This window comes from Pogoniulus pusillus, chromosome 22 (assembly GCF_015220805.1).
Source record: "Pogoniulus pusillus isolate bPogPus1 chromosome 22, bPogPus1.pri, whole genome shotgun sequence".
Classification (NCBI taxonomy): Eukaryota; Metazoa; Chordata; class Aves; order Piciformes; family Lybiidae; genus Pogoniulus; species Pogoniulus pusillus.
Window position 1 is genome coordinate 17,829,279 of NC_087285.1, and position 102,342 is coordinate 17,931,620.

General features: G+C 48.6%; 4 protein-coding genes across 10 annotated transcripts in view; 2 read left to right on the plus strand and 2 right to left on the minus strand.

The window, feature by feature from the left end:
• Positions 1-5,011: 5,011 nt before the first annotated feature.
• On the minus strand, positions 5,012-16,919 carry MFAP3 (microfibril associated protein 3). 2 transcript variants are annotated; one of them, XM_064162017.1, is made up of 3 exons: positions 16,769-16,919; positions 11,609-12,068; positions 5,012-9,957 (listed from the first exon to the last, which is right to left on the minus strand). In XM_064162017.1, the coding sequence occupies exons 2-3, from the start codon at positions 11,886-11,888 to the stop codon at positions 9,212-9,214; spliced, it is 1,026 nt and encodes a 341-aa protein (XP_064018087.1). In that variant the 5' UTR covers positions 11,889-12,068; positions 16,769-16,919; the 3' UTR covers positions 5,012-9,211. The 2 variants fall into 2 exon arrangements, with proteins under 2 accessions (XP_064018087.1, XP_064018088.1); XM_064162018.1 differs by lacking the exon at positions 16,769-16,919 and adding an exon at positions 16,383-16,722.
• Positions 16,475-35,653, plus strand: FAM114A2 (family with sequence similarity 114 member A2). Of its 5 annotated transcripts, XR_010306447.1 has the most exons (18): positions 16,475-17,060; positions 18,387-18,601; positions 19,108-19,207; positions 19,622-19,717; positions 20,001-20,113; positions 21,056-21,190; positions 21,352-21,510; positions 22,128-22,251; positions 23,241-23,320; positions 23,965-24,093; positions 24,288-24,427; positions 25,308-25,380; positions 25,921-25,974; positions 26,724-26,818; positions 34,111-34,189; positions 34,285-34,421; positions 35,238-35,294; positions 35,482-35,653. XR_010306447.1 is itself a non-coding variant. In XM_064162014.1 (15 exons), exons 1-15 carry the CDS (start codon positions 16,490-16,492, stop codon positions 31,314-31,316), a joined length of 2,214 nt encoding a protein of 737 aa, XP_064018084.1. In that variant the 5' UTR covers positions 16,475-16,489; the 3' UTR covers positions 31,317-31,331. The 5 variants fall into 5 exon arrangements, 3 of the variants coding, with proteins under 3 accessions (XP_064018084.1, XP_064018085.1, XP_064018086.1); XR_010306448.1 differs by lacking the exon at positions 35,238-35,294; XM_064162014.1 differs by lacking the exons at positions 34,111-34,189; positions 34,285-34,421; positions 35,238-35,294; positions 35,482-35,653 and adding an exon at positions 31,187-31,331.
• Positions 35,654-45,289: 9,636 nt separating this feature from the next.
• On the plus strand, positions 45,290-61,100 carry LOC135185337 (LON peptidase N-terminal domain and RING finger protein 1-like). The gene is made up of 12 exons (XM_064162019.1): positions 45,290-45,945; positions 49,240-49,358; positions 49,953-50,075; positions 50,818-50,949; positions 51,626-51,761; positions 52,787-52,871; positions 54,339-54,453; positions 55,101-55,222; positions 55,674-55,832; positions 56,691-56,853; positions 56,944-57,090; positions 58,778-61,100. The coding sequence occupies exons 1-12, from the start codon at positions 45,555-45,557 to the stop codon at positions 58,973-58,975; spliced, it is 1,890 nt and encodes a 629-aa protein (XP_064018089.1). The 5' UTR covers positions 45,290-45,554; the 3' UTR covers positions 58,976-61,100.
• A 31,332-nt stretch (positions 61,101-92,432) lies between these two features.
• Positions 92,433-102,342, minus strand: part of GRIA1 (glutamate ionotropic receptor AMPA type subunit 1) — a 156,721-nt gene continuing 146,811 nt past the window's right edge. For both annotated transcript variants that reach the window (XM_064162021.1, XM_064162020.1), the window contains exons 15-16: positions 98,065-98,199; positions 92,433-95,777 (exon numbers count right to left, since the gene is read on the minus strand). In XM_064162021.1, coding sequence (XP_064018091.1) covers positions 95,589-95,777; positions 98,065-98,199 — 324 coding nt within the window. In that variant the 3' untranslated portion in view covers positions 92,433-95,588. The remainder of the gene's footprint in view (positions 95,778-98,064; positions 98,200-102,342) is intronic.

Genomic DNA, 102,342 nt, shown 5'->3' on the forward strand with positions numbered 1-102,342 from the left:
TGAATGGTGAATTAAGTCAGCCAAGCAATAAATCTGAGCAACAAAACAGTCCCTTCAGCTCTGAGGAGTTCTCTTTCCTCAAAACACTGATAAATGGCTTTTTCTGAGAGCCCACGAGGTCATCAAATTAATAAAGCATTTCAAGTAATGTCTGGAAGTGAAGTGACACCCTGCTGCCAGAGATTTGCTGTTAAAGCCAACTTTCTATAACACACTGTGATGCATATAGGATTTCCAAGGCAAACCTATCCTCTAATTTAGGACAGTTGTCCAAACTCCTTCATGTTTGTTCTGGTTTGCTGTCCTCCTCCCTAGACATCATCTAGGAAAGTTAAGCTTGAAAAAAAATAATGCATAGACGGAAAAAAAGGGCAGAAAAGTGAAAATTTGGGATACTCACAAGATACTCAGCATACTTGTCATGAAGGAAAAGGCACCAAGGATGGAAAGGGAATGAAATGCTGAAAAGCCCTTGAGATAATGGTGGGACATGCTCATAGTCTTTGCAGTGGCTGCTTTCCATCCCCTACCACATATATGTCAGAAGCTGTCTCAGGAATGCTGCACCCAAAATATTGATTTTCCTCGTTTGACAAGACTAGAGGCAGGGACTGTTGGCTGCCAGCACTTATGTCAGGGACATCAACGTGGCTCAGCAGAGTTAGGACAGCAAGGGGCTCCAAAGCTCAAGAAGCAACACTCAGGCAGCCAGGCATTAAATAGACAAAAGGAGGTCAACTTCCAGTTAGATTCTGCAGGCTTAGCCTAAACACAGAATGACCTCTTCAAGGCAGGGCAGGCACACAAAGCCAAGCCTCTAATTTATTTCTTGCCTGTTTGGGCTGCCCCTGATTTGGGTTGGGATGTAGCAGCAGTGGGCATGGATAGGATGAGGTGGGTGATGAATTGAGATGCTTAGGGACAGATGTTAGGGAAATCTCTCCAGTGATCAGGACAGTTTAGTATGGGAACAATTTGCCTGAGAGATGCAACTTCTCTGCCAGTGGCTGTTTGTATGACAGGATGGACATATGTGGCTGGGAGCATATCCTGCATGGCCTCTATGTTCTCTTTTAACCCAGGGCTGTTTCACTGGCTTGTTTTTTGGAGGAAGAGAAAGTAGCATGGGGCCCAGTTCTGGGCTTCTCAATTCAAGAGAGATGTTGAGGTACTGGAACATGTCCAGAGAAGGGTGACAAAGCTGGTGAGGGGCCTGGAGCACAGCCCTATAAGGAGAGGCTGGGGGAGCTGGGGGTGTGCAGCCTGGAGAAGAGGAGGCTCAGGGCAGAGCTCATTGCTGTCTACAACTACCTGAAGGGAAGCTGTAGCCAGATGGGGTTGGTCTCTTCTGCCAGGCAACCAGCAACAGAACAAGGGGACACAGTCTCAAGTTGTGCCAGGGGAGGTCTAGTCTGGATTTTAGGAGAAAGTTGTTACCAGAGAGAGTGATTGGCATTGGAATGGGCTGCCCAGGGAGGTGGTGGAGTCACCATCCCTGGAGGTGTTGAAGCAAAGCCTGGATGAGGCACTTAGTGCCGTGGTCTGATTGACTGAATAGGGCTGGGTGCTAGGTTGGCCTGGATGATCTTGGAGACCTCTTCCAACCTGGTTGATTGTATGAAAAGTTTCACTTTTGGCTCTTGCATATGGGCCATAAGAGGCAGAGGGAAGGAAAAGCAGGGGGAACTCCAGCGAGCTGTCTCTGACTACTTCACTGGAAGTTTGTGTGATGGCAGCCTCTCCTTTAAACTCAAAGCTGAAGGAATACATATCCACTTCCTGCTGAAATGGCTTTCTGCAAGCTTGTATTACCCTTGGAGTGACTGCCTATGAAATATATATTTAATAATATGGTGGCACAAAGAGGCACTCACTAGGACAAACACACAAAAGCACTCGCAATTGCCTCTGCAATATTGCATCCACTGGGTACCCTTCTTCATTAAATCCCAGCCCTTTGATTTGATTTACTTGGAGTCCAAACCTCTTGAGACAGTCTCCAGCACGCATACACACCCCAGAGCTCTGCCCTCCGAGTGCCATCACGATGCAGTGCTCATCATCACAGTGCTGCTGCCTTGGGCACATGTCTGCACCGGGGACAGCTCATCTCCAGGGGGATGTGCTCATCACTCTTCCAGCCTCTGACAGCGGCCGACACACCAACCCAGCGGCACACACAGGATGACTCCAGCCCCTTAGCAGGCTCATTGACATGCAGCAGAAGCCTTGGATGCCATATGGAAGGTGGAGGCAGATGGATGGACATATGTATCATCTGTGTGCATCTCTGCTGATGTCAGCGTCCCAGCGCAGCCATTAACACTCAGCTTCATGGTTTGCATTTGGGGAGCCAGAGAGGTTTTTCTCCCATAAAATAAATAAAATACATTCCCAGCATCTTGGGATGAAGCCATTCTAATCTTTTTATTCTTTCCAAAGGAAAATGATTCCATAGTCAGGGCGCTGTGCAAACAATTAATTAGCCTAATGAAAATGAAAGGCCTAATTGCTCGGTGTTATTATGATCACTGGCAGCCAGGCGTGACCAAAGAATAGGCACTGTCTAACCAAGGGACAGAGCACAACTTTCCAGCTTCTGGGGCTTTCTTTTTCTTTGGTATTTGGACAACCAGCAACCCAATTTTATTTTTATTTTGGAGTGATGGTGTAATTCTCCTTTCCACATGCATAAAAGCTGGCAGTGTTTGGAGAGCTGCTATCCCATAAAGAATGAAGAGGAGAGAGCCCCAGCTGGTGTGAAATGACCTGGCTGATTGGAAGTCGATAAAGCTGTAACTTGCCTGAGGTGAATGGCATGGGGGTGTCTCCACTGAGTGTCTCTGGCACCAGCTTTCACCCAGGAGAGTGCTGCAATGCTGAGAAGAGCTGCATTTTTTAAGGAGCACACCTAAAATGAAAGTACAATCATCCTTAGCACAGCTCCCTTTTTCAATGATCCCTTGTTTTCCAGCTGGAAAAGTGCTTTAAATTCATGCAGACAAATGTGTTGGCTGTGGGTAGGATCATGAAGAGTCAGGTTACAGGAGCTCTAAGAAATGGAACCGTTATCATTCGTGCACATGGAGATAGAAAGCAGATGCTGACTGAACACTGCCCTAGCCTGAGGAGCATGGGTCCAGTAATTCTTCTTTCAGGCAGCTGATTCTCATGGGGAAATCCCCAAGGTTCACCTTTAACTCTGTTACCTGCCTTGTGCAGAGACTGGCAGCTAGAGACTATTCCTTAGACACAATGTGGGTGAAATCTGCTCTCACTCACACTGTCTCACTGACTGTATCCTAGAAGGCTTCTCAGCAGGCTGGATTTTTGGTGTTGGAGGTGGGAGGGAGTGCAGTTTGAGCTTAACCAGAGGCACTTGCACTCTGTGCTCCAGGCTGCAGAGCATGCCCATATAGAAGATGCCCATTTTCCCACACAGCAAGTAAGGCTTCCTGGTGAGAGCAGTGGGGATAGATTAAGTGTCTCACTCAAGGGCTTGGGATCATCCATTGACAGTTTAATGCTCTGAATTGGTTGCAAAGGGATCAGGAACCCAAGGCTGGTCACCAAAATGAGGTGGGACAGCCTCCTCCTGGCTAGCAAAGAGCAGGAGTAAAGCCAGACCTACATCTCCTCCAGCTCTAGGGATGCAGATAGCAGCCCACATGCTTCCCTTGGCAGAGAAGTGGGAATGAATTTATGCCACCTCAGCAACTCCCTGGGAAAACTGTAACACAGATTTGGTCACTTGAAAGCTTTGGATACTCCAAGTTTGTGCTGTGTTGTTAATGCTGGTGAGGGGGGTGGAGCACAGCCCTATGAGGAGAGGCTGAGTGAGCTGGGGTTGTTCAGCCTGGAGAAGAAGCTTAGGGGAGACCTTATTGCTCTCTACAAGCACCCGAAAGAAGGTTGTAGCCAGGTAGGGGTTGGTCTCATCTGCCAATCACTGTCCCTGGAGGTGTTTAAAAAGAGGCTGGATGAGGCACCTAGTGCCATGGTTTAGGTGATTAGAAGGTGTTAAGATGATTGGTTGGACTTGGTCTTGAAGGTCTCTTCCAACCTGATTAATTCTGTGACTCTGTCTTTAAGGAGGCAAGCTGTGTCCAAATACACTGAGTTTTGAGGAGGGTGATTACAGTATAAAATACATTATAAAATACAGTATAAACCAGCACAATCTTCTGAGAAAGGTAAGGACAGGTGGGGACAGGTGGAGCCACCAACCCTGGATGTGGTTTGGATGGGTCATTTGGATGTGGTGCTTAGGGATATGGCTTAAGGTGAATCTTGCAGAGTAGGCTTATAGGTTGGACTTGGTGATCCTGAGGGGCTTTGCCAGCCTGGATTTCTGTGATTCTGTGACAGAAAGCACTTATGTGTGGCTGAAAATCACTGCACTTCATCAGCATTGTTCTACCTTGCAGAAGTGAAATAAGTAAAGTGAAAAAAGCTGGGGAGGGACTTTTAGGCTCTCAGGGAGTGACAGGACTAGGGGGAATGGAGCAAAGCTGGAGGTGGTGAGATTCAGCCTAGACGTGAGGAGGAAGTTGTTCAGCATGAGAGTGGTGAGAGGCTGGAATGGGTTGCCCAGGGAGGTAGTTGAGGCCCCATGGCTGGAGGTGTTTAAGGCCAGGCTGGATGAGGCTCTGGCCAGCCTGATGTAGGGTAGGGCGTCCCTGCCCATGGCAGGGAGGGGGTTGGAACTAAATGATCTTTGTGGTCTCTTCCAATCCTGACTAATTCTATGATTCTAAATAGGGGAGAATGCATTTGCCTTCCTGAAGGTATTCCAGGTCTGCTGCCATTCTTTCTGCAGCTGGTAACAATTATTACAGATGCTGATGGGGACTTTGAGGCATTAAAAAATAAATGAGAGGAACAGTCTATCAGCTGACTGAATATCCCAGCAACCTTCCTCAGGCTGGCTGCAGCATTCTGCTATTTAACCTGGGATGGACAGGCAGCCACCGTGAAAAAGACATGAAAGAGACAACCCAAACAAACCAAATCTTTTTTGGTTTAATTTATTTTGCAAATCTACCAGTTCATTTTATGAAAGTATGAAATCCTAGGTGGTTACATTAAACAGTTCCATTACAATGTCAGGTAATATAAATAACCACTACAAAGTTAGGTTTAGGTACTCTTGGGTAACAAGCTGATTTACCATTATTGGAAATAAGAAAGGCAAACAAGAAGAAGAAAGGAAAACAGCCTTGTGATTGTCAAAGAACTTAAAGCAAGGAAATCACTGCAGGCTCTCCTTGTCCCACAAAAAGTTAAGAGAGGAATGAGGGGCAGCAAAAGCTGGTGAGAGGCCTGAAACACAAACCCTATGAAGAGAGGCTGAGGGAGCTGGGGGTGTGCAGCCTGGAGAAGAGGAGGCTCAGGGCAGAGCTCATTGCTTTCTACAACCACCTGAAGGGAGGCTGTAGCCAGATGGGGGTTGATCTCTTCTACTAGGCAAGCAGCAACAGAATAAGGGGACACAGTCTCAAGTTGTGCCATAGGAGGTCTATGCTGGATCTTAGGAGGAAGTTGTTGGCAGAGAGTGTGATTGGTATTAGAATGGGCTGCCCAGGGAGGCGGTGGAGTTGCCATCCCTGGAGATGCTCAAGAAAAGCCTGGATGAGGCACTTAGTGCCATGGTCTGGTTGATTGGACAGGGCTGGGTGCTAGGTTGGACTGGATGATCTCGAGGTCTCTTCCAAGCTGGTTGATTCTATGATTCTATGGTCTTTCAATGTTAATCTTCAAATGGACCCATCAAACAAACTGATGTGCACATGTCTACTAAGGATAAATGGGAACAGTTGACAAGTTGTTTGGAAACCAGTGTCAGGTTTCATTCTCTGGAAATCACATTTCCAGCATAACATCACCATCAGCCTTGCTTTCAGATGCATAAAAATCCTCTGCTGTTGTTTGTAAAATACACTAGAGCTTCAGATCTGTTTTAATTGAATTCAATCAGAGTAGGATCAGTTTCTACACTTAATAAGTACTCCTGATTTAGTGAAATCATCACAAAACAGCCTCCTTCCCAGGAATGAAATTAATTTAGTGAGTAAAAGGCTGTAATAGCTCAGCAAAAATGCTTAACTTTACTACTCAGCAATTGACACTGCAACTGCATTTCTGAGGACTTGTATGCATGATCACACTTTCCTCTCCATCAGCACCAGGACACACAAAGACACTGAGCTTAGTAAGAACTTGGAGCTGTGTAAATAAAGTATAAAAATAAAAACCCAGATTGAATTAATCTAGAAACTGCTCTCCTGACACCCATCTGGCACACCTCTAGTGTCATCCTGCTGCCTGGGAGCTGCCATTTCTGATGAGATATTTGTCAATCATGACTGCATAACAGCTTCTTAGGAAGCAATTAAAGGGAGCTTTGATTTTGTAGCTGCATCTCTACCCTGTGCATGTAGTTGGAGGAAAAATGCCCAAGAAGCTACTGCCACGTACAATGCAACAGTTTCACAGAGGCAGGGAGAGCTGTATATGGGGGAAAAAGGCAGGTGCAGGTACAAACTTGATGGCCTGTGGCACAAAGGAGATTCATTCTCTCTTGTAGCACTCATCTCATTCAACTAAGACACCCAAAATGGCACAATCCTTCAAATCTCCACTCATGAATGTGCAACAAACTTGCAGACTTCACTGTAGTACACAAGTGAAGCCAGGACTATCTTACCAGGGCTTCTTATCCACAAGGCTATCTTTCAACACTGATCACCTCAGAAAAAAAACAACTGAAGAAACCAGACAAGCTACACAAAACTACACAAGCTTTTCACCTGGACAGAAAGTGCCATCGAATTATGGAAGCAAAAAATGAAGCTGAGGGCAAGAAGTACTTTAAGTGTCTACAGAAGGCTTTATTCCCCTGAAGCAGATTTTGTTACAGTCTTCCAATGGTACCATGCTGGTGGGAACACCACTATAACCAAGGCTAGCAATTTTCTCCCTTCCTGATAAACACCACTCTCACCTTACACCACATTTACTGGTGGCTGACTGAAGAACTTTTCCCCAGAAGGTAGTTTAAAACGGTAATAAATGCTTCAGTTTCCCATTCTCTGATCTGCTATGATACAGATAATTTGCTTGTGCCCTTTGTTATGAGCATGCATTACAGCAGATGGCCCCACCCTGTCATTACCACTGTGCCTGCTTGTTTTCCAACTCTGCTCATGTACATGTAATGTCAAATCCTCTTAAGAATCCTGAGCAACAGTCCAGAATCACTTGTTCAACTGACATTTCTGTAATAATAAGGAAAGGGGAAAAAAAGAGTTGTGGGAAATTAAATGGTGCTCCTGTTGCCAAGTAGTTAAAATTATATGGCAATATGCTTCCAGTAGTTGTAAGAAATTAATTTGTGGAGTGCTTACAAGCCTTACATCTACTAAATCTCAACAGGATATAAAATGCTATTTAAGTGATATAACTTACACAGGAATGGAAAAAAAGAAACCCAGCACCAAAGAGTGAAAGAAGAAACTACATTCTTGTCTGCACTCTGATTTCTGGAGGCAGGATCTCTACAGCTGAGGAAGTTGTGAGTGAGATCCTTGGTGAAGAACTTAGGTGTGTTAAGTATGTCAGCACCTGCACTGCTCCCTTCTGCCACCCCTTTTCAGCAGATGAGACTGGGCATGTTCAATGAGTTACTCCAGCAAACACTGCTGTCCACTCCCTTGCACTGCTTTCTGCAAGCACTGGCCAGAGCCATGAACGTCACTGCTTCTCACCTCCGTATGGTAATGCTGTTCAGAAGGAGGTGCTGTCCACTCCCTTGCACTGCTTTCTGCAAGCACTGGCCAGAGCCATGAATGTCACTGCTTCTCACCTCCTTATGGTAATGCTGTTCAGAAAGAGGTGCTGTCCACTCCCCTGCACTGCTTTCTGCAAGCACTGGCCAGAGCAAGGAATGTCACTGCTTCTCACCTCCTTATGGTAATGCTGTTCAGAAAGAGGTGCTGTCCACTCCCCTGCACTGCTTTCTGCAAGCACTGGCCAGAGCAAGGAATGTCACTGCTTCTCACCTCCTTATGGTAATGCTGTTCAGAAGGAGGTGCTGTCCACTCCCCTGCACTGCTTTCTGCAAGCACTGGCCAGAGCAAGGAATGTCACTGCTTCTCACCTCCTTATGGTAATGCTGTTCAGAAGGAGGTGCTGTCCACTCCCTCGCACTGCTTTCTGCAAGCACTGGCCAGAGCAAGGAATGTCACTGCTTCTCACCTCCGTATGGTAATGCTGTTCAGAAAGAGGTGCCTGAGACACCTGATGTGTAGATGAATTCATCTTTAAATCATGCCATTACATATTACTGTCATTCTTTTCCTCAAAGCTACAGCAAATACAATATAAAACTTTGGATTTTCTAGAGGCAGTGAAATCAGCAAAGTCAAAGGACAGACAGTGCTGGCCAGCAGTGCTGCTGCTGCTCCATTCTGTCAGGCAGAGCCAGGGTAAGGCGCTTTGGCAATCAGCACCGAGTGTAAGTGACAAGCCCTGTTACAATTCGCTCTCCACACGCTGGAGTACACACGAGTTTTCTGCAGATGCATGGAAAACTGAGACCCCCTGGTTGTTCTCTAAGCTGCTTTGAAACAACAATTTGTTTAATCCAGCAGCAGATCCTGGTACTGCTCTCTCCCCAAGTACAGTACGTTTTGATAGCGACATAGAAGCACACAACACAAAACAGATTTGCTCAAGCTCACCATAGTTCTTATGGGCTACATGCACCAAGAGGCAATCCAAAAAGAGCACACAACTCAATTGGTCAGGACAGCAACACTGATCAAAGGAATTCCAGCTTCGTTTTGTGAAGGAAGAAGAGAGTTTACAAAGGAAAAGATCTTATTGCAAGTTTGTACCGCTCAGCTTGGTCACTTCTAATACAGATGAAAAGTATCAGAAGTTACCAAGGAGTCAAGGACAAAGAATTCCTATTTAGTAAATATTTTAAGCATAGAAAGCTTTCTTTAAAGAGAAAAGCCACTGCACAGTATTCCAAATGGCTTTCTCTAACAGACTTGGAACCATTAGATGAACACTGACAGAAGATACAGTAGCAGTTCTGGCACCTCACAAGTTGAAAAGCACTTGTGCAGATGGGACTGAGGTTTGCAGACCCTTCTGCTGGTAGCATCCTGGGGCCATCTGTGCTTCTTTCACAACAGCGCTGGGCTCAGCAGATGCCCTCCTCAGAAGGTGCAAACTGGCAACTGTCGTGAGAAACAGTGTCAATACTCTGCACTTCTGACTGTGGGTGAATGGACACCTGGACAGCTATCTCCTGGCCCTGCTCGTTCATGGACCCATCGTCTGAATCCGCAGCCGGCGAGTCGCTGCGCTTGATCTCTGGGTTGCTGGGGTACAGCGCAGCCTGGGTACCGCAGGCCTGGCTCTGCTTTCCCTCCTCACCAACTTCATCAGGATCCTCAACTCGCACGACCTCGAAGATCTCCTCCACGAAGGCCCGGCAGTTGAGGATCAGGGGTGGCAGGGGAATGCTTCTGGCAAGCTCCTCAATGTACCGAGCAAACTCCATGGTCTTGAACTGAGTGACTTTGGCCAGCTCTAGCGTTTTGGCAGACGTGATGATAGGGATGCGCTTGGCTATCTCAAAAGCCTTCTGAAGCTTCTCAGCCCCTTCCGTCCTGAAGAACTCGTTGATAGCCTTCTCTGTCTTGCGCAGGTGACTGCTCATCATGCACAGCCGGGTTATGTTTAAAATGAGGGTGATGGCAAAGGCAACGAGGCACACAATCATATAGTAGATACTCATGTCCCCCGAGGTGAAGACAACCCTCAGGGTGACTGTGTAATAGGCGGTGTCATTATGGTTAACCCCTGCACAGGTGTACCGGCCCCGGTCAGCAAATCTGACCTTTGTGATGTTAAGGGAATTGTCAGCAATCCTCCATCGGCCACCTAGAGATTTAAAAGAAAGAAACTAAGCTAAGGAAACAAAAATTCACCAGATAAGTAGACATGCACTGTTTGCTCCATTGACAGGAGGTAGAACCTGGAAATCTAGCATAAGCCAAACAGTAGAGCAAGGACTGAAATTGCCTTTTCATGCTTATAATACAGAAAGCCATATCCCAGTTACCAATCCCACGGCTCAATGGTGAATTGTTCTGCACACTTACTGCTTTTCCTTATTTCTCTTATCTGCACATTCTTGGGTCCTTTTGGAAAGCCATATCCCAGTTACCAATCCCACTGCTCAATGGTGAATTGTTCTGCACACTTACTGCTTTTTCTTATTTCTCTTATCTGCATTCTTGGGTCCTTTTGAAAAGCCATATCCCAGTTACCAATCCCACTGCTTAATGGTGAATTGTTCTGCACACTTACTACTTTTCCTTATTCCTCTTATCTGCACATTCTTGGGTCCTTTTGGAAAGCCATATCCCAGTTACCAATCCCACTGCTTAATGGTGAATTGTTCTGCACACTTACTGCTTTTCCTTATTCCTCTTATCTGCACATTCTTGGGTCCTTTTGGACTGCTAGCACTTTCTCACATTCTTAACTAGTGCTTTCCACCCATTGTGTAGCACTATTTCAAAGGACCACCCTCTATGAAGTCTAATTTTCAGAGTTAAAAGTCAAGTGACCCATGAAAAAGATCAGAGTCTGTAAATGGCTCCGCTGGCAAAAGAAGCCAGAATTTTCTTGAGACACAGTTTTCTGCTGAGCCTGCAGTGCTGACATACAAACCCCACGTAAAAAGAAATCAATAAAAGCCTCTAGCCTCAAACAGCATTTCCTCTGCGTTTACAACTTAAGGGAAAAACTGTTTTCATAACTCATTCTTTTAATGACTCTACTTTGAGCTAATCTCCAGATGGCATTTTAACTACAAAGGGGTTACAGAACACTTAAGGCAGAAAGATGGCCTCCGAGAAGATCCTATCAATTAGCTCAATGACCTTCATTAATACTAATAGAGAAAACCAAATGTATCTCTAAAAGGGATTAGTTTTTGGAGATTAAAAACTACAGGGACATAACTATAAGAGCCAATGGTTAGGAAAATATATCCTCCCTCTGTACAAAAGGGTTAAGTTGAAAGTATTTCACTGCTGGCCATTACGAATTGTGTTAGCTTCCACAGCCTCGCTGGTGCATAAACCAGAAAATAAATGTAATAAGTTACCCCATGCCTTAAAAAAAATCCTGTAACAAAATGAAATTGCTGACTGCCAACTGGAAAAGGTCAGAAGTTGTTAAGAATTGCATTTAATTCATATAAATATAAACCAGAGCAATAATAAATGAGAACATCAGTTAGTATCTGGTAGGATGCAGATTAATTTCTTCTGTATTGAACAGCATGATGCTTCTGCAACAAAATGATTCTATGGGGCACCACAGCAGGATGGATGGGCTAAGACAGAACAACTCAGGTGTAATTCACATGCCAGAGGGCAAAGGGCTTTGTCTTGCTCTCTTCTTATCTCCCAACTGTAAAAACAGGTGCATAGGAAGAGAAAATGGTAATAAAGTCCCAGAGGTTTTCAGAATCCGTACCAAAGTGGAATACTGAGGGCTAGAAAAGAGCAGGAAGGCTCACCTTCATCCTTCTGTTCAAGCAGATGTCCTCTGGAGTTATACCAAAGAATAGATTCATAGTGGCTGTTGTTCAGTTTACATTCAATTAAAATACTGGTCCCCTCCTTGGCAATGATATCATGGTGTGCCGGAGAACTTATGAACGCTTGAGACACTGTATGAAGTGACGCATTGAAAGTCCCAAGAGCAACTGTCCTGTTAAAAGCTACATTTTCCAGTGTAAATCCAATGGAAGGATCAGCAGTAACAGTCAAAATTAACAGGCAACAGCTGAGCTTCATGGAAAGCTAGCGAAAACTCTTCTTTCATTTAATTTGGAGAAGTGAGGTCATACGATATTAAGCTGTCTGTACCGCTGTGAAATAGGAGAGAAAGCTCTTGATTTGTTCAGTGATAGAACAAAATGGATCCAAATGCACTTTCAAGATCATCAATACTGGAAGTGGAAACTAGAAATTCAACTGGAAAAAAAAAAGAAGAAACAGAGAAAGAATTAAGTTTATTAATGATAGCAAGCTTACAGCATATTCAGATTTCATTTCCAGTAAACAGATTTCGATTAACATAATACAAACTGTCAGGTAAGAGGTTCCAAATCAGAGCTCTGCTCAGAACACAGTAATGAAAGCAGGGTAAGAAGGCATTAGCACAACCTTCAGACCTCTAAATGTTCATCTTCCCATTCAGATAAATAACCCCAGGAACAATAACCATTAAGGGGGAAAAGGTTTTAAAGAAGAAAAAGAACAAAGTGTTCAGGCTACTCAAAATGCAGAACTCTCTCTGGGGCCAGAAGTGGACTCTGCATTTGTTAACACAGAAGTGCTTCTTAAGAGAGGAAGAAAAGCAAAAAAGAGGATATAATTGCTGCCTCCCCTCCCCACAATATCAAAGTGCTTTTAAGCCCTGGGTTTCTAAAGCCAGTCTTTCATTCAGCACCTAGAGAAAACTCAAAAGAACACACACATCTCATTTTTAGCACTTACACATCCACTTACTTGATTTTAGAGGGGCAGAATCGGTGTTAGATATCTGAATACCACATAAAATGCTTACAAAGCCTCCTGTTAAGAAAACCCTCTTGGCAGTTATCTACAGCCACAGGGAGGAAGTCCCTTTCCAAATATCAGGACCCTGGTGTCTAAACATGCTTCTTTTTTTTGCAGTCTCTTGTGGCTGCTGCTGTATTTTCTAACTCTCCTTTTTTTTTTTTCTCCCCTTGTTTGTTTTACAATGAGCCCCTGCTGAAAAATCTTTGACTTTATGTTGCTACACCTCAGCAGTCATATCTTGTTTATCACCTTCTCTACCCAAATGCTGCCACATATTTCACAGCCATTTGAAAAATTGCTCTGTCTGCAGACAGATTTCACACTCTTAAAACGAATGGGCACAAAAGGTATTTGAAGACATTAGGATACAGCCTTTAATTTTATGTTCTTTGCACACAAAGATTTTCCTGTTTTAAAAGCTAGAATAAAACCAACTCATAACAAAATGAGATGACACAGACATGAGAAAATCCGTAATAAATTTTCCTGGAAGCCTGATTCAAGACAATTTCTAATCCAATGTGCATTCCCTGAAGTTATGATTCCATCTAGGCTGCTCCAGAGCCCTAAAATAACAATTTACAAAGTAAGGAAGCCAGAAGCCAAATGTTATCTTAAGGAATATCTCATTTCATCCTGTTGACTATGTGACTTGAAATTTATCACCTTTTCTTTTACTAATAACAAAAGCCAGTGGAGTTGATTTTCATAAATACCACAAAACAAAGGAATACATTTTCATAATAAACAGGCACTTCTTATCCTTCCAGGAGTAGTAGTTAACAATGTCTAAAGCAGACAGAAATCCTATCAGGGATGAAAAGTAAGGCAATATAAATAAATACAGGTGATTTGCCTAATTGTCTTTTCAGCAGAGAAAATGAAGCACATTTGAGAACGAGAAAACTCTGCTGATAACACACTCTCCAGACTAGGAATTTTTTTTCAGTAAAAGCTGATTTGTTGAAGATCAAACCAGATTCCAGACTTGATACCTGATGAGACACGTGTTGTCTGACCCATTTCTATGGCACCTACTGCTGCAACCAGCTTAATGAGTAAAGCAAAGACAACAGTTGCGTACAACCCTCCTTCAATTTTAACTAAACAGCTCTTCCACTGAATCCTGCCAAAGAAGCTGGAAAACAGACCCTTCACTTGTTTCTCAGTAAACAACAATCCCTTCATCTCCCCTCTTTTGTGTTGTTTTTTTTTTTATTGGTCCCACTCTGCTTTTCATCATGCCTCTTGTCCATTCATTGAAGATGAAACCAGCACTAAGAACTCAATTATACCGTTGTGCTACTTCCCACAGTTAAACAGCAAAAAACAAAACCAAAGCCTCTTTTGTTCCTGTTTTCCACCAGTTACACTCCAGAGAAACTGTAACTGAGAGGAGCATTCCAAACACATCCACTGCACAGGTCCAAAAAAACACCCCAGTACTAAGGTTGCTGTCGATCAACAACCATTCTTCTGTTTGAAGGAATGGTTTTAACCTTCCTATTTTAGACCCCTCGTATTTTTCACAGTGTTTCAGAGCCTTCAGAAGGCTGCTGAAAACTGACCTGCTTATTTGGGTGACCTTGTGCAGATTTATTAAAGGCAGCCTCCAAATTTTTAGCTGTTCGTGGACCACTGCCATTTGGATTACAAAAGAGTCTGTCACAGCTTGTGCTACCAAGTGCAGTGCTGTGGTCACAGATCTTCTGCATCCATCACTTCATCACCCATCTGCCTTCAGTTAAAAATGCCACTGCCCTTGATGGCATTTGCAGGCACAGGGCCTTGATTTCACAGTGCTTGATGCAGTTACAACTGGTGACAGCTTTGCAGTGAAGACAAACCCGCATCTCCAGCATAGAATTGCAGGCACAGAACAACTTAGTCTTCTAAAACAGTAACTTCCAACTAACAATGTTTTAGATTCATCAGAGAACAAGCCCAGCACTTCCTGTACTCTTGTGTTACTCTCATTTTAAATTGTTACATTTAAATTGCTAGATTTCCAAGTGTCTGTGGCACTCCTCCTAAAATGACAGAAGGAACCTCAGTCAATTATTTAACACAAGAAATACTCAGCAACATTTTCCCTTGTAAGATAATTATCTTCAGTAATTGCATATGCTCTCCACCATACTTGCACTGAGCTCTCAAACTGTATCAAACATTGGTGATGGGTCACTGAATTTTACTACTAAACTCTTGGAGGTCTGATTTACTAGAAATGGTTTGCCACATTTGGCTTTTGGAAAAGCCATTCTTGCTAAGCAGACAATGATCTCTCAATGCTGAGTGCTGGGAAAAATAAAATGATTTGTGAAACCTCTATTCTTCAACAATTAAACTTAGCAAAACAGCTGCTAGAGCTGGTAAAGGATCCAGAAGGGATACAGTGTGAACAGTGCCAGCATCACAATTCTTCAAGAAAGCACTAAGCCCAAGCCAGATGAAATCTGCAGAACAGAACCTGCCTGGTTTCCAACTGAACCTGAAGTCAAGCCCAACATATTTAACCTTTATTAAATAAACCCTAAGCTGTAACAACAAATAGCAGTGGAAAGAGAAAAAACTGTGATGCATACACTTGTATGAATCATCTTTGGCTCTTATCCTGAAAAAGCCCATCTGTGTTTAACTTAGAGCACTGTAAGTAGTCCCACTGAGGTCAGTGCAAGTACTGATAGAACTTAAAATTACACACATTTATAAGGCACTGTGAAATTGGGGCCCCAGAGGTTGCAAGCTATATGGCTTTACATTCTCTGCTCATACATCATTTCATACCTGGGGAAATGTTAAGCAATAAACCAGGACACACCTGACAGACCACAGGCTGCTCTGACTGCCACTTCTGGCACATGATGGGGAAATGTGGTTTAGCATTTAGGACAAGCTAATTGTCATGCACACTAAAGAGATCTAAATGGATCACTTTTGCACAGAGCACAACTTTCTACTCTCAGTGTAATGTCTGGCAGACTATCAGGCTGCTGTGATTACCCTATAAGGCCCTTCTGACCCTCTTTCAAACCTGTCACATAGCAGAGCCCTGAAGACCTCAGCTCCTGGAAAATGTATGAAAACACAGTGTGGCCTTGAAGAGAGCCTCTACTGGTGCAGAAGCTACAGAGAGGGCTCATCTGCTGCCAGCACCAGTGGGTGAATGGCTGCACTCACAGCCCAAAAAACAACAGAAGAAGCAAAGCTACAGGAGGGCTAAGCAGACCTCACCCGTGTGTGGCTGCTTCACAGGACACGCTGGTTTGCCCTGCACACAGTGCTTTCACTGCCTGATACATATCACAAAGGACACAGCTTTTTTTCCCTCTGTCAGCTAAAACTGATCAGACACAAATCTCCAGCAGGCCTGACCTAGCATGCACCCGTGCTTGCTCACAGCAAAGCCCCACTGAAGTTCCTTGAGGCAGCAGAGACATGATGTACAACCATGCTCTGCAGCCTAGTGTACAGTCCTAGAAAGGAGTTCAACTGCCATCCTAACGCTGCCATGGCCACTGAATCACGTCCCAAAGTGCCCTGTTTACACTGTTTTTGACCACCTACAGGGATGGTGATTCCACCACCTCCCTGGGCACCCTGTTCCAATGCCTGACCACTCTTTATAATTTTTGCCTAATATTCAATCTAAACCTCCGCTGGTGCAACTCGAGGCCACTTCCACTCGTTCTATCACTTTAAATTCGTGAGACCAAGCCCCACCTCACTGCAGCTTCCTTTCACGGAGTTGCAGAGAGCAATGAGAGCTTCTCTCAACGTCCTCTTCTCCAGATGACAACCCCAGTTCGCTCAGGCCTTTCCCTAACGCCATGCAGCCTGACCTCAGGCCAGGAGACTGCTACCCCCTCCCTCCGCGGCAGCATCTCCGTGCCAAAACACCGCAGGCTGAGGCCCCCAAACTTCTCCCGCAGCAGCTGAATGGGCGCTGGAACCTTCGCGTCGCCGCTTCCCCTAACTCCGACGTCGGCAGACAACACTCGGCGTCACCGTACGCCGCTGGAAGGAGAATGGCGGGGCCCGGCCCACCCCACACCCGAGGCCGCTCCACGTCCCGTCCCGTCCCGCTCCACGCCCGGTCCCCCGCACACCTCCACCGCCGCCGCCACCGGCCCCGCTGCCCGGATGTGCTTTCCGCGCTCACTTCCGCGCGGGGCCGCACTTCCGGGGCAGCCTGCGGTGCCGCTCTGCACCTCGCCTCGGTGGTTACGGTCCGCCCGGCGGGGCTGCGAGCGGCTGGCGGCCCGGCCCGGCGGGTGAGGCGGGGACGGCACAGGAACGGGCACTGCAGCCTGCACCGGGGAGGCGGAGCTGGTTTTCGGAGGGCTGAGGGCGCAGGGGGCTCGAAGGGCCCTTTTGTGGGACGGGGAGTCCCCAGAGGAGGTGGGATTGGGGGCGCTCGGGAATCCCCTGAGGGGCAGGCGGCACCGTGGTGGGCTGTGGGCACTTGCAGATCCCCTTAGAGGGCTGGAATCCCACGGCGGGGAGCTCTAGGAAACCTGGGAGTCTCCTGTGGGTCAGGCTGCCCCGTACAGGGGTGCTGGGATCCGGAAGGTATTCCGAGGAAGCAGAGACAGAAGGGATCTCCCAGGGCTGGGAAGCCTGGAGGGGTGCCCCGGGTGGCGATGGGCTCGGTGGGGCCACCTGTGTGCTGGTGGGAGCCACCTGTGTGCTGGTGGGAGCCGCCTGTGTGCTGGTGGGAGCCGACCGCGGGCGGCCAGGCCCGGAGCTGCTGTGGGGTCCTGCTCGCTGGTGCGGGAAGTGACGGGGAAATAGGGTGAGGGTCCCCAGCGCAGCCCTTGGAGCTGCCCTTTGCATAGGGGCCGCTGTCCTCGTCCTGCTTAAGCCTAAAGCCAACGAGATCCCGTGGCTGGGGCCTCCTGCCCCGATTGCATCGAGAGCCACCTCTCCGGCACGCAGCATCGCGCCCGTGACCATGGCAGGGGGCTGTGGGGATGCTGTTTGAGGTCCTCGATGTGGCTCTGCCTGTCCCTGCCTGCTTCTGTCAAGTTACTGCCCCGGAGCTGACAAAGTGCTGCCAGCAAAGCCAGCAGGAAGGAGAAACCTCTCTGCTGTGAGCAGGCCACGGCTCGACAGCTCTGTTCATGGGCACCATCATCCTTACTATGCACTATAAGGGCCGGTGGCTGTGGCAGCTGGAGCACACTTCAAATTCTGGATAATGTTAATGCTGTGACAAAACTCAGCCCTAAATACAGAAGCGAACCAGATGCTGCTTCCCTCCATGCCCAGCTTTCTGGCAGCTATCCCCACTTGTATTCAACACCCTTCAAAACAGCTGTCCCATGCAGTTTGCTTTATTTTTGGTCTGTTTTATGTTTGTTTGGTTTCTTTTTTTGTGAAACAAGTAATGGATTTAATTATCTGAGGACCTTTTGTACCTTTCATTTGATTTTTGAGGTTAGCAAGCTGTTTCTTTCCTGTGGAGAGGGTGTGTTGGTAAGATAAAGCCACGTGTTTCTGTGAGACTTTAAACTTCCAAATGTGACGTTTCTTCTAGTCAGACATGAGTCAGGGTACACAATCCCTTAAAAACATCATCTGTTTGTGTGAGTGTGCGTGGCAATATGGAGGGATTTCTGTCTTAGTTGTGTTTTCAGTATTTAAAACACAAATGTGATGCTTTTGAACCAATAAAGTGTGCAAGGGAGTGATTATTTTGTGTGCTCTGCTCTCTGTGGATGTTAGTAATCATGTCTGAGAAAGACAGCAGTGAAAGTCTGAAGGAAGAAACCTCTCGGGAAGGTGAAAATGAACAGAAAGCTGAAGAACTTAGCTGTGATAAGAGCGGTGAAGTAAGAGAGCAAGAGTCTGAGCCTGTGCCTGTGACTCGGAAAAGACCTGAGCCCAAACCCCCAAGTCAGCCTCCTGCCACAGAAAAGCCTGCAGCTGAAACCCTCAAGGTATGTTCCTGTGCTTGCTCTTGTAGCCAGGTGGGGGTTGGTCTCTTCTGCCAGGCAACGAGCAATAGAACAGGGGGACACAGTCTCAAGTTGTGCCAGAGGAAGTCTAGACTGGATGTTAGGAGGGAGTTCTTCACAGAGAGAGTGATTTGCCATTGGAATGGGCTGCCCAGGGAGGTGGTGGAGTCACCATCCCTGGGGGTGTTCAATAAAAGGCTGGATGAGGCACTTAGTGCCATGGTGTAGTTGACTGGCTAGGGCTGGGTGCTAGGTTGGCCTGGATGATCTTGGAGGTCTCTTCCAACCTGGTTGATTCTATGATTCTGTGACTTCATGTTTTGTGGCTTTGAGCACAGAAGGACTTTGACCTCGAGCCTCACTGCTTTTAAAAAGATTCCCATTGCTGTTTATATGAAAAGAAACTGCTGCACAGAAGCTCTACATCACAGGCTGCTTGTGCTACTCTCCTCACCTGCATCATTCTCTTCTGCTTTTCTTCGTTAAAGGTCTCAGATTCTCCAGCTGTAGTTCAGACAGGATGGGGGTACTGGGGAAGCTGGGGGAAATCTCTACTGTCAACTGCAACTGCCACTGTAGCTACTGTAGGTAAGGCTCTTTCTGGTGTTTGATAGTATTTCAAGCTGGTGCTTTTAAGATTGCTTCTGTTACAGCAGCAATTATTGGGAAAATGACAATAGATTTGTTCAAGTAATGGGGAAAACATAGACCAAAAGGTACAATGAGATTAAGGAGGTTTGCACAGCTAACATTAATGTCAAGTTTTAAAGGTGTTTGCTTAAGTTTCAGCAGGTATTTTTAAACTGATAGTCAGCAGGTATCAACAACTTGATTTAAAAGCAGGGAAAGCAAGCTGGCCAGAAAGAGCTTTTAGTGCTGGATAAACTCCCTTGAACAAGAGGAATCCAGAATATTGAAACCCAATATGCAGCCCTAATCCTGTTTCTCTTCTGATTTCTGTTGTATCTCATGGTTAAAGCTGTATTCTGCTGTCTTCTTTAGGTCAAGGTATTTCAAATGTCATAGAAAAAGCAGAAACAACCCTTGGGATCCCCAGTCCTAGTGAAATATCTTCAGAGACTAGAGATGCTACAAGAGGTCAGTTTTTGCTGCATAAGAACAACACTGAAACATTTCTCATAACATAATCAGCACCTTACAGTGCATCCTGCATAATGAGTAGGTACTTCTGTGCTAAAATAATGGTCTGTTGCTTACTTCTGTTGGCTTTGAAAAGTAGGTAGGAAGATGACCTCAGCTATAGCCTCGCTCCTGGCTGACACTTGATGTTTGTTGATTTTCTCTGCTCTGCAGCTGACAGGATCTTTTTTTTTTTTTTTTCTGGGAGTGAGGAAGTTAATTTTATGCCTTCTAAACACAGGAAAGGAGAATCCTGGTGCTGGCAACACAGATGCAGTTGAAGATGGCAGTTCCTTTCCTATTGCTGGGGCTCTTGGAGTTTTATCCACCATCTCCACTGCTGTTCAAAGCACAGTGAGTGAGTTGGGAGTGCAAGAGAGAATGGGTTTAAGAGACTGGGTGGGGGGGGTTGCTTTTCATCCGAGAGGAAACTTGACTTGTGGGATGAATGGTGAGAAACTATTCCAACATTCAGACAATCTTTATGCTGTGTCTTTCTTCTAACTGGCAGTTAGTGTGTAAGTGCTCTTGAATTTTGATAGTTCTGTGATAAATGTTGATACAGAACAAGGAGATCTACCAGTGCATTGTGTGGTGCGTGTGTTCCCTTGTGTGCCACCTCTGTTATCTCTTCTCCCTCCCTTCAAACTACTCAGGTAATTGCAGGGTCAGAGTCATTCCTGGAATATTTCCACTGATTTCAACAGAACTGTCTAGAGATGAAATCCATTCTCCTCTTCAAAAAACTTATGTGAAACTAACCCAAATTGCTTGGAAATCAGCTTGTTCCTGTGACCGTGAGAAATGCACTTCAAAGGAACCCATTACCCTTAGAAACTGCTTTTGTGATCTGCTGTCTTGTCAGTTTGCCCATGAATCTGAAAGAGGCACAGATGGAAAGCTTGCTTCTGCTTTTGAGGCTTGAACAAGAGTTAGCAACCAAAACCCATAGGTCTAGTGCTTTCTGATTGGAAGGATGAGAACTAAATCCTTTAATACTTTAATGTGCTGAGAACCAGCCTGTTCACAAAATAAAAATGTATTTCCCATCAGATTGCTGCAGCTGTCTTGAGTGCTATATTAAACTGTTGGATTACAATGTATTGTGACTCTTTCCATGTCCTTCTGCTCTCTTTGTGGTGATTAGGGTTGAATTTTAGGGTGACGAGGACCAATTTGGCTTATAAGTGAGTGTCTGGCATAATATTACTGATATAAATCCTCCAATTCAGTTTCTTCAGTTGAATAGTCTTCTGGGAGGTTTACATGCCTTCTGTATCCAAATCTGATTCCTAGGGGAAGAGTGTTATTACTGGAGGTCTGGATGCCTTGGAATTCATTGGGAAAAAGACAATGGATGTAATAGCTGAGGGAGACCCTGGATTCAAAAAAACCAAGGGCCTGATGATCAGAACCTCTACCTTATCTCAGGTATGGCAATTCTCTATCAGCTCCTCATTGATGTCTCTCATTTTGTCTCCTTTTTGTGGTTCTGTCATTAGCAGCCATTTTTACTATTGAACCAGAAGCCTTCTCCTCCCATAGTCTGTATCTTCTGGTGCTGACCTGAGTCCCCTTCTTTTCTTTTTCAGGTCTTAAGAGAGGCAAAAGAGAAAGAAGAGCAGCAGACAGCTACTGAGGTTGCCATGGCTACGGAGAAGAAAGCCCATTATGGGTTACTGTTTGATGAGTTTCAGGGTCTTTCGCATCTGGAGGCTTTAGAGATGCTTTCCAGAGAGAGTGAATCAAAGGTAATGGCCTTGAGCAATTTGCCTTCTATTTTGAGTTCAGCTGAGCAGGGAAAGAAGGATTAGAAATACATGTATATACATGTAAAATCAAGCACCCTGAGCTTCCTATAAAGTGATTGATTACACAGCTTCATTTTGACCCTTGCATTATGATCTGGAGCTTTCCTTGGGAGCATTATGTCCTGTTGTCAGCTCCCAAAGCTGTTCTACTTACCCAACCAGTCTCAGTTCCTGCATGTCTTCCACAACTTTTCACAAGTCACTCTCTCCTCATGCCCACATGTTTGCTGCCTTGGTCTGGAGAAGAGGAAAGTATTGCAAGCATAGCAGACATCGTTCTCCCCGTCTCAGGGCAGGGAGGAGGGCAGATCTGTATGGAATTTCAGAAGTCATTCATTTTTTTTTTCCAGGAAAGAAGTTTGAATAACCACTTAAGAATCCATTACTACCTAATAGGGCTTCACAAATAGAAGTCTTTCCCCCTTTCCTTCTTCCTGTAGGAAAAAGCCACTCTGTTATTAACGTACAATGCAAACCAGTGTTACAGCTTCCATCCTGTTGGGTTTTTTTCTTGCTGGACTTATGATTCCCTCTTTGTCTGTGCTGTCCTTAACTAGGTGAAATCAGTTCTAAATGCCCTCTCTGGAGAAGAGTTGGACACGCTGGAGGAAGAAATGGAACAGCTCAAAGAAGCGTTTTCTTTACCTGAGTTCTTTGAAGAGGATGAGGAAGAAAAGAAAGGTAAGAGAGTCCCAGGTTCTAGGAGAAGCTGATTCTCTGAAATTCACAGCATAGACCCAACTCACCCTGATCAGTAGCAATGGGCATGTTGCCAAAGTTAAGTTATTCTTTAGCTGGATGCTTAATCCTAAAGCTGTCTGTAGCCAGGAGCATGACAGGTAGCAATACCCTTTATCTCTGAAAAGCTGCTGTGCATTAATTCTGTAGCAGGGAGAACTTCTTGCCAGAGCAGGATTAGAGTCCCTTGACTCTTCAACAGTTCATGCAACTGACCTTGAACCAAGATCCACACACAAAGGGATGCTGGATTTCCCTGACCAGGAGGGACAGACTGTGAATACAGTTGTCCAATCTTTGGGAAAGCAGAAAGCCTTTTTATTTAGTTTTAAATAAGAGTCAGCCACACAGACCAAAAGACTCAGAGAAGCTTCCATACACAAGACTCATTTGATTCTTGAGGTTTATGCAGATTTGAATGTAAATGTCTTGCATTGCTGTTACCTAAATGGCTCATCAGGGAGGGCTTTCCACACCTGTGCTTGCTATCGTTTAACATTTAATGCATCTTCTATTTGCACATGATGGAGCTCTCACAGCTTTCCCCCTGCTGTTAACATCTGCCCTGCTGTATATAATAGAAGAACCACAGGCTTTAAGTGACATTTCAGGCTCTCTGAGGTGGTGTGCAAGTTAGTGCATTAGAAAATGCTGCCTGTAAAGAAAAAAAGATGTATTACCTTAGCTAGAAAACCACAACTGAGACAGCAAGAGCTAACAAATCCAAAGTTAACCTGGCTCTGGTGACTCCACCATTTCAGAACTTACCTTAACCTGTATTTAAAAAGATCAGGTTTGATGCATTCTTGCCCGAGGTAATGATTCAAAGGGAAACGCTTGACAGACTTGTGCAGGTCTAGTTGTGCACTGAAGTGCTGCTTATTTCTGTGCCTGTCCTTTGTTTGGATTCCTTGACCTTTCCTGTTCTTTAGGAGATGAGGAGTTCACAAGAGAAGTGACAGAGTTGTTTTCAGAGCTGCGTGTCTCCACAAAGCCAGACAAGCTGATCGTGGTGAGCTATTTCCCATCTTCTAAAGCTGGAGAAGTTCCTCACAGAAGCTGCCTCTCAGTCCTGTTTTGCTTGTGAAAATCAAATGCGTGAAAAGAAGCTGTGTTTTAGATCCTTTGACAATGGTGGGCAAAAGAGATAGGCCTTTTCCTTTGACTTCATGGAGCAAAATCATGTTCTCTGATGTTTTTGGTTCTGAATCAGTAGACACCACTGTGTCTTAGGCCTGTCTGTGGGCAGTACTAAGAGGTAGCAAAGATAACCGAGAGCAGTAAGCCTTCAGACACCAAAGTGAAATCAACTTACAGTCTTGTATCATAGCCCTTCTCTTGATACAAAGAACTCCTTTTACTGTGCTCAGAAGCTGGTTTGAGGAAGAATCTCCTTTCTTACCTTCTTTCCACACTACCCTGCAGTTCCACCGAGTGGCAGCAGCATTCTGCAGACATGTTTTTAAAGCACCTCTATTAGTTGTGGTCTTGTTGGTAAACCAGCTCCCAGAACTAGAGAAATGTCTGCTCTCAGTGGTATCAGTGCAGCCAAGCCTCTGCAAAATCCTGAAGGAGTTGTAGCTGTTTCCATGTTTTGTGGTGTGCAGGGGGAGGCTTCATTCCAGTCATTAAATACCATGGCACATCTTCATGCAGGTGAGGACATCTGCTCATGAATGGATAGAACAATTCAAAAGTAGTCTTCCTAAAGAAGAAAAAGAGAATGAAGAAAACCAAGAAGTAGAATCCAGAGATGGTGACCGTGATGCTAAAACATCAGTAGAGGTAACGGAGTTGTGAAGGAAGAGAATATCTGAGCGCAGAGTGCTTATCTGGCTGCTGAGTTTGTTGTGATACCCAGAGTTCATGGGTTTCTATTTCTGTGCAGATGCTGACATCTGAAAGGGCAGGGTGGTGATAGTGCAATGTGTGACTCACTTGGTTTTGGATGGTATAGGGAACCTTCTTAACTCTTGCAGGACATTCATGCATTTGCCATAAGAAGCCTGGCTGAGCTGACAGCATGCTCCATCGAGATGTTTCACAAAACTGCAGCTTTGTTTCTGCATGGTGAGAAACAAGAGGTGGCAGCCACAGACAGAGCCAAGTCCCTTTCGCAGTAAGTTCACCTCTTAGTAAATATGTAGCATGTAATTACTCACATACTGGTTAAACTGCCTGATAATTATTTGCAAATCCATGGAATTCAGAGTTCTTAAATTCTGCATATGTGTGCAAAGTTGTCTTTCAGCAGAACTCAGCTGTCTCTCTCCAGCTTAGAGACATTTGATTGCAAAGAAGAAGCCCTATTTGAAAGATTCCAAGAGGAATCTTAGAATCACAGAATTGTCAAGGTTGGAAGGGACCCCAAGGATCATCCAGTTCCAACCCCCCTGCCATGGGCAGGGACACCTCACACAAGATCAGGTTGCTCAGAGCCCCATCCAGCCTGGCCTTAAAAGCTTCCAGGGATGGAGCTTCTACCACCTCACACCTTTGCCCTAAGTTTTTTAATAGATAGACATTTACAATGCAACGAAACAGTTGTATAGAAGTGATCTTTAATTACTTCCTTAATCATTTAGTATGGTAGGTGTGTGACACTGTAAAGTGACTAAAGAGCAGGGTGGCCTTACCAGTAACACATAACACAAGGATTTTGTTTTGTGCTGGGAGGTGCTTGGCAAGTGTAGGAAACATGCAGTGCTTTCTAATTCAGGAAATGACACTTTTCAGTGAAAAAAAACAAGTTAGCACCCTTCTTCTTGACTGGATGTGTTTGACCTCTGAGTGCTGTCTCAGATCTTGTGCGCTGATTATTTGTTTTTCCATCCTCATTTTTTTGGTGGTAACTTCTGGAACTTCATACACTTTATAAGCTCTCTATGAATTTTGGGCTGGGGAAACAAGATATTTATTTGTGTTTTAGAGGAATGCTAATAGAAAGTTTTTCTTGTAGACTGTATTTACTACATGATTTTCCCACTCTTCTTCCACAGAATGACTATTATGCTGTGTAAAGAACTATCAGCCTTCTCTAAAGAGTTCACTACGTGCTTGACGACTGCAGGGGTAAGAGCTACACCACAGCTCTTAGGAGTGAGATGTACTTTGTTGATTACAGCCTTGGGATCTTCACCACAAAGTGCTCTTTGTGTTTTCACCTTTATATGTGCAGTTTTTCACCCTGTGATCTGATCTTTTGGATCAGTGTTCCCCATATTGAGGCAGCTGAGCTTTCGGATGCCTACTGGCACAGAGGGGGGGTGAGAATTTGTGCTGGCAGTACAAAGGGAGGCAAAAGAAAATAAGGTTCGTGGTCCTGTTGTGGATTTTCCAGAATGCTCAGGTGCTATCCTTAAATTCTCCAGTTGCCCACAGCTCATTTGCTGCCATAATGTGTGTATTCAGATATCACTTGTGCTGGCCACCTATGAGTGACTTTGTTCTTATTTGCATGCTACAAGGCAGGTCCTCTGCAGCCTGTGACTTCGCTTTCTTATAGTCAAGGGAGCAATGCTGATTTTAAACTTAGTGAGGATTTAGCTTTATCTTGCTTGAAGAAATGTGATCAAATTTTCAATCAGTGTAATATATGTCTGATCTCTGCAGGTCAAAGAGAAAGCAGATGTGCTTAATCCCTTAATCACTGGAGTGTTTTTGGAGGTCAGTTATGCTAAAGTTAAAACTTTAAGCTAGTACTTAAAATATAGATATACTGCAGGTTTTTTTTCCACTTAAATATCTATATGCATGCCAAATTCTCTATCTCACAGTCTGAGATTCTGCTTACCTATCTAATAACTTGAAAGTTTTAATAAATGGCTGTAGATTTGCACAGGAGAGGAGTTACTTAGTTAAGATTGAGCCTTATGTGGTCTCAGCTGGCAGTTCCGATGGGTCAGAAGACACTTACTAAATTCATCAGTATGGATTTCTAGATTTTAAATGTCCAAAGTCAAACCTTAGACGAGCTCAGAAATCAGCATGCAAAAGTCTCAATTTCCTAGCTGTTAAGTTGCTTCTCAATGCTTGTGAACTTCTGAGGTGTGGTAGGAAACGGATGTTTCCCATTGGCGTGTTCTTCCTTCCTGCCACAGCACTCCTGTGCTTCACTTTGAAATGAATTCTTCTCATCTATTATCAAAAACAGTAGCCTGCATTTGGATTGCATCTGATCTTGTTTGGCAGTTTATAGGTCAGTTGCCTTTTTTTTTTTGCCTAGTGGCATAAAAGCTTCTCAGAAACTTAATATTAATTGATTTCTAGAACGAAGCCTTAAGAATCCGACAGGCAGTAGGCGTCTGTTTCTTATGTGCATTAATCAATGCTGTTTGAAATGAGAATGTGGTTAGTAAAGCTGATTGGTAGCATAATTATTCATGTATGTATTTTGATTTTTTTTGTTTTCATAGGCTTCAAACAGTGCTTCATATATCCAAGATGCCTTCCAGCTCTTGCTGCCTGTACTGCAGATCTCTCTTATTGAGGCTAGAACGGAACTATCACAGTAATAAAAACCCTTCTAATTAAGAACTTTTTGACCTTCCCACTTCGTAGTTTCCATGCTGGAGAATGATGTAATTGCTCTTATTAAAGGGAAAAAGATAACTCTGATCGCTGCTGCTGCAAGAAGGGTGATTAAATGCAGCCTGGCAATGACAGCTCTTACAGCACATTGAGAGATGTGATTAGCATAGTCCAGGCTGGTGGACAACGTGACAGACTTAAAGTGCAGACTGCTGCTCTGTTTTCAGGGACTGTCTGTATCTTTTTACTAAAATCCCCCAGCTCTATGTGTTAACAAGCTCTTTGTCTTCACAGTCCGGAGAGCTGCTCCAGTGTTGGAGAAAAGAGAGTAGCAGCTGGCTTGTTACAGAGTTCACTAACATCATGGTGTGATTTTTAAGTCAGAGAGACATAATTAGGTTCCTGGTAGCTCTGTGTTGGTGTTAGAGTGGATATTGGATAGGAGGTGCAGGAAAAGACCAATATTTAAGATTATGAACCTTGCAGTTCCTAGGCTGGAGAGAATAGAGCAGAGTGGATTCCTTACCTAGCTCTTGGTGCTGAAGAGGAGCTGGAGCTTCCTGAAGATGTCTGTTAATGACTCAGGGATGTGGGACAAGGACTCTCACTAGGGTGCTCTTTCTCATTCTCTTGCGGAGTGCAAGCATCAGCACGAGCTGGCAAAATGCTGATCTGGCCCTAAGAATGTGGGTATTTTGTTTTTCAGCAATAATCGAGAACTGGCTAGCAGGAATTGGTTTGTGTTTGGGCAGTTTAATGAAAAAAATTAGCAGGAGGATTCCTTTTCTTCAGTGCAGCCTGACCTGTCAGCCACAGACTGTTCACAAACCCTTATATTACTTTTCCCCTTTTTCTGTATGAAACCACTCTAATGCAATGCTCTTTCTTCTTGGAAAGTATATTAAAGTAGGGGCAGAGGAAGCAATTTGGTTCTGTTAGCAAGAGTCCTAATTTGTCTCAGAAGCTGCTCCACATACGGTACCTGTTTCTTTGTGCTGTGAAAGTTTCCTGCTTTGTTCCTTTTTGCTATTTCTATCTTTTGAGCTTGTCCGTGGGGAGGGAGCAGCCTCTGTTAGAATCACAAGAGCAGAAATGCACAGCTAAAATGGAGCTTCAAGAAGTCCAGAATAGCTAACCAAAGGTGACTGAGTGTCACACCTGCCTCTCTACTTGCTCACAGTAACAATGATGCTCAAATCCCATTTCAAAAATCTTCTGGGTTTTAGCAGGTCTTGCACATTTTCTGCTGTACTGAAGGCTTAACATTCCTCTGCTCTATTTGTGCAGCAGAGAAGTGGTTTTCATTATTAAAATACCTTTTGGGTAATGCTCCTCTGATTTTATATATGTATGAAAAAAATCCTTGCCTTAGCCATGGTTGGTTTAATCAGATCTCTGAAGGGAGAGGGGTTTTTTTGCATCTTAAAGATGACCAGATTTGAAAGGAGTGTGTCTGGGGTTACAAAAATATCTGCACTACACTAAACTCTTTTTTTTTTTCTTCTTTGGTTGATGGCATTATTAAAGAGAGAATTTGGTTTTGACAACCATTGCAGTTAAAAGCTATCAAGATGGCATTGGGCACAAATGACCTGAGAAGGAAGAACTATGGAGTTTTTTCTTCTTGTCAGCCCTGACTATGGTTTGTGGGGCAGGGCTGGGTGCTGCTGTGGGGCTGGGACAGCTGGGACTTTTCTCATGGCAGGGTATGGCTTCATAGGAAAAAAAGGGCTCTGAAGCCATGCTGGAGAGTGAGAGCTCTCACAGCTGAACTCCCACTTCCTGCCTCAGTGCAAAATGGCAGTTTGCTCCTGCTGCAAAGCTAAAATGTACAGAAATGTCAGAAGAAACAAAGGTAACAGGGTTTATGAAGCAGCAGCTGCTTTCCTTGCAGATAAATCCTACTGACCTGCAGTGCTTTAGTGTGGAGTAGTTTAATTATTAAAGGCAATGAGGTGCTCTTTTGTGTTTTTAAAGATGCAGACTAATTCTTTCAGTTGTGCCCATCTGGGCTTTGTTACAGCAGCCAGTAATCAAACATGCACCAGCTTCACTCGTGTGCCAGTGCAAGGACTGCAGTAGGTAGCCAACAGAAACACTTTTCACAGTCACTGAAATCTTCCTAACCCAAAGGATTAATCAGAATTCAGCATCCAACTGTCTGGAGATCCTATTGCTCGGCCTTGCCTTCTGCATGAACCTAATGAGAGCTGGCAGTAATTTGAGCACTTCTGGTAGTGTTTGGGGAGGTGAGAGGTGGCTGAGAATAGATAACACTTGGCTAAGATGCTGGCAGTGACTAGGAAGGGGAGGAAAAAAAAAGCCTTCCACAATTATTTTCTTTCCTTGGGAGAGATTCCGTTACTTGCATCTGTAAAAGCTGCTTCCTGGCAGCTGCTGTGGAAGGATTTAAGGCATAAGAAAGGCTCGGTCCTCCCAGGGGCCTCTGGGACTTGCTCCTAGTCCTTGAGTTTTGCAGGGACTTGGTCATTACTGAAATATGCCTGTTCAGTAGCAGCAAACCTTTCACACAGGTGGGATGAGCTGTTTGTTGTCTTCACCTGGGAGAAGCAGCAACTATGTTGGCACTGATGGCCCTGAGCAAGGGGACAGCTATCCTGGGTCACCTGCAGCACAAATTAAATGCCATGACTCAGAGGCAGGAAGAGGAGAAGTGACAGGAGGAAGAAAAGAGCAGCTCTGGCATTTCCTTCCCAGGTATGCCCACTGGATCCTAAATAAACTTTGGTCTGTGATCTAAGCAGAGCTTGGCCTTCTGCAGACAAAGCCAGTTGGCACAGAAATGAGGGTCAGAAGGGTCCAGTACTGCACTGGTGACTTCTCTGGGAGTTTTGCTCATCCCTCACAGCACTGCACTTTGACAGCAGCTTGGAGGTAGCCATGCACCAGCGTTTCAGGTGCTTGCTGTCACCCTGCCTTCAAGGACAGCTTTGTGCCCACTGCAGAGTGACAGCAAAGCCTGCATTGATTGTGGGCTGGCACCCAGAAGTGGCTGTGGCTGTCACCCTCTGCTGTCCTGCTGGGTGGTGGCAGCCATGCACCCCTGTGCTTACTATGCTGATGGCTGCAGCCTGGTCCGATGGTCAGGGCAATCCCTGGGGGCTGGCTCCCTGGAGTCATGCTTTGTTTCCCTGTGTCCAGGGAGTGATGTGGGGGCTGTCTGCTGGGCTGCTATAGCTGGAGGATGGTGCAAGCTCAACAGAGCACTGAAAGCCTGGCTGGGGCTGGCAGGGAGTAAGCAATGAGGTCACCAGTTAAAAATAAGGTCAAGTGCAATGTTTGTGTGGGAGGATCCTCCTAAAGAGCAGGAGTGGGGCTGGATGCCAGCAGGTCCCAGCACCAACCACCCTTCCTGGATCCAGCTCAGGGCCCCACTTGTGCTCCCTGTACACAGCTACACCAAGCTCCCACACTGCACCCTGAGTTCCCTGGCCAGATCACACTGGGGCCAGGCGGGATTGCTGCCATCCTTTACCCACAGACTGAGTGCTGCCTGCCAGGAGTTCCCTGAACCATTTGTGCCTAAGCCGAAGCATCTCTGCTGGAAAGCACCACCACAATTGACTCTGAAACTGGCAGCCACAGAGACTTCTGCCACTGGCTTCACTGAGCTGCTGCAGGGGTTATCCACTCTTGATGTTAAAACCCATCCCTTATTTCTGATGGAAACCTGCTGAGGGGACTTGTGCTCTGCATCTGGGGCTGGAGCAGGCATCAGTGGAGCAGGCCTGGGGCAGACATGGCCAGGCTTTTGGGACAAGTGACAGCTGCACAGCTGTTTGCTCCCTGCTTGAGTTACCCAAGGTTAGAGTGGGCTTTGGGCATCCTGCAATTACTGTAAATTAAACTCCAGTGACTGAGAGAGCAACTTTGGTGTGGAGTTGAAGACTTTAAATCTTGTGGGAGAGGTAACACCTTTTATGAGGTGGAGAAGCCAAATGAGCTTTCAGACACACAAGCCCTTCTTGACATTATCGTTACTGTTATTATCCCTTGTTGGTGCTAGTAGAAATGAGGGCACTGCGTTAGAGGGGAAGCACATTATGCAAGTGTTTAGACCTGATGCTAACTGCTCTCTGCTGACAGGTATTTGCTTCATGATATGTTGAAGCAAAAGCCAGTAGCAAGGACAAACATCAGAGGGAGCTAGGAACGTTGAGCTCTGCTTGGTCTGGCTTTGCTTGGACCTCCTCGAGCTACCTGATGTCTCCCACCAAGAGGGGAGCAAGGAGTTGGCCTAGTGGAAGGTGTCCCTGCCCATGGCCAGGGAGTTGGAACTAAATGGCCATTAAGGTCTCTTCTAACTCAAACTGTTCTATGATTTCAGAAAACATCCAGTTGGAAGAGACTCAAAGATCATCCAGGGCAACCTTCGACCCAGCACCGAAGGGTCAACGTTAAACCATGTCTCTAAGTGCCAGGTCCACAGGCTGCTTAAACACCTCCATGGATGGTGACTCACCACTGCCCTGGGCAGATCATTCCAATGTTTGAGAACCATCTCTGTGAAGAAGTATTTCCTAGCACCCAGCTTGAACCTTCCCTGGCACGACTTGAAACCATTTTCTCCTGTCACTTGCCACCAAGGAGAAGCAGCTGCCCTTTCCTCTCTTCAAGCTCCCTTTGGGTAGTTGTAGAGAGCCATGAGGTCTCCCCTCAGCCTCCTTTTCTCTTCCTGAAGGTTTCTCTCACCACAGTTTCAAGGGCATCCCCATATCCCCTCACCATAACACATTCCCAGATTGAGTTCCCAGTGGCCTCCCCAGTCCTGGGGCTGGTCCCTGTGGATATATACAGCCTCCAGAGCTGCCCCTGGCTTGCTTAAAAAGGGTCTTTGCTCCTGCCTGTGCTGGAGGCAATACGTCTTGTGGGCACGGATGTGACTGGTCATGTTGCGGTGTCATGTGCTGCCCGTGGCGTGTGGCAGAGCCAGTTTGTCTGCTCTGGAAGTGGGGCTGGGGAGGAGACTGCAACACTCAAATACCCACATCCCTGGTAGCTGCCAGCCAGGCATCAAGGAGGCCACTTGGCTTTTTCCAGCTCCAGGTAAGGTGCCCTTCTCTCTCATGTTGTCTAGGGGATCTATGGCCTCATGTGTAAGGCTGGAGAGGCATAGCAGAGGGCAGGGTGAAGCAGAAGGTGCAGCAGGAGCATCCCTGGAATGACTTCCATTCTGTGTCATCTTGGGGATGGCAATCTGGTATCATTCCTGAGCCTCACAGGAGGGACTTCAGTCTCCTGGGTGAGATGGGAGTAGGCACAAACACTGTGGCTTATGAGCCTGTTGTGCTGAGGGAGGGTAAGGCCACCCAGGCTGTTACATCTGGGGGGTAGGAATATGCAGACTGGCTTGGTTAGTCAGAGGTCTGATCCATGGGCACCCCATACTCGGCTTGGAGGACAGCTGGATTTTGTCAGTGAGGACCATAAAGCCAGTCAGTGGGTTTTGCTGGTTTGCCTGTCTGGGCTTTAGGGAACCAGCTCACCTGAGGCCAGGAAACCTGCCTGCTCAACACACAGGGAAACCAGTGCTCTGGTAGAACAGGTGGAAGTGGATCAGCTGGTCTGAAATGGGAGAAAGCTGAATGTTGGCAATCTTATCTGAGCCACCACTTATGGCGAGGGCTGCACAGCATGCTGGATAGCATCCCCAGGGCAGAAGCATGGCAGAGTCCTGGGGTAGGAAAGCCCACCTCATGTTTTGGAAGTCAGCAGGCTTGGTCCTCAGGGGCAGGGTTAGAGGCATGGTGGAGAATTACAGGGTGCTAACTCCTCGTGGTGGCATTTCCTAGCCTGTGCTGGGGCAGCACTACCCCTTCTGAGCTCTGGCTGCTGGGCTTTTGTCTGGCTGCCCATCACTTAGTGCAAAGCTTGAGGTCCACCTCTGGGTAGGTACCTCATGCCTTCCCAATCTGCTCACCCCCTGGCAGTGAAGGCACAAGGCAGGGGTACCCCATGCAGATTTGGGTCAGAGTACCATGCCATGGGAGGTCTGAAACAGCTTTGGTGAGCAGGATGTGGGGTCAGAGCATCAGCTCCACTTCCCTCTGCACCTTCCTAGGGGCTGCCTATTCTTTTATTGTTTTAAATGTTTGATTATTTTTAATGATTTTAGATTAAAGTGCAATTATTTTCAATTAGTAGTTGCACTCCTTAATTATGGAGATGGATTAGATGCTGCTCATTATTAATTAGATTTTTACCTTTTCACTGATTATGACTTTTATCAGCCACTTCCCACACTCCTGCTCTCCCCATCCTACCTGCCTTTCCTCTGATGTCACCCCAAACCCCACTGCTTCCCAGCACCCTGCAGCAGCAACCCCAGGGCTTTTAAAGGCTGTCTAGAAAACACAAATCAATGTTATCGGCTGAGAAGCTGCAGCTGATTCTTTTAAAAGCCCAAATACCAGGTGATGTCATTTTGTGGATAAAAAAACACTAAAAGAAAGCATTAACATTCTGCCTTCCTCTGCCAGTGCCTGCAAGAGAAACTGTCTCCTAATGACTTACTGCAGCAGGAGAAGGACCCTGCTGTTCCCTGCAGGCAGAAGGGGCTCGATCCCTCCTCCTGCTGCCTTGCCCCTGCCCCATCTTGGTGTCTGTGTACAGGAAGGTTTGACCTGCCTGGGCTATATAGTGGACTTTGTTTGTCCCTGCTGTTTGTACAGCAAGCTGCCTTCTTTCTTTTCATTTCATCTGCTGCTTTTCAGGTAGCTCATCAAATCTAGGAGTTGTCTTGCTGTTGCTCTCAGCCCCTCCTCTCTGCTGTCTGCATCTCCCTCCCTGTCATCACACAATCCCAGAACGTCAGGGGCTGGAAGGACCTCACCTTGTTCCTGAGGGAGGTCTCCTTTCTGCTTCTCCTGGAAGCCCCAACACCCACCCTTTATCAATCCATCCTCATTTCATTTGAAGCCTTCTTCTGATTTGCACATTCTCACGGGGGGGTTTGAGGCATCTCCTTGAATATTTGCCCTGACCTTTCTCTGCTTGCCTCTGTCCCTCTCCCCTTGCTGCTTCCCTGGGTGGAGGGCAGTGGATGCTGCCTGGGTGGGTGCCAGGTCTGGTCCTTTTAACTTTTTTTGTGATAGGCACAGACTGCTTTGCCCCTTTGCCTGCTGTTTTGGAGGGTTAGGAAGTGCACAGGTCCTTGTGTCCCATGGAGAAGAGACAAAACCAAACGGTGGGCTCCAGGGAGGCATTTTCATCTCTGAAAAGCTCATCTTAACTCTCTGCTTGCTCATTCAGGTCCTCTCTGTGCCACAGGTGTGACAGTCTGGTGCCTCAGAGCTCTTTGGCTTCGGTGCAATGTCAACAATTCTGAAATGTGAGTGTTTGGTGTGAACCCAGGGGGACCTGCTGGGATCGTGTGTGCTGGACACTGCACCCTGGCAATGAATCTCCTTCTGTGCCCCGTTGTAGGGTTTGGACGGGAAGATAAGGAGAGAGAGAAGGAAAAGGACAAGGAAGAAGACCAGGGAGAGAAGGAAAAGGAAAAGACTGTGGAAGAAAAAGAGAAGGACAAGGAAAAGAGAAAGAAGAGAGAGGAAGAGGAAAAGGTAGGGTAATGATAGTTTTCTGCAGATTGGTTCCTGAACTCCTTGCCAGAGAATTTCTAGCTCTAAAGTCCCCAGAATGGTGCTCAGGGTGAGCCCAGCTCTGTTGGGGCTTGGACCAGCTGTGCCACTGGCTCTACAGTGTCTATGGGGCACCCAGCACCCTAAGCACCTGCTGCCTAGCACATGGTGGAGTGGGGCCAGCTCCTGTGAGGAAGATCAGTGTCCCAGGGGGAGGCAGGCAGCGATGCAGCAGGGCCACATCTGCTAGTGAGCATCGTGCAGCAGGGATGTGGATGATACAGACCTCCCAGGTTGTCACCGAGCCCTGTGGAGGAGGATGCTTGGCACAGGCCAGGGTTTGTAAGGTGTTAGAGAGCACCAACCCCAAATGATTTACAGCCTGACTGCATAGGGGAGCTACGTCTGACCCATGGCAACCCCATACCTCCAGTGGTGGAGCTGTGCCATCCATGGTGTAGAAATCACACTGTGTGCTTGGCTTTTCCATTGAGAGGCAACTCTCCTCCAAATAGTCCCAGGTAGTTCTCTTTCCTTTTCCTCCTGTTTCAATCCAAATGAGCTGCTGTTGTGGACAGTGATGCTATCCACACTGCACACACCACCAAGTCCTCACTTTTTGCTCTGGATGTCTCTGCAGGGCCAGGTGCTCTCATGAATTCAAAGCAGCACTAGTGGTGCAAACCTTGGCATGAGGTACCCATGAGACTAGACATCTCTCTGATTTCAGACTCTTGAGCAGCAAGCAGGGTGCCAGTGTCCCTGGTGACACTTGTCCTTCTCGCTCTGCCCCTGCAGGAAGACAGGGAAGAGGATAGGAGGAGGAGCAGCAGCTCTGGCAGGGACTTGGCAGAGGTAACCACACCACCAGGCTGGGGAGCCTGGCTGCTCTCCAGCATGCCAGACCTGTGGGGTTTGCACCTACAAACCCCTGTGTGGGTGCTGGCTATGGGTGCAATCAAATACCTAGAGGTACTGGGGGATGGAACATGGAGCACTCAGCACCCTCCTCACATGCTGTCCGTTTTCATTCCTGCTCCAGGAGTCCAGCAGTGACAAGGAGGATGAGCAAGAAGACAAAGACTAGCCTTTCCATGCCACAGCTGCAGTGCTTGCCCTGGGCACACCACAGTGCAGATGCCAGTGGCAGCTTCTGCCGGAGGGGTCTTGGGACACTTTTAGCCAAATAAAAGTTTGTGGGCTCCAGAAAGAAATGTCATTTATTCATCCAGTTATGCTGCCTCTACTCAGTGCTATCTGTCCCTCTCAAGAAAGAAAGAGCCAAGGTAAGGCAAGAGGTGGGGAGTGGGATCTGAGTGAGCAGGTTTTGTTCCAGACCATTAAAAAGTCTGGAATGAAATCCAGGGCCTCTGGCTGCCTGACTCTGTGTAGTCCCCCTGCTAAGGAGTACCAATATCCTCTCTGTCCTCTCCGTGCTGCTTGCTACGGGATGGAGCAGCCTGAATGGGCTCTCGATGCCTGGGGCTGTGCTGAGCTGTTACAACTGACTCCGATTTCAGATTTATCCAAGCCAAACTAAAACCAGTTATGGGGAGGTGGGGGGGAAACCTCCGCACAATCTTTCTGCGGCGCTGCACGGATGCGCAGCCAGCCTGGAGCTGGACCCGGAGCTGGGGAGGGAGCGGGGGGATCAAATAAACAAAACCCTGGGAAAAATGAGCTGGCATCGCCATCTACCGGGGCTGGGCCGTGTGGCAGCGGGGCCCTGGGTTTCGTAACCGCCTAGCTGTTTTGTAAGGTCGGGGGCAGGGAGCGCACCGGGGCTGCTGGCGGGGTCCAGCCCTGCTGAGAAGAGGGACCTCGGAGGAGACTGTGCCAGCACCGCGACCCACCGCTGCTGCTGGTGCTGGGCCAAGGCCAGAAGTCTCCACGTCGATAAAAACTTCAATGCAAACCCTCACACAAGTTCTCCTTGCTGCTCTGCTTGCCTTGGTTTGCTCTCCTTGAGGAGGCTATTTTTTGAAGGTGTCTTCCTGAGCAATGCAGATTCCAGATAATCTCGAGTTTAAAAGCCAACACCTTGGAGGATTTGACTTGAAACCATAGAGTATGGCTTTAGATGTTGTTTTCATGGAACAAACATGGCTGGCTCTTGTATAACCACAACAAACAGCAGGAAAGATGCTGAGGAATGTTGTCTTAATTGTCCATCACAAAGGTTAAAGGGGAAACATGGGAAAACAAGCAACTCCCAGATCTAACCCAGTGCACTGGACTGGCTTGAGCAGAGAAAGGTCAAGTTTAAATCTCTTCTTGCTCCATGAATGAGGCCAATGCAAAAGAACACTGTCTGGGGTTATTTTGCATATCTGACTTCCCCCTCCTTGCAAGCATGCAGGACTCTTGCACAAGACAGAGCCTACTTCCAAACAGCACATGGAGTTAAGGCGTTTTACAGTCCCTTCAGGCCATGTTCCCACAGGATGGGAATCTCTTGGAATAAATTCTCTGCATCTGAACACAAAAAAGGAAGACTCTGCCTTTGCCTTTTAGGTTAAAGGTTGGAAGCATTTCAAGCTTGCTGTGCCAGGTCCTATTTTCTGAGGCTAGGCATGCCTGTAGATGCTCAATTTGAGTTGAGAGGTGTCACATCTGGCTGGAGTGAGGTTCTGCTTTTCAACTGATGACAGATATCTCACCTAACAAGCTAAAAGACCTAAGCTTGTCCTTTGCACCTTGTGCCTTGGCTCCTGAAGTGGGTCAAGCTTGCAAATGGCTGTCTGCAGCACTGCCATGCCCTCACACTGACCCAAATGTCAGCACCATCATGCCCTCAGGGCCAGTGCTGGGTACAACAAGTGAGAGCTGAGCCAGGGAAAGGTCTTAATGTTCCTTGTTTGTGCTTTATGGGCCTTGCTTTAGGCCAGTGCACTAAACTGTGTGCATACAGAATATGTGCAGTTGGATCCCTGTGGCACAAGAGCAAAAAGCTAAACACACCCAGGAATCAGCTGTGCGATCATCCAGACATCTCCTCTGGCAGCTGAGATGTTTCCTGTTGTGCTTTCATCACCTCACCCTGCACCTACCTTGCTCCCCTCTGTGCCTGTGTACTGCCCTGAACTGGTCAAGTTTTGCCAGAAAGTTGCAGAGGTGAAAACCATTTCACATCACCTGGTGCCCCTATGCCCTCATTGCATCTCAGCCCTGGACTGAAGCCAGGTGACATGAATGGGTGTGTAGCATGAGCATTAAGGCTCTGAAAACACTTGGTGAGTGAGGCAAAAAGCAGGTAGAACATTTGCCTTTTGGGGGATGTTGAGGTCTCAGCTGCAGGTGGACAGTGGCTGTCCTACAGGACATGGCCATGGAGAGCTGGGCATCTCCTAGCACAACACTGGTGTGCTTGGCTGGGTGTTTGCCCACAGATGTGACAGCCAGCAGCTTCCCAAGAGCTTCTGGGCGTAAAGTCTGACTTCATGGGGGTGTTTAACCACCTGACTTGCTTGAAGCATCTGCAAGGTTCAAGCAGGGTCTCCTTGGAGCTGATGTCCCAGCTGACTGGGAGAGGAGTACATATAGAGCTGTGCCAAGTGCCCATCACGCAGACTCTGGAGGGGTGGAGTAGGAAAAGAAGACCAGCAAGAGAAACTGGCAGAGTGGAGTTACTTAAGCAAGCCTTGTTTACATACATTTACTCCTCTTTATATAATAACCTCAGCTGGTCCCTGGGGAGCAGGAAGGGTTGTGCTGCCCCTGCTCACAGTGTCTAGGGGTATTTCAGGGACCTCACACAGCACATGGTAATCATAGAATCAACCAGGTTGGAAGAGACCTCCATGATCATCCAGTCCAACCTAGCACCCAGCCCCACCCAGTCAACTAGACCATTGGCACTAAGTGCCTCAGCCACGTTTTGCTTCAACACCTCCAGGGATGGCAACTCCACCACCTCCCTGGGCAGCCCATTCCAATGCCAATCACTCTCTCTGCCAACAACTTCCTCCTAACATCCAGCCTAGACCTCCCTTGGCACAACTTGAGACTGTGTCCCCTTGTTCTGTTGCTGGTTGCCTGACAGAAGAGCCCAACCCCACCTGGCTACAGCCTCCCTTCAGGTAGTTGTAGACAGCAATGAGGTCACCTCTGAGCCTCCTCTTCTGCAGGCTGCACACCCCCAGCTCCCTCAGCCTCTCCTCATAGGGTTTGTGTTCCAGGCCCTTCACCAGCCTTGTTGCCCTTCTCTGGACACCTTCCAGCACCTCAACATCTCGAACTGAGGGGCCCAGAACTGGACACAGTACTCAATGTGGGACCTTGTAGCAGCAGAGATGCCAAGAGAGCTTAGGCATGGAGAAAGAAGTGATTTCTGTAACACTGCATGCAGAGATGCCCCCAAATGAAAGTGTTTGTCTATAAATGTCAACCATTTCAGAACAGAAAGGTTGGACTTCTATTCTGTGATGAAAATTTTCATCCTCCATCTAAAAGCTTTATTATATAAAGTGTCCTATTAGAGAAACAAGCCTCTTTAAGGTAAAGATCAAAAAGAAATCTTTCCTCTGTTCCAGAGTGACCTTCTTCATGGAAAATTTCAAGCTGCTTTTTCATTCCACTGAAAAATGGAAACAGGTAGAAATCCTGTTTGACTTTGCCAGAAAAGCTGATTCCTGGAGCCCTGCTTATGCTCTGCTAATCTCTGCAGAGTGCTGGGCAGAGGTTTCCTGTGAAACAGTTCTGCATCTCTTGCACTGAATAGGAAGAAAAGAAAACCCAAATGGAACTTGAGCCTTGCAAGTGAAGGGTGTTTTGGAAGGTCAGATCCCTTCTTCTGGAGACCACTCACACTTGCTCCTGCCTCTGTGCTGCATCCTGCTGCAATTTGTCCCCTCGTTCTGAAAATCTGTAAAATAAGACTTTTTGCTGTGCTACTTAGAATCCTAGAATCAACCAGGTTGGAAGAGACCTCGAAGATGATCCAGTCCAACTTGGCAGGTAGAAGTTGTAGCAGAGTTGTATTCTCTCTCCATTCTTCTTTGGAGACTTCCAAGGCCTGTCTGGATGTGTTCCTCTGTGATCTGTGCTAGACTGTGTGGTCCTGCTCTGGCAGGGGAGTTGGACTCGATGATCTCCTTGGGTGCCTTCCAACCCCTGACATCCTGTGAGCCTGTGTGTATTCACTAGGCTGCTTGGGATTCATTTGCATTAAAATGACTCTAATGATACACAGCTTCCACCTTCTCTCCTTTGCAAACCCTCTTAGTATTTGCTCTTTTGGAAGAGCAGAACAGACTCTCTGCTCCCCAAACCTCAATGCAACTCATTCCTAAAATCCGCAGGGAAATGGTGCCAGGCTTCTTGCAAAGGGAAACCTGCAATTTGCTGCAGCAGATCCACAAGGACAGGTTTTTGAGTGACAGATCTTCTGCTGAGTGCTAGCAGCTCGAGCTCTTTAAAAGCTGTGAGGTCCCTGTGTTATGAAAGGGTACTGGTGGTGACTCACTCACCCAAACACAACTCACCTGCCGTCCAAAGTGCAGTGAGAGGTGGAGGCTAAACAACCCATGATAAAAAAAAAAAGGGCACAGCCAGAAATACTCATCTGCTTCTGAGCAGAAAGCTCTGCCCAGGCCGTGGCTGCTGAGCCAGGGAGCCCATGGGAAGTGATTTACAATCGTGGTAGAGATGCAGCTCTGCTCACCCTGCCTGAAACCCAGCCCGGCGCCTGTGTTCAAGGCTTCACATCAGCTGGCTGAGGGGAAGCATGGGCGGCAGGAAGGCACTGAGCAACCCCCTACATTTCTTCCCGAGGATTTAAGGTGTTTTGTTATACGTGGTCAGCCATGGTTCTTAGCTGGAATTTGGGCAACTGGTTTTACAGGAGCTCTTTTATCCTCACAAAGAACTACGCTGAATTATGGTGATGGTGGAGGAGATGCTGGAGCTGAACGAATAAATACCAGGGCAGAGGATGAGGAGGCGACATATACAAAAGCTCGTCTGAAAGAATGTCCGTACAGGAGCCAACACCAAGAGCAGAGAGCAGAGGAAAGACCTGCAGCACCTTGGGCAGTGCAGGTGGAGCAAGAGCTCCCCTGCAGGTCTTGGCTACCGAGCAAGAATATTCATGGAGGAGATGCTCATTTGCAGGACCTCACAGCTTTCCCTGCATGCAGACAACCCTGCTGGCATCAGCAGATTCATTCCCAGTCAGCGCTCTGTGAAGACAGCTGCGCTCCTCCTCTAGTTAGCACCCTCTTGTCATCCATTTAGACGAGAGATGAGTAGGACAAGCTGGACCCTGGGCATGACCGCAGAGCCCACCCGCTACCACTTACAGCTTCCTCTGGCAAAGCGCAAAGGCAGAGCTGGGTGCCCGCCAGCCCTGCTGGCATCTGTGCCAGGTGGGTGGGAGCTAACCAGGCAAAGCAGAAAAAGGAAGAAATGAGGGAGGCGGCACGTACACGCTCCTCACTGCGGCGAGGTGCCAGGGCCGCCCCGGCTGGCCGACGAGCAGGGCAGGGAAGCCCGGCAAGCACCCAAGCTGCAGCGACGGGCAGCCGTGGCATCACCCCAGGCTGCACATCCAAGGCAGGCACAGGGACACACAGCAGCTTGTGAAGCTGGTCACTTGTCTCTAACTCTGCCCTAACAATTGATTATAGAACAGCTCTCCCCAGCCAGAAGATGAAGTGAGCGATGTGACCTGCAGCTCTCGGATCCCTGTGGACACCAACCCCCCTGGAAATGGCAGAGCTTGCTGCATTGTAAAGGTGGAGTCATGTCCTCAGAGAGTGCGTTGCTTTGCAGGTTTTCCTTCTCTAATCACATGCTGCTGAGCAAGCTGTGCTGCCCTTGGGTCCTTTCATGGGATCTCCTGCAAATAGAGAATCTTCATCAGCTTTGAAACATCAATGAAACAATTGCGTGGCATGAAGGCAAGATGCTAGCATCCTTTCACCACAGACCGTGGCCTTGTCACCTACCCTAGGGCTTCCCCCTGGGTTTTTGCTGTACTCCTTTCTCAGGAATATGTGTCCTGTATATGACTATCCATGGAGTAAGACACTTCCATGATTTTATGTGAAACTGGCTTCCAAGACCAAGTGATGATGTTTTGCCAACCTCTTTGCCAAGATGTCTGGCTCAAGAGAAGTAAAATGAGCCAGATATGGATCTGGGCTCTCCCCCTTGGACTCTCCAGTTTCCAGGAGTTCAGGCACAAGCCCAGTTACATGAGCAATGAGGTAACATTTATATCACAGCTCTGTCCCCTGCCAATCCATGTGACAGTCAACTCATTTCTCTAGGAATGATAACTGCCTCAAGCAAAGTCTGTATGACTCAGAAGGGAAAATATTAAACTTTTCTTTAAGGGAAAATATCAAAGTTTTCTTTAATTCTCCAGCCCTATTTACATCTGATCCTCCTTACTGAAAGAGCCAGGGCCTCTCTCAGCTCTCAAGCAGCAGTTTCAGGACCCAGGAACAATACCATATAATTTACATGATTGCTCCCTGCCCAGTGCCACCTCAGTGCCGTGCTGACCTCGAATACCAAACATCAAGGAGCAGTGTGGTGATTTGTTTGCCTCTGCCCAAGAGAAAACCAGGCATGGAACAGCTTCCCTTATACAGAGACCTGAAAGAAAAGGTGCTTGTTATAAAAGACAAGCCATGACTGCAGACAAGAAGTTACCACCACCACCTGCTTCCACCTCCTTTTGCTTTGTTTCCCAGGACCAGCTGTGAACCACCAGTGGCAAATGAAGAGCCCTGGTGGTTGAATAACATCCTGGACCTGGAAATACTGTGATGCAAAGAAAGCAAACATTCCAGGAAGCTGATGTGTTTGTTGACAGCCTGGGAGGCATACAATGCAAATAACTCCCTGCATGTTATTTGCGTGTACCGAGGTGTAAAAATGATTCCTTAGGCCAACTCTCAAGACTGGCAGACAAGCTGGGATTCAGGTGCAGCACTGCTGAAAGGGTGCTGTAAGACATGGAGGTGTCAGTAGGTTGGCACAGAGGCATGAGTAAGGTCTACATGCATGCTGAAGCTGGATTTGGCCCTTACTCTTTGCCTGAAGCAGAAAAAAAACAACCCAAAGCCTGATCCTGTGCAGGTTACACTGCCTCTTACACATCTGTGCCACTGTCAGCTCTGTGTAGCCCTTGCTGGTGGCAATGCTTCTCCCCAGCTGGGGTGCTGACACTTTCCTCCCTCTGCTGCTTTTGAAACAGGGAAACTCGTTTTGCTTCTCTGCAGCAGGACTTTCAGGTCTGACAGCAGCAGCCTCATCTGTGCAGGAGGAGGCTGGTGAGCAGAGCAGGGAAAAACAGGTCATGACATTCCCAGTGCATATTCCTGTTTAGCAAGTGTTTGTGGTGCCTTTGAAGTGAACCTAAGGAACCCACAGGTATTTTGAATAACAGCAACAAAAAAGACACCACTGGGAAGGTGCTGCCACCTCTGAACCACTCCTCAATCCCTAACACGTCAAAATCAAATGTCAGTGCTTGCAAAGTGAGAAAGTGAGCAAATATAGCTGGTATGAAACCCCTGATCCCCAAACTGGGCTGCCAAGAGCCTGGCCCACCTTAATGAAGCTGTACTGGAGCCTCAGCACCACAGCACATGTGAGCCCTTAATGAAGCTGTACTGGAGCCTCAGCACCACAGCACCTGTGAGCCCTTAATGAAGCTGTACTGGAGCCTCAGCACCACAGCACATGTGAGCCAGAGGAGGAGTTTGTTTCTCCTGTAGCAACAGCAACACCTGGAACTCCTCACCTTCCACTGACCCTGGGCTGTTTCCCACTTTTTAAGTGAAGAGGGGTTGGAAGGAGGGGAAAAAAATAAGTAAATGAGGAAATCTGGAAAGAGCTCCTAAAAACAGAATGATCTGTTCTGCATTATGCAAACTGTGAAGCTCTCATCTGGCCAGCAGAGTGGTAAGCATCTGGCTGAGTGGTTAGCATTAAGCATTTAAAGTTTGTTTATCTATATATTTTTTTCCCTTGTTTGTTTTAAAGCTATGTACCAAGTCAGCAAAAACACATCAGTGACAAGTAAAAGCATTTGGAGTTCAGAGCCAGCCCAGCTCTGGATGGAATGAAGAAAACAAATTGTTCTTGTGCTGGTGCTAATGAAGCCTGATTTCCAGTGGACTCGTGTGTCCTGGTTGATTGATTTTTAACTGCATTATGCAAAGGCAGCAGCACGTCCTCACTGCTTGCAAGGCACTGGGCAGCCCACACACGTGAGAATGGTTGTGAAGTGAATCAGTGGGTTGGGGGAAGAATGAGGGAGGCCCCAGGGGTTAGCCTGGTGTCTCCCAGAAGAGCTGTCTGGGGTGATGTAAGATGCTTCTCACCTGATTCTTGTGGCTGAGCCACACAAACAGGTTATGAGAGCACTCTTCAAGCACACCACTGCGTGGTGGCTAAGATCAATCACCTTTATTTCACAGTTTAGGAGACATGAACATGTCTTTGTTGAGAAGTAATCTTTAGTCTGGTGAGAGCTACCTGGTGGTAATCTTCTGGTTCAGTGAATAGCCAAGTTTGGTGAGAAAACAGCCACAGCAAGAACTAAACCCCGAGAGGAGGATGTCTAGTGTTAATGAAAAACACCCATGGGACAACTGCTGGGGAAAGCGATGTGGAGGGCAATCAGAGACTGATCCTGCAAATGGGGAGCATGGAAAATGTCTCCTGTGGGGCAGAGTCCCTGGCAGCCCCACAATGTTACCGAGGCAATAGCTGTACCCAATGCTATGCTCAGGAGCTGTTGAGATTTAATGCCTCTCATGAACTATTTAATGTAATTACAGTAGATTTTGAAACAAAACCTGCTCCACAGCCCAAACCTCTGCCAGCCACTCCCTTAAATGGGACACCAGATTCACCAGCACTCCAGTCCTACTGCTGATCTCCCTCCCTGACCATCCCTTCCAGTACATTCATGGGTTTGTTTTTGAGAACACACAAAAGAGCCCTTGAGGAATGTGCATAATCGTTATATAAAGTCTGATCTACAAAGCTCCAGAGTTGCCAAATTTCATCTGTTTTCCCCACCTGCTATGCAAGAGCTGCCAGCCTCTTGCTGTATGACTCTGTGGCAGGAGGTATCTTCTTTGGGACACAGAACCCCTCCTGGGGGACTGCCTCCTTAAAGAGTCTGAACTTGTTCAACTCCAGGTAAGTAGAGCACCTGAGAGGTGTGCAGTTTCCCATCTACATTGGAGAGATATTCTTTTCCCCAAAAACATCCTGCTATGACAGGTCTGCAGAGTGGGCTCTGCAGAGGGGCCCTTGATGTGCCCCAGCCTTTGGCTTCTCTGGAGCACCGCAATAACCTGTACCACAGCCTTGCTCTGGAGAGCCTCAGCTACCTCAAGCACCCTATGTATTGGACTGTTCCTGAGCACTCCAAGTATCCTGTGCCCCAGCTGATCTGGAGCATCCCACCGTCCTGTCCCCATCCCATGGCACCTTGTGTCCCCCAGACCTTGTGCTCTACAGCACCCCACACCATAGGCTGGCTCCACAGCGCCCTTGTCTACTCTGGAGCACCCCAAAACATCCCGCGGCACTTTCCACTCTGGTTCTGCTTCAGAGTGGCAGAGATTCCCCCCCGGAGAGCTATCCAGCATCCCCCGCATGGCTTCACAGTCGAGTGCCCCGACTGCTCTAGAGTCCCCCAACACCCCCGCGTCTTGACTCTCGGGTTTCGGCTCCGGAGTCCCCCAGCAGCCCCGCGTCCCGGCTCCGGAGCAGCGTAAGACCCTACTCCCGGGCATCTCCCTCCATTCCGCCCGGAGCCGCCCCCCGCACCGCTGCCGCCGGCTCCGTTACGAAACGCGGCTGGGGCGGGGCGGCGCAGCGCGGCACTGGCAGCCAATGGGCGGCCCCGGCAGCTCCACCACCGGCGCCCCCCGCCGGTCCGACCCGGGGGGGTCCTGCCCCGGCGGGACGGGACAGGATAGGACAGATCGTACTGTGCCGTGCCGGGAGCGGCAGCCCTCCGCCGAGCCGAGAGGATGGGCTGAGCGGTGCGGAGTGAAGCGGGGCAGCGCCCGGCGGCAGGGGGTGTGCGGGCGCGACGGGCCCTAGGGGCAGCTCCCTCTTTGTCGGCTGCAGACTGCTGCGATGAGCAGCGCGGGTCCCAGCCCGTCCTCCCCGCGCCGGGGCGGCAACCCTATCTGGCAGCCCCTCGGCCCCGGGAGAGGGGCTTTGGACATTCTGCGCTGCCCCTCTTGCCGCCTCCTCCTCTGGGAGCCGGTGACCGTGTCCTGCGGTCACTCTTTCTGCAAGTCGTGCCTCGGGGGGACCGTCCCCTCCCGCTGCCCTCTCTGCCTGGAGAAGTTGAAGCTGCTGGGCGTCGGAGCGGCGAGGTGCAACGTGGTGCTCTGCGGCCTCCTGGAGAAATGCGTGGAGCAGGAGAGCCGGGTGGCCTGGCTGGTAGCACAGGTCCGGGACCGGGTCACCCGTGGGGACCTTCAGGAAGCGCTAAGGATGGCTCAGAAGGGGCTCGAACTGGGTAAGCACCACTGGGATTGAGAGGCTGGTAGATTGGGTTGGGGATGCTAAATTGGGCTTGAGGGACCAGCCGTACAGCGGAGATGAGGATGCACAAGGTGTGGTGCTGGAGCAGGTGAGTACCAACGTGGGTCACTTTGTCGTAACACCCCAGTGCCCTCCGAGCCTGCACAGCCCAGAGCTGGGAGAGCGGAGAAGCTGGAAGTGTCGGTGATGGCGGAGGGGATCCAGCTGCTAGGCATTTCTCCTGTGTCTTCAGGGGGTGATGGGAGGGAGTGGGTGGCTGGCGAGCCCTGCTGCTCATCTTGGCTGCAAGGGCTGCGGGCAGGGCGCACAGCCTGTGTCCTATTGACCGCATGCTTCTGGCGTTGGCAGGCGGATGGGGACGAAAGAGCAGCGAGCAGCCTCTTGCATCTTGCCACCCGGCAGTATTTCAGGGTCAGAGGGAGAGTCCTGCCTGGGGGAGGTGGCCGTTATGTAAAACAGCCAGGACATTTCCAGTTCAGGACAGACATGTCCTCGCTCCCAGAGCCTGGCGAGGACACAGCCTTGGCTGAGCTCCTTTGTCAGGCCCGCGGCACAAGGCAGGGTGTATGTCCCTAGCCCCCTTTTGCAACCAGTCGTGGGGAGACATTTGCCGGCAGGGTCAGAATCCGGCCCAGGCGATTCGGTCCGCTTTAATGTGTGGCTGTAAGTGGCTTTCTCGTAGAGCAACGCTAAAATAAAAGGGGTTATACAATGTGTCCGGAGCGGGGGATTGGTGTGGCGTGGCAGAGGCAGAAAGTCCTTTCTCCACCGGCGTTTCTATGACAGCAGTCTGCTCTCCTGCCGCCGCGCAGGCACTTACGCATCACCCGCTGCCAGACGAGTGCCAGAGGTTCAGGCTACGCCTGGAAGCATGGGGCTGCAGGGGCTGCCCAGTCCCTGATGTTGGCAGCAGACAGCAGGTCCCTTTATGCAACCTCTGGTGGCATCTGCCTCGTACCCTGAGCTCCCATTCTTCAACGCAAACGCGTGTGCATAGCTCTCTAGAGCCGCCCTCCTCACTGCCAGGCTTTTATCTGATTGCTGTGTATGAAAGCTTGTTTAAAGCCTCGGTGAGTATGAAGAGGAAACGTTGCAGACTGTCCTCTCTCTTCCCGACATGCGCTGTTCCCCAAAGGACGGGGGAAGTCTGGCTTAAGGCAACGAGGAAATCGCAGCCACGGCTGCGGCTCCCATAGACCTGTGCCTGCTGGTGCTGCTCAGGCTCAGCTACGTGGGTGGTGCTTTCGAGATGTGTTTTCCAGCTCCCGCAGCCTGCTCTCAGAGCCGCACAAATTCCTACGGGCTCGGCTTCCAAACGTAGCTGCTGATAAATGTTCAGCCCGTGAGAATGCTTTTCTGTTGTCTGTTTCAGTGTTGCACTGCAGGGTAGTTTGCAGCGCCCTGCTCGTCCCAGCCCGCAGAGCAGCCCTCTCTACTTGGGAGGAAACAATTTGTCAGCTTCTCGACTTCTGTTTCCCTTAAGTGATGGGGAAAAAAAAAAAAGACAGTGTAATGTGTAACACAGGAGGCCTCCCAAAATGCCTGGAGCCAGGAGGCTGGGGAGCACTATCAGTCACTCATCAGCTACGTGGCTGCCAGCTGGCATAGGTCCTCGACGTCTAATGGTATCATAGATCCAAAATAGCTGCATCAGAAGAGAAATGCAGAACTTGTAGCCCCATTTTAGACTTCCCCCCCCCCCCCCCCTTTTCCCTAAATCAGTTGTTTTATTGCTGGGCTGTGCAAATGTTCAGCATGTTTGCCCACATGGAAACTAAACCTCTGGACTTTGTACCCATTTGTCCTTCCCTAACTGTTGTTAGGGACAGGAATGTTTTCATCTCTGGATATGTGCTCTTAGGGTACTGAGCAGCAAGTTCCTGTGTTTCCTGACTTGAGTCCTAAGGTCCTGGCTGACATTATGAATGAAAATAAGCTCTGAAGGATCAGGTGGTGTTCTGCTGCAAAACTCAGCACGGCCAGTGCAGCTTTGGTGCTGGAGTGGCTGGGCCTGGCCTCTCTGCTGCTCTTTGGGTTATGGTGGCACTAGGTAGAGAGCAAAGTCTCCCTATGCTCCATGCTGGGCACCAGGGACACGGAAGCAATAGCCACAGCAGAGCTTCCTTCTCACGTGTGCTACTTCTACTGGACCTACCATCATCCCACCAGGAGCTAGTAGCCAGCAGGGGTCTACACAACACTGGAGGCCTCCCCAGAGGGTCAGGGAGCAGTGGGTCACTGACCCCAGCTCCCAGCAGCTATCAGGTGATGCTTAGTGCTGGTGAGGACATGGGTCTGGATGCATAGACTGTGGCTTAGCTGGAGAGCCAGCACAGCACTGGATGTAGGTCACCTCCACAGCAGCTGTGATATAACGGGGTGGGTCTGGGAGCTGTGCAGCTCAAACCCACAGACAGTACCACGCCTGCTTACTCTGCCAGTGTAGGCTTTTGGGGTGCTGCTTGCTCATACTCCCTGCCATTTCCTATCCCAGCCTTTCTGCTGACAGTGCTGGTGGGAAGAAGGTCTTTGTGGGGTTTCCCTCAGGCAGGAGAGAAGAGAGGGTCTCACAGCTCATTCTTTAGAATCAGACAAGAGTGTGTGGGGTGCTCAGCACTGTGACACTTAGAGTGCCATGGGCAGCAGCACATGTGGGACCTGTGGTTCCCTCTGCCATTGAGATCCCATCAGTGACACCTTGCAAGTGAGGAGCTGGATGCTCAGTTCCCTTTCTCTGTTTTGGGAAATCTCAGCCTGTTCTCATACTTGGAAAGTCTGAGTCACATGTTGGGGGCAGATCCTTGCACAGCTGCTGTTTTTTCCTCTGCCCTGGGGGAGTGGTGGCAGCCTGGTGGGTCTGAGAAGCTCCCTGGTGTTTTGGGAATTCAGGTTTCCACAGCTGCAGGCTTCTTCAGTAGCATGTTCTCGTGGCTCTGCCCACATCACAGAGCCTCCTGTGGGAATTACAGCTTTTTGCCACATCCCAGAAAGATGACTGAGCCCCAAGGCAGTGGTGGGGACCCTGCACTGAGGGCATTTGGAGGAGGTGGGGAAAAACAAAAGGGACAGTTTAAAACTAGATATTTGCAGGAAATAAGTTGCTTGCAGAGACTTATGAGGCTCCAGATGAGGAGCACAGGAGCTGTCTGTGCTGGACATGAGACAGTGGCACAGGGGCTGTCCCACTGCAGTGGCATCTCCCCAGCCTCATCTGGTGCCTCTGCCTCCCATGGACTCATCACAGGAGTGATGGCATTTTTCTTTCCAGCCCCAGACTCCAGTTCCCTGCGGCTGTGCCGGGCAGAGGCATTCGCAGCACTGGGGCAGCATCCACAGGCGCTTGAGGACCTGGACACCTTGTGCAGGGCTGAGCCTGAAGAGATCGAGGTGAGTGGAGGGGAGACTCCATCAACTGGCTGTGCTTGGAGCCAAATCTTACCACAGAGGAGCAGTTTCTCCCTTTGCTGAGTTTTCCTAGCTGTCGAATTCATCCTGCTCAGACTCGTTAAGCTGCAAATCCAGGCTGTAAGCACTGTGGGAGAGCTCCAGCACCACGTCCATCCTTGATGGCATGTGGACAGTGAGGGCACAGGATCACAGTGAGACCTCAGAGAAGTGCTGGCCACAGGCTGAGCTTGGAGAAGTCAGCCCAGAGAGCTCACTTGCTGATCTGTGAAGCACACATTGGCAACAATTTTGTGGCTTCAAAGGCAGAAGCCTCTGACTGCATCTTGAGGTCTCTGTAGACTTTGTTTGCTTGCATTTTGGGAGAGTCCTGGTTTATGGGTACTCAGCTGTGGGTGGACTTTCTATGACTTTCTTAGACAAGTCTGAGCACAGGAGCAGTGATGTATCCAGGTGCTTTGGCCTGGGATGGGAGCAGGCAGGAAGCTGTAGGGGGATTCCCTGGAGGCTCACAAGAGCTGAATGTTCTCAGCTGGTTACTACCTCATAGTCACCTCAGGTGTTTCTACTCGGCAGGGATTCTTCTGGAAAGGGAAGGTTCTCCTGGAGATGGGAAAGAAAGATGAAGCCTTGCTGGCATGGGAGCACTGCCTGACACTCAATCCTCATTTCCACCCTGCTCAGAGAGAGATGGAGAAGGTGTGTGGGCCATACTGTGGTGGAATCCTGTGCCTTTGCATCACTCAGGGAGATGCCCTTGTCCTCTGAAGGACTCGTATCTGTCATAATTGTGCTGCTGTGCCCAGCAGTGGGATCAAGGGATGTCAAGTCTTGGTGTAAGAGCCTTTCCATTGCTCCAATGCAGGTTCATCTCTGAATAAAACTGCTTTCTCAGTCTATATCTTCAAGTCTTGGCTTTTGCAGTGTTTGGATGGTGACGTGGCACAAGGTGGGCTTCGAGGCAGCATCAGTATTCATCCAAGGCAAAGCAGCCAGCTGAAAGCTGTTGCTGGTGAGGCAGTGTCTTTTCTGCAGATGATTTCAGGCCAGCACCCACCCATGTACCCACCCCACTATTGCTGGTGGGGCCTCTGGCAGTGTACCCAGCATGGAGACCATAAACCATGAGCGGACACTTGCCCTCCAGGGGCGAAAAGACAGGGTAATGGGGAATTGACTTGTACCTCCCTGAGCTCTCTTCCTGCTCTTTGTGGCTGATGGAGAACATGGCTCCCAGCCCTTAAAATGCACCATTTTGTTTGCTGTCTTCTGCTACTTCCTTCCTTCCATGCTACTGAGGTGTTTGAGAGAGAGCTCAGCAAGTGCTGAAACAAGTAATGCTGAGCAGGAGGCTTCTTTGAGGCAAGAGGGAGCCTGGCTGCCCGCCTACCTCCCTGTATCCTTCTTCTAACAGCCTCTGAACTCCACTTTGTCCTTGCAGATCCTCAAGCAAGAGGATGCTCCTCAACCACACATGGCTGCTGTGTGCCTGACTGATACTCACTGGGACTCAAGTGGTCCTCAGGTGAATGGAGGGAGTCCTGCTCTACCATCATCTTCCACACAAGCTCAGGTAAGAGAGTCTGCAACAGCTTTAATGTTCCCCTGGAGCATCCCAAATTGGGTTTTTCCAGGGGAGGGAAGGGAGGTGTGATAAGGGAAGGCTGTGTGGGACCACAGCTACGTGTATGTGGTTGTGTGCTGGGATGAGAAGCTGCAGGTAGTGGAGGATGGGTGAGCAAAGGCACCACTGGAGCTGATGCTGTGGGAACTTGAGGAACAGAGGAGGCTCTTTATGTCTCCACTTCTCTAAGTTTAATTCAGGAAGACTTCTGGTAAGATTTTAGGTTAGTTGTCACAACATCCAAGTCACATCACATTCAGAAAAGAAAAAAAGGAGCTGTATGTTTTAATGTGCTTTTCATCCAAGACCCACATTAGCAGCCATTAAGGGAAGCTCATCTTTTGTTCTTTGGCTCCTAAAGATGAATCTGGCAGGTCTGGAGAGGGGAAAATAAAGAAAATGGTCTCAGATAACACCTAAATACCAGGTGATACATCTGGACAAGGCAAGCCCATGAATTAGCCCCGAGATGAGCAGCAGTGTCTGCAGACCACACTCCTGCTGTCCCACAGAGGCAGGATGTGTAGCAACACACTCAGTGCCGTCGATCTTGGTGGGATAGATGGGGCTGTGCGTTCAAAGGGCAAAGAGGTTTGGGGCTGAATTTCATTTTTGCTGTGCCTAGGATCAGGAGGGAGAGCCAGCAGATGGCAGAGGGGACGCAGGATCTGAGCACGGCCAGGCGACAGCCGCCTTTTCCCAGCCAGGGCGATGGCAGGAGTCAGAGACTTCAGCAGAGGGGCAGGGCCAGTGGTTGGTAGGTGAGTGCCATCAGAGATACCAGAATCTTGTCTCCTGCAAAGTACTTGTTGAAAGTCCATTTTGGCACCAAAACCTTAGTGTTTGTGCTGTGGGCCAGCTCAGCGAGCAGGCATCCCAGGGGTATCTGACGAGGCAGAATCCAGTCTTCCCGTGCTGACCTGGTGAACTTACACCAAACTTTGGGGTCTAGCTTGCAGAAAAGTTCTTTTTCAATCCAGACATCATTTACTCCCTATGAAGAGCTGGGGAGAGGCTTCCTTTGATTCCCCTGGGTTTAGATTTAGATGGAATTCCCTTCCAAAGCACGTGGCATGTCATGTGCTGGGGGAAGTGGCACCTCCATTGGCATTGGCTTGCAATCAGCACCCAGCCAGATGGCTGCTGTGTACCTGGGTTTGCATAAAGCACTGGTGATAACTTATGACAGGTTTCCAGAGACCTCCATCTGGGAGTTTTTTAGGCCACTTCACCTCCCAGTGCCTCAGTTTCCACAACACCCACTGGTGTAAAGGTGACCTCATTAATGTCTATAAATATGTGTAAAGGGTGAGTGCCAGGAGGATGAAGCCAGGCTCTGCCTGATGACAGGTCAAGGAGCAATGGGTGGAAGCTGAGGCATAGGAAGTTTCACTTAAACATGAGGAGGATTTTTTTCCCTTTGAGGGTGACAGAACCCTGGAACAGGCCGCTCAGGGCAGGTTGTGCAGTCTCCTCTCTGGAGATACTCAAAACCTGCCTGGAGGCATTCCTGTGTGATCTGGTATAGGTGATCTTGCTCTGGCAGGAGGGTTGGACTGGATGAGCTTTCGAGGTCCCTTCCAGCCCCTGATGTTCTGTGATGCTATGGATGAGTTAATGGGGGGATTATATTGCATTTCCCAGCAGGTTTTTAACATTCAAAGCTCTCTGTGCAGCAGTTAACTGTTTAAACCTCATAACAAGGTCAGGAAGCAAAGATTAATTTTCAGTATTGAAATGGGGGGGGTTCTTCTCTTTCCTTTTCTTTTGGCACAATATAACAAAGAGGAAACAGCAGCAGCAAAGTGGACACAGCTGTGCCTCGAGGAGCTGCTGAATGTATCTGACTTGGAGTGTTCCCTCTGCATACGGTGAGTTCTCCAGCAGGAGAGCTTTTAGGATGAAGAGTTAATACCTGCTGGGTTTTCTTTCCTGGTTGTGGATCGTTCTTCACATCTCCATAGCAAACTCATTCTGCAGTACTACTGAAATGTGGGTTTCAGTAGAGATAAGAGATAGGAGGGGAAGGCAGGGGCACGCTTCACCCTGCCAGGCTGTAAAAGCTCAGATTACCCAGTCTCAGGGTGCAGCATTGTTAGATCTGTGTCGGCTGGGACATCAGTGTGGAGGTGGAGATGTTCAGCAGGGTCAAGGACTGAAAGCAGTGGTTGCCCTTTGTAACTGCAAGCTGGAACAGGAAGGCGTTGCTGCAGGTGAATACCATCCGTGATGGGGACGTTGTAAACCCAGAAGGAAGCATTTCTGAGCTCTGTGCCTGCTCAGAGACAGAATAGGGGCCAAGGTAGAGCCCATGTCCATCTGCTGAGTCAGGGCTGGGTGTTGAAGCCAGGCTGTTATTTCCAGTGTGTCCCAGGAGCTCGAGAAGTCGTGCAAGTGGCTGTTGGCAGAGGGTTGGGTGTTGCACTGTCAGATGTGCGAGATGGTCAAGGTGTCCTGTACAGCAGCTTTTGCCAGGTCTGGGCATGGCATTGGGGAATGACCCTAGAGAGAGTGAGATTAAGACTGTATCTGGTCTGAACTCGAGCCTTGCTCTTGAAGCAGGGGAGGAGGAATCCCGTTACTGTTGCTATCTTTGGGCTGTACACCACTGGTAGGTGTCTGGGGCGCCACAGCCCTGCCAAGACCAAGGAGTGACATTTGCATACTGATGAGGCCTGCAGAGACCTCATGGGGTTGTTGAGCAGTGCTCAACAGTTCTCTTCTTACATCATGGTGCAAGTCCCACAGTCAGACTTCTAATTAAAGGAATAAGCCAGTTAGCAGCCTTTACATTTAGTTAATGAGACTTAGGAGCAAAGCTTATCCAGTGCAGCCTTAGTGAAGGAGAGTTGCATAGCCATGGTCTGCCAGGGTTTGGAAGACACAGTATGAGATAGCTTTTTAGGATGCCACTCTCTTCAGTGTAGAGGACTGGTAAAGGCTGCAGATTTCCCTTGAAAAGGTAAGATGGTGCCTGGAAATGTCTTGTTCCCATGGGAAGAAAAATCTCTTGCTCTCCCCACCAGGATTCAGGGAAGATGCAGGTACAAGGCTGGGAACAGCCAGAAGCTGCACCCATGGCTTTCCTCACCATAACCTGCTTCACCCTTGTAGCATCAGCCTCCGCCTCTGCAAGTCCCTGAGTACTTTGTGGGACTCCTGCATTGTGGGTGTGGGACTAGATGGGGGTCTCCAAAACAGGGTGCTGAGCTGGGCCTGGGGTTTGAGAGCTTTGAGGGCTCTATGAGCAGAAGCAGAAGTCTCTCCATGCTGGGCTTACCTGTGCTGGGTCCAGTGTGGTGCTCTTTGTGGTCTGTTGACTTTGGTCCCTTTGGCAGGATGTTCTTCGAGCCCGTGACAACGCCATGTGGGCACACCTTCTGCAGGGAGTGCCTGGAGCGCTGCCTGGACCACCGGCCCAACTGCCCCCTCTGCAAGCAGAGCCTGAGAGAGGTAAGGCCTGGGTAGGAAGAGGTAAAGGCTCTGTGGGATGAAGCCCAAGGGAGAGCCAGGCACTGGCAGCAGCTGCTGGCAGCATGCCCAGAGCTGGGGTGGGAATGTACGATGCTCTTATGTTAGCAGTGCCCTGGCACAGTGGTGTCAGCTCTACTCACAGGGGAATGACCAGACAGATGATAATTAAGACCAAGAGATTAATTTCCACAAGATGCCACAGTGATTTAGTGAGATTGTAAACAGGACTGAGAGGCAGGGAGAGAAAGGGGAGAGAATGAAGTGAATGCTAATTACTTTTAAAAATGGAAATGGATGGAAAACCTGCTAGCCTGGAGATTTGATTTAATCTTTAATGAAGAGGGATTTGGATGAGACCACCAGGGAAATCAGGTTGTCATACAAGGGCTGCATCACTGTCAGAGACAGGACACTGTGCTGGATGGGCCCTGGGTCTGAGCTGTGTCTGGAGGTCTCACTGGAGCTGACATCCCATCCTGCTGGATGGCTCAACATCCCCTGCTAGGTTTTATCCCTGGATTCCTCTGGTCTAATATTACCCTCAGCTTCAATGGAAGTGAGCTTGGCAAGGCCTCAGGGCTCCCCCACTACTTCTTCAACCTATTTCTCACTCTAATTTCTTTCAGTACTTAAAGGCTGGAAACTACAGCCCCACTGTGCTGCTGCAGGACATCATGCTGGCCACCTTCCCTGCGCAGCTGGCCGAGCGCCGAGAGCTGCACCAGGCTGAAATGGCAGAGCTCTCCAAGTAAGCAGGGACCTATTCCAGCATGCCCATGTGTGTGCACAGGGGCTGAGCTCCAAGGGGACTGTCCACACCACGTACCACTACCGTGGCTTGGGGCTGCACTAGTGAGGTCTGTTCCACAACTAAGGCCACATCACAACAGTGCTGGTTCTGGGCAGGTGCAGATGTGCCCTGTGGGCACTAGGGGATGAGGGAGCATCTCTGCAGGGAGCTGTTGTGGGTAGAGTCTGTCCTTGGACTTTTCTGCAGGGAGCTGTTGTGGGTAGAGTCTGTCCTTGGACTTTTGCTGAGCCAAGAGGAAGCTTTGGTGTTGCTCTGCACTGAAACATCACTTCCTGGGGTAAAGGACAGACCTGGTTCAAGACGTGGCCAAGGCACAAGCCAGCGTGGAGCCTTTGGGATGGGGCTGGCTTCAGGAGTTTTCTTAGTGGTCTCCTCTCCTGTCCTTCAGCCTGACCAGGAGCATCCCCATCTTCGTATGCACCATGTCCTTCCCAGGCATCGCCTGCCCTCTGCACGTCTTCGAGCCTCGCTACCGCCTCATGATGCGGCGCTGCCAGGAGACCGGCACGCGGCGCTTCGGCATGTGCATCTATGAGAACGGGAAGAGGTGAGCTGCTGCCCAAGGTGGCTTCCCCCCAGCCCAGCGGATCTGCACCCCGCTGCCCCTCTCCCAGATGGCTAAAATCCCGACTAGCTCGAAGAGGAGGAACTAGGTGCAGTTTCCTAACCCACTGCACCCTGCAGATGGAGTCAGCAGGGAGGTGGTGTGTGTCCCCCGCACCACAGAGTGACACAGGACCTTGCTGCCTCTCAGCATTGCCACTGGACAGCTGAGGAACAGGGCCAGTGCTGCCTGTTAAATATGACTGTCTGGGAGCAGCTGGCTCAGGATGTCTCAGAGCTGTATGGTTCTCTGACTGTGGTCTCCAGCTCCTTTTAGTGAGTGCTTTAAAATTGCCCCATTTCTCGTACCTGGTCCTTAACAAGCTATGAGAGGGCATTGGGTTAAACAGGCACTTGTTTGGTGCAGCATGGTCATGCTTATGTTCCTGGTGGCACCTCCAAGTCCTGGGTGAGCCTAGTCTCCAGACTCCTAACCCAGGTTAAATACCTGTATTTACACGGTGTATCCTCCTTGTGCACCTGTCCTGTTCAAGTGAAATGAGATAAACATTTTCTGGCCTTCGAGGAGATGTGTCTGCAAGGGGTGGTATCTTCAGGACCACCAGGGCAGGATGAGGACCCAAGTCATTTTGGTGCCTGGCAAATCCAAGGGAGTGCAGGCAGTGTGCCCACTGTTTCCTCCTCTCTTAGCAGCAAGTGGTGACTCAACAAGGGGAGTTTGCCTCAGCCAGCTTGTTCCTGGGCCTTTCCTTGCTTCGGAGGAGGTGGCCCCAGGAGAAGCAGCTGTCTCACCACCAATTCCCCAGCTCAGCCCCTCCTTTCTCTCCTGGGCCCCCTCCAGTTTTGCTGACTACGGCTGCATGCTGGAGATCCGGCAGATGGAGCTGCTGCCGGACGGCAGGTCCTTGGTGGACACCATCGGCAGACGGCGGTTCCGGGTGCTGCGCCGCGGACACAGGGATGGCTACAACACTGCTGACATCGAGTACCTGGAGGACAAGAAGGTGAGGGCAAGGCCAGGACAAAAGCCCCTGCTGCTTTTAGAACAGAACCTCAGCGTGGACACCTTGTATGCCCCTCTTGCCTCCATGCAGGTGGCTGGGGAGGAGCTGCAGGAGCTGCAGTGCCTGCACGAAAGCACCTACCGCTTGGCTCAGCGGTTCTGTGAGCATGGGGACCTTCCCTCCAGGCACGTTTTGATGCAGCATGGACCACTGCCAGAGAAGGAAGAGGACATCCAGGTAATGGTCCAAGGGAAGAGATCATAGAATCAGTCAGGTTTGGAAGGGACCACAAGGGTCAGCTAGTTCCAACCCCCCTGCCATGCCCAGGGACACTTCACACTAGATCAGGCTGTCTAGAGCCTCATCCAGCCTGGCCTTAAACACCTCCAGGGATGGGGCCTCAACCACCTCCCTGGGCAACCCATACCAAGGTCTCACCACTCTCATGGAGAAGAATTTCCTAACATCCAGTCTGAATCTCCCTATTTCCAGCTTTGCTCCATTCCCCCCCCCAGTCTCCTGACATCCTCAAAAGTCCCTCCTCAGCTTTCTTCTAAGCCCCCTTAAGATACTGAAAGGCCACAGTAAGGTCACCTGGGAGCCTTCTCTCCAGACTGAACAGCCCCAACTCCCTCAGTCTCCTCATAGGAGAGGAGAAGGCTCTGAACAGCAAGAATACCAAGAGAGCCTCTGAGGCAGTGCCATTCCTGTGCAGCCACCTTGCTTCCCTGCTCAGTTCCTCTTCAAGATGAGCAAAACAAGCTCTGGCTTTCACTCCTGTTAGCAGTTACAGCATCTCTCACTTGGAGAGTGATTAAAACTAATGGTTTTAAACTGTCTTGGAAACTGAGCACTGAATTTTAGAAGCTTTCCCAGAGTCTTTTCCTAAATGAGAAGCAAGAAACTGAACTGTCTGGATTTGAAGGCACTTTGGGGGAAAAAAAAGAGGAGAGCCAAATGGGCAAAGAAATGAGCCCCACAGCTCAGTGACTCTGTGGTCTCTGTTCTCATCATAGAGAGGAGCTAAGAGAGCAGGATCCAGTTTGATTTGTAAGTTGCTCTGGAGAGAGAGAAAAAAGCCTCCAAACCTAAACCCTAATTTAGTTTTCACTCTTTAAGAAAGTATTTCCTGCCTGGATCATGACCAATATGGTCTTGCTGGCTTGTCCTGGGCTGAGGCTGTCCTGGCCAGCTGTCACCTCAATGCTGTGCTCAGAAGTACAAAATGATTCATCCTTCTTCAGCTGCATTGAACATTTCCCTCTTAGCTTGGCTGAGATTTTCAACAAGCTTGTTAACAGAAGCACTGCCTAGCAGCTGTGTCTGCCTGGTCAGCACCTCACCTCTTTGAGTGGTGCCAAGGGAAATACCCCAGAAGGGGCTGGCCATGCAGGATTTGGTCCCAAAAGCATCACCTGAAGCAGGACAATGCACAATACATCTCTTTGTCTCTTTTCCTGGCTACTGCTATGTCTTGAGACTCCCTGGAGAATGCTGCTCTGGAAATTAAATTAGTCTACCCAGCAGATTTGGGCTTGGACAGACAAAGTGGCAATCCAGAGAAATGCTTCAGCTGGCATTGCTGTCCTGGCAAGGGCAACAGTTTCCTATCAGTGATGGGAAACAGTGATGGCTTGAAACTGTGCTAGGAGAGGTCTAGATGAGATAGCAGGGAAAATTTCTTTAGGGAAAGAGTGGTCAGGCCCAGGGGATGGTAGAGTTAACACCTTGGGAGGTGTTCAAGAAACACGTGGGCATGGCACTTCAGGACATGGTTTAGTGGTCATTGTGGTGCCAGGTTGACAATTGGACTCAGTGGTCTTGGAGGTCTTTTCCAACCAAAACAACTCTGTGATTCCATCCTGCCCGAAGGCCACACATTCACCTTGCAGTTCCTGACGTGAGGCTATCTCCCTGTTTCCAGGCTTCAGCAGACGGCCCAACGTGGTGCTGGTGGCTCATCTCCATCCTGCCCCTTGACCCATCCTACCAGCTGAACCTCTTCTCCACCACGTCCCTCCGTGCCCGCCTCATACAGCTGCAGCGCATCCTGGCCGCCCTGCTGCAGCATCCCCCCGCCCGGCATCCCCTACCTGAGCACAGCTCTCGGGGTCGTGTCTGAGCACCCCAGCCCCTGCCCTCTCTGCAGGGCAGGCCTCTACCCTCTTTTGTGTCTCTGTGTGTGTTGCTTCCTGGTTTTGCATACGGTTTGAGCCGCCCCTGAGAGCAGCGTCAGCGGTGAGCTGAGCAGCTTCTGCCTGGCTCGATGGGGCTGGTGCCACACCAGCAATGACACTGCACCGTCCACGCTGCCTCTGGAAGCTGCTTGGTCACCTGGTTGTGCTGTGCCATCGGAGGGAGGGCTGGGATGGAAAGCTGGGCTGCGTCTTGGGAACCAAAGTTACTTGCTGATCTGCTTTGGTGCTAAGGAGGACTGTCTTTAGGGCAGAGGACTGAGTGTCAGAATCAGCTCTTCCTCTTCAAAGGGCACCGTAAGGTTTGTGGTAGGTGGTCCTGCACGGAGCAGCAGATTTTCACACTTGGGAGAGGTGGTCTGAGAGGCAGAGAGGTCCCAATGGGCTTCCCCCAGCCTTGGGAGCTGACAACTCTTCCTTCACTTCTTAGTTTGACTTCATTTCTGTTTGAAATTTAAACAATCTGATACTTGTGGTCCTGCTTTTAACCACCTCCATGAGATGCTGCTCTCTGGGTCTGAGCATTCCTTTCCCACCTCTCTGGTGCTCTGATGTGTTTGCTGTGCTGAGCTTATCACCTACTTCCCTGCACCAGAGCCCTGCTGGAGGCTGCTGGTGACTTCCCAATTTCTGGATTCCCTGCCATGAAGTGCTGTGGGAAGGGGAGGATTTGGCAGCATTGGTGCTTTTTCCCCCATCCAAAGGCTGCTCTTCCCAAGCCTGGCTGGGTTCAGGTTGGACCTGGGGGCTCGAAGGAGCGTGAGAGAGTTGAGCCTGGAAGTGGCTTTGTGAGAATTTCCACTCCTTAACAGTGCAATTTTCCCATACTTGGTGTTTCTTGTGAACTTCCTGCCTTCCCAGGAGAAAATGGGAGTCTGAGCTGAGCCTGGATCCTTGCACTTGGAATCCAGAAGGGTTCAGGGTCCTCTAAAAGAGTGTGCAGAATGGTGTCAGAAGGGAGCTGAACCTCCAGAGAGCCAGGGAGGTGGCAGGTCTGGTGCCCAAGGCTGTGAGCCCTATGTCATGGGAGCAAGTGCCTGTCTGCAAGTGCCTGTCTGCTGCCTATCTCTAGACCTGGGGCAAAGAGGATCTCCCTGGACAGCCCAGATTGTCTGCCATGGAAATGCTGAAGGTTTGGGATCATCCATAACCTCAGTGGCTTTTGGTTGAATTTCAGGAGTGATACTGACTTAGTGAGCTGTTGGATTAACATTGTTTCCAGGATTTTATCCCTGCTTTTCCCAAAGGCTCCACACCCCATCTAGGAGCTCAGTGGGCTGTTGGATGTGTGTGGGAAAGAACAGATCAAGCTGGGGCTGCTTACTACTGGGCTGAGGCTGGGGCAGGAGGCTCTGGACACTGCTTGAGAGGAGTCTCTGCCCAAGGACTCCATCTTTTCCTATACTGCTCTCTCCAGGAGCAAAAGGACTTGGTCCTTCCTCCAGCAAAGCCTCCCTGGAGAAACACTCAAGGTGAGCTGAGGGCTTGCTCTGCAGGAACCACAGCGCAGGACAGCTGAGGACAGCTCCAAACCAGATTTGCTCCTCTACTTTTGAGCCACATCCTCTCCCAATGGTGCTCTCTCTGCTCTCTGTGACTCCCCAAGGGGCTGTATCCCCAGGATACTGGTTTGGGCTGGGCAGGGGCAGATGTTGGAGAGACAGCTTGCAGGCCTGAGCTGGGTGTGTGCAAGTGGTGGGATGCCACTGAAGTTTGGAAAGTGCCTTTTTTTTTTTGCCACAGGATCAAAGTGAACTCATCCAGTGACCCCCCACTCCCAGCCACTCAGTTACCTCCTGAGTTGCCAGTTCAACAGGTATGGGAACTCCCTGGGCCTTTGCAGGGGAGTGTCATGGGGTGATGCAGGGGAGAAACTCAGATCTGCACCACATCTGTGCTTGAGGAGAGCTGGAGAGCAGAGTTACATCTGCCTGTCTGCTTTGGGAAGGGACTTGTGCAAATGGCTCCAGGTTGCTTGGAGTGCCTTTGGGGTTTGCATTTGTATCTTTGCCCTTTGAATTAAATTTTCTTTCTGATCACTGGAAGCACAAACTTTGTTGGGTTTGTTTTGTTGCTGGTGTTCTGAGCAGATAAAAGCTGTTCATGGGCATCGCCAGGCTGCTTTGGGGGACACATGGAGAGGTGGCACCTTGGACTTCAGACAGCGAGTTAGACACTGAACAGTCCAGCAGAGGTAGATGGCAACAGAGAAGGAAAAGGTGGGTTTGCTTGCAGAAGGTAAGCATGTGAAAGGAGGGACTAGCTTCTGCCCACTGTTGCAGCTACAGGCTTTGGGGAGGGATGTGAACTAGGAGAGAGATGCGACAGAGATACTTGACTGAAGGGGAATGACCCTGGAACATGTCCAGAGAGGGGTGACAAAGCTGGTGAGGGGCCTGGAGCACAGCCCTGTGAGGAGAGGCTGAGGGAGCTGGGGATGTGCAGCCTGGAGAAGAGGAGGCTCAGGGGTGATCTCATTGCTGTCTACAACTACCTGAAGGGAGGCTGTAGCCAGGTGGGGTTGGGCTCTTCTGCCAGGCACCCAGCAACAGAACAAGGGGACACAGTCTCAAGTTGCCAGGGGAGGTCTAGGCTGGATGTTAGGAGGAAGTTCCTGGTAGAGTGATTGGCATTGGAATGGGCTGCCCAGGGAGGTGGTGGAGTCGCTGTGCCTGGAGGTGTTGAAGCAAAGCCTGGATGAGGCACTTAGTGCCATGGTCTGGTTGATTGTCTAGGTCTGGGTGCTAGGTTGGCCTGGATGATGTTGGAGGTCTCTTCCAACCTGGTTGATTCTATGATTCTGTGGAGGGTGTCTGTAGAGAGCATCTGTCCCTGTCACCTGTTTGCAGCCATGGGCAGAGGGCTGTGAGCAGGTTTGCTTTTGGCAGCTGGCGTTAGGGATGAGTGACAATCCAGTGTGAAATGCATTCACACAGAGTCTGAAATGAGAAGATGGCTCTGGATGGAAAGGGGATGGTCTTCAGCCCTGAGCATGGGTTTGTCCCACAGCTCCCACCTCACCTCTTCCTTCTGCCTCCCAAAAGTACCATCCGCAAATAAGGGCAAGAAGGGAACTTCCTCTGCCCAGATGTGCTTTGTGCTCTGCCTGGGAACCTGAAACAGTTGTAGAAGAGAGGGAGAGGGCCCAGGTGGTCCGGCATGGTGGATAACCCTGTAAAGGTGCCATGCTTCCATGCAAGCCAGACCCTTAGTGACTGGCTGCACGGGGAATTGCATCCTGAATTCCTCCCCCAGCAGTTCTCCACGCAATCAGCCGTGCCCTGCTGGAAGCCCAGCTGTGTTGTGGCTGATGCCAGCCTCTTTGGTGGCTCTGGCAGCTCAGACCTTGTGTCTGTCGCATGTGTCTGTGCGTCCAGGAGTCTGGAGCTGGCACCAACCTGTTTGTCGTGTTGCCCTGCTCCCACTAGGTGTCAGGAAGAGGCTGAGTGCGGGAGGCAAGCACAGCGGATGGATGCAGCATCCAGAGCTTTGGCCATGCCTTTCTCACCCGCAGCCCCCCCACGAGTTAGGGTTGGGCTGCCCTGAGCTCTCCATCGGAGCTAAGTGAAGCTGGGGGGGAGGGGGACGGGACTGGTGCAGTGCATCACCTGAGGACCTCTCCTCTTCTCTGGGTGCACAAGGCTTGTCCTGGGAGATAGTTCTCTACTCAGCCAGCAAGGTCTTGTTTGCCACCGTGCAACTGAAGCAGGGGACTGGGACAGTTATGGGATGGCCTTGGCCACCCTGCTATGCATGGCCTCAGTTCAAAGGTGGGAGATGAAGCAACCCCTTGTTCCAACACACAGCTGGGCCAGAATAGCATCCATGCTCCCATGGGAAGGCAGCCCAAGCATCTCACAGCCCCACTGGATGCCAGGTTGTTGGGCAGTTGGCATCTGGCTGGAGGCAGCTGTGGAAGGACTCAGCATATTGCATGCTGCCACCCTCCCAACCCTGCCCCAAAGGCCTACCTATGTGGGGATCCCAGCATCCTGCCCATCAGGTGGGATTGTGAGCAGCATCTTTGCCTTATTACTGACCAAACCATCCTCTCCTCAGATGCTCTACTCTTCAAGGCCTCTTTTGGGCAGCTTTTGGACCAAGGCTGCCCTGTGGCTTTACCCTGTGTCCTACAAGGACGTAGAGGACTTGGGGCAGCCAGAAGCACCTCCTTCTTCAGCAAAGGCCTCCTATTTCATCTTGCCTTCTATTACTAGCCCATAGAGAGTCCAGATCTGGTCCTGCCTGGCATGGCCAGGGCTGGAAGCTATGGGCACCTCCAGCCTTTCTGCTCCAGGGTCAGTGGTAACATGCCTGGCATCTTCACTCCGAGATCAGCAACCAGAGCCATGGGGAGATAGATTCATCCTTGCATAGGCTCCTTGGAGACACTCAGGATTCAGTGGGAGACAATTTGGCCCTGCAGCACAAGAGCTCCTCTCCACCTACACAAACATCCTTTCCTCTGCCCTATTTCCTCACTGCATTTTCCCACCTCCATGTGCACTCCTCCTCTGTGCATCCCAACAACTAGGAATGATTTTGAGCCTTCATATGACACTACTCATTGGAGCTTTTCAGATGGATGTTTGTACCCTTCTCTGGATTTTGCAGGCATGAATCAGGGGTGGGAAGAGGCAAATTGTTGCCCTGGATCATCCAACAAGGTCCCCTATAGCCATAGGACCACACTCCAAGTGGGTCCCTTTTCTCACCATATCCAACCCTCCCCTCTGTGGATGCTGGGACAGATCCTGTACCTGGATTGTATATCCCCAGGGAGGTATAAGCCAGAACGAGCACTGACCTTGCTCCCACCATCCCAAAAAGCATCCTCCAGCTCACCCCAACCTCCTCTCCAACAGCACCATTTCCTCCCTTCCCATTCAGCACCTTCAACTTGAGACATCAGTGACAATTTCCCTCAAGGGAAGGCAAGCAATTAGCTAAAGAGGCAAGTGATTCTTAATACAGCAGGTGTCAGGCTGCACCTCACCTTTCTCTAGCAAATGGTGCATTTCCAAACTAATGAGGGCAGCTGGTACTTGAGAGAGTGGGAAATCAACATGAGATTGTTGGAGCTGAGATCTTCTCTAGCAAGGCCATGCTCACACTAAGAGGAGCACAGTGTTAAGGTTAAGGAATATGGGAAGAAAAGGGAGAAAGCCAGTACCTGATTTGTTTCCATCCTTTAACAATGCCACTTGGTGCAATGAAAGATGGAATCATATTGCTCCTGCTTTTAAGGAACAATAAAGGAAAGCAATGAAGATAGATGTGCAATCTCTGTCAAGAGAACTCCCTCATGGGATGTATTCAAAGACAGAAAATGACAATTGATGAAAAAAGTGACTCAAAGCCACTGCTGGAGCAGCTGGAGTGGGATGTGCCCTGTCCTCCTGAAGTGGCTGTGGCCCCATGGCTTCCTCCAGCCAGGCTGTGCCTGGTTTGAAATCGATGTCTATCCTGTATGCTGCCAAGCAGTGTGACTGCAGACATGTGCTGAAGGCAACCCTGAGCAGAGATCAAGCAGCAGCTGGACAAATGCCTTTGCCTTCCACTCAGTGATATAATTGGAGGTGTCTCACTGGAATGTCCCCAGGCTGTGCAGCACACAGGAGCTGTACAAAGCTAAGCTCTGGTCCAAGCAGGAGCAGGAAACCTTGGAAGATGCATCAGGTGGTGCTGTCTCAGGGTGCCCATGGGTCAGTGATACCTTCATTGAACAGATTTACTGGCCGTGTGATGCTGCTCTGGCAGACGGGTTGGACTAGATGATCTTTTGAGGTCCCTTCCAGCCCCTGACATTCTGTGTGCCTCAAGCCAGCAACTCTGCCAGCCTGCAGCTGGGGAACCCTGCATTTGGGACAGCTGCACAGGGCTGCCTCCCAGCCTGATTCAGGATCACCTTTCAGCCCTTGAGGAAGCAGCTGAAGGAGGAATTAACCATCCTCAGTCCTGTGGCAGTGACATATCTGAAGGTGAGCATGAGCTGGGAGGCTCAAGAATACCCCAAGCTCTGCCTTGTTTAACCCTTGACATGGCAAAGTCCTTGCAGGACCATGCCTCTGGCTGGCACAATGCAGAGACACCACTAATGCTAATGTGTCTCTTGGGGCTTACCAAAGTCTTAATGAACCTAAATCAGCTTCAGCCCAGGTATTTGGGATTGTAATGGGGAGCTGTGTACCTGCAGCTAATGGGAGTGATAGGTACTGCCCACTTGGTTAGGTCTGCCTTGGCATGGGGCACCACCACCTCAGCAAAGCACTGATATTCTGTTGGAGCATGTGGAGAGAGGGAGGTTGTATAGGGCCCTATCTATATCTTTATCTCATCTATATCTATCTATATATCTGAGTGTTGGGAGGACAGAGCCAGGCTCTGCTCAGAGATGTCCAATGATAGGAGAAGGAGCAATAGGTGCAAGCTGGAGCAGAGAAGGTTCCATGTGAACATAAGGGAAAACTTTTTCTCTGTGAAGATGGCAGAGCACTGGAACAAGCTGCCTAGAAGGGTTGAGGGGTCTCCTCCTCTGCAGACATTCTAAATTCACCTGGATGTGTTCCTATGTGACCTATTCTAGGTGATCCTGCTCAGGCAGAGGGGCTGGACTGGGTGGTCTTTCAAGGTCCCTTCCAGTGTTTAAAGACTGTGTGATACATCCATATCTGTATCTGTATATCATAGAATCAACCAGATTGGAAGAGACCTCCAACATCATCCAGTCCAACCTAGCACCCAGCCCTAGCCAATCAACCAGACCATGGCACTGAGTGCCTTATCCAGGCTTGGCTTCAACACCTCCAGGCACAGCCACTCCACCACCTCCCTGGGCAGCCCATTCCAATGCCAATCACTCTCTCTGCCAACAACTTCCTCCTAACATCCAGCCTAGACCTCCCCTGGCACAGCTTCAGGCTGTGTCCCCTTGTTCTGTTGCTGGTTGCCTGGCAGAAGAGCCCAACCCCACCTGGCTACAGCCTCCCTTCAGGTATCTATATCTATACCTATATCTTTATCTATATCTATCTATCTATCTCTATATCCATTTCTATATCTATTTCTATGTCTATCTTTATCTATATCTGTATCTCTCTATATCTATATATCTATTTCTATGTCTATATCTATCTATATCTATATCTATACCTATATCTTTATCTATATCTATCTATTTCTATATCTATTTCTATGTCTGTCTTTATCTATCTATATCTGTATCTCTCTATATCTATATATCTATTTCTATGTCTATATCTATCTATTTCTATATCTATATCTATGTCTATCTACATATCTATATCTCTCTATATCTATTTCTATGTCTATCTATATCTCTATATATCTATTTCTATATCTGTATCTAATATCTATGTCTATCTATATATCTATATCTATTTATCTCTATCTCTGTATCTATATCTATTTCTCTATATCTATCTCTATCTATCTCTCTATATCTATTTCTATGTCTATCTGTATCTATCTATTTCTATGTATATCTATATCTATATCTATATCTATATCTATATCTATATCTCTCTTTATATATCTATTTCTATTTCTATATCTATAATATCTATGTCTATCTATATATCTATATCTATCTATCTATCTATCTCTGTATCTATATCTATTTCTCTATACCTATCTCTATCTCTATCTCTATATATCTATTTCTATGTCTATCTGTATCTATCTATCTATCTATTTCTATCTATATCTATATCTATATCTCTCTTTATATATCTATTTCTATTTCTCTATCTATAATATCTATGTCTGTCTATCTATCTATCTATCTATCTATCTATCTATCTATCTATCTATCTATCTATCTATCTATCTCTATCTCTGTATCTATATCTATTTCTCTATACCTATCTCTATCTCTATATCTATCTCCTAGGCCCCTTGCCCCAGTCTCTGCCCACAGCCATGTCCAACCTTGACCACCCACTGATGATTTGGGCTCTCTCTGCCCCATGTCCTCCTGGTTGATTTCTCATTTGACAAAACTCTACCAGCCCAGGCAAAATATTTACAGGCCTGATTAAACATTGAGGGAGTGGGGAGCTTGCTAAAAACGTGGCACTTATATAAATAGAGCATAATTAAAATAAAAAGTGACTTTTAGCAAGGACAGCTCTCTCAGCTGGGCTGTGTTTACCTTAGTTGTTTCCCTCCATTAATTACAGTCAGAGAGGGAGACTTGTGCAAATGGAAAGAAATGAATCGAATGTGTTTAGAGTTTTGTGTGGCTGGCTTATGGGGATTGCAATTAAGCTGGTATGTTTGGGGTGCTAAATTACATTGCTTAGATCTATTCTTCCCTTTTCAAGCCCCGGGAAGGTGAAAAGGCAGGAGGCAGTGACAATTAGAAGGTAAACAGGAGGTGCCAGGAATGGTTATTTGAGCTCCTGTGCCTCAAGGGTTCCACTCTTTGCAAGTATTGAGGTTCATTCCTTAATAAATGCAGCCTTGCTCTGTGCTAGGAAAAGATAAAGGGGAGATGGTGAAGAGCAGGGCACATCTGAGCTCTGCCCTGGCAGTGGGAAGAGTGACGTGGGTGGGAGTTTAGTCCAATTCTCCTGGAAAATCAGGCTAGGTGACTCAGCAGCCTTGCGTGTGTTCTCGCTGCTTCCCATTAGCAGCTGCCCAGTACCACCCACGTCTGACACAGGGGAGAGGCTTCCAAATATAATGAGGTTTTGACATGGTCTGTGAAAATGGGTGATGGAATGGAAAAGTGAACGAATAGAGAATGAAATGCATCCGCCAGGGGAAAGGGAAGGGGATGCTCAACCCTTACTAGGCACTAGAGAATCCACACTGCAGCCTTCCATAGAGGTATTTAAGAAGGAACCTGGGTAAGATCAGTGCAATGTTCACCAGCCAGCCAGGTTCCCTGCCCTTTGCAGCATTTAACCACAACAGCTGTTTATGGGCACTAGGATCTTGGGGTCTGGGAACTTGGAAAATATTTTTTCCTTAACATATGTTTATGCAGAGAATTGTTTTGGTTGGGAAAGACCTCTAAGGTCATCAAGTCCAACTGGTGACCTGACACCACCATGGCCATCACAGGCTCACAGGATATCAGGGGTTGGAAGGGACCCAAGGAGATAATGAAATCCAACCCCCCTGCCAGAGCAGGGCCATACAGTCTAGCTTGGGTCACAGAGCAATGCATCCACATGGGCCTTGAAAGTCTGCAGAGAAGGAGACTCCACAACTCCTCTGGGCAGCCTGTGCCAGTGCTCTGTGACCCTTACAGTCAAGAAGTTCCCCCATGTGTTGAGGTGGAACCTCCTGTGCTGTGCAGCTTCCATCCATTGCTCCTTGTCCTATCCTAGGGAGCAGTGAGCAGAGCCTGTCCCCCCCACTCCTGACCCTCAGTCCTCAGCTATTTATAAACATTCATCAAATCCCCTCTCAGTCTTCTCTTCTGCCATTAAAAAGCCCCAGGTCCCTCAGCCTCTCCTCATCAGGCAGTGTTCCAGTCCCCTAATCATACTTGTAACTCTTAGAATCATAGAATCAACCAGGTTGGAAGAGAACTCCAAGATCATCCAGTCCAACCTAGCACCCAGCCCTATCCAGTCAACCAGACCATGGCACTAAGTGCCTCATCCAGTCTTTTCTTGAAGACCCCCAGGGACGGTGCCTCCACCACCTCCCTGGGCAGCCCATTCCAATGGGAAATCACTCTCTCTGTGAAGAACTTCTTCCTAACATCCAGCCTATACCTCCCCTGGCACAACTTGAGACTGTGTCCCCTTGTTCTATTGCTGGTTGCCTGGGAGAAGAGGCCACCCCCCACCTGGCTACAATGCCCCTTCAGGTAGTTGTAGACAGTAATAAGATCACCCCTGAGCCTCCTCTTCCATCTCCTTGTCCCTCTTAAACTGAGTTATCCAAAGTTTGCTCTGCAGTGCTGAGCTGCTCAGACAGGGTGAGTCCTTGCAAATGATGCTTGCAGCTCTGGCTTGGGTGGTAGGGCCAGGGAGGGTGAAGAGGGTGCACCAGAGCTGCAGGGTACACAGAGGCCCAGGGAATCTGGTGTTCAGAGGCAGTCACTTGATTACCCCTCTTACACTTTGCAGTTTATTTACCAAACCACAGAAGACTCCAAGTCACCTCCTGTCACTTCTCTGCAGACCTGTCTCACTTCCCTGCTGCCTTGAGCCATCCTAAGTCCAGCAGACTGGTTGCTGTCTCTGTGCTCTTGTTAGAGTGAAAAAATATCCCTTGTATCCCAACAGGAGCAGATTTCCTTGGGAAAACCCTGTTGGCATTGCTGTGCCCTACATCATCCTCACCTCCTCCCACTGCTCTGGGCAATGTTGGAAGGGCAGAAGGCCAGCTGCCTCCTCCTAGGTTGTATATGTGAGGTGGGCAGGGATGCCAGGGACAAGCAGTGTCTGGCAGATGGATCCTCTGCCAGCAAACCTCTTCACCTGGCCGTTGCCTGTGCCCGGGTGATATATCGAGCAGCTGGGCTGCAATAGGATTTCTACCCAGAATATTGGCTGGATGATAAAGGAGTCTGTCTGCACTGATAATTGCACCATAAATAGCACTGGGCTTGGCAGTGATGAGTGAGGCATTAGAAAGCCTCACCCTCTGGATTCCTCCCACTTCCTTCCATCTTCCTGACTGCTAACAAGCTGGAAGAACAGTTCCTTGGTTTTTACCAGCCACGAGAGGTTTATTGCACTCAGATGCAGCTGGGCACCTTCCTCCCCATAAATCTTAATGCTGAAAAAGGAGAGAGAGGAGGGGGAAAAAGCATCTAAATTGGGTGATTACTGAAAAGCAGCAGGTAGGGCAGCGTTGTGGCATGGCTGTCCCTCTTCATTCTCGCCACAAGCTTGCCCCTCTCCCTCCTCCAGACTTTTCCTGGCTCTTCTGGGCACTCTCAGGCACTTGGGGATAACCTCCAGCTTTACTTCACTGATGGAAACTGAAAAGCTGCCAGCTAGCCCCAAACACTGAAAAATGAGGAGCTCAGGCTGGGGAGTGTTGTAGAAGTTAAGACTGGAAAGAACTATAATGAATATAAATAGATTGGAAGCCCTCTCTGGCTGCTTGCCTTTGAGCCTGCAGAAAGCATGTGGATCCTTGTCTTTGCTTCCAGAAGAAAAGCTGGGAAATGGACTTGACTCCACTGGCACAGTAGCCTGCTCTTGAACTCCAAAAGATGCTGTCAAAACAAAGATTTTGATCATAAAACCCCTTCTGTTAGGCTTTCTCACTCACATCACCCTCAAGTCCACCCAAGCTCTGTCCTCTGGGCAGATTTGCAGCCACTGTGCACAAACAGCCACCAGATGCTCTGAGGAGTGGGATGTAAATGGACAAAGCAGCCAGGAATGAACAAAGGCACCTCCTCATCACATCCTAGTAGCAGGTCAGTGACTTGCTTCTGGGACCCTTCCTTTTCCTATGTGCAGTGCCCTGTTAGCACAAACTCTCTTTTCAACCCCAGAGAGAGAGCTTGCAAGATCCTGGTCAAAAGTTAAAGCCTGAGGAATCAGGTGTGAGGTACCCCAAATGTTGGGCATATCTCATTCTTGGTTCCTCTGTCTCAGCTCAGACTGAGGGGTGGTAACATTCCATGATGAACAGCCCCAGGCAGAAGTGCCCTGCTACCAACAGACTCGTTTTGTCATGCTCCCAGAGGACTGGAAAACTTCTCTGTGTTAGAGAGGTGGGATTTGGCTTGCTCCTCTTTGTGTCTGCTTCTGGGAAATGGCTTAAATTGTCCTCATCTCTCTGCCCAGGCTCTAGGGTACAGCGCCCTGGGCTGCATATTCTGTGCTGCTGTGTGGTCAGAGGCTGCTCCCACAGAAAGGGATGCAGGCTGTCACTGTGCTGATGCAACCTCATGGCTTTAGCTGGAGTGTGCTGTCAGAGCTCTTTAGCAGTGGGCTGGAAATCCATGCTGCTGGAGCATCCTCGCTGCCAGTCGCCTCTGGTGCCGCAGGGCACAGATCCACCGCTTCAGGCTCCTTTGGAGCAGGGACCCTTCAGGGGTGAAGTGCTGGGCTGTCTCTGCCCACTCCTGACATCACTCAGGCACACTGATATCATTTTATTTTGCTAGGAAGAGGAATTATTTTTCTTTTGAAGTTTTGAATGGCCCAGGAGCGAAGGGGAGGGAAACAATTCTCCTTCCCAGATACTTCCTAAGGCCTCCACAAACAACTGCAGTAGGAGGAAGGCAAATTTTATTCTGAGATGGGACAAGATACTTAAAAAGCAGATTTCAAGGACATTGAGTGGAGATGGAAGAAATCCATCCCCAATGCTCATGTTGCAAGCAGGACCCTTCAGCGTGGGTGGATGGGTAGCATGGGGGCTCCTGCTGACACAAGAGGAGCAGGAGAAGCTCTCTCTGCGTGCATGGCAATGAAGGCTGCTAAGCAGGCAAGAGCTTTTCAGCTCCTGGACAAATCCATAAGCCTTCCTCTTCTGCACACACACACCAAATCCAAAGACCAAGTATAGAGCAGATTTTTTTTTTTCCCTTTTCCTTTCTATTTTTTTTAAACCATTCCAGAGCATTTGTAGCAAAACTATTTACCCTGCTTAAGCCTTGGATTTGCAAGTTTAAAGCTTTCACAGTTCCAGGTGTGCCCAAAAAGATAAGGGAGCTTGGAGGTGCACTGCTCTACTTCAAAATAAATAAATAAAGCAGAGATTAATTTGAAGCTCCTTTTTAATACTCTGTATTTCTCTGTTACCCACTGTTATTGTTAGCCTGACCTTGTCTAAGCTGACATGGGATAGCACAAACCCCTTAGAACAACAGGAGCGATGAGTGCTCTTCACCTTGGTGTTTTCCTCTCAGTTTTCTTCTTTTTTCTCTCCATGTCTCAGATAGTTGTTGGCAGAACAACTGGGGGTGTTGGTAGATAGTTGCTGAACATGAGCCAGCAGTGTGCCCAGGTGGCCAAGAGAGCCAATGGCATCCTGGGCTGTATTAGGAGCAGTGTGGCCAGCAGGATGAGGGAGGTTATTCTACTCCTGTACTCAGCACTGGGCAGGCCACACCTTGAGTGCTGTGTCCAGTTCTGGGCTCCTCAATTCAAGAGAAATGTTGAGGTACTGGAATGTGTCCAGAGAAGGGCAATGAAGGTGGTGAGGGGCCTGGAGCACAGCCCTGTGAGAGGAGGCTGAGGGAGCTGGGGGTGTGCAGCCTGGAGAAGAGGAGGCTCAGGGCAGACCTTGTTGCTGTCTACAACTACCTGAAGGGAGGCTGTAGCCAGGTGGGGTTGGGCTCTTCTGCCAGGCAACCAGCAACAGAACAAGGGGTCACAGTCTTTATCTGTGCCAGGGGAGGTCTAGGCTGGATGTTGTGAGGAAGTGCCTCCCGGAGAGGATGATTGGCATTGGAATGGGCTGCCCAGGGAAGTGGTGGAGTTGCCGTTGCTGGAGGTGTTGAAGAAAAGCCTGGATGGGGCACTTAGTGCCATGGTCTGGTTGGTTGGCTAGGGCTGGGTGCTAGGTTGGACTGGGTGATCTTGGAGGTGCCTTTCAACCTGGTTGATTCTATGATTCTGTGATAGCTCAAGTCTCTTCTATGATTCTTTGATAGAAGCAACTCTGCAGCCTCAAGGTCTCCACTAATAACCAATGCAGCAAGGTGGGGAGAACAAGGAAGAAGTGGTTTGGAGAGGTGTAACAACCATTTGAAAATGCTGGAGACCCCAAAAGGGACCAGAGAGGAAAGAAGAGAGTGGTGTGCACCCCAGTCTTGGCTGCTACAATGGGGCCCCTCCTCTGTTGATGCCAAAAGCTGTGGCTCAGCCAGCATGGCATGGGGCGTGCTGAGCACCGGATCCCCTTCAGAGGCTGTTACCGGATTCCCAACAGGAGATGGAAATCTTGACTTAATAAAACAGATTCCAACATATACTTGGCTGGACACAGCAGGAGGAAATGAACCAACCCAGGCAATGAAAATATAATGAGACTGAAGAAACAGCCTGGGAGTTGAGGGATCTGTGCTGTGCATGACTCAGTGGAAAGAGGCGAGGCAGGGCTCTGCGGAAGAGGCTTTGGGAGAAGGAGGCTGGGGCTGAGATGAGATTAATCAAGGAACGAGAGCTGCCTAGGCATGGGCATACTTGGCTGTTCTATTAGGAGGGAGATCACTGCTTCTGGTTCCTCAAAATGAGCTCTGAGGCAATGAAACAGGCTGCAATGACAGGTCCTTTCCTTACTGAGTGACTGCTTCATTCAGAACGTCAGGCACATGGCTGGATTTATGTGAAGGATACTCTGGATTTGGAGAAGCAGGACATCCTTGTGGGATCCATATTGCTCCCCTCAGTGAAAAACTGCCTTTGACAAGCACTGTGCCCTGCTTCTGCTGGACTTTTCCCTGGCAGCAGCTCCATTTGTGGCATCTGCACAGACAGTTCTTCCTCCTTCTTCCTGCTCCAGGCTGGATGTGGAAGCCCTTGTCCCCAGCAGGGCAGCACCAGGCAGCCAACATCCCAACTCACTGATGAGGGCATGCTGGTGCACCCATAAGCCATAAGTGCCTGGCTAAGCACAGCAAACACAGACAACTGTTGGCAGAATCCCCAGCAAACCAAGCCCACGTAGCATCTCTGTAGCTGCAACAAATGAAATCCATGGTTTGGAGCTGAAACTGTCACTGTCTGCCTGGGGGAGTTAAAGCTCTGTGGAAAAAGTAGCAGAAGTTTAGTCCAGGTCAGCAAAACTATCTATTCTGAAAGTCACTCCTTTTCTTGTCTTTCTCTGTCAAAGTCATTGGGAGCTGCATTTGATTTTCTCAGCTCTCTCCCTCTTGGAAGCTCGATACCACCCTCAGCACTGGGTACTGCTGAGCTCTGGCTCTCACTCAAATTTTCTTGCCTTTTGGGGAGATAGAAACTAATCAATGAGGAGTATTAAAGAATATGAAAGCTGCAATGATTTAACATTTCCCACAAAGGTCAGAGTCCCCTGGCAGCTCCACGATAATGCTGAGCTGAAGCCAGCACAGGGAGGTGACATACCTTGGGGATAAGCTCTTGTGCCTCTGTTTGCTGCAGGAGAAGTGTTCTTATGTGATGGGAAAGATCCTGCTGCTGGGCAGGCTCAGGCTGGCCAGGCTTCTGAGCTTCTGCTGGGTTGAGTTTAGGTTCCCCCAGTGCTCATGGGGAGCCTGGGCTGCGTCAGTCCTGGGCTAGCAGGTGTGGGCTCACAGGGCCACAGCGTCCTGCTGCAGCACATTCTTGCTTCAGTCTGGAAGTCTCCAGAGTGTTGCTGGGGAGTGATGCACTCAGGTCACCTCAGGGCTGCTCAGCACAGTGGGCCACTGAGATTTTGGAGTCCTTCAACTGACCAAGTATAACTCCTTTGGCCAACAGCTGCTACTTCTATCTGGCTGTGGCTGGGGACTTTGCTGGATCCCTGGTAGGAGTTTTTTTACCTCAGATTTTGCCCTGAGCTCAGGTCTTGATTTGATAGCACACCTTCCTTTCCAAAGCTGTTGGGACCCAAGAAGGGCTCTTGAGGCTCACTATTCAGGGGAGGGTGCAGGATACATCCCAGTCCATGGAAGCAGGAGTTCCTATTGACCAGGGTAACAGAAATACAGTTCCTGGAGTATACTCACGTTGTGTCCCTCTGTACAATTCCTTCTTCTACTTCTGTGGCAGCTATGGGAATTTTAAGTAATCCTCAGGTGGAGATTAAAGTTTTGGTTCCTTACATTTTCTCCTGAGAAATCTTATCAAGTAACTTTTCACTGTGTCTCAGACTTGGTCTCATTTGCCAGGCAACCAGCAACAGAACAAGGGGACAGAGTCTCAAGCTGTGCCAGGGGAGGTCTAGGCTGGATGTTAGGAGGAAGTTGTTGGCAGAGAGAGTGATTGGCATTGGAATGGGCTGCCCAGGGAGGTGGTGGAGTCGCCGTCCCTGGAGGTGCTCAAGAAAAGCCTGGATGAGGCACTTAGTGCCATGGTCTAGTCAACTGTATAGGGCTGGGGGATGGGTTGGACTGGATGATCTTAGAGGTCTCTTCCAACCTGGTTGATTCTGTGATTCCATGATTCTAAGGGGATTTGCCAGGAATGCTCATGCTAGCCAAAGTGCCCTGCAGAGCCTGCCCAATTCTCCTGCTGCACACAGGGTGCTGGCATTTGGGGTTTGGGTAGCTGCATTTCAAAGGAGAAGCAGAAAGAACATATGTGACAGGCAGGCAAAGTTTTGGCTGGTGGGGGAGCATCTTGGTTTGAAGGTGCTCAGTGACTGCTACCAGCCCAGTGCTGCAGGGAAGGGGTGCAGCATCCCCATGCGGTGCTTCAGCAGCACCCAGCCACCAGCTCCCTCACCTTAGCACATGGCCACCAGGCACCACAGTAGAGTCGTGGGCTGGCTTGCAGGAAATCAAGGAAGTGGCTTAGTGTGGGCAGCAGCTGCTGAAAGCCTAATGACATCTCCTGCTTGGTTTCTAATTTGTCTGGAATCTCAGCAGGCTGACACCTTCTAATTTGCTGTTTGTTGCTGCACTCCTAGAAGTCCAGCTGATTACTCTGCTGGTGCCAGCAGATCAATCTCACAGAAAGAGACTTATTTTTCTTCTGGTCTTGAAGAGGCTAGTTTTCCAAACATCTGTGCTTACCTGCTGAGCTGAGCAAGATTGCTCTCACTGGTGCCTGCTGCTCTCTGTGCTGCCAGGCACACCTTCAGCCTGGGGCAGAGCTGAAAGAGAGGCTGGAGTCTGGCCCAGTGGTTGGATTTTTATGTCTGTGCTGATACTGGTGAGAGGATAGCAAAAGAGATTCACACAGGAGAAAAAAAAGTCCATAGAGCCTTTTTCAGTGTCATTAGTTCTATGGTTGTATTAAATTGAATTTGGAGGGTCAAGATGTCATGGGAGAGGGCCACAGGGTGGGCTTGCACAGAGCAGCTATGGAATGACTCATTACAGCCCAGCACTGTAGAGGGTGTCATCATAGAAGGGTATCATCATAGAATCAACCAGGTTGGAAGAGACCTCCAAGATCATCCAGTCCAACCTATCACCCAGCCCTAACCAGGTGAGGCTATCCTGCTTCTCACTCCAAACTTAAAGGCCTGTGAAATCCACCTTCTGGGAGTATTTGCATGTTGCAGTCTGTGCACATCTTCTGAAGGGAACTCATCTGCCTTATCCCAGCTCTGCTGCTGTTCCTCTCACATTGCCTGTCTCCTTTCCACTGCTCAATCCTCATACTGGGCTAGTGGAGCATCTGCATCACCCCACTCTGTCCTCTGGCAGCAGAAGCTGCTCCAGCTGTTTGCATTCGTGATGTTTGTTGGCAGCTCTGCAGGGCATAGGATGAATTTTGTATGTAAAGGTATCACCTGGCCTTCGTGGGACCCTTCTTCAAGGGCAAGCAAGTGACCCGCTGCAGCCCAGCTCATTGCCACTAGAGGGCGCAGATGGGGCTGGTGGCGGGAGGTAGGCAGGGTCCATTCCCTGCTCGTCCCTTGCCTTTTCTCAGGGTCCACACAGACTCCAGTTTATTACCAATGCAGCAAAGCATTGCCTCTTTTAGCTTAATCATAGAATCATAGAATCAAACGGCTTGGAAGAGACCTCCAAGATCATCCAGTCCTACCTAGCACCCAGCCCTGTCTAATCATGTAGACCATGGCACTAAGTGCCTCAGCCAGGCTTTTCTTTTAACACCTCCAGGGATAGTGACTCCACCACCTCCCTGGGCAGCCCATTCCAATGCCAATCACTCTCTCTGACAACAACTTCCTCCTAACATCCAGCCTAGACCTGCCCTGGCACAACTTGAGACTGTGTCCCCTTGTTCTGTTGCTGGTTGTCTGGGAGAAGAGACCAACCTCACCTGGCTACAGCCTCCCTTCAGGTAGTTGTAGACAGCAAATGCTATCCCAATTGAATAGTCATCCAAAATCTAAAGTGAAAAGCTGAGAGGTTGAGGAAGGATAAATTGGAAGGCAGCATTTGACCACGTGCCAATCATATATGATACATCTAATGACAAATATTCACAGCTTACAATAAAAAGAAGAAGGCTTAGGGGCCAAATATCCTAGAAATCCAAGAAATAACTCTCATAAGGAACATTTAATTTAGGACTTTTTAAAACAGGGGGGGAAAAAAAAGAGAAGTCATTATTTCCTCCACACCAGAATTTGCTGAAAGCACTCCAAGTCCTGCATTATGAGTGCCACAGAACAAAATAATTGTGTGATTAGTAATGCATCTCACTCTTTGCAAACTGAAAGCTTTTTTTTTTTTCTACTTTCAACAAGTACAAGATGTAATATTTTACTTTTCTGTGGTGGGAAAGCACTGGCCATTCCTTCCCCTTCCTCCCTATTTCAGCCTCACTGCAGTATATAATTAATAAAGATAATAAATACCCTCCACGAAGCAGGAGGAGAGAGACATGAATGGCACAATGTGCATAGCTTGCACTTGCCAGAGTAGCCAGAAGCTACTCTGAGGACTAGCTGTGTCCTCTCCAGTACTTTCCAACCTGCCACTCCCAGGCACTGCAGAAACAAGACCATTTGCCCAAAGTTGAGCACCAGATCCGTGGCCAGATTGGGATGGGAGCCCAACCGCTGTCAGCGCAGGGCTTGTGCATACAGCTGTGAGCTGCTGCTCACATGAGAGAGTTGCTGTTAATTCAGTGGCCAGAGAGATGTTTCTGGGGCTCTGGCATCTCTGTGCTCAGCACTCGCAGGAGATTAGTCCATGCATGTTAACAAATGTCCCCTCAGTGTTGGCCTGGCCCACAGGAAAGGCTCTGGCATAACTTGCCTGGCTTCTGTTTGGTGAGACAAACAAAACTGTTGCCTGGGTGATAGCATCCTTGTGCCCTGCTAGGTACCACTGGACAAGCAGCTTTCCCCTGCTCTTCAGCTCACGGCTCACTGAGCCTGCTGCTGCTGCTGCCATGGGAAGCGCTACCAAACCTGTTTTGCTTTTTAAAGTTGATCCTCCCCAGTGAGGAATCTCTCCCTCAGTTGCTCAGCCACAGTGGGCTAGCTGAGGCATTGCAGCAGAGAGCAACTGGACACGTAGGATACAGGAGGATTGCCTGGCAGAGCCCTGATGGGAGTGCACAGCCACTGCTGCCCAAAGCCCAGCGGAATGATGAGGTTTCAGCATGTACTGGAGTGCTGGGGGACCAGGGGCTCTGTGAGCAATGATAGGCAGGACAATGTGGCAGGCCAGGAGCTGGGCACACCTGGAAATGAGCTGCACCCACATGGAGAGGTGCAAGCCCCCATTGAGTCCACACCAGGAGATTTGCTTCACTCATGAGACAAAGGAAGGATGTCCAAGCACAGTGCCTGTTCTGCAGCCTCAGACAAAAAGCATTGACCTTGCAAGCAAGCTGATTTAATTCTACATGGACTGCTTTGTGTACCACACCATGCTCTGCCCAGCTGCGAGAAGGGCAGTGAGAATTCAAATCTGGAGCTGCATCTCTGCCTTGGGGCTTCTCCAACTGTCTCTGCAGCCTTCTCTTGTCCTTCTCCCCTTTCCTCTGCTCACTCTGCTAAGCATGGCAGCTTGACTGGCTGTTTCCATGGCATGCTGGCAGTATTTTAGAGGCAGGGCAGGGAGGACAGCCTGGCAGGGATGTAAGCAGGACTTTTTGGTGCATGCTAACGAGATGGTGCCTGGCAGAAAACAGAGCCAGCAGGGGTGGGCAAGCGGGAGCTGAGAGCAGCTTATCGCTGCTCTGCAGAAAGGGGCTTGCAGAGACAGTGGCTGCTAAATAAATAAATAAATAAGGCAAACATCAAACACCTCAACTTCCCACAGTCCTGGCCTGTGTGCCTGCTGGGGCTCCCAGTTGTGTTTGCCCCCCAGCAGCTGATGAGCAGAGCGGCTCTAATGAAAATGAACCACTGCTGCTGCAGGCACAGAACTCCAGTCCTGGCGGTCACAACAGGGCCTGTTGGTATGATAAAAGGCCTGTGAACTATTTTTCCCTGATAAGGAAAGGCTTGTGCCAAGAGAGGACTGGAGGACAGGAGACCCAAGGTTCTTGGACCACTTGCCTGGGTGTGAAGCCAAAGGCAATGCCAGCGCAGGACATGCTGTGACAGGGGCTGAGCAGCTGCTCAAGCCTGCTAACATGGACTGGCAATCAACTGCTGGCACTGCAAAACCAGAACAAAAGCTTTCTCTAAAATGCTCTTTTTTTGGCATAGGAAAGGAACAGGCCATCCACTGACAGCCACCAAGCAGGCTTGGCCCTCCTTGGGTGAACTGCTGCTACAGAGCAGCGCTTACTGGGAAGAGCTGGGAACTGAAGTCATGAATGGAGTACAAGAGACTGAGAGCAAAGAGGGGAAGGTGCATTGCACTGCTCTCTATGGGCCCCTCTCCTGGGCTTTGGTTGAACCTGGGCTGCTGAGTAGCTGTCTTCTCCTCTGGTTTTGTAAGGGCTCAAAGATCCTGCTGGAGAAACACAGATGGCACTTGGCTTCTGCAAAGCAGCTCCTCCACACAGAGCAAGGCTGGTGTAGGCAGAAACACTCTGTCCTTTTTGACCTCAGCATCAACAAAGACCAACTGAAAAACAGGAATATCCTCCCTAAAGACTGAGAAGTACAAATAATGCTTGAAATAAACCAGACTCCTAACCAGAAGCAGGATGCTTGGTGGCAAGAAGAATCATAGAATCATAGAATCAACCACGTTGAAAGAGACCTCCAAGATCATCCAGTCCAACCTGGCACCCAGCCCTAACCAGTTGTCTAGACCATGGCACTAAAGAGAGAACTAGAGATCTGGCAGGGAACACTACAAGGAGATCAGGTGATCTAGCAGCTGGCTGTGTGCCCAACACACCAGGCACCAGCCAGGGGACCTCTCCTTCTGACACAGGAGCAAACCCTATACTAGCAGGATCAGGTCTCCAGGCAGGGCAATGTAACATGCAAGGCAAGCATAGAAGAAATGGCCAAAGGGACTATACAAAGACAGGAAAAGGAGCAGCCTGGGCAGTCCAGGAAGACTGCATCAAACAGCCCTTAACACAAAAGTGCTCTTGTGGCACTTCTGTGCTTCATGGAAGCAAGCTAATGCTCACACTGCTACCAAGCATTGTCCCTGGAGACTGGTCAGCTTTCCTTCCCTCTGGAGGGGAAGAAGCAATGCCATTCCAGTTATCTATCCAGGGCCTACTTTGAGCTCTTTTTCTTTTTTCTTCTCTTTTTCCAATTGCTCTGCATAGTTTTGGGTGCCTAAAACTGCCCAGAGCATGTTTGTCCTGTCCTTCCATCTGCTACACTGTCCACGTGGAGCTTGTGGCTCACCTCACCTGGGCAAAAGCCAAGCTGCATCACAGTCATCTCTCTTGGTCTTTTAAGCCAGCAAACTTTTGTTGGCTCCACAGATTGTGTTTCAGGCCTGATGTGAAGCTCCACTGCAATCCAATCAAAGCAGTATTCCCTGGCTGACTATTACTTTCCTGGAAAAGCCACTTCCAGTGGTGTTATCACTTCAGCAGACTCAGAAGAGAAATCTTACGAGGCACCTGAGGATTTTTATGCTAATGAGTTCCAGTCCATCATCAGTTCCTCACTGTTAGTGTTTCACCTGCCTCTGCACAGCATCAGTGACTTCTCTTGTAAGATCTCCTTCATTCACCATCTCTTGCCATCCTGGAAGGGTCAGCTCATAAAGGAGAAAGACTTTAGCCCCAGATCAAGACATATCAGAGTCTTAGTGATAAAAACAATGGAGGTATTTTGAGCCTTTCTTACAGGAGATTTGTTCCACCTTATGACATTTTCAAATGAGAAATAAGGGAATGGGAAGAAAGATCATCATCTTGTACAACCAATCAGGAATACCAGGTGGTTTGAGAGCTCAGAAAACCTGCTGAAGGATTCAAAAGGAGCTAAAAGGACTGAAAGATCTTCAAAGGTCCCCATCTGATGGCAAAAAAGGTGACCACTTGGTTAGAATCATAGAATCATAGAATCAAGGTCTCTTCAAGGTTGGAAGAGACCTCCAAGATCATCCAGGCCAACCTAGCACCCAGACCTAGACAATCAACCAGACCATGGCACTAAGTGCCTCAGCCAGGCTTTGCTTCAACACCCCCAGGGATGGTGACTCCACCACCTCCCTGGGCAGCCCATTCCAATGCCAATCACTCTCTCTGCCAACAATTTCCTCCTAACACCCAGCCTAGACCTCCCCTGGCACAGCTTGAGACTGTGTCCCCTTGTTCTGTTGCTGGTTGTCTGGCAGAAGAGCCCAACCCCACCTGGTTACAGCCTCCCTTCAGGTAGTCATAGACAGAAATGAGATCACTCCTGAGCCTCCTCTTCTGCAGGCTGCACATCCCCAGCTCCCTCAGCCTCTCCAGCAGTGATGAAACCCACTTGTTTCTCCCCACCCATCAGAAAAACCCAAAGTCATTCTACAGAAAGATAATCCTGGGAGTGGTTGTCAGCAATGGTGGTGAAGAGGATGAATTTTTCCTGATGCCAAATTTACCTCTAGAAGGTCTACAGAGAGGCAGCCAACCTAGTTCATTGCCTTGCTTAATATCAATCTCCAGAGCTTTTTGCCTTTTGATCTCAGCAATGAGACTTGATTTTCTATAGTTGTTTTTTTTTTACCATATCTAATGCTTTTGCAATTGGAATGGGCTGCCCAGGGAGGTGGTGGAGTCACCATCCCTGGAGGTGTTGAAGCAAAGCCTGGCTGAGGCACTTAGTGCCATGGTGTAGTTGATTGGACAGGGTTGGGTGCTAGGTTGGACTGGCTGATCTTGGAGGTCTCTTCCAACCTGGTTGATTCTATGATTCTAAGACAGAACAATAACAACAGGACTGCACTTGGAGGGTAAATACTATTCTCTAAATGTCTGTGCAATGATTCATGCTGAGTGCTGCTTGGTTGGACCCACCTCAAATCCTCCCTCCTTTGCCCTCCAGAGCAAGCTGGGTTTATCAATCCTGGTTTAATGCTCATTTTTCCCTCAGATTCTGCAATGAGAGTGGAAAAAGGAGGATCATCCTTTGTCTTTCACTCTCTTTAAGTTTTGATGCTCCCATGTCTTTCCTTCCCTTGTCTCCTCTCCTCCCCCCTTACGCCAGCATCCTTTGAAGAGCCGCGCTTATTAAAGACTGAAGGGGATTTGCCACATGTCACTTTCAAAGGTCTGGGGGCAGGCAGCTTTAATTGCAGGATTTTTCACACAGAGTGTTAAAATTTATTAAAGTCAACTTCTCTGATTTCCCTTTAATGAGATGACAACTGTGTGTGGGAGATAACATTAGGTTCAGTCGGTGGGAAATGCACAGAGGGAGTTTTAGCAATCAGACCAAGAATGAGAGCAAAGGAAACCCAAACCTGTGTTAGATTTTGTGTCTTAAGGACTTAACTTTGCAACGTAATTTGAAGGTAAGAAACTGGGATCATGCTTCAAACAGTACAACATGGCCAGAAATCTTCTTTTTAAAAGGCTCCCCGTGGGACATGGAGCAGGAGATGGTGGGCTTTTAGGGCTGTCTTACTTAGAAAACACTTCCAGCATTCCAGCCACTGTTTCTCCAGGAACATGGCTGCTCCTGTGAGAGCAAGATGGAATGAACTTCACTTAGCACCTGAGGAAACACATTCAACACAACTACTCGTGCTGAGATCTACCCAAGGTGCCAGCTACTGCAGCAACCCCTGCCCGCACTGAGATATTGGAGGGGGCAGTAGGGGTTAAACCCTGTTTACATCAGCCCTTGCAGTGCAAGCTAGTGCCCCCCTGAGCACAGAGAATCATAGAATCAAGCAGGTTGGAAGAGACCTCCAAGGTCATCCAGGACAACCTAGCACCCAGCCCTAGCCTGTCATCTAGACCATGGCACTAAGTGCCTCATCCAGGTTTTGCTTCAACACCTCCAGGGATGGTGACTCCACCACCTTCCTGGGCAGCCCATTCCAATGCCAATCACTCTCTCTGCCAACAACTTCCTCCCAACATCCAGCCTAGACCTCCCTTGGCACAACTTGAGACTGTGTCTCCTTGTTCTGTTGCTGGTTGCCTGGCAGAAGAGCCCAACCCCACCTGGCTACAGCCTCCCTTCAGGTAGTTGTAGACGGCAATGAGCTCTGCCCTGAGCATCCTCTTCTCTAGGCTGCACACTCCCAGCTCCCTCAGCCTCTCCTCATAGGCTTTGTGTTCCAGGCCCCTCACCAGCTTTATAACATCTATAACCCCATAAGTAACACATATAACCCCACTGACAGTGCACGACCAGCTGGAAGTAGGACCATATGAGCCTGGCTGAAAAGAACTCCCCTTCCTAATCAGGACACCCTGACAGCACTGAGGGGAAAAAAACCCAACCCAACCAACCCAACCCAACAAAGTGAAAAGGGAAAGGAAAAATTAAAAACAAAATTAAAAGGGAGGAAAACCAAAGTGGGTGGAGGGAAGCCTGAACTTTTTCCACCAGCCTCCCTGGCTGCTTTCCTTTCTCAGCTCCCTTCCATCCTCCTCCCTTCTCTGGGTGCTACCTTCAAACTGGATTTTGTTGCCCTACTTTTGTCCAGCCTTCTCCTAGAGATAAGATAAACGCTGCTTTCAATTAACAAGCCTTGATTGCTGAAAGCACTAGGAGGCAGTTCAGTTAGAGCCAGCAAATTAATTGAAACCTAAATGTACACAGTCAGTGTATTGCAGGGAGAGCAATTATCCAATCCTTTGGCCCTGGCCACGCAAGGCAGCGTCTGCAGCACTGCCGCTGGGCTGCGCTGAGCGGCATGAGTGGGAGAAGCTCAGGGTCCTCATCTCGTCTCAATTTCCTTTCTCAGCTGCTTTTAGCCCACTTTTGTCTTGCAGGAGAAAGCTCTCCACGGTTGCAACTGTACAACAGAGTGAAAGAATGTGTCTTGGGACACATCAAAGATCACATTGGATGATTCTGTGCTCCACAACCTCCCTGAAGGTGTTCAGAACCAGGTTGGATGAGGCTTTGAGTGACCTGTTCTAGTGGGAGGTGTCCCTACCTAAGGCAGGGGGTTGGAACTGGCTGAGCCTTGAGGTCCCTTCCAACTTAAACCATTCTATGATTCTACACAGATCTCCACCTACCTTTTCCAGCAGTAGCTACTCTTGCAGTCAGCCCCTCAGTCTTTCACCTTGTTTTTCCACCCCCCAAACTTGAAGCCTTTCAGTTCATGTGACTGCAAGACAAATCCTCTCTATGTACCTCTCCTTCCACCCAGCTATGCTTCGTGGTACAACTCATTATCTTCTCTTTAGATGTCTTCACTTTGACAACTCTTCTTTCAGAGTCTTCATGTTAGCTAATGAGCTCTCCCACAAAAGCAAATGGTTTTTTGTGAAGCTCTTTTACATCAAACCCACCACACTTCCCTCCCTTAGAAACAGAAGCCTCTTCAGGAGGGGAAAAAAAACAGCCAAACAAAAACCAAATCACACCAGTCTCTCATCAGCTATGCTTGGGAAAGCACACAGGGCTTTGCTTCTTGTTTACAGACTGCTTGGATGACTTTGGATTTTTCCTCCCTCTGTCTGCTCTCCCTGGCACACAGCACTACCCTGATGCACTGCAGCTAGCTAAAAGTATTTTCTGCCTGGGAAGTATCTGGTTTCTCTCACTTGAGGGCATGGAATTCTGAGTTTTGCCTCAGCTCAGCATACAGAAGTTGTCCCTTGCTGAGCTCTAATTCCCTTTAACGTTAATGTCATTCCCCCTGCTTTGCACCAGTCTCTATGAGGCCCCAGGCACATTACTCAGCAGTTTTCAGGATCTGTCTTGACCCTTTTAATCTCCTTTCCATTATTCCTGCACAGCAGCCAACTCTTTCTGTCAGCAGTTGAAGAACTTTGTGCTGTCAAAAGGATTAACTTCTAGTCCCAGAGCCCAGGATAAGGAAGCTTTCTTTCCTACATGTCTGCTTAGAGAGCAGCTCAGCAGCCAGGAGGAGAAAGGCACTGACACTTTCCCTTCCTACCCGTGGTATTAAAAGCAAGTCAGTGCCTTTTCTCCCATCTGCTCCAGAGGTCCAAGAGGGCATGCAGGAGAAATTTGATTGCAAAGCCTCCTTGCATGGAGACATCAAACTGCCTGCCTCATCCCTTCCTAAATACCAGCCCTTTTTCCTGCCCTCTCAGCATTCCTTCACAGCTCCTGGTAAGCAACCAGGTCCTCCAGCTCTGGTCCAGCTTTGCAGCTGAATGCTAGGGGTGGGGGTGAGAAAAGCTCTTCTCTACCATCCTCCCCCCTTAGAATCTCACTGTGTAGCACACATATCATAGGATCACAGGATGTCAGGGGTTGGAAGGGACCCCCCTGCCAGAGCAGGACCATAAAGTCTAGCTCAGGTCAACAGAGGAACACATCCAGACAGGCCTTGAAAGTCTCCAGAGAAAGACACATATGGTCCTCTGTATGGCTTTGGGTGGCACTGGGATCACCATGGATGAAAACCCTGTTCTGAGAAGCCTGTGGAAATAGGCAGTGCTGCTGATGTCAAGTTCTAGCTAATTACAGAAGCACAGAATTAATTGGGTTGGAAAAGACCTTTGAGACCATCAAGTGGAACTTGTCACTCTACACCATCTAATCAACTAAATCATGGCTCCAAGTGCCACATCCAGGCTCTTTTTGAACACTTCCAGGGCCAGGGACTCCACCACCTCCTTGCACTTAGCAGGCTGGACTGAGCATTTCTTGCAAAGCCACGCATCTGGGCTTTGCTTCTCTGTAGCTTGGAAGCATCTTTCTGAATGAGTGATTTGGTGCCCTTTACAAACACAACAGAAAGTGAGAGAGGCTAGAGTGGAGTGTCCCTTGCCACACTGCATCGAGTCAAAGGCTGTGCCCTTCCCCTCAGATCTGGCTCAAGTTTGTGGCAGCACAAAATCCTTTTAAAAAGCCATGAGGGCTTGCAGCATGGGCATGGCAACTGTGCTCTGGAAATAGCCCCAGGGAAGGGCAGAGAATCAGAGAATCAGAGAATCCACCAGGTTGGAAGAGACCTCCAAGATCATCCAGGCCAACCTAGCACCCAGCCCTAGCCAGTCAAGCAGACCATGGCACTAAGTGCCTCAGCCAGGCTTTGCTTCAACACCTCCAGGGATGGCAACTCCACCACCTCCCTGGGCAGCCCATTCCAATGCAAATCATCCTCTCTGGGAAGAACTTCCTCCTAACATCCAGCCTAGACCTCCCCTGGCACAACTTGATATTGTGCCTCCTCATTCTGTTGCTTCTTGCCTCCAGAAGAGACCAACCCCACCTGGCTACAATGTCCCTTCAGGTACTTGTAGACAGCAATGAGGTCTGCCCTGAGCCTCCTCTTCTCTAGGCTGCACACCCCCAGCTCCCTCAGCCTCTCCTCACAGGGCTGTGCTCCAGGCCCCTCCCCAGCCTTGTCACCCTTCTCTGGACACATTCCAGCACCTCAACATCTCTCTTGAATTGAGGAGCCCAGAACTGGACACAGCACTCAAGGTGTGACCTGACCAGTGCTGAGTACCTAAGAGCTGATTACACTGTGGTCATGTTGCTGTGTCAGGATCCTGTCAATATATATTGCAGCACAGAGAGAGAGAGAGAGAGAGAGAGTTGACATCCTGCTGAATTCTGCCAGCTGTCCGATGGGGTCTTAGTGATGTTAGAGCTTAACTCTTGCTTAGGAGTCTCTGGGAATATACAAGGCTTGTGGCTGCCAGGGCTGCAGCCACATCCTACCTCTCACCAGGGATATCAGTGGTCAGCCTGGGGCAAACTGGCCACAGAAGGGTTAACTTAGATTTACCTTTGATTGCTCAGCGAGTGCAATAGATGTTTTGGTAGGGAAAGGACAATTAACAGCACCACAAGTTGTCCTTTGATCTTGCCACATAGATTACCACTCTAAAAGGAATTGATAGCCAGGATACAAAGGTCCTCACATTTCCTTCTCTCAAGAGCTGCTCTCTCTGCTCAGCTTTGATTTTCTAGGGGGCTGCTGCTTTATTTTTAAACCACACACAGATGCACAGTGTGCAAACACAATGCTGCCTTTGAACGTATCAGTTGCTGTCCATTTAGAAAGATCAATGCCTTCTCTGAAGGGCTTTATCAGGTTAAATTGCTTCAAAATATCTCTCCAAACAGCCCCCAGCCAGAAAGTACATCAGCAACTAAGAGAGCATAGAACTCACTATAAATCATCTTAGAGGAAAAACGTTTTCTCCAAGTTTTTGCCATGTCTCATCCTAACCAGGACTCAAGTTTATGATGACTTTTGGCAAACAGATGGATCTCAGCCTTCAGCTGATCTTTCCCTGTGTTTATTAGGTTGGAATTAGAAATGCTGATGACTGTTGCCAGCTAAAAGACTTGGAAAACAGAGAACATGGAAACCAAAGCTCTTGCAAGGAACCAGCCATGAGGGGACTCCAGCCCCCTTTGCAAGATCCTGTTGGCAAAACAGTGCTTGTGTCCCATGGCACTGCAAAATGGAGAGCAGAAGCATAGAATACAACCAACCAGGTTGGAAGAGAACTCCAAGATCATTCAGGCCAACCTAGCACCCAGCCCTAGCCAGTCAACTACACCATGGCACTGGGTGCCTCATCCAGGCTTTGCTTCAACACCTCCAGGGACAAGGACTCCACCACCTCCCTGGGCAGCCCATTCCAATGCCAACCACTCTCTGCCAACAACTTCCTCACAACATCCAGCCTAGACCTCCCCTGCCACAACTTGAGACTGTGTCCCCTTGTTCTATTGCTGCTTGCCTGGCAGAAGAGACCAACCCCACCTGGCTACAGTCTGCTTTCAGGCAGCTGCAGACAGCAATGAGGTCACCACAAGCCTCCTCTTCTCCAGGCTACACACCCCCAGCTCCCTCAGCCTCTCCTCACAGGGCTGTGCTCCAGGCCCCTCACCAGCTTCATTGCCCTTCTCTGGACACCTTCCAGCACCTCAACATCTCTCTCGAATGGAGGAGCCCAGAACTGGACACAGCACTCAAGGTGTGGCCTGAGCAGTGCTGAGTACAGGGCAAGAATAACCTCCCTTGTCCTGCTGGCCACACTGCTCCTGATGCAGGCCAGGATGCCATTGGCTCTCTTGGCCACCTGTGCACACTGCTGGCTCATCTTCAGCTACTATCTACCAGAAGAGCCCCCCCCCCCCCCCCCCCCCGAGCTGCTGACCCCCATTCTATCCCCTCCTGGACCCAATGGCACAGCCTAAGCTGCCTGCATCACCCCTGCCTGTATGAGCAGGGAGGAGGTGGGTGGCAAGGGTGGAAATGGAATATGGGTAGCATGAGCTGACTGGTAGGGATTTTCTCTCTCAAAAAAAGAAGAAAAAAGCACCAAAGAGAAGAAAAAAGTCTTCTCCAAACCTAAGTTAGATGCTGTATTCAAAAAAACTTTCTGGAAATCTCAGTTATTGTCTAACCAGTAGTTGTGGTCCATTTGGAGCTAGCTGTTGGCTGTGAAAGGTACCTTCAGAGAAGGTTTAATCCTGCCTGTCTGGCCTGCCTCCATGCTGTGGCTTCCCAGTCATAGCCCTTAGCCAGCTCTGTGGAGAAGAGGCAGCAAGAGGCCATTCTATTTTAATAACAATGATAGCCAGCACTCAGGCAGGTGTTAGAGGGCTCAGCTGAGCTGTTAAACATAAGTATCTCCTGCTCGTGATGAGTGCCTGTGAGTGGGGACCTCTTGGGTTCCCTTCTTAACTGCAATTGCCCCTGTGCTTGCTCACAGCTGCCAGACATGTGTTGTGTGCTGGCCTTGACATCATCCCCCTTCCAGCCTGCTCACCAGGCTGCAGGGGACATTGACTGGAACAACCCTCAAGCAGGCCTGGGACTTCAGTTTTATGTAGACCTTCTCCATGTCCAGTGCTGAGCCGAGTTGGTCTGTGGGACAATGGGAGTGAATAAACAACAGCAGGTAAAGGCTTAGGGTGGCAGTGAACATGTGGACCCAAGGGCACTGCTGCATCATGTCTGGTACTGCCTCCAGGAGTTGGGAAAAGCTCTGCCAAGGCAGTGGCTACTGCCACGTGGTCTGAGCTGGGAGATGCTGTATGGAATTGCTGTATGGGATTAGCAGGTGGCTATCAGATTCCTCTGCACCCAGCTGGCCAGCATCAAGCCACAGCAACCTCATTACCTGGGGGACTCAGGCATTGGTAGATTGCTGTCCCTACTGCAGTGATGCTGCTTGGGGTTGTGAAGGCTTGCAGGTCCCAGTTATCCCTACAACCCTGCTGGGGGGGTGAAGATGAGGATGACAACCCAGACTTGCTCAGTGCTTGGCTCAAGCCTACTGATGGTGGTGGTTGCCCTCGAATGCAGTGCAGAGCAGTGCAGTAGGTGGTTTGTGATGGTGGGAAAAGGAACACACCACTTCCCCTGCTGCTACAGACACAAACCCCTGTCACTCTCCTCCTGGTGTTAGTGGAGAGAGCTGGACCAGCCCTGAAAGAAGCCAAAACACTTTTGCTGTTATTGATATAGATTTTTTTTCCCCCTGCTTTGCTTTGGTTTTGTTAGTTTTCTTTTTGGTTTTGTTGGGGGTTTGCTTGTTGGGTTTTATTTGTTTCATTTATTTGGTTTGGTCATTGGTTTGGTTGTTGGTTTGGTTGTTGGTTTGGTTGTGGTTTGGTTGTTGGTTTGGTTATTGGTTTGGTTGGTTGTTGGTTTATTTGATTGTGGTTTGGTTGTGGTTTGGTTGTTGGTTTGGTTGGTTGTGGTTTGGTTGTTGGTTTGGCTGTTGTTGTGGGTTTTTTCCCACGTGTTTGGTTTTGTTTGGTTTTGGTTTGATGTTTGGAAAATGGCCCCAAGTCACTGCAGCCACTGCAGCATCTGGAAGGGCATCATCCACGCTGGAGCTACTTGTTTCCATCCTTAAGCATGTCTACACTGCTGTGAATTGTGAGACCATCCTGCCACCTGGGACTGGGTGCTGGAGATCTGGGACCATAATGGCTAAAACCACTGCAGCTCCTCCCCAGGGCTTGGCTGATGGAGCAGAGGAACTTCTTGCTCTGTTTTTATGTGCTTTTGTTCAACTGGATCTGCAACGAGCTGAGAGAAGGCTCAGCAGCGTGCACAGGGGCGATGTGCAAAGGGGAGAGGAGAGAGAGTAGGTGGGCAGCAGCCCCCAGCTGTTACTCCAAACCCTATTGATCACTTTGAAGTATCACTTATAGCCATGGAACATTTTCTTTAACAAATATGAGTGTGATGGGTTAGGTCTGACCTGAGTTTGCATTCTGCATGAAGCTGATGCTTGCACTGTCTGTGGCTGCTAACGTAATTAAACTGAATGTACTTTTAATGATGCCTTCTTAACTCATGCATTCATTCATATATGCTTAGAATCAAGCAGGACGAGCTGTCACCAGTCCAGGAGAGCTCTTTTGGCAGCTCCTGATGGGACTCATGTTGAAATATTAATAATGCAGATCCCAAGCTTAACGACATTGGTTTTGAAGCGAGGAAAGCTTGTCACACAGTTTGAGCTAATCTGAGGCAACAAAAAGGCTCCCCTTGCAAATGCAGCCTCTTCCCACTTTGCACATGTGCTCCTGAGAGTGAGGAAATTCACCTTGCACTTGCTAAAGATGTTGTTAAGTAACTGAGCTGCCCTCTGGGCAGCAGCTACCAAAGATGCTGGGACAGTAGCTTTATGGGTACCTTCTGGGGGCTGCTGGATACTCTCTCCTGGCATGGTCAGGCTTCACTTCTTTCCCCCTCTCCTGTTCCTTTTTTGAAAACTGGGAGCATTTTTTTTTCCTAGGGTTTGGCAATCAGAGGACAACCTCTACTTTTTTCTCTGCTCCTATCTGGTGAGCTGAAATCAGGCTGTGTTTCCCCTCCCAGCATGTAACGACCTCCTTGGTGCAGGGAATACACTTCCTCCAGCTTTGCACAACCTTACGTGATGGATCCTGATGATATTTTGTCATTGCTGCCCTGGCTCCCTCGTTCTATATGAAGCAGGTAACAATACTACAGCAAAATGTGAAGCATTCCCCTCCCCTCCTTCTATTCTCCTATTTTGATGGGCTTTTTTTCCCCTTCTTTTCCCCCACCAGCCTGGCAGAAAGGTTGTCTTTTGAGTTCCTGAGAGCAACTTGTAAGAGCATCTGAAATCCTTCCAATGGGAAAGCATTGATTTATTACACTGTAGTAGTGATGTGAACAACACCATGTACCTTTCATCTAAAAAGCCAGGACTTACAGAACACAGTGTGCCATTAATTCTGATGCCAGCTTGAACACAGGGGATCCAGAGAGTGTGTTAAACCACCCCTACAGAATAATGAAGGTATTTTGTGGCTCTTACATGATACCTTATTGATCCTGAGGATTGGAAAGGTACCCTGATACCTAATCTGGTCTGTCCAAGGCATCTCTTAAGACCTGTGTATCCATGCCTGTGTACTATATAAACAGAACAGGAAGGAGGATTTCTTGTGTCTTTCTGCAACCTTGCTGGGATTTAAAAGTGAACCACTAAGCAAGAACACTTTGAAAGAAGATCTAAAGCCACAGCACAGTGCTGGTTGCTAAAGCAGTCATGGAAAAGCAAATTGGGCTGATCCTGCATAGCTTGCCCATGGGAAACCTCCCTTTCAGGCCCCATTGTCTAGGAGTCTCTCTGCTTTGAAGCCTGAGTGTTGGTAGCCCCTTTCAAAACTCATTACTTCTGCCCCTGGCTGGCTTTATCCTTAAAACTTACCCATGAATAATAAAGCCCTTGTGAATACTGGAGACCTTGAATCTATAACCATGGCCCTGTGGGGGTCAGCTGAGATGTCTGGTCAAAGGCACTCTTGTGTCCTGGCTTCCTCAGCCCATAAATGGGAATGACAGTATGGGGAAGGAAAATTCTCCCAGATCTCTGGCAGCAAGCATTGTCTGAAGAGCCTAACACTAATGGTTAAACTGTACCTCAGCAGCTGTCAGCATCTGCACACATGTCCAAGGTTCTTTAAATCTTACTCTCTTTCCCTCTTCAACAGATTTTTGGAGCAGGAATTTGGCAGGTTAACTGTGTGAAAATTAAATGAGAAACTTCTTAAATGCCCAAGCTTCTGATACAGTGTGGTTGCTTCTAGGAAAGCTGATCCTGGTGAGGATTTTTGGACCAGTGCTGGTTCTGAATTATCCCTGAGGTAATGATGTCTTCTCCCTCTGTTCAAACAAGCTAAAATCCTCTAATAACCCTCCTCAAAAAAAAACAAACCAAAAAACCCAAACCAAACCCAAAACACCTCCACAAAACTCCAGATGAAGCAAAAAAAATCATTATTGGTGAACTCAATGAATGTTTAGTTTCCTGACTCTTGGGTAAATATTAGATAGATTCCCAATTTCAACCTGAAGCAGTTTATTTGGCTGCTGTTCACAAGTCAGACACAGCAATAATCAAGGAAATCTTGTTTGATTCAGGTTGGGTAATATTGCCTGAGGGGGGGATAACATCATTCTCATTTCCACACATCCAGCACTGGCACAAAATGGCATGGACAGGTATGAAAAGTGGATCGTGGATCCTTGGTGCTAAAATTCAGCTGATAGTTTCAATTAATTATCATTTTGTGTGTGTGTGTGTGTGTGTGTAAATGATAATTACCAATTAAAATGTTGCTGGAAAGAAAAGAGAATGAGAGAAAAGAAAGACATTGTCGTGTCTGATAAAGCAAAGTTCTTTGCAGTACTGCCAAAGAAAATGGAAAAGGAAGAGAAAAGAAAAGAGAGTTAAAACAAATATAGCTGTTAAATAAAAGATCCAGGTACCAAAGAGCAAAATTTAATGAAAGCAGAAACTGTTAAATATGGATTCCTGTTGAGAAAAAATGTCAATGTCTTTAAGAGTTTTACCATTACTCTATTTTTAAGAAAAGTGTAGTAAAAATACATATTACAAGTTAACATTTCCCACGCTTTTGTCCTATTCTTGTTTTGTTTTGTTTGTTTTAACCCCTCCACTGAACAAAAGCCTCTGAGGCCGAATCTTGCATCTTCACACCACAGGTTGCCAGTCCTAGCAAAGCTGTGCTGCTTCTCTCAAGACTGTCCAACTGCCCAGCTGAGCTCCCCCTGACCTGCTGCCAGGTGGTCCTGCCTTTGGAGGATGGGGCACCGATGGGTCTCAGCAGCCTGCTCCCACTGCAGTGCCCAGCAGTGTGCTGCTTTGGCAAGGTCCACAACGCAGCAAGAGCTGAGTCAGGAGATCCATCCGAGGGCTCTTGAAACAGGCTAGCTTGTGGGATGCCTCCACTGAATTAGCACTTAAATGGAACTGAACTTAAGGAAAGCAGGTTGAAAATAATAACCAACAAAGTAACTCAAAGGGATGTTTGAAAGTGGCTGATAACAGAGTCCATGTCTGGTGATGAGAGCTGAAGATCACAAAGGCTTTCAGTTGCAAAGAGAGGAAAACATCTTGGCACAAGATATGCTGTGCCTGAGCTTAGGACCTTGACTCTGACTTGCTGGTCTCTGAAGTGTTGCATGACAAGCAGGTAGATGGAACAGATTCTCCAGCCCAGGCTGGTGCTAAAGGTGGTGAACATATTGCTCTGCATGTTCTTATGCTAATGGAAACTGATACCCAGGCAGCTTCCAGCTAATGGACAGCTGTGTGGACAGATCCTCCTCACAGACCTGTGCCAGTCATTCATTGCTTTCTCTTCACCTGCATCTCTTCTTTTCCTGATACTCTCTTGCTATGTTGAAGAAAAAAAAAAAAACAAAACCAAAAAGAAAAGAAAAATAGAAAACAAACAAACAAATCCAAGAGAAAAGGCAACCCAGAATGCTCCAATCAATAGCAGCTCAGTCCTTGGACAGATATTTGCTGAGTCCCACGAGAAGCTTTGAACTTCACTTGTCAGCAGTGATTATCCTGCAAGATGGGACAAGGCTAAGTGGGTTCACTGTTGCCCCTGCCCCACAGATCTTCTCACTCTTCAGATGTTCCCCTGGGATTCCTTCACTTCTGTGGAAGTGTCTCAAGCCTACCAGCATGGGGGAACATTTGCCTGTCCATGCCAGTGATTCACAGCAGGAATCTTTTGTGCAGTTCTGGAAAGCCATCTTTGCCCCTTTGATCTCCCAGCCACCTGTGTGCCAGTGTGGCTTTCTGCAGTACCAAGCTTGGCATCAGCAACCTGCTCTCCTGGCTTGTGGATGCTTCCTCCTTCCCAAGAACACACGAGTGGGAATCTGCTACTGTTGGCTTGGTACCCAGACAGGCCACAACTTGATGGGAGGGCTGTGTTTGACTAGCCCTGATGCTGTTGAGTGTCATGGATGTTTGAATGAAGCACTTGTAGAGTCTCCTCCTTAGTTTGCTTTAGCAATTCCTTCCAGGAAGCTGTCTACAAAATGTCCCTCTTAATCAGAAACCTGGACACAAAGGGATTTCAGAGCAAAAAAAGTGCCATTGAGACCCATGACTTCTAGCATGTTTTACTGGTTAATAGGCAGCCATCTAGAACTGGATGTCTTGAGATGGTCTGTCCCCAGCTCAAAGGGGTTCCCTACGTGACCACCAAAGAGGGAGCACACACAGAAGCTAAGCAATGAAGAAATGGTTCACAATTGCTTATTATCCTCCAATAACCTAGGCAGGAGAGTCACATGTGAGGGGAATGTGGCATTTACTTTGTCTCTTCCATAAACTGCAGCCGACCACGATCTTAGACCACCCATCTGCTCTAGGCTGCCATGTGTGACACTCTCCACTCCAGGCACAGGATTCTTCCCTTGACCCACCACTCATCATCTCTCTGGAAGAATTATCACTTTGTCCTCAGGTTACCTGGGGTTTCCAACCTTTGCCCTCTGTAAGACAGCCTCGTGTTTTACTTCAGATTCTTTCTTCCATCACATCCTTCCTGTTGCAGGGAGAACCATTCGCAGCTCTGTCTGCCTCACTGCAGTAACTCCGCAGCCTGAGTCCACAACAGAACAACGGAAGGCAGAAGCACGATGGACAAAAGGAGTCAGTGCCGATGCCCTGCAGGGACTTCACCTTGCCATGTATCAGATTTCCTTGTTTGCTGTTAGTAGCTCAGACATTATGGTTTGCATCCCAAACTAAACCAGATTGAAGGACTGAGCAGGGAAAGGGGAAAGGGCTGATGTTACCCTGACACCACAGCAATTAGTAAGAAAAAATATATATATTGCACACACTAAGACGTATTAACAACCAAGTTAAAACAAAATGGCACAGTCCTCATTAGTGTTCCAGTGGTTCTTTGATCAGGGATGGTTCAGGAGTCTGTTAAATCCCATCACACTCTCCTTATTGCAGTACAGACCTGTTCCCGTCCTCCTGCCGGTGGATCTAGTTGCAAATAAAAAGGGAAACAACTCTGATTTCCTCGAGGAGATCCATCCAATTGTCCCTTCTGTCATCGTGGTTTGTCTTGTTGGTGCGGGGTTTGGTTTTGGCTCCGGAGGGGGTGGAGTTGGGCTGCCCCTGCTCTCACCCAGGCGAGGGGTCAAAAGGCCAGTTATAATCCCGTAGCTCCCAGGGACATGCCGGTGCTGTGGCTCATGCACGGGATGGTCTGCATGGATTTGGGGAAGTCGTGGCTGACCACACGTCCGTTTTCTCCGCTGCCTCCTGCTGCAGCCGGCCTGGGAAGGGTTGATGTCCGTATGGCTTCGTTGATTGATTGCTGTGGGATTAAACAAAAACCCTTTTTAGGAAGGACGGGGGGGGTCTCCCCCTGTCCTCAGCAATGTTGGAGAAATCACAGCAGATATAAACCAGGGCTGTCTTCCTGCCACCCTCCTCTCCCTCCTTGTCTCCATTCAGAATCTCACTTGCTGCATGTCCCCATTGCATCTGCTCTGTCAATTCGCACCTCTTCTACATTCAAAGCTCAAGTGCTCAGCGGTATTTTGGGGTATAAAGCACACATGCCATATGCAAGAGCTGTTCAAACTCTGCAACATAAGAACAGTCATCCTGGATCTGAGCAAAGGTATTATACACACTTCCCCCAGAGATCTGCTATTACTACTCCAGTATGGTGGACTCTGACTCACTGCAAGCATATGTTTAACTTGTCTCATGTGAGAAGTTGAGCATGTGCCTGTGTTTTTGTCTACAGCAAGGACTGAGGTAACCAGGAAATTCAAATCTAACTCAGGAAACTAAACCTCATTATACTGTTCCAGATAACATCCAAAAGGTTTGCTTCCAGAGATCTAAAGAAGCCAACTGTTCAGAAGAATTAAGCTGAAAGAGGAAGTGAAATTTGAGTCCTTATGCTTAAGCTGTCTCTTAGGGTACCTTCATTCTTTATGAACTGGAATATCCAAGTGAAGAATTATGGAGAACAGGTCAATCTGGAACAGTCAGCCCAGCACTTTGTCAGCCATGGAGCAGCCTCCTGTGCTGGCAGGATCTGCAGCCCACTCAGGGATTTGCTGAGCAGAACTTGGGCTTAGACGAGGATCTGGCCCATCTTTCTAGGCACTTGCCAAAGCTCTGCTGAATGGCTTTGTGAAGCAGCCACTGACGGCTGGAGCCAGCCAAAGGGACAGGCTTGGATCAGATGTTAACTCCACCAGCAGCAATCCCTTCTCATAGTGGCTGGTTGTAACATGGCAAGAGCACTGTGAGACTGATGTGCATATCAGTGGGTCACATCAAGTAACACAGGGAAGCCAAGGGCAGGGCAGGATCTCCTTAAGACTACAGCTGTGGAACTACTGCATTCTGGCAGTCTTTAGCAGTGCATGTGTGACTTATGTAGCTTTGCTCTGCAGACAGCAATCAGAATTTAATTTTAGGGATATTAATTGCTCATACTACATTACTCCTGTGCTCAATGTACCTCTCATTGCCTGTAGAGTTTTCTAACCCTCACTGGGAAACATTTTACATTTCCAGTGAATTAGAAGTGGTATTATTGCTGACAAAACATTAAGTGTGTTGTGGAACAGAGACATAAACCCCAAAGGAACAATTGCTTCTCTTCCTCTCAGATCTGAGTAAGTTTCAGGACTCAGGGAAGTGAAAACCTCTCTAAATGTTATGAAACTTGCTGCATACTTCATCTCCTCGTTCCAACCTTCCCTGCTCATAGGAGGGGTCAAGATAGATAAGAAGAGTAATGTGTTACCCATATAGCACATGTCTCACAGCACCCTTGTACACAAAGCTGTCCCCTACTCATCTGAGTCAAGATGTACTTGTTCCACAGATGCTGCAGTCAAAGTTTCTCCCTAAGACTCTCAGATCTAATCCACTCTTGACACAATGTTCTGAAATTTGGGAACACCAGAATTTAGGGCTGAAACAAATCTCCTGGGTCATAGGAAGTCCACTTCTGCAAGACCATGACAGGCTGGAGAAGAAACCCAAGATTACAGGAGATGTTGGAGGCCAATTTCTCCCCGAGGGGACCCATAATTCTGAGTTTGGTGGCCCTGTTCCAGGACACCAGTGCTCTGAGCATACATCACTCTTGCCAATCTGCCAGGCAGGGGTGGTGCCAGGAGGGTGCCAGCAAAGGGAACAACAGGACCTGATTCCTTACTGTGCTATCCCAGTTTTATCTTGCTGTTTAGTGCTCGGGTTTGGGGGATTATTTCTTACTGCAGTAAGGGCTGTATCACACCAACCCCAACACACTCCATCCATGCTGCACTCACGTTGCCATCATCTGCTTTTGTTAATGGTAAGAAATGGCATTGCCCCTGTTGCCATTTGTGTTGCTTTTGTTCTATCTCTGGCTTTTGGACCAGCATTATGCCACATGTCTGGTCTTGCATCAGCTGCCTGCTATGGCCCACTTGACCCTCTTTTAGCTTCCTCTGATGCTCCTATTCCTTTCTAGCAAGTCGAGTGACACGGTCACTTCGTTATCCCTATGTCTTGGTTTTCCACGCATGGTCTGGGCGTCTCTGAAGGCAGCTTTGGAGCCGGGGTAAGGTCAGAGAGAAGGTGTGAAAGGCCGGGGAATGGGTTGCCACCTTCATCCGCTTTGATTCACTTCTGGACTTGTAACAAAACTCGATTAAGGCAACCAGCATGGCTAGTCCGAGCCCACCGATGAGGATATAGAAAACCCCCGCCACATTGCTGAGACTCAGCGCGCTCGTCTTGTCCTGGAAGAGAAAGGAGACGGGAGGGGAGGGCACGTGGGAGGGAGAAACAACGTTAATCCAGGATGGCTCGGGCAGGGATGCTGCACAATATAGCAATGTTGGCATGACATCACCTTCTCCTTTAAACCAACAGCTGACAGATCTAAGAGCATTTTTAATCCCAGTGTCTAGTAAAACTAATGTTCCCCTCGCACAAATAAATAAACACTTCATCTGCAATGCAAAGCTTTGGGCCCTCTCTTTTAGCAAGCAGCTTGTCTTAAATGCTTATTTTACTCCAAATGCCTGGTTTAAATTATTGATTAAAGGAGAAAAAAAACCCAAAACAACAACAACCCAAACAACAACAACCAAAACCCCCAAACCAACCAGTTTTCCTCCTCTGTGACATTTGCTTGTCCCTGATGTCTCGCCTGAAATAACCTGTTCTCTTGGAAATGCTCATTCCTTCATTCCTAGATTGTTTCCTCCGCAAAGTCTGTTGCTGAGCAACACATGGAAGTGGCTGGGGATTTTCTGTCTTTTTGGGTTTTTATCTTTCTTTTTTGTTTTCCTCCTCCTTTTCCTCTTCAGTCCTGAGGTCGAGCTGACACCTGAGCTGTCCACACAAACTCATTGGATTTTGGTGTAATAAGGCAGTTATTTCATATGCAATCAAGAGCTGTTGGTGCGTGTCTAAGCTAATTATTTGGTTGGCAATAAATAGGGCTATTAATGGACCACAACTCACAGGCAGCAGCTATGTTCTGATGTTACAACTGCCTAATGAATTGTTACGGCTCTCTGGGGAAGAGATGAGTCTCAGAAAGACTCATTTCACTGCTAGGGAAACAGAGTCCCCACATCTAATCTCAATGTCACTCAGTGCAGCTCTCAAAACCTTCACCTACATGATGACTAGGCAGAAGTGGAGTGTTGCTATAAACTGGGCAGCAGCAGGACTCAAAAACTTGGTTCAGTCTCCTTCTCTGGAGACTTTCAAAACCTGCCTGGATTTGAGAGCAGTTTACCATTGGAATTGGCTGCTCAGGGGTGTGGTGGAGTCGCCATCCCTGGAGGTGTTCAAGCAAAGCCCTGGCTGAGGCACTTAGTGCAATGATCTGGTTGATTGTCTAGGTCTGGGTGCTAGGTTGGCCTGGATGATCTTGGAGGTCTCTTCCAACCTGCTTGATTGTAAGATGCATTCCTGTGTGGACTACCTTAGGTGATCCTGCTTTTGGAAGGGGTTTGGCCTCGATGATCTCCAGAGGTCACTTCCAACCTCTAATATTCTGTGATGCTGTGGCTCAGCTCTGTGTATGAGTCTCCTGTTTCATGGTCAGAATTTCTATATAGTTCAATCAGCAAGCAGCAACAGAACAAGGGGACACAGTCCCAAGTTGTGCCGGGGAAAGTATAGGCTGGATGTTAGGAGGAAGTTCTTCACAGAGGGAGTGATTGGCATTGGAATGGGCTGCCCAGGGAGGTGGTGGAGTTGCTGTCCCTGGAGGTGTTCAAGAAAAGACTGGATAAGGCACTTAGTGCCATGGTCTGGTTGACTGTACAGGGCTGGGTGCTAGGTTGGACTGGATGATCTTGGAGGTCTCTTCCAAGCCGTTTGATTCTATGATTCTATGACAAGGGTCCCCTACTCCATGCTGTTGCTGCTCTGCAATATTGACTCGATGCTGTGTGAGCTCCCTTGCTGCAGACAGGTCTGGTTTCTCACTTGTATAACCTTCATACATTGGTCAGTTTATAATCTTGCTGATGCTTTCTGTGTGCCTCTGTAATGAGACATTTCTGCCAATATCCTCTTTATTTCTGCAGTCTCTATATCTGAAGGATTATTTATCCAGTCTTTAATAATCTGCCTTCATGTATTTCTTTTCCCCAGGCTTGGCTGTCCATTTGTTCTGTCATCTCCTCTCTGCAGATTACTGGGTGTACTTTTAAGCACCAAGTGAAAAATGTAGGTAGTTTTTTAGTGAGGATTTAGAAAAGTGGAGCAATTACTCTGAGGAAACTGGGTTACAACACATCAGGTAGTTTGCCTCTTCAAATGCAGCCTGAAGAGGCTGCTCCAGCTTCAGGGAGGGACAAAGACTCTAGAGGCTGCCCTCTGTGACATCCTAATCTTTCAGCCTGGCACCTTAATGAAATGTGGCTGATTAGTACATGCTTGGTGCTCACAGGGAAGGAGGTGGAGCAGCCTATTTGTCTGTGTCCTAACAGTGATGTTCAGACCATACTTTCACCTTGATTTGACAGAAGGGTGGAGATCATCAAGATGTCAGCAACCTCCAAGCTTTGTGAGAAAGAATCACACCTCAGAGAAAGCTTATTAATGCTCTCAAATAGATGTGTCAGTCCAATCCATACTAGGCAGGAGAGACTCCTCATGGATTTTGGGCTTGCAGCCACAGACCCTCAGGCAACTCAACTTCTTCATCTCAAATACACAAATTTCAAGTTTTATTGGCCACAATATTCTTCTGCTTCCATCCCCCCAGTTTGGAGGTCATGGCCCAAAGGGGCATCGTCTCAGCTGGTGGTCTGGCTGCCAGGAGAGGTTGCTGGTTCTTCCTTTCTACTTTCCTTCTGCTGCCAGCAGCAAATGGAGCAGTTCTCCTGCATCATGAATCCATAATTTTATTTCAGAGCTTTTAGTTGCAGCTACTTTGCAGTTGCATTATTGTTACTACTATTACTAGTTAGTACTACTACACTATTAAGACTATCTGGGTGAATTGAAAGTTGTCTTATCCAAAAGGCAAAGAAAAAGGCAGTGAGGCACATGGCTTGGCAAACCTGGTGGGAGGAAGAGAACAGCCTAAATGTCACCTCAGCCACCATAACAAAGTTTCTGCTCAGCAAAGGCATGGGCAGCTTCAGTGACAGCTGAGGGACAACAGCCTGTGGGGGCATGGCTGATGCCAGAGCCTCAGACATGATATGGGTGCTGTGGTGTCACCTGACTTCTTGCTCATCTTCTTTTTGTTTCCTTTCCTCTCCCAGCAGGACATGCAGAGAGGTTCTCCAGGTGGGAGTGGCACCTCACTGCTCCCACTGGCTGCAGGACTGGACCCTTATGTAAGGTAGGAATTGCTGCATGCTCCCCAGAGGCTTTCCTTGCATTTTTGGTGCATATTCTAGCCTCAATGATGCCTACGACAATAAAAAGTCCCAGATTATGCTAACTGCATGAGAGGACTCTGCCATCCTCCCTGCTCAAGCTCTGTGACACCAGATGCTCTCCTGCAGAGCTGCCCATCACTGAACCAGCTTGTTAGTGGGAGTGTAAATGTCATTGCTCGTCTCCCGTGGTGGCAGAGCGCTGACGTGGGGGGAAGATTGGCAGGTGAAAAGAGAAAGAAAACCCCATCTTTCTGAAAGCCCAGCCTTGTTGCTGCAGCAACCAGGCACAGTCCCTTCTGTTCCTCTCAAATATGGCACTGTGTCCATCATCCTCTTTGTCATTTATCCTCTTTGGCTGAAAAGCCTTGCTGTTGAATTTGCCTGGTTCCCCAGCAGGGCCAGTCCTTTCTTTCACCCTGCACGACGAGAATCCATCGGAAGCACAGGAGGATGGCACCTTGTATTGTTGTGCTCTTCATAGAAGATGAACTGTCCTCAGAACAAGTAGTAGCTCCAAAACTTTATCTTTTACACAAAACACTACCCCAACTTTATTGGAGCAAGGCCTGAAGCTCTGCAATCAATGCCTTAGCTCTGGCCATTGACTCTGAGCGCGGCTGTGTGTCTACCAGGGGATGAGATGGGGCACGTAGATGGCCAGGGGCACGTAGGTGGCCAGCTGGTGGGGATGAGGGTGCTCAGTATGAAAAGACATCTTGGGTCTGAGAACCAGGCAATTCACTTCAAAGGCAGGGCAAGGAGAAAAGCACAACTATTGCAACTGAAGAAGGTCCCTGTGGCTTTGGTGAAGGTCTTTTAATTCCATTCAGTTATCTGTCTGCCTCTGCAAGCAGTTTTCACTTTGCCATCCCTGTCTGGAAAAGTCTTCTTGTTTTCTCATTGCCTTGCAGAAGCCCCAGGAATGAGAACAGTCACATTCATCTGCCCTGACATTTAATGCCTACCTTCTCATTACCCTCCAACAACCCAAGGCATGCCTTTCAAGGCTACAGCACATTTCAGAGC

What these genes read in the sequence shown, in the direction of transcription:
- MFAP3 (XM_064162017.1), bottom strand. Translation starts at nt 11,888, where the DNA reads ATGAAGCTCAGCTGTTGCCTGTTAATTTTGACTGTTACTGCTGATCCT. An exon ending in GCTTGAACAGAAGGATGAAG is followed by an intron (nt 9,958 to 11,608) that starts GTGAGCCTTCCT and finishes TTAAATCTCTAG; the next exon opens with GTGGCCGATGGAGGATTGCT.
- FAM114A2 (XM_064162014.1), top strand. Translation starts at nt 16,490, where the DNA reads ATGCAGCCTGACCTCAGGCCAGGAGACTGCTACCCCCTCCCTCCGCGG. An exon ending in CTGCAGCTGAAACCCTCAAG is followed by an intron (nt 18,602 to 19,107) that starts GTATGTTCCTGT and finishes TCTTCGTTAAAG; the next exon opens with GTCTCAGATTCTCCAGCTGT. An exon ending in AGAGCCAAGTCCCTTTCGCA is followed by an intron (nt 24,428 to 25,307) that starts GTAAGTTCACCT and finishes CTTCTTCCACAG; the next exon opens with AATGACTATTATGCTGTGTA.
- LOC135185337 (XM_064162019.1), top strand. Translation starts at nt 45,555, where the DNA reads ATGAGCAGCGCGGGTCCCAGCCCGTCCTCCCCGCGCCGGGGCGGCAAC. An exon ending in TCAGAAGGGGCTCGAACTGG is followed by an intron (nt 45,946 to 49,239) that starts GTAAGCACCACT and finishes TTTTCTTTCCAG; the next exon opens with CCCCAGACTCCAGTTCCCTG. An exon ending in CATCTTCCACACAAGCTCAG is followed by an intron (nt 50,950 to 51,625) that starts GTAAGAGAGTCT and finishes TGCTGTGCCTAG; the next exon opens with GATCAGGAGGGAGAGCCAGC.